The 144,179-nt window shown below is 49.6% G+C and overlaps 1 protein-coding gene across 1 annotated transcript; it reads left to right on the top strand.

Annotated features, from left to right (window-relative positions):
* The first annotated feature begins 35,366 nt into the window (after window positions 1-35,366).
* On the top strand, window positions 35,367-140,762 carry GGT6 (gamma-glutamyltransferase 6). Its single transcript, XM_085627819.1, has 4 exons — window positions 35,367-35,576; window positions 63,945-64,399; window positions 90,467-90,580; window positions 138,329-140,762. The coding sequence occupies exons 1-4, from the start codon at window positions 35,497-35,499 to the stop codon at window positions 139,630-139,632; spliced, it is 1,953 nt and encodes a 650-aa protein (XP_085483945.1). The 5' UTR covers window positions 35,367-35,496; the 3' UTR covers window positions 139,633-140,762.
* The last annotated feature ends 3,417 nt before the right edge of the window (window positions 140,763-144,179 follow it).

The raw sequence follows: 144,179 nt of genomic DNA, 5'->3' as shown, positions 1-144,179 counted from the left end.
GCACATTACATTGAAAGCATATCTTTGCGTAGGCGCATTCCATTGCAAAAAGGTAGGCATAATATCAAGCACACTGTATTGTGGACCCTTCTTAATCCATTTTCGTGCCAAAGAGTCTAACTTCTCTTGTTCCTCAAAATCTGGGAGCTGACTACGAGACTGTCTTCGAGCAAAAGCCGGAGACACACTTAAAGCTCCAAAGAAAGGAGATAGAATACCAGTGACAGTGTCTGTGAGACGCTTACGCACAGACGGAGAATGAGACATAAGAATTGGGGATAAAGTATTAGGGAAACTGACAGAGGAAGAATCGATAGTTGCAGGAGGAGCTGAAGGCAAAGGAGATCTAGGATTAGGAGATGAGGGTAAAGAAGTTGAGACTAACGGTGAAACCGGCAAAGGCGGTAATACTGGAGGAGGCAAATGCAGAGGAGCCGGAACAGGCGGAAGTACCACTGGCGGCTGAACAGGCTGTAACGGCTGAGGTACATTGGCATTTTGCACATAAGGCGGAGGCAATCTTAATAAATGGGACATTAGGGGATCTTCTTCTATATCTTTCTTATTATCAGAAGGAGAAACAGGCAACACCGGATAGCATTTATCTATCGCCATACAATGCTGTCTTTCTGAAATCTCAGTCGCATTATCAATTTCATCGTCTTTGAACTGTTGGGCAGCCTGTATAATCGTCATACCCTGTGCCTTCCTATCTCGTTTTGCTTGTTTAATTTCTTTCTGTTTGGCTTCCTTTTGCCAAAGGCGGAAAGAGTCAAACATTGCCGGCCGTGCTTTTCTCTTAAATAAAACTGCTTCTAAATTATCTAATACATCAGGATCAAAGCTACCATTTTCTGGCCATTTTAGAACACCATCTTTCTTCGTGTATCAGGTCCATTTCTCGTTAAAGGCAATGGGGTCGATACCATGTTTTGAATAGAGCTTATATGTGGGAGTTCCAACCGAAGGAATCGGACAAGAGTCCTCAAGTCGGGAATCCCTATTACAACCAAAGCAACAAATTCTTCCAAACTTAGTCAGACCAGGCATCTCTTGATCTTCCTGTCTGTTCACAAACTTCAAGGGAGTAAAACTCAGTTTACGCAGCACAAATGCACTTACCCTCGGTTTTGGCTGTTGCAACAGTCAAAGACTAAGGTCTACAAATACTAAGAAAACAAAAGGACAAAAATTGTGGGCGCGACCCACGAAGATACTTACCTAAGGACGTCTTCTCACACCAACAGAGGCCCGTCTATCGTCTCGCCTTACCATACATCATCAAAGGAAGGGCCAAAGCAGGGCGGCAGTCAGGGCAGCGGTCGTCAGTAGCCGTCAGGAAGGAGTAACAACGCTGCAAAAGACCTTCGGACCACTTTCGACATAATGTGGCTCACGAACCCTCCGGAATTTTCTTGCGGGGTTCCTCACGACCTTCAGGCAGAACCGGTACCACTGAAGCCGCCCCACATTGGGCGCCAGTTGAAGAACCAGAACCTTTTGGGTCTGGCGGCGCAGGGCACGCCCTAGTCTTCTGAGTTCTCCTGCTTAGCTACACAGAGACACGGGACACTCTGTCGGCGTTAGAAGATCAGATTCATTTAGCTGCAGCCAGTACAGTTATCCTAGAAGTACACAAAGTAGGTTCTCAGGAGACTGCCACTTCACTCTGTGGCGCATCAGGTTAAATGCTATACAATGTTATAATCATTAATAAAAGGTACTCCCAGAGCATACAAGAAGGAGCCAATAAGGAAAGTTGGAAAACAAGGTGGAACCAATAAGAAAGATTTGAAAACAGAAGTGTCGGATAACTCGGGAAGACCTCTCCTCCAACTATGTTTGTCACCCCTCCCTCAAACTAATTTATTAACAGATTTATAATTAACTTGCAGGTGGCGAGATACGTTTGTGCGTGTGTGGGAGGACAGTTGTGAAACCAGAGATGCTAGCAGGAGACAGTGAAGGCCAGTCGATAAGATAAGGTCAGGAAAGAATAGTGTGAGCCAACAGATAGTTGAGACGCGGATTAGAAGAGCCAGACAGAGATTAGTGTACTCGGCTAGTTCTAACATCAGCTTTGCAAATATAGGCCGAAGGGGTATTTCGACACCAGGCTACAGAAAAGGCAGAAATAGACTTTGTTCGCCATGCTGCCTGAGTGATGGCAACACAAAATGGCGGCGGGCCACAAAATGGCGGGTCGATTCGATCGTGATCGAAAATCGAAGTTCCTCAGACCCTCCTTTTGCCAGAACTCAGGCAAGATAGACTCATGCTAATCTGAGTCCACATCAATAGCCATGAGGTCATCGAGCTGTTGCTGTAACATAATTCGGATGTTCTCGGTTACTTGTGGTTTGGGTTTTGGGATGAACATAGTAGCACAGAGATCACAGATAGCGGGACCACAGTGCATGCAAAGGCAACAGGAGAAAATAATGGTCAAAATTATACCAAGAAACGTCAATGCTTTCCAACCCCATTTAGACAGTAGTCCCCAAAACCATTCCGTTAAAGACCAATCTCCTTCGTCCTGATGAATAGACTCAGAGATTATGTGCAACTTGGAGATAGCTTGGTATACTGTCAGAGCGTCATTAGGTATGAAAATACAGCAACTTGACCTGATCAGGGCAGGTAACAGTGGTACCTCGGTACTCCCGTGGTAGTGGGCTCCTCAAAAGCTTAACTCTAAGTTTTTAACTTTGAACTCCTGCTAGAAGTGTCTTTAATCTGTTTAAATCAAACCGCAACATTCTCCATAGGCTTTAATAGAGATCCCGATAGCAGCTATTTCCACTGCACGCGCCTCATGTGGGTCCCCTTCCTCATAACCTGGGGTGGATTCTTGAGGGGCCAGCGATCCTAAATGCCCTAGGCACTGTCTGTAGAATTGTTGTGGTTCTTATACCATTTTTTTTATATATGGTTTGGTCCCCCCTGGGGCCCTATGATTCCAGTGCTAATTATTGTATCTATCAATGCTTGTTTGAATTGTAACTTTGCCTCAGCCTCATAAAGAGACTTGTGGGATTATGTCTAGAATAAATACATATATTTTATATATATACCTGTGTGGAATATTCTTTCATTTGGTCATTCAAGAGGTTATCTATGGTAAAACAATAAGCTTAACACTCCTTCAAGACTTAGCCTGAAGGCTGCTCTCCACAGCTACCACTAGGATAGCTTTTTTTAAAGGTTGTCTTAAACCTATCATCAATAAGAGTCGAATTTGACTGGTGCAAGGTGTCCCCTATAACTAGGAGACAGCATATGCCAGGCCAACTTCCCACAGTGCCTGAACATGTTTTTTGCTGTTCTTCGAGTCTGTGTCTATTTATCTTACCTTTTCCTTTTTTATTTTTCATGCCTGGGTTAATTTGTGTCATTTTCCATCTTTCTGAGTGAGTGAGTTATTGAGTGTGTGGTGTGGTGTGTGCGCGTGTGCGTTTGCGTGTGCGCGTTGGACCCTTCGTCTTTGCCGTGCTTGAGTTTAACTGTATTCGTGTGCTTGAGTCCATGTGTTTGCTTTTCCTGGGTAATGGTGTTTGCTCGCAGACCGGTTTTCTTGTGTGTTTGCAGTGCCTGGCTTCCTGCCTTCAGAGACCCATTTCTGTTTGTTGTGTCGCGATCATGTGTTTCCTGTTCCACCGCCTTATGCGTTTACCGTTTCTGAGTTGTTGCCCCCACCCAAACACACTCACACAGTAGCCCACACAACTTATATCTGATAAACCAAGCATAAATTTACCCTTCAACATGTGTTGAGAAGGGCATGTTCAGGCACAAAGTAAACGTGACAAAGTATAGAGAAATGAAGGGGAAGGCTGGGAAGTAATTTTTGTAACTTTATTTACTGCCTCGGTAAAGCATTTTGAATTAAAATCAAGGCAAAAGGACCCGTAAAAGGTAAATAATTAAATGGTTTCAAAAATTCCGACTGGATTGGCACCCGATGTGGCGAGTGTTAATATATATTTTAGTCCAAGTCAGAAGATGTGCTGGCCAACTCGAGCGTGGCTGTGTTTTTTTTGTGAATCGCGCTACCGCCTCTTGTTTTGTCTGGGAAGGGTTGACTCATTCCTTTCAGGCTGGCGCCGACAGATCCGCGATGAATCCCTCTTTATTCTATTTTCTCGCTGAAGTTTAACCATGAAACATAGGGGTGCTCCTGATGGAATCCAGGGCCTGTCTTCGGACTGACCTGTTTATTAGTTTGCGTTAAGCTGCCACGAAACAGCACATGCCACAATTAATAAAATCTTCATTCTAAATCTGCAAGTGGAGACTTCTTAATAAAAGGACATTAATGTTGTGAACTTGGTATTCAGTGGGTAGATGAAGTTCGGGGGCTAGTTAAAATTTGAAGGCGCATTTACATTTTACTGCACAGGCCTTCATCTATGGCGGGGGCACGGAGCTCAGTGGGCGAATGCATCCACCGGGAATTGAAATCCTGGCGGGGCCACTCAGCCACTCATCCTTCCGGGCTCTGGGTAGCAATGAAGTTCTATAGCGCCGTGAGGTCCCAGCGCTCTTTATATGGTTTACACATACACCAATTGGGTAGTAAGTAGCGACGTGGAACATTTTTATTACGTGTATGTGAAGTTGCATTTCGGAAGAGTTGACTGTGGCCCTTTTTAGGTCTCGGCTAGCGAAGGTGGCTCTGTGTGGGTGGCTCTGTGTGTGTGGGTGGCTTTGTGTGTGGCTCTGTGTGTGGGTGCAAATGCAATATGTCTCGTATTTGAGAGAGATTAAGCTATTGACATTGTAAATAACAATGCCGTTTCTTTAAATGTTTTAAAAACAAAAACATAAACAAAAATAATGTCATGAGCAATGCCAATAGCTCTAACTTTAACAATGCCGAGACCGTTGAATTGTAAATGCTTGTTATAAAATTTCACTGAAGCAGTGTTTTGAGGACAGGACAGGCAATATGCAAATGTGGGCCCCTTTTATTTTTAGTGTGCCCAGGCCGATTTTAAATCCCAATCTAACCCTGGTAAAAAGTTGCTGGGCACCCAAGATGACGCCAATGAAACAGGAGTGAAGGTACCGAGATCTTTGTGCCACCGAGTGGTGGATCAGACTGACGAACTTCCAAAGAGGAGTGGCGTCAGCCCCGTAAGTAGAGGGGCAGAGTGAATACAAGTCTATCCACCATGACCGGATTGGGCAGCCAGATAAACGGGCAATCCCCGGGAGGCTGGCGCCTCAGGAGGCAGGGGTTAGACACTTGGAGGCCGGTTTCGACCTTCAGGAATGGTAGGAATAGTAGTGTATCTCAAACGATCCTGGCGGCAGCTTGAAAGAGTTGCTCTGGTTCTAGCAGGCGTTAGCATATTCGTACCTGAGGGCTGAATTTATCATTTTTTCGAGGGCTGCTTTTAGTTCCCAGTCCGGCTCTGCTCTCCACTGTGCCTAGTGTCGCTTGGGCACCGGTCACCCCTCCCTGCCCCCCCTCCAGGGGGCGGGGACGCTGGCCGGTGTCTCCCTCCTCTCTCTACCACCCGGAAGTGACGCGAAGGCGTGTCACTTCCGGGCCTCCGGGGCAAGGGGGAGGCTTTTTAGCCTTCCCCCACCCTCCTGGCGACCTCTTTGTTCGCCTCGCACGCCGCATCCCTCCCTACCGCTTACCCGGTGTGAGGGTCAGCTGGGGGTAAGAGCGTTGAAATGTTTCTTTTTTTGTTGCAGGCGGAGTTACAGGGCGATCTGGAAGCAGGCCGGTACCAAGGGTACCTCTGCGCGGCACCATAGGAGGTGCCTGTGCTGGAGTGGGGTTTTCTTTAAAAATTATATACCCTCTCCATTTTGCATGTTTAGATTAAAATGAATAATTAATTAATAGTAATTGTACTAATTGTTTGCTGTGTGAATTGATCAACATTACTAATATAAGAAATACACGTGGGAATTGCATTTGCATGGCCTAAACTAAATTTGTATGCATATTAATAATAGATATTCAGAAATGGCATGATTATAGGTTGCTTTCGTGATGTATTTGAGATTTGTGCTTTATTAATGTGAATATAACCTGCATTAAGTGTTGCTTCTGCTAGATAAATACATACACATATGGGTATTAGTAAGGGGATAACAGATTATTAGTCATTTACATGTATTAATTACATTTTTTGTGTTTCTTTGCTTAAGTTGACCATTTGATGGCCACAAAAATAGCCGACATCCCTATTAGACGAGAACGACTCCATTATGAGCATCTCTGGGTGGAGTTCGCATGCGTCGCCATCAGCTGCCGCGGCCTCTGTACGACCCCAACTCAACTGTGCCAACCAAGGTTACACCGGGCTTTCGGCCAGCTGCTCTGAAAGAAACAATGAAAAGATACTATTGCGTGGATTGGAACTATATCTAAAGACACATTATATGTATGGGAAAGAAGTCGAACTTTCCCCAACAGACCAATGAGATTCGTTCGAAATATCATTTGTTACACTTTGGAATGTAAATTTACTATAAAAATGGTAGAATGGAGAGGATGGTTGCATGCAAGCAGTCGAGACCCTTCAGAAGATTTTCGATTTCCTGACGTTATGCTGACGGAGAGAGGACGGTGAAACTGCAGGACAGCTGTTTCCTAAAGACTCTGACAGTATGAACTGATGACCAAGAATTTGACTTAGAGGGCGACTTTTAGCCAGAATAGGTAACTATGATGATCTATTTACTTGATTAAACCAGAGACTCAAATTTCAATTATTTAGATAAAATGTAAGATTCATTACAAGAACTGTGTTGGGTCGTTATTAATTGAGAAAATGTATTTATGTAAATGATGTTATAGATTTTGTTATCACTCCAACCTGCAGCTAGTAGATCCATGGCCTATTCATGGGAGGAGTACTAAAGGTGAAGTTTAGATCTTTATGAATAGGGATATGTGAGTACTCTCTTCCATTACAGCGAGTGGAATAATCACCTCCTTGAAACAGGTTAATAGAAGGATGTATGTTGGTGTTATGGGCCCCACCAGCGAATGTAGTGATTGTGTGTGATCTATGATCTGTGACGAAGGGAGGGATTTTGCATTCCGCGCTGCATCAGTTTTTCTTGGTAGCAGAGATATGGTTTACTACTGTTTTGGTTTAGTGATCATTGCTTGTAAATAGCTTATTGATTATTGATTGGTATTGATTTATGTACTAACACTATATGTTGAGTTGCGTTGAGTTATATGTTGTTAGCACTGCTTCTGGGATGTAGGAAGTCGGAAGTTTGTAACAGTTCCGTAGCAGAGCAGAGGTAAGCGCTGCTCTCGGGAAAGACGGAATTGTTGTTACCCTGTAGGTTCACAGGGGAAACGAGTGACAAGTGAAGTTGCACGGCGCATTGTCTGGGTTCGATTCGGCGGCATTGTTGTGTGTTGCCATTAGAAATATTTTCTGTGTGAGAGAAGTGTGTATGATAGCGAAGGTTACCTGTGAAATTTTGGTCTTTAAGTTCCAGGAAACCAATTGGCATACCGATAACGCTTATCACTGAAAAGGTAGCAGGTGTTCTCTGAGCTTGTTAGAAGGACAAAGTAGAGGGTAGCGCTGCTTTGTTAACGTGTGTCATAATTCTGTAGTAGGACAGACTGTTCGCTGTTCTCGGGAAAGACAGGATTCTGTGCGTATGTACTACATTTTCTTGTGTGAACGAGTGTGAATGTAAAGGCATTCGGGTTCATTGCGAAACTCTAGGTTTATTTCTTAAAATGCCAGAGAAACAATTAGCTAATGCTTGCTAGAAGGGTGAAGTAGAGGGATGTGCTACTTTATCAACGGAAGTAACGATTCCGTAGTAGGGCAGAGGTAAGCGCTGCTCTCGGGAAAGACGGAATTCTCGTGAGAAAGGTCTATTGCTATTCTTTGGTTAGCGGAGCAGACAATGGAGACGTTTTAGTGTTGTTACTAATAGAATTGTAAAGGTTGCAATAAGAGTTCACGGAGCGGTCTTGTAAAGGAGGGGTAGACAGGAGCAGAGCTGCCGCAGCGGCTGCTGACGTCAAGACGACCGCGCTGGGATTGGACAGTGGGTCAGAAGTGTAAAACGCCCCGGATTTGTGCGTTAGTGTAAAGCCGCGCTGGGATTGGAGAAGTACAGGGTGACGTAAACGCTCGTCATTGGTGCGTTAGTGTAAGTTGCGCTGGGATTAGAGGACTGTGAAAGTGACGTAGACGCTCTTGATTTGTGCGTTGGCGTGAAGTCGCGATGTGAGTGGACAGAATAGCGGTACAGTTGTAAAAGACTAGCGATACACAAGAAACTAAGAAAACGTATTACCAGCCACCAGATAGAGAAAATAAATCCTGGTTTGGTAAAGTTAAAAGGTGGTTCAAGAAAGATAAGCAGGTCAAAACTAGGGAAGGACAGTTAATTCCTCCACCGAAAACCCCCGCAGCTTTGATGATTGCGAAGTATGGATATCATACTTGTATTTGGGTAGATAATTGGGTAAAATATACCAAGGACGATGGAGTCCTGGCATTTCCAGAACATGGTTCCTTTAATTTGGCTGTTTTAAGTAATTTGCGCCAGAAGATGATGTACTTAGAACCAAGACCTAGACCGACGCAGTTTGAGGCATTGACAGAATGGGAAGACGAAGCACATGAGCGAGAAAAGCAAAGAAATGGTAGAAGTTACAGATATTTGTTTGGCAGGTCATATAGACATGAAACGCATGATGATCGAATGAAAAGATGGAGGAATGCAAGTATGACTGAGGGTATGTTTCCTGTAAGAGCGGTAGAAGAGAATAAAGGTAGAAAATGTGTGGGAAAAAAGAATAATGTGGAATCAAGAAGATACGGAGCAAATGATTCGGATGATGATGTGTTGGATGATGTGTTTTATAAAAATCCACCACCGTACCGACCAGAACCAGAAATGTTGACACCAAATGCCCCAATGAGAGAAACATTACGAATTATCAAGACTGAGACTATGTCACCAGATTTAGGAAAAAGAAACTCCATCAGAGAGGTAGAAAAGAAACCGGAGAATAGAATAGATAGCGAAAATTCAGCGGAATTGGCCAAAACAACTCTAGAATTAACAGAGAAAATAAGAGAATTAACTAAGAATCTAGAAGCTGTAACAGTTACAGTGACTATAGGTCCAGTAATGCCCATTTTTGAGAAGCAAAAGGATAGCAAACATTGTTTGACGGTACCATAACGGAACAATAATGTGGTTGAGAGTCCAGAACGGAGTCAAATTGAGAATCCATGGGGACCGACAGTAAATATGTTTGAACCACATGTTTCAAATAATCCCTTCTGAAAGGAATAGAACGACAGTAGAAACTTTGTTGGAACCCCAGAGAAATCCAGAACAGAGTAGCGTAGAGAAACCGGTAGGACCATCTGTGGAAGAACTGAGTGAATGGTTAAAAGGGTTGCAGAGACCAGATAAAGATTCCCAGTCAATAGATGTGGCAAAATTGCGGATGGTATTGGAAGAATTGATTGTAGGGACTATTCCGGTAGAAAAATTAAAGTTTTATCAGGATGAGGAGCTGTTATTCCTGTGCAAAAGTGTGACATGGAGAGCGAGGAATCAGCATGAAAGACTAGGAGAAGTTGCGAATGAAATGGGTATAGATATTGATAAGGTAAAAGCCTTTCAGAAACCCTATCGAGTTGATTTTACTGAAAAAGACATTGAAAATCTGAACACCACAGGACAGATAGGTCAGATTAAGGACATAATCATTGTATTGAGAAAATGGGGAGATGTGGATAAATGGAGAAGTAAATGGTATAGAAAACGTAATGATGCCTCAGACAGGACAGTTCCGGCTTTCCCTGTTAGAGAAAAAGAAAAGGTAGTGACTGAATACCCAATGAGGGAGATCCCAGGAGGAGGATATGTACATGTCCCATGGACAAGACAGGACATTTTGTCATTTACGAATGATTTTCCTCGACTACGCGAAAAGCCCGTCGAGTGGTACAGGCAGGTAGACAGATTTGTAAAATTGTCAAAAGTACTGTGGATAGATTTGAATAGTCTGTTCGATATAATAGTACCGGCAGATTTGTGGTCAGAGTGCAAGTTGATGATCAACTGGCCAACTCAGGAGTACCCTAGGGATCCTAAGACAGGAGCCCCAGACCCAGAAGTAATGAAAAAGTATGAACAGGTTATGGTATTTTTGAAAAACAAAGTGCCCCCTAAAGAGACAGATTGGGTAAAGATTGATCGAACGCATCAGGAAGCAAAGGAATCAGTACATGCATACTATGAGAGACTAATACAAACTTTTAAGCAGTTCAGTGGAGATGAGAACCTGAATGATAAGGATTTGAGTCACTTAGTATACAGATTTGTATATGGTTTACGCCCAGAAATTGGTGACATGATAAAGCAGCATACAGTTGATTGGCAGAATAAGAAAATAGATGAAGTACTGAGACATGCTAAATATTTCAGTGACGAAATTGAGGCTAAACAGCGAAAATTAAAAGAAAAGGCAATGTGGGCACAAGTAAAGGTAGCTGAAAGGCCGGAAGCTCAGTTGGTCGAACAAGCAAATAACCCAGGAATCCAACCGAGATTTGGTCCAGGAAAAGGGAAAGGTAATATAGAAGAAGCTAAAAAGAAGTTCCCATGCCATAATTGCGGTAGGTTAGGGCATTGGAAATCCGAGTGTAAATACCCTCCAAATACTAATAATGAAAATGCATCATTGAATCCGCAGGTGCAGAATGAGGTGAGTGGTCAACTGCAGCAACAGCAGCAGTGGTTACTTCACAGAATAAGGTTCCAAAACCACCTTTCCCACAGAGCAGAAACATTCAAAAGTATAGTAATGAATCGGGATTCTACAATGAAGAACAGGTAAATAAACCGCCGCTACAACGGCTACAACGCGATGAGAGTGACTCAGAGTAAAGCTATTGACGGTGCCGAAAGGAGGAAGAAGAGTGCGTACTTGGCGCAACTCTAGAAGTAGACCAGACAGGACCATTTGTAGATGGGAAGGTTAATGATGAAAATATTACTTTCCTAGTGGATACTGGTGCTACTCGATCAACTGTTAGATCAGCTGATGTTAAGAATCTTCCTCTTTCCGATGACACAATCCAAGTGGTTGGTGTGTCCAACAGACAGTTAAAAACGTTTTTGACAGAACCAGTGAAAGTTAGTATAGGGAACTTTACAGAGATGCACCGCTTTGTTGTGTGTGACACCAGTCCGGTGAATTTATTAGGTAGGGACCTGTTGTGCAAGATGAATTGTACTATATTCTGTACTCCAGATGGAATAGCATTTGAAACACCAGATGAGGATGTGCTATATAAAATGACTATAGCTAATAGAGAAAATGAGGTAACTGAGACTTATGCAATATTCAACCCTGATGAATTACCTAAAGAACTAAAACAGAAAATGAAGGCAGAAGTGTGGGGTTTTACCGGAGAAGATGTAGGGTTCATGAGAAACGTAGATCCAGTCAGGATAACTGTGAAGGAAGGAATAAGTTATCCAAATGTCCCTCAGTACAGATTGACACTGGAGATAATTGAAGGGGTTACTCCAATAATTGAGAAAATGATCAAGCAAGGAATTTTGAGAGAAATCATGAGTAGTCCATGTAATTCACCGATAATGGGACTGAAAAAGCCTAATGGGAAATTCAGGGTAGTGCAAGATTTGAGAAAGGTAAACAAAATTGTGGTATCGTGCTGTCCTATTGTGCCAAACCCATCAGTTATTCTGTACCAGATTCCCCATGATGCGCAATGGTATACAGTGATTGATTTATGTCATGCATTCTTCTCTATCCCATTGCACCACGACAGTCAGCCAATTTTTGCATTTCGTTTTGGAGAGCGGATATTGGCATGGTGCCGAATCCCACAGGGGTATACAGAGAGCCCCTCAATATTCAATCAATTGTTGAAGAAATCTTTGGAAAGTCTGCAAATGCCTGAAAGTTCAGTACTAGTGCAGTATATCGACGACCTTTTGGTGGCGTCGAAAACACGTGAAGCTTGCGAGGTAGACACAATAGCACTACTGAATCATTTGGCAGACGGAGGATTGAAAGTGTCACCAGCAAAATTACAGTATTGTAAGAAAGAAGTACAATATTTGGGACATAAAATTGAGAAAGGACTGAGAAAAATAACAATAGACAGAATCAGAATAATAAAAGGAATGAGAGCCCCCATGACCCAAAGAGAGGTGAGAATGTTTCTAGGAATGGTGGGGTACTGCCGTCAGTGGATTAGCAACTTTTCCCTGAATGCAAAACCCTTGGTACGATTAACAAGAGTGATGTAAAAGATCCCCTTGAATTGAACAAGGAAGAATTGGCAGCATTCAAAAGATTAAAAGAGGGTTTGTGTGAAGCACCAGCACTGGGTATGCCTGACGATGAGAAAGAATTCGAGTTATATTGCAGTGAGAGAAATGGATGTGCACTCTCTGTGTTGATCCAGAAGCCTGGAAGGTTGAGGAGACCAATTGCATATTTTTCCTCAATGCTTGACCCAGTAGCTGTAGCTTTACCTGGGTGTCTGAAAGAAGTGGATGCAACATGTCGAAGTTTGGAGCAGAGTGAAGGTATTGTGATGGGGTATCCATTGAAAGTGTTTGTACCTCATGATGTGGCGATTCTTTTAACAAGGAGTCGTACTCAGAATATGACACATAGTTGGCTGACTAAGTATGAGAAGGTCATATTAGGTGCAACGAATGTGAGCCTTGCAAGATGTGTGAATGTGAATCCAGCAACGTTGTTACCAGATGCTGAGAATGTGGAATTGAGAGATGAAGCAGATCATGATTGCTTGGATGTGCTTGAGTACTGCACAAAGCCACGACCAGATATAAAAGATGTACCTTTGCCAGAAAGTGATTTTGTGTTGTTTGTTGATGGGTCATGTTTGAGAACGGATGAAGGAGTGCTAAGCGCAGCATATGCATTATGCACGGTTGCAGCAGTAATGGAAGCATCTTATTTGAAAGGAGTGAGGTCAGCCCAAGTAGCTGAACTTGTTGCTTTGACCAAGGCATGTAAAATTGGGAAAAGTGTGAGAGTGACTGTGATAACTGACAGCCAGTATGGCTTCGGGGTTGTCCATGATTTCGGCCAGCTTTGGCTGCAAAAAGGTTTCCTGACCTCAAGTGGAACCCCTATAAAGAATGCAGAAGTGGTTGGAAAGTTGATTGAGGAGATACAGCTGCCTAAACAATTGGCTGTGGTGAAATGTGCTGCCCATAGTCAAGGACGTGATTACATCACTACTGGGAATAGGTATGCTAATGATATGGCACAATATTGTGCACGAAACCAAAATTCAGTCAATCGGGCCAAGGAGAGAGAAATGTCTTCTTGCTCAGTAATGTTTACTAACGCAGTAGGAACTTGGGAAGAAGTGAGACAATTGCAGGAAGAGTCAGGAGATGAGGAAATGAAACAATGGATAAAAGCAGGGTGTGCACCAAGAGAAAAGGACCGTGTGTGGGTCTATCGAGATGGAAGACCAGTAATGCCTGATAGCATGATGTCTACCATGGCACGGATGTATCATGGCCAGGTACACATAGGGAGAGATGCTATGATAAGGTCTTTTAAACAAACCTGGTACAATCCAAAATTCAGACTTGTAGCAGAAAGCCTGTGTCAGAGATGCCTGATATGTCAGCAATACAATCCTGGGAGAAAGACAGTGGTGAGTCTAGGAACCATAGGCCGAGAAGGTGGACCTTTTACCAGAATGCAGGTTGACTTCATTGAAATGCCTCCGTGTAACAGACTGAGGTATGTTCTGGTTGTAGTTTGCCTGTTCCCAGGTGGGTGGAAGCATTCCCAACAAGAAGAAATGATGGGATGACAGTGGCAAAGCTACTCTTGAGAGAATTCATCCCCAGGTTTGGGTTCCCAGTGACTCTTGAATCAGACAGAGGAGGACATTTTCATAACGAGATTGTAAAATTGATTTGTGAAGCATTAAATGTACAACAGAAATTACATTGTGCCTACCGACCAGAGGCTTATGGTGTGGTTGAACAGATGAATGGTACAATCAAAAACAGAATTGGGAAAATGTGTTTAGCCACTGGTATGAAATGGCCTGATGTCTCGACGAACTTCGATTTTCGATCGTGATCTAATCAACCCGCCATTTTGTGCTCCGCCACCATTTTGTGTTGCCATCACTCAGGCAGCACGGCGAACAAAGTCTATTCTGCTTTTGCTGCAGCTTTGTGTTAAAATAGCCCTTCTACCTCTATTTGCAAAGCTGGTGTTAGGACTAGCCGAGTACACTAATCCCTGTCTGGTTTTCCTAATCCCCGTCTCAACTATCTGTTGGTTCACACTATTCTTCTCTGACTTTATATTATCGTCTGGCCTTCACTGTCCTCTGCTAGCATTCTCTCGTTTCACAACAGTCATCCAACACACACAAACGTATCTCGCCACCTGCAAGTTTGTTACGAATCCGTTAATGAATTAGTTTGAGGGAGGGGTAACAAACACAGTTGGAGGAGAGGTTTCTTCGAGTCATCTGACACTTTTGTTTTCAAATCTCTCCTATTGGTTCTGTCCTGTTTTCCAACTTTCCTTATTGGCTCTTTCTTGTATGTGCTGGGTGTATACTTGGTTAATGTATATATTATCTATATGGTATAAAAGTTTGTGCGCCACAGAGTGAGGTGGCAGTCTCCTGAGAACCTACCTTGTGTACTTCTGGGACAACTGTACTAGCTGCAGCTAATAAATCTGAATCTTTTACGCTGACAGAGTGTCCCGTGTCTCTGTGTAGCTGAGCAGGAGAACCCAGGAGATTAAGGCGTACCCTGCGCCGCCAGGCCCAAAAGGTTCTTCAACTGGCGCCCATGTGGGGCGGCTTTAGTGGTACCGGTTCTGCCTGAAGGTCGTGAGGAATCCCGCAAGAAAATTCCGGAAGATTCGCGAGCCACGTCAAGCGACCCCTGTATGTCGAATGTGGTCCGAAGGTGTTTTGCAGCGCGGTTACTCCTTCCTGACGGCTACTAACGACTGCTGCCCTGACTGCCGCCCTGCCTTGGCCCTTTCTTTGGTGATGTATGGTAAAGCGAGACGATAGACGGGCCTCTGTTGGTGTAAGAAGACGTCCTTAGTTAGGTAATTTCGTGGGTCGCGCCCACAATTTTTGTTCTTTGTTTTCTTAGTTGTTTACTCCTAGTCCTTAGATTCGACTATTGCAATAATCGAAACCAAGGGTAAGTGCATTTGTGCTGCGTAAACTGAGTTTTATCCCCTTGAAGTTTGTGAACAGTCAGGTAAAATCGCAAGATGCCTGGTCTGACTAAGTTTGGAGAATGTTGTTGCTTAGGTTGTAATAGGGATTCCCGACTTGAGGACTCTTGTCCGATTCCTTCGGGTGGAACTCCCACATATGAGCTCTATTCGAAACATGGTATTGGCCCCATTGCCTTTAATGAGGCATGGACCCGATACACGAAGAAAGATGGTGTTTTGAAATGGCCAGAAAATTGTAGTTTCGATTCTAATGTGCTAGATAATTTGGAAGCAGTTCTTTTCAAAAGAAAAGCCCGGCCGGCAATGTTTGACTCTTTCCGCCTTTGGCGTAAGGAAGCCAAACAGAAAGAAATTAAGCAAGCAAAACGAGATAGGAAAGCACAGGGTATGACGATTATACAGGCAGCTCAACAATTCAAAGATGATGAAATTAATAATGCGACTGAAATTTCAGAGAGACAGCATCGCATGGCGATAGACAAATGCTATCCGGTGTTGCCCGTTTCCCCTTCTGAAAACAAGAAAGATATAGAAGAAGATCCCCTAATGTCCCATTTATTGAGGTTGCCTCTGCCCTATGCACAAAGTGCCAATGCACCCCAATTGTTACAGCCTGTTCAGCCGCCAGCGGTACCTCCGCCTGTTCCGGCTCTTCCACATTTGCTTCCTCCAGTATTACCGCCTCCGCCAGTTTTACCATTAACTTCAACTTCTTTGCCCTCATCTCCTGACCTTAGATCTCCTTTGCCTTCTGCTCCTCCTGCAATTATCGTTTCTCCTCCTGTCAGTTCTCCTAATACTTTGTCTCCAATTCTTATGTTTAATTCTCCGTCTGTGCGTAAGCGTCTCACAGATACTGTCACTGGTATTCGATCTCCTTTCTTTGGAGCTTTAAATGTGTCTCCGGCTTTTGCTCGAAGACAGTCTCGTAGTCAGTTCCCAGATTTTGAAGAACGAGAAAGGATAGACTCTCTCGCACGTAAATGGATCAAGAATGGTCCTCAATACAGTGTGTCCGATATTATGCCTACTTTCTCACAATGGAATGCGCCTACGCAAAGATATGTTTTTAATGAAATGTGCGATACTCTCATTAAAGAATGGGAAGATGTGGATTCGAGTCCGATCCCACAAGATCTGTTAGATGTCCAGACTGATTTTGATAAAGGACTTGTTGTGGGTTCCAAGGTTGAAAAATCTGTAAGGACACTTATTTCTTATAGATCCTTGTTGTTTTCTCAGGTTTCCCTTGATTCTGATCCGTCGGGTAGACTAACACTGAAAAATTATCCTAGGAGAGAGGTTCCTCCAGTATGGAAGGAAGAGGTTGCAGCAGTAGGTGCTAATCCAGCTATTCCTGTTCATTTTCAACGTATATGGGTACATGTTCCATGGAAACGATCTGAAGTTTTGGCCCTTAAGCAGACTCTACCAGATCCTCGTAAGAACCCTGCGGATTATTATAAAGAATTATCACAAACAGTTGACGCTTGCATCATGAATTTAGCAGATATCGATATGTTGATGGGAAATGTGGTCCCACAGACAGTATGGGCTAAGATTCGTAAGGAGAATCACGCACAGGAATTAGGTGCTACTTGGGATGTTATAACTACCACAGATAGAGACCAAGTGGGTGGTGCAAAGCCTGAAGCTTTGATTTCGGAACTCCCTGGTAGGATTATTACATTAATGAAAACTATGATGCCTGCATTGAGAGTTAACTGGGATAAATTAGCAGCATGCAAACAGAAGAAAGACGAGAGTGTCTCTGATTTCTTTACTCGTTTCGAGGAGACATTTATTGATCACAGTGGTCAAGATATGGCTACAGAGGGTGGTCAGCAATTATTTGTGGACAAATTCGTATTTAATTTGCCTCCCGAGCTGTGACACAAATTAAAAGATTCTGAAAGTTCACGGGCTGTTTCTTCTTCTGCCCAGATATTGGCTACTGCACAATATTATGAAAACAGAGACAAAGAAGAGAAAGAAAAGCAAGAGAAAAAGACGAAAGAATTAAAAATGAAGGTTCTCTTGCAACAAGCCTATACGCCACATTATGTTCAGCTTCAGTTTCAACAGCCTCCGCAGTTTCAGAGGTTGTATCAAAAACCTGAGCCATATATTCCGCGACCTTTGTTAGGTCCTAATCAATGTGCCTATTGTAGAGAGGAAGGTCATTTTAAGAATAGTTGTCCGGTTTTATTGCAGCGCAATGGAGCATTATCTGCTCCACGAGGTCGTGCTGGCCTTCAGTCAGCAAACAGAGGTAGAGGTCAAGGTGTGTTGACTCAAGAACAGCGTGCCCTTCCTTTTCCAAATTCTGTGAATTACTTTGATCAGCAGAATGTTAGGTCTACTCAGTACTACAATGAAGACTATTATATTGAAAACGGAAATGAAAGTCTTCATGCTAACTAGGACAGCCATGGACAAAGAAAGGGAGTTATGTCGATTCCAGTAGATCAGGATGGACCCTATGTTAATGTCACTACAATGGGTGTTTCAGAGCCATTTCTCCTAGATACTGGGGCGATGAGAAGTTTTATCATTCATTCCAAACTCTCTGGGGCACCTTTGTCTGGCTTAACGAATGTTTCTGTAGGATTTTCTGGCGCCCCTGTCCGTAACCCAGTTTCTTGCCCTTTGCCTATTTCAATTGGTCCTTATGATTTGGAAGCTCCACTTCTTTTGACGAATGGTTGCGGTGAGAATCTGTTGGGTCTGGACTTATGGAAAAGAATGCATGCTACGATATATTGTTCTCCTTCTGGTGTACATCTTACCCTAGGACAAAAACTGACTTCTCCAATGTATTTATCCAAACATCAGTTTCCACCTGAATTGCTTTCTCTTCCAGCAACGCTTTGGGCCACGGGTCCGAACGATGTGGGTTTTCTTGAGATTCCACCTTATGTTGTCACTCTTAAGCCTAATGTTGAATTACCGCGTATCCCGCAGTATAGAATTTCTACTGAAGGTGAAAAAGCGCTTTTAGAAATCATTCATGATTTGATTCAGAAGGGTGTGGTTGAGGAAACGAGAGGTAACATATGCAATAGCCCTATTCTTCCTGTTCTTAAGCGCACTGATCCTTCTCAGCCACCTGTATATCGTTTCGTGATTGATCTCCGGGAGGTGAACAAAATTGTTGTACCACAGTTTCCCGTAGTATCAGATATCACTGCTTTGTTGACAATGATACCTTCCACAGCGACTTGGTTTTCTGTTATCGATCTAAAGAACGCCTTCTTTAGTATTCCCATTGCAGAAGAGAGTAGGGACATTTTTGGCTTCTCTCTTGGAGGCCGAAGCTTCCGGTTTAAGCGCGCACCTCAGGGCTATTGTGAAAGTCCCTCTATTTACAATCAAGCTTTAAAATGTCATCTTGATGCTTTTCATTTGCCGTCTGGTGCTGCCCTTATCCAATATATGGATGACTTGTTAATCGCCGCTGATTCAGAAGATATTTGCAAAAATACCACTGTTGCATTGTTACGCCATTTGTTTAATTTGAATCACAAGGTTTCATTCTCCAAACTACAATACGTTCGTAGAGAGGTTACCTACTTGGGTCATCTCCTATCAAAGGAGGGACGACGATTAACCCCATAACGAATTCAAGCAATTGCGCAAATGTCTGTGCCATCCACGCAAAGGGAGGTACGTGCTTTTCTGGGTATTACTTCTTATTGTAGACAGTGGATCCCTAACTTCTCTTTGATGGCCAAGCCTTTGTTGGCACTCACTTTAAAAGATACGCCTCAGCCCCTTCCATGGACTGATGAGTGCCAAAAGAGTTTTACTGACTTACGTACTGCTCTGTGTTCCGCTCCTGTATTAGGTACCCCTGATTACAGTAAGCCTTTTACGCTCTATGTTCACGAAAGAGAAGGTTATGCGTTGTCAGTTTTAACGCAGCGATTTGGAGACAAACAGCGGCCATGTGCCTATTTCTCGGCTACGTTAGACCCAGTAGCTGAAGCATTGCCCAGTTGCCTCAAAGTGACAGCAGCAGCAATTTCTATTCGGCAGCCTGCTGGAATAGTGTTAGATTACACTCTTATTGTCATGGTACCACATGCATTGGATACCTTACTAAATAGAAGGAAAACGCAGCATCTTACGAGTGCTCGTCTAACTGGATACGAGCTGACGCTGTTGGCTAGTCACGTACACATCAAACGATGCAATACCTTAAATCCAGCCACTCTGTTGCCCCTTCCAGATGACAAAAGTGTTGAGGAGCAACATGATTGTTTCTTTCGTACTGAGGAAGAGACAAAAGGAAGAATTGATTTGAAAGACACACCGCTAGAGAATCCAGATGGAACTCTATGGGTAGATGGTTCTTGTTTCAAAATGCCTAATGGAGATACAGTTTCAGCCTATGCTGTAACTACTTTGCATACAGTTGTGGAAACAGCACGTATTAGACATAATTCAGCTCAAGCAGCAGAATTGATAGCCTTAACAAGAGCATGTGTGTGGTCAAAAGGAAAAAGAGTGAACGTGTACACCGACAGCCAATATGCCTTTGGTGTAGCGTTTAATTTTGGGCGTCTTTGGAAAGAACGGGGTTTCCTTACTTCCCATGGCACTAAAATACAACATGGTCAGTTAGTGACTGATCTCCTTGAATCACTTGCCTTACCCACCTAAATAGTGATTGTGAAGTGTAGTGCACACAAAAAGATTACAGATGACGTTGGTCGAGGAAATGCATTTGCAGACGAAGTAGCGAAAAAGACAGCGAGAGATGCAACAAGTCGAATGTATGTGGCGGGTCCTGCAAATTGGGTTAGAGAGAGAGGAATATATGAGGATACAGTGGAAAGTGTAAAAGCGATTCAGAAGGAGGCTTCAGAGAAAGAGTTGAGCAAGTGGAGAGAAAGTACAGGAATGTTGGATGAGATGGGTTGTTGGGTGGAATTATCTGAACACCAATGTTGGCTGTTACCAGATGCCTATGTGCTCCCAGTGGTCACTATGCCACATGGTCCAGCTCACCTAAGTACAAAAGGTATATGCAAGCTTCTAGCTCCAGTATGGCACAATAAAGAAATTCCGAAGTGTGCAGACAATGTAGTGAAACATTGTATTGTTTGTTTGATGTACAATCCGGGAAAGGGAACCCCAACTCCAACAGGTCACTTTGCTCCTCCAACAAATCCATTTGAGGTGTTGCAGATCGATTATATTCATATGGAGCGATGCAACAACCTTAAATATGTTCTGGTGGTAGTATGCGCCTTTTCAAGATGGATAGAAGCATACCCTCTAAAAGACAACACAGCCTTATCCACAGCTAAAATTCTATTGAAAGAATTCTTCCCCAGGTTTGGTTTGCCGCGCATTGTTTGGAGTGACAATGGGAGCGAATTTGTTGGCCAAGTCATGCAAAAAGCTTGTGCGGGTCTTGGTATCAAGCGAAAGTTCCATGCGGCAAATCATCCACAGTCAGCAGGTTTAGTAGAATGCTACAATGGTACATTAAAATTAAAACTAGCGAAAGTTCAGGCTAGTACAGGACTCAATTGGCCCGATGCTTTAACATTGGCTCTGCTGTCCACCAGAACTGCAGTACACTCTCGTTTGGGACTTAGCCCTTACGAAGTGGTTTTTGGACACCCGGCTAACATATGGGGAGTCCCTCGCCCTAAAAAATACTCAGACTTGCCATATCCAATGTTGATTGACTACTTGCATGATCTTACGACTAAATTGCGTGTTCTCCATCAACATGTTCAGAGTGCTTTACCAGAGGCTTCCACAGACCCAGGTCATTCCATCCGACCAGGTGACTGGGTCTGCACCAAGAATTTCCAAAGGACGAGAAATTTGGAGCCCAGATGGAGGGAGCCTCGGTTGGTGTTACTAACCACGAGAACAGCAGTTAAAGTCGAAGGACAGAAAAATTGGATTCACGGCGTGCATTGTAAGAAAGTGCCTTTGCCTTTACCCTACGATCAATGGGTGCGTAGGGGCACTGGTGACTCTGAGAGTGAGAAGGCTCCACAATTCGTGCCCTTTAGTGATGCACGCCTGAATGGGACATTGTCTGAGAAAGAGGACGATGACATTCTTCAAGAAGCAATACCATCGCATCGTCGCTTAGATACGACTAATCCACGAATATTGTTCCAAGATCAGAGCACACCTGGAAAAGAACAGTATAATTTGAGACCTAGACAAAAGAACACTTAAGATTTTTCTCTCTTGTGTAGTATTCTGTCCCGGTTGCAGGGTCACGGTAGGAGTCTTAGTTGCGACCTGAGTAGTGGCAATAGGCCTGCAGGACTTGCAGTGTCATAGGATGGCAGATAATCGTAATTGAGTGATCGAGGAAGATTGCCGTGAGCATCCATTAGAAAGATGGAAACTACACTAGGCAAAAGAGAGAAAAAGGATGAAATAAAGAAAGAATCCTGTAAATTAATGTACAGTCGTTTTAATATAACCTTATGTATTATTATACTATTGTGTATTGCTTTGGCGTTTATAGGTTGGATTGTTTATGCTCTGCAGCAAAAAGTTGTCTCTCCTTCTTCCTCTTCGTCTTCTTCTACTGTCTCTCCACATCTCTTTCATACCCTTCCTCAACATGAACTCATTAGAAGAACTGAATATTACAACAATTCCTTTGTCCAGTTGTTGCATCAACACCAGTTAGTGGTCAATACGACTGACTGTTGGGTGTGTGGACTCAAGCCACATACCACAGAGAAAGGAATGCCGTATTTAGTCCTTCCGTTCTCCTATGAAGGTTCTGCTTGGGCTTATTTTGTCATCTTCTCCAATGCCTATCAAAGCAAATTCAGACGATCCGTTAGTTCACGTGTTAGTGATCCGGATTTTAGTCATAGTTCATTGATAAAGGGAATGGTAGCTATGGCTAAAATCATGGAAAATAGTAAGATTTCCATTGACGAAAGAAAAGCGTACACAAACTGGAACGTCACCCATTATGTCACTAGCCTTAGTGATAAGGTCAGACAAAGAAAATCTCCACCAATTTGGACGATTCCTCATCAGGGAAATTTCTGTCTGCAAATTAATGATCGCTCTTCTGACACCATACTGTTCCCACACGTACGTTTATTCCTCTCAGAACTCGCCTCCTCTAGTGCCATCTCAGGGCACATATTTTATCTGCCACAATAGAGCTTACACATGGTTACCAACGGGTTTTTCTGTTACCTGCTATATAGCTTTCCTTCTTCCCCCTACATACACCGCTTCTGCCAACTATCATCGAAACAGACATGGCAGAGGGATTATTAATTCGAAAGACACAGCAGGACAAGAGGGAGGAGATTTCCTCAAAGGATTTCTTCCTTTTTGGGGTCCAATGGCCAACAGCAGAAATATAAGGCAACTGGTCCGTGTCGTAGAGACCACAATAGACATTACTGTAGGAGCCTTAAGTAATATCACAAAAACAACAATTGATGGACAGAATGCAGAACAATGTCATACATTCACCCCAGTACAGAGATCTGGGCCTAAATCCATCGTTTTTTTGCTCACCATGCCATTCCAGTTTGAACCCAGCCATATGCAAATCAGTCTTGACCCTGTGCCTCATGGGTACAGTCCAGCCCAAACTGCCAAGCCAGGTTCTCCCTGGACTGGAAACAAGCATCCTAGGACCGGTTCCGGGCTTTCAGCCCTCGTCAGCCAGGATAGCTTGATTCCAGTGGCATGGAGAGCATGGGACTCACGTCTGAGCATACCCTTCCCACTCGGGGTGACAATTGCAAAAACAACAATTGATGGACAGAATGCAGAACAATGTCATACATTCACCCCAGTACAGAGATCTGGGCCTAAATCCATCGTTTTTTTGCTCACCATGCCATTCCAGTTTGAACCCAGCCATATGCAAATCAGTCTTGACCCTGTGCCTCATGGGTACAGTCCAGCCCGAACTGCCAAGCCAGGTTATCCCTGGACTGGAAACAAGCATCCTAGGACCGGTTTCGGGCTTTCAGCCCTCGTCAGCGATGATAGCTTGATTCCAGTGGCATGGAGAGCACGGGACTCACGTCTGAGCATACCCTTGCCACTCGGGGTGACAATTGCAAAAACAACAATTGATGGACAGAATGCAGAACAATGTCATACATTCACCCCAGTACAGAGATCTGGGCCTAAATCCATCGTTTTTTTGCTCACCATGCCATTCCAGTTTGAACCCAGCCATATGCAAATCAGTCTTGACCCTGTGCCTCATGGGTACATTCCAGCCCGAACTGCAAAGCCAGGTTCTCCTTGGACTGGAAACAAGCATCCTAGGACCGGTTTCGGGCTTCCAGCCCTCGTCAGCCAGGATAGCTTGATTCCAGTAGCATGGAGAGCACGGGACTCACGTCTGAGCATACCCTTCCCACTCGGGGTGACAATTGCAAAAACAACAATTGATGGACAGAATGCAGAACAATGTCATACATTCACCCCAGTACAGAGACCTGGGCCTAAATCCATCGTTTTTTTGCTCACCATGCCATTCCAGTTTGAACCCAGCCATATGCAAATCAGTCTTGACCCTGTGCCTCATGGGTACAGTCCAGCCCGAACTGCCAAGCCAGGTTCTCCCTGGACTGGAAACAAGCATCCTAGGTCCGGTTTCGGGCTTTCAGCCCTCGTCAGCAAGGATAGCTTGATTCCAGTGGCATGGAGAGCACGGGACTCACGTCTGAGCATACCCTTCCCACTCGGGGTGACAATTGCAAAAACAACAATTGATGGACAGAATGCAGAACAATGTCATACATTCACCCCAGTACAGAGATCTGGGCCTAAATCCATCGTTTTTTTGCTCACCATGCCATTCCAGTTTGAACCCAGCCATATGCAAATCAGTCTTGACCCTGTGCCTCATGGGTACAGTCCAGCCCGAACTGCCAAGCCAGGTTCTCCCTGGACTGGAAACAAGCATCCTAGGACCGGTTTCGGGCTTTCAGCCCTCGTCAGCAAGGATAGCTTGATTCCAGTGGCATGGAGAGCACGGGACTCACGTCTGAGCATACCCTTCCCACTCGGGGTGACAATTGCAAAAACAACAATTGATGGACAGAATGCAGAACAATGTCATACATTCACCCGGGTACAGAGATCTGGGCCTAAATCCATCGTTTTTTTTCTCACCATGCCATTCCAGTTTGAACCCAGCCATATGCAAAATCAGTCTTGACCCTGTGCCTCATGGGTACAGTCCAGCCCGAACTGCCAAGCCAGGTTCTCCCTGGACTGGAAACAAGCATCCTAGGACCGGTTTCGGGCTTTCAGCCCTCGTCAGCCAGGATAGCTTGATTCCAGTGGCATGGAGAGCACGGGACTCACGTCTGAGGATACCCTTCCCACTCGGGGTGACAATTGCAAAAACAACAATTGATGGACAGAATGCAGAACAATGTCATACATTCACCCCAGTACAGAGATCTGGGCCTAAATCCATCGTTTTTTTGCTCACCATGCAATTCCAGTTTGAACCCAGCCATATGCAAATCAGTCTTGACCCTGTGCCTCATGGGTACAGTCCAGCCCGAACTGCCAAGCCAGGTTCTCCCTGGACTAGAAACAAGCATCCTAGGACTGGTTTCGGGCTTTCAGCCCTCGTCAGCCAGGATAGCTTGATTCCAGTGGCATGGAGAGCACGGGACTCACGTCTGAGCATACCCTTCCCACTCGGGGTGACAATTGCAAAAACAACAATTGATGGAGAGAATGCAGAACAATGTCAAACATTCACCCCAGTACAGAGATCTGGGCCTAAATCCATCGTTTTTTTGCTCACCATGCCATTCCAGTTTGAACCCAGCCATATGCAAATCAGTCTTGACCCTGTGCCTCATGGGTACAGTCCAGCCCGAACTGCCAAGCCAGGTTCTCCCTGGACTGGAAACAAGCATCCTAGGACCGGTTTCGGGCTTTAACCCAGATCTCCTGACTGGGGAAAAATGTCTGCATTGTCAGCATTCCGTCCATCATTTGTTTGTTGTAACGCTTTTCGCCCTAAGTGGGATGGGTATTCCCAGACGTGGGACCCGTGCTCACTACGCCACTGGAGTCAAGCTATCCTGGCTGATGACGGCTGATAGCCAGAAACCGGTCCTAGGATGCTTGATTCCGGTCCAGGGAAGACATGGCTTGGCAGTTCGGGCTGGACTGTTCCCATGAGGCACAGGGTCAAGACTGATTTGCATATGGCCATGTCTAAACTGGGGTGGTGTAGTGGGCAAAAGAACGATGGATTTAACCCAGATCTCTTGACTGGGGGAGAATGTCTGCATTGTCAGCATTCCGTCCATCATTTGTTTGTTGTAACGCGTTAAGTAATATCACGGCAGAACTACAAGCGGACCGTCTTATGACCTTACAAAAACGAGTTGCCTTAGACTTTGTTCTTGCAGATCGTGGTGGAGTGTGCAAATTGATCGAGTCAAGTTGCTGTATTTTCATACCTAATGACGCTCCTACAGTATACCAAGCTATCTCCAAATTGCATATAATCTCTGAGTCGATTCACCAGGACGAAGGAGATTGGTCCTTTTCGGAGTGGTTTTGGGGACTACTGTTCAAATGGGGTTGGAAAGCATTGACATTTCTCGGAATAATTTTGACCATTATTTTCTCCTGTTGCCTTTGTATGCACTGTGGTCCCGCCATCTGTGACCTATGTGCTACTATGTGCATCCCTAAGCCCAAACCACCAAGAACAGAAAACATAAGAATGATGTTACAGCAACAGCTCGATGACCTCATGGCTATCGACATTGACTCAGATTAACATGAGTCTATCTTGCCTGAGTTCTGGCGAAAGGAGGGTCTGAGGAACTTCGATTTTCGATCGTGATCAAATCGACCCGCCTTTTTGTGCTCCGCCGCCATTTTGTGTTGCCATCACTCAGGCAGCACAGCGAACAAAGTCTATTCTGCTTTTTCTGCAGCTTCGTGTTAAAATAGCCCTTCTACCTCTATTTGCAAAGCTGGTGTTAGGACTGGCCGAGTACACTAATCCCTGTCTGGTTTTCCTAATCCCCGTCTCAACTATCTGTTGGTTCACACTATTCTTCTCTGACTTTATTTTATCGTCTGGCCTTCACTGTCCTCTGCTAGCATTCTCTCGTTTCACAACTGTCCTCCAACACACACAAACGTATCTCGCCACCTGCAAGTTTGTTACGAATCCGTTAATGAATTAGTTTGAGGGAAAGGTGACAAACACAGTTGGAGGAGAGGTTTCTTCGAGTCATCTGAAACTTTTGTTTTCAAATCTCTCCTATTGATTCTGTCCTGTTTTCCAACTTTCCTTATTGGCTCTTTCTTGTATGTGCTGGGTGTATACTTGGTTAATGTATATATTATCTATATGGTATAAAAGTTTGTGCGCCACAGAGTGAAGTGGCAGTCTCCTGAGAACCTACCTTGTGTACTTCTGGGACAACTGTACTAGCTGCAGCTAATAAATCTGAATCTTTTACGCCGACAGAGTGTCCCGTGTCTCTGTGTAGCTGAGCAGGAGAACCCAGGAGATTAAGGCGTACCCTGCGCCGCCAGGCCCAAAAGGTTCTGGTTCTTCAGTCTTGCCTCTTGTTTTAATGACCATTAGAGCAACACCAGACAGAACCACAGGGTTAAGTCCTCATGAAGTAGTCATGGGACGAGCGATGAGGCATGTTTACATTCCAGTCAACAAGCTGATGACAATAACTGATGACGTGGTGTTGGAGTACTGTAAAGGCCTGGCTTACACAGTTCATTCTGTGTTTCATCAGGTTGGAGCGGATGCCACCACCCTTGAAAGGAAGCGAGCCCATGATCTGAGCCCAGGAGACTGGGTAAGGATAAAAGTCCACAGAAGAAGGAATTGTTTGATTCCAAGGTGGGGAAAACCAAGGCAAGTCATTCTGACCACAACAACAGCTGTGAAGTGTGCTGGAGTGAAAAATTGGATCCATGCCAGCCATACTTTGAGAATACCAAATCCAGTTGACGGCAAAGGAAAAGAGTACTATGACAAATCAGAGTCAAGTACTGAATCAGATAACGAAGAGCCAAGAACACAAGAAAATCCTGGAAGAGGGGAAAAAGAACCTGATCAAATATTAGTCCCCAGAAGTATCTCTCTGAGAAGGCGATTGCAGATTTCTGATATCAGTTAAGATTCTGAAGACGAACAAGGAAGACAAGGACCCAGAAAAGAACACAGAAAGAAAAAAGGAAAAGACAACCAAGAAGCAGTGAAAGAAATTCGAGAGAAGGAAGTTTCAGATGAAAGACCAAGAGAAATTCCACCCGAAATATTAGATCAAAGTGAAACAGGGACAGGTACAGAGAGAGAGGGACAGATTGTGGAAGACCCCCGAGGAGGTGTAGGGAACTGCAACATCCAGTTAGGTGAAGGGACAAGTAGCCAGCAGGAAGATTGCGTGTCGGAGACCCGAGGAGGGACAGAAGTAGGGAAAACAGTGGTGGAAAAAGAAGTTGTGGAAAAGAAAAAGCAAGTTGAGACAGAATCTGAAGAGAGTGAAAATTAGATACCAGAAGGACGAGTTCTAAGGAAAAGAGCTTGGAGAGAGGGAAAGAAAGTAAGCAGAAGAAAGTCAAAAAGGACGAAGTGTGGCCAAACAAAATAAAGAGATTGAGATATCGGCTGACACAAGTGAAATCACCAAGAGCAGATGAGGTGAATGAAGTGACTAGCCAAGACAAATCAAAAGAAGAAGAGATTATTCAAGAAGAGGGAAAAAGAACAAGGAAACCTAACCAGAAGTATAAGTCACCGGAATGGACGTACGTGGCACTGCCTGAAATGGAAGAAGAGGCAGATAGTCAAGGAAAGTCAGAGGAGGCTGTACTGAAAGTGGTTGAAGAAGAGGAAGAAGCAGGAATCCTGAGAGTTATCTTATCCGACATCGGAGAAGAAGAAACGGAAGATCAGGAAATTCTGTATTTGGATGAACTGAAAGAAGTGAAAAATGATGAAATGCCAACTGAGAAAAGCTAGAAAACTGTTGATGAAGAAGTAACAATTAAATCAAACGATAGATACTGGTAGAACTAAGTAGGGCCTTAGAGGCCTAAGATTAGAAAACGAGTTGCAAAATAAAAGAGGCTAAGTCAAAAGACACAGTCCAAATTAACAAAGATGGCTAACATAGATAATAGTAAAAGTAGATGTACATTCATGAAGAGATGGTGTAAAATGTGTTGTTGTTGTACAGGATTATTAATGCTTCTTTGGAGCATACTTGCTCTGCTGATTTCTTTTAAGGTCACTATAGATACACTAGAAGGACACATTGAAAACATTACTAGCATAAAGAAGATTCCAAAATTAGTTCCGACTAGAAAAGATAATAATTATTTACATAAGGATAGGTCTATTAATGATTTTTCAAATAATGTGTTTTCAAAGTTATTGTATGAATATTTAAAGACCATGGACGTAAGGGACTGCTTCGTATGTATGCAGTTACCTGCTTCTGTGTCAGAGAGAGTGACTTATCATCACCTTCCAGCAACGTATGGAATAGCATGTAGTATGATAGCAAGCTTATTTTATGAAACAGGTAAAATAGAATATTATTTTTCAGATGTAGATAACATTTTTGCGCAAGTACCTGCTAATAACAAACTAAACAAAGTAAGACCTGCTAAGGTATTAGGCGAATTTTTCTTAGTAACCAAAGAATTAACATTAGAATATATATTTAAAAATAATTTGACATGCAGTTTGAAGAAGGAAGAAAAGACATTCCTAGACATGGTCGAGGAAAGGAGATTGAAAATGAAAAGAAAGGCATCTGAAGGAAAAGGGGAGAAAACAGTCTGGGATGTAGAAATGGAAAAACATATGAAGGGAGAGTCTAATCCAACGTTAGCTCTAGATTGGCCTCAGAAGGGAAACTGTGTATAAGAAGGAATCAAACGGCGTACGATAATCATTTTGTAGGGAATAGTGAGTGCCATGATACATATCGAATCATAGGTGGATGGGGATTTAAAGGTGGAAGAGATCCAGTCTTTCCTGGACTTTATTTTATCTTTGGGAACAGGGCATATTATCGTTTGCCAGACCATTGGTATGGCACATGTTACGTAGGCCTGGTCTTTCCAAAAATCTTTCACATGGACAGAGGTAAAGATGGTGTACATAGGTTAGGTAATCAATTAACACGTAGTAAAAGAGAATCTTGGGCAGAAATTGTAGGTGACATTTTTGGAGCATTGATACCAGCAGTGGGAATATCTCTGAATGCGAACAATATTAGAAGATTATCAACAGTAGTGGATCGCTTGTCAACAAGCACCGCTGGAGGATTTTTATTGGTTAATACTGAAATGGTTGCCATGCGTGCTATGGTAATGCAAAATCGACTTGCCCTTGATATCTTATTGGCAAAAGAGGGTGGAGTCTGTGGAATGCTGAAAGTTCAACATTGTTCCATTTACATTCCAGACGAAAGCAAAGTTCTAAAGCCTTGCATCAAAAATATTACTGAATTGCATGACGAAATTGTACCACTGGAGGTTGAAGGTGTTTGGGAAAAGATTGGGAAGAAAATTGCTGCTATGAAAAATTTCTTAGTGAAAATAGGTAGTACATTTATAGGTAAAATATTATTTCCATTAACATGTGTGATTAATATTAAGATTAGGATGTATGTGTTGTAAAAACAAGAAAACAAAGAAGAAAATAAAAAGAGAAAAACTAAAAAGAAAAAAGGATCCAGAAGGAGACTTAACAGAGAAAACTTTAGAAGAGTGGAAAGAAAGTTTGTATAAAATGGCAAAAAGAGATGAAGAAGAAACCGAATTATAACTAAAGAGCAAGAATACATTTCAATTTTCCGTACAAGGGTGAATAAATTTAGTGTTGTTTGGTGATAAAATCACCAAAGGGGGGATTGCTGGAGTGGGGTTTTCTTTAAAAATTATATACCCTCTCCATTTTGCATGTTTAGATTAAAATGAATAATTAATTAATAGTAATTGTACTAATGGTTTGTTGTGTGAATTGATCAACATTACTAATATAAGAAATACACGTGGGAATTGCATTTGCATGGCCTAATTAATAACGTAAACTAAATTTGTATGCATATTAATAATAGATATTCAGAAATGGCATGATAATAGGGTGCTTTCGTGATGTATTTGAGATTTGTGGTTTATTAATGTGAATATAACCTGCATTAAGTGTTGCTTCTGCTAGATAAATACATACACATATGGGTATTAGTAAGGGGATAACAGATTATTAGTCATTTCCATGTATTAATTAAATTTTTTGTGTTTCTTTGCTTAAGTTGACGATTTGATGGCCACAAAATGGCCGACATCCCTATTAGACGAGAACGACTCCATTATGAGCATCTCTGGGTGGAGTTCGCATGCGTCGCCATCAGCTGCCGCGGCCTCTGTACGACCCCGACTCAACTGTGACAACCAAGGTTACACCGGGCTTTCGGCCAAGATGCTCTGAAAGAAACAATGAAAAGATACTATTGCGTGGATTGGAACTATATCTAAAGACACATTATATGTATGGGAAAGAAGTCGAACTTTCCCCAACAGACCAATGAGATTCGTTCGAAATATCATTTGTTACACTTTGGAATGTAAATTTACTATAAAAATGGTAAAATAGAGAGGATGGTTGCATGCAAGCGGCCGAGACCCTCCAGAAGATTTCCGATTTCCTGACGTTATGCTGACGGAGAGGACGGTAACACTGCAGGACAGCTGTTTCCTAAAGACTCTGACAGTATGAACTGATGACCAAGATTTTGACTTAGAGGGCGGCTTTTAGCCAGAATAGGTAACTATGATGATCTATTTACTTGATTAAACCAGAGACTCAAATTTCAATTATTTAGATAAAATTTAAGATTCATTACAAGAACTGTGTTGGGTCGTTATTATTTGAGAAAATTTATTTATGTAAATGATGTTATAGATTTGTTATCACTCCAACCTGCAGCTAGTAGATCCATGGCCTATTCATGGGAGGAGTACTAAAGGTGAAGTTTAGATCTTTATGAATAGGGATAAGTAAGTACTCTCTTCCATTACGGCGAGTGGAACAATCACCTCCTCGAAACAGGTTATTAGAAAGATGTATGTTGGTGTTATGGGCCCCACCAGCGAATGTAGTGATTGTGTGTGATCTATGATCTGTGACGAAGGGAGGGATTTTGCATTCCGCGCTGCATCACCTGAGCCAAATCCGAGGAGCCTCGGGGGAGGGCCCTGAAAGCCGTGTCGGCGCCCCGCTAGTCCTGCGGGCGGTTGTGGGCCTGAACAACCGGGGGTTTGCTATGCGACGCTCCGCCCCGGAAGGGGCATGAGTAGAAGTTACCAACTGCACGTGATCCTGTAAGAGAATCACCTGGATGGCAGCAAAGGCGGGGTTCGCCCCAGTGCTGCCCGGCTCATCAGGCGGGCAGGCGGCCCAGTTCGTTGCCTGCCCTGGATCGCCCGTAAGATAACCCACCCATTACATATTGGAATATGTAATAAACCTGCGGCAAACTTTACCCAACCTAACAGTCTGTGTGTGTGTTATTTGGGTATGTATTCTGGGGGAGGGGGGACTGAGGGGTGCCAATGGCGATACTATTAGGGTGACCAACCATCCGTAAATTTCACGGACAGTCCGTAAATTGGACCTCACGTCCGTGAGGATCCTTTTTACGGACGCCTTTTGTCCGTAATTTTAGGCATTACAGAGAACTGATCTGTTCCCCTGCGAGGCCTCAGCCCCCTGATGGGGCCGCCTCCCACTCCTCTGAGCACAAGAGCAGCCCCACCCCGCCCTTTGTCATTCTGTGTGGGGCTGATTGCCACATGCAGAATGACAATGGGTCAGTCTGGGCTGGCACAGCATGTGGTGGCCTCCTCCTGCCTCGGTCCAGGCAGAGCATTCTGTCACCTGGAAGCGCAGAAACGCCCAAGCTGCTGCTACCTGAGAATCCAGTTAATCGAAGGAAGGCAGTGAAAGAAGTTCAAAGGAAAGGATTGTAGTTATAGTATAGCAGTCATGGTTGCTGCTTTTTTATTTTATGCAACTAACAACCATTGACAAAGCCAATAGTTCTGGCTTGTTGTAGGTGTAATGTTACTTGTTCCAAGTGTAACGTTACTTGTTGTATTGTATATCTGGATGCAATGACACAAGCAACAAAAATACCATTCGGGCGGCACATTATATTAAGCACGGATTTTTAGCTTATGTGTTTTAAGCCACACATTTTATTACATTAAACACCCTTTTGGAGAGAACCCCCTAGTTTTTACATCCCACTTAAAGCTCTGGAAACACCATGTCACAGTCGCCACACGTCCAGGCACTGTGCATGACTCGTGCCTTCCACTTTTTCAGATTGCCTAAGTGCAGGGGCATAGTGAACCCTGCCCCACCCCACCCCTTGCTTTAGGAACTACAGCAAGGGTGGAGTTATTGATGGGTCTCATAATTAATGTGAAAAGGTGAGTGAGTAAGTAAGTGAAGGGATGTGTGGATGGATGGCTGGATAGATGAGTGAAATGATGGACTGATGGATGAGTGAAAGGGTGGATGACGGGCGAGAGAATGGGTGGATGGATGAGTGAAATGATGGATGGATTGATGAATTGATAAGTGAAAGGGTGGATTGCTGAATTGATAAGTGAAAGGGTGAATGGATGTACGGATGAGTGAAAGGGTGGATGTAATGCTGGATGAGTGAGTGAAAGGACGGGTAGATGGACAAAAGGATGGATAGATGAGTGAAGGAGTGAAAGGGTGGATGGATGAGTGAAAGGATGAATGGATGAGTGAAAGGATGGATGAATGATAGGTTCAATGGATGGATTCATGAGTGGATGAGTAGATGGGTGGATGGATGGAAGGATGGATGGCTAAGTGAAAGGGGAATTGAAAGTGAAAGGGGGATGGGTAAATGGATGGCTGAACGGGTGAATGGGTAGAAGGGTGAGTGACTGGATGGATGAATGAGTAAGTGAAAGGATGTCTGGATAGGTAAATGGCTGGATGGATGAGTGAATGGATGGATGGGTGGAAGACTGGATGGATGAGTGTACGGGTGGATAGGGTGAAAGGGTGGATAGATGGATGAGTAAAAGGGTGGATTGAGGCATGGATGAGTGAAATGATAGATGGAAGGATACATGATGGATAGGTTTGTAAATGGTTGAACATGGACGGGCACAGATGGAAGGACAGAATGAATGGTGAAAGACTGAAGGACGGATGAAAGTATGATAACACATTGTAAGCCTCATTACCTTAAGCAACATTTCCTATACATTGACTTTCACATTTATATGAGTGATTGTCTCTTTATAATATGTGTGTGTTGTAACGCACTCCAACACTCTGCCCCACATACTTGGGATGAGTAGGACTATAAAAGAAATTAAATACACATGAGAGATGGTCTATGTGAAGATGAGGGGCGCCATTGGAGGGTGGTAGCAAGGCCAGACTGGCCGGACCGGGCATCAGGCGTTTTCTCTCGGAGCTGGAAAGGTGGGGGCGGTTTTGTTACCACAAAAAGACCTGCACATTTGCTTAATGCTGCGCGCACACTGACAAACCATGAAGTGCACAATTGTCTCAACCTAATATAAACTTATTTTCACTTGTACTTTAGTAGTTGTCTATTTACTTACTTGTATACTATTGCGCAACCTTCTCTGATATGTCTGTAAAACGTACCTTTTGTCCTGCATTTTGACCTCCTGTCCTGAATTTTTGTCCTGAATTTTTACACTCACTGTCCTGAATTTGCACCCATGTCAGTTGGTCACCCTAGATACTATGCCACAGCGCCAGTAGTGTCCTTGGCCTTCGACTGGAGGGAGGTTTGCTCTCCAGAAGTCACAGGCAGCAGAGAAGCGCAGACTGAAAGGACTAGTATTGGAAGCTGGGGGGTACAGAGGGAGGCTTTACGCCGAGCCCTCCGAGCACCACAGTGGACCTCTCGGAAAGAAGAGCGACGGAGAGCCAAAGTAATGCTCTGGAGTGAGAACAGGCGCCTGCTGTCACCTGCCACACGCACATGGTAATGGGACCCGTGACGTCGGGTCACGGGTGTGGTTTTATCCTGGTGGTTGTCATACTTGTCAGGCCGCACAGACCGGAGGTGCGCAAGGTCACCTGACCTCGGAGGGCCGGGCCCATGGGGGGCATTCCTGGCTGTGTCACAGGTCTGAGTGCACGCGAGAGGCGTGACTCCAGCGAGCGCTCGCGAGGGGCGTGGTTTTAGGTGATTGCCTCGCGAGGGGCGTGCTGAGTTTCAGGTAATTGCTGTCTCGAGGGGCGTGGATCCAGGTGGCTGGCTCGCGAGGGGCGTGATTTCAGGTGATTGGGGCTGGTTCCAGGTGATTGCATTCTCGATGGGCGTGGTTTCAGGTGATTGGGGCGTGGTTCCAAGCGATTGGAAGTCTCTTGGGGCGTGGTTTCAGGTGATTGGGGCGTGGTTCCAAGCAATTGGAGTCTCGAGGGGCGTGGTTTCAGGTGACTGGGGCGTGGTTCCAGGAGTTTGCCTCGCGAGGGGCGTGGTTCCAGGTGATTGCTGTCTCTAGGGGCGTGGCTCCATGTGCTTTGCCTCGCGAGGGGCGGGGTTCCAAGTGATTACAGTCTCGAGGGGCGTGGTTTTAGGTGATTGGGGCGTCGTTCCAATCGATTGTAGTCTCGAGGGGCGTGGTTCCAGGTGATTGGGGCGTGGTTCCAAGTAACTGCTTGTGTTTCGAGGGGCGTGGTTCCAGGAGTTTGCCTCGCGAGGGGCGTGGTTCCAGGTGATTGCTGTCTCTAGGGGCGTGGCTCCATGTGCTTTGCCTCGCGAGGGGCGTGGTTCCAAGTGATTGCAGTCTCGAGGGGCGTGGTTTTAGGCGATTGGGGCGTCGTTCCAAGTAATTGCTGTCGCGAGGGGCGTGGTTCCAGGTGACTGCAGTCTCGAGGGGCGTGGTTCCAGGTAGTTGCCTTGCGAGGGGCGTGGTTGCAGCGGTGGGCGTGGTCTCCTCGCAGGTCAGTGCTGTCACAGGTAGCCGAGGAAGCGGAATCCTTTCACCCTAGCGGGGCGCGTGGCCTGGTTGCTCTGGTGACGGCTTAGTGGGCGGGCCGGAAGGCGGTGAGGTGGGAGAGCGCAGGGCTGACAGCTGGAGCCGAGCCCGGGCTCGCCCTCAGGTCCAGCCCCGGCATGGAGGCTGCACGGCCCGGCGTGCGCTACCAGAGGCTGCAGGACAGCGAGGAGCCGCAGGTGACGGTGCACCTGTACAGGTGAGGGGGGGGAGCTGGGTGTGACGTTGCACCTGTGCAGGTGAGGCATGAGGAGGGTTACCGGTGATGGTGCACCTGTACAGGTGAGGGGGGGAGCTGGGTGTGACAGTGCACCTGTACAAGTGAGGCTTGAGGGAGATACATGTGACTGGGGTAGCTGGGGGTGACGGAGCACCTGTACAGGTGAGGCGTGAGGAAGGTACAAGTGACAGTGTACCTGTACAGGTGGGGGTACATGTGACAGTGTACCTGTACAGGTGGGGGTACATGTGATAGTGCACCTGTACAGGTGAGGAGCTGGGTGTGATGGTGCACCTGTACAGGTGAGGAGGGAGCTGGCTGTGATGGTACACCTGTACACGTGACGGGGTACAGGTGAGGGTGCACCTGAACAGATGAAGGGGAGCTGGGTGTGACAGTGCAACTGTACAGGTGAGGGGAGAGCTGGGTATGAAGGTTCAACTGTGCAGGTGAGGGGGAAGCTGGGTGTGATGGTACACCTGTACAGGTGAGGGGGGAGCTGGGTGTGACGGTTCAACTGTACAGGTGAGGGGGGAGCTGGGTGTGATGGTACCCCTGTACAGGTGAGAGAGGGTACAGGTGAGGGTGCACCTGTACAGGTGAGGGGTGAGCTGGGTTTGATGGTAACACCTGTACAGCTGAGGGGGGAGATGGGTGTGATGGTATGCCTGTACAGGTAAGGGGGAGCTGGGTGTGACGGAACACCTGTACAGGTGTGAGAGAGTGACTAAAAGTGAATGTGTACAGGTGAGGATGCAGGAGATACTGGTGTCGGTGCACCTGTACAGGGCAGGAGGGAGGGAGATAAGGTGACTGGGGTAGCTGGGTGTGACAGAGCACCTGTACAGGTGAGGTGTGAGGAAGGTACAAGTGACAGTGTACCTGTACAGGTGGGGGGTACATGTGATAGTGCACCTGTAGAGGTGAGGAGCTGGGTGTGACGGTGCACCTGTACAGGTGAGGAGGGAGCTGGGTGTGATGGTACACATCTACAGGTGAGGGGGTTACAGGTGAGGGTGTACCTTTACAGGTGAGAGGGGAGCTGGGTGTGACAGTGCAACTGTACAGATGAGGGGGGAGCTGGGTGTGACAGTTCAACTGTACATGTGAGGGGGGACCTGGGTGTGATGATACACCTGTACAGGTGAGGGGGGTACAGGAGATGGTGCACCTATACAAGTTAGGGGGGAGCTGGGTGTAACGGTGCACCTGTGCTGGTGAGGGGGGAGCTGGGTGTGATGGTACACCTGTACAGGTGAGGGGGGTACAGGTGAGGGTACACTTGTACAGGTGAGGTGGGAGCTGGGTGTGACAGTTGAACTGTACAGGTGAGGGGGGAGGTTGGTGTGACGGTTCAACTGTACAGGTGAGGGGCTACAGGTGAGGGTGCACTTGTACAGGTGAGAGGGGAGCTGGGTGTGACGGTGCACCTGTACTGGGGAGCTGGGTGTGACAGTGCAACTGTATCGGTGAGGGGGGAGATGGGTGTGACGGTTCAACTGTACAGGTGAGGGGGGAGCTTGGTATGATGGTACACCTGAACAGGTGAGGGGCTAGCTGGGTGTGAAGGTACACCTGTACAGGTGAGGAGGAAGCTGGGTGTGACGGTACACCTGTACAGGTGTGAGAGGGTGACTAAAAGTGAATGTGTACAGGTGAGGAGGAAGCAGAGTCAGGTGGCGACCAGACAAGTGGCTTTTTGGCCATTGGAAACCTTCTCCTGGCCGCTTGAAGCATGGGAAGGTGGCAGGCAGGTGCCAGTGAAATCCCCAGCCTAACGTCTTAAATTGAATCAAATGAATGTCCTCAGGGTTGAATTGGGATCAGCAATAGGCCCGGGCACTCTAAAATAAAGTGGCACAAATTTGCGGATTGCACCCTCTCACGAAAAAAACACTTCAGTGTTTCAAGTATTATGAAAAGAAGGGGGAGGTTTCACTAACTTCACTGAAATAAAAAATGCAGCTGTTGCCAGGACTCTTGGTGCCCAGAGCAGTTCACACTAGTGAGCCACACCTTAATATAAGTGAGGCCACTTCTGCTCAGACCCCCACATACATTAATGGGCCGGCCCAGCGAGAGGCTGGGAATGACCCCTCTGCCCCCCTTGATAAAAGTGAGGTAACAGCGGCCCATCTGCCTCTGGAATGGCCATTCAGGCCCCCACTGTGCCGCTGGACCCATCTTAACAGCACAGTCACGGCCCCAAGCGGCCACTATCCTGGCCAAAAAAGCGGCCCACAGCTGCACCTCCGACACCGGCCCATCGCCCGAGTGCTCTCCGAACCAATCCAACCCTAAATGTCCTACACACTGCTCGCTGCACTGCGCTTCGACACCTCGTCAGGGGTTATTAAACACTATATAAATGCAATTACAACTACTTGGATTACTGCGGCGTTGCCAAGTTTCTAGATCAGTGTGCGCTGCACAGCCAGGTGCAGCTAAAGGAAAGGGGCGTGGGGGAGGGGTGGGTCCTTGTATGTATTACGTGTGTGTTTGTGAAGGTAGAACTGAAGTATAGAGGCATCCGCTTTACCCACACGTCCTTAAAACATCTGGAATGTGGTACAGCTACGATCTCATGGTTTAAACCTCCTGGGCTCAGATGGGTGTGCCCGATGGCACAGGCCTGGGCATCAAATTAAGGGAAAGGGAAGTTTGACCCATTTATTTTTAACTCCTGTGTTCCTTCAGTGTACATTTACTTTACACCAACCCCATGTTTCCGTTTTTAGTATTACGAACAGCATCACCTCACAGTTGATGCGCCAAGCCTGACGCTCATGCTAGACGCAGCGCTAAACGTGGCTCTTGGTGTCTGAACATTGGCTGTTGATCCTTCCAGTCTGAAATGCGTGCCTTTGTAAATGTAAATTGATACTTGTATAGCGCACTACTCGCCCGCGAGGGTCTCAAGGCGCTTGTACGAATACCGCTGTGGAACCCATCCTGGCTTTCCCTGTGAGGTGTCCACTCCTGGGCACCCCCAAGGTGGAGGCCAGGCATCCTTAGCGTTATGGGGGCCGTTGTGGAGATTAAGCAAGCTATTGCCCAGAGTTGCAGAGTGGGACTCCATGATTAGAATAGGCACCGAGGCGAGAATTGTCAGGTCCGTGGAATTTTTGAGCCCAAGACCCGCCAAGGCGGGGATTTGAACCCTGGTCCCGGGCCAGACCTCTGCATCAGGGTCTGCCGCTCTAACCCTTGAGCCACACTTCTCCACTGTTGCTGGTTTATTGTAGTGTTTTTGTAGCGCAGGCCTTGCAGGCGTTTCTTCCTCATTTACGTAGGTGGTTTTACAAGTTTATCAAACGTCACAGTGCACAGCGGCCTCCCTGCAGGATGCCTTGGCAGGTGGCAGTCACTGGCGCTGCTGGTTGGTTGACACAGACCTGCTGGGGCCCTCCTGCTCTTCTGTCGGAGTGAGATGAAACGTTTCTCTTTAATTTTTAATTGCAGTGGCTTTTACATTTGCGTCGTTATATTTCCGTTCGCTTCTGTTTTGTAACTGGGATGCTGCCAATCGGCCACAAACATACCTGTGAAAAGCCCCCCAAAGCATGTTCGCTTTTGCCGAATTCTGATTGGTGCATTTTGAAGGGTCAGAGGTAACTCATTACACTTGGAGGAAAACAGGCCCTGGAATCTGTCAGTGCTCTGGTCTCTGTGTGGCCATCTTTGCGTCGCACACCTCCAGCTCATAATCCGTCTCAGCAGCCCCCTCTGCCCTATAGATCTGTGTCTGGGTCTGGGGTACCAATCAAACTATACCCTGAACCCAGAGTCAACGTTTTAAAGACAAGTGAGATATTTCTCTTGTTTTTACTTGTGGGTCACAGGTCTCCAAAGATCTTTTTGTTATTTGTCTTTCTTCAAGTGATTTTGTAGAAATCTCATTTCCTTCCAATTTCTGTGAATATTTCCTGCTCGTCTCTTATTCTTGCCCCCCCCTTGTCTTGAGTTGAAGATTGAGCCCTCATTGTATGAGGTGAGAGGCCGATAGCGTCTCTTCCCCATCTCTTCATGGCCCTTTTCTGCCAGCGCTCGTGGATGTGACGCGGCGTAGATATCGCCACCTCATGATGGACAGATTTGGATCGGGGGTGGGGGTGGGGGGGGGGCTTTGGTTTTACCAAAAGAGAAGGTGCGTGAGGGACTCGGGACTCAATTGTCCTCGGGCCAAACACGGTTGGTGATGTCGGTTTGAGGGTGCATGCTTTCCTCGGGGTGGTGATCGGTGGGGTTGGGTTATCCGGCCTGCTGGCACACACTCTGGGAGAGACCAGGCTCGTTCCTTCCATGGGATCTGCGCATGTGCGTGTTCGATGAGTGGTGAGAGAGTGGCCATCCATGATCTACGCATGTGCGTGTTCGATGAGTGGTGAGAGAGTGACCATCCATGATCTGCGCATGTGCGTGTTCGATGAGTGGTGAGAGAGTGGCCATCCATGATCTACGCATGTGCGTGTTCGATGAGTGGTGAGAGAGTGACCGTCCATGATCTACGCATGTGCGTGTTCGATGATGATCTACGCATGTGCGTGTTCGATGAGTGGTGAGAGAGTGGCCATCCATGATCTACGCATGTGCGTGTTCGATGAGTGGTGAGAGAGTGGCCATCCATGATCTACGCATGTGCGTGTTCGATGATGATCTACGCATGTGCGTGTTCGATGAGTGGTGAGAGAGTGGCCATCCATGATCTACGCATGTGCGTGTTCGATGAGTGGTGAGAGAGTGGCCATCCATGATCTACGCATGTGCGTGTTCGATGAGTGGTGAGAGAGTGGCCATCCATGATCTACGCATGTGCATGTTCGATGAGTGGTGAGAGTGGCCATCCATGATCTACGCATGTGCGTGTTCGATGAGTGGCGAGAGAGTGGCCATCCATGATCTACGCATGTGCGTGTTCGATGAGTGGCGAGAGAGTGGCCATCCATGATCTGCGCATGTGCGTATTCGATGAGTGGTGAGAGAGTGGCCATCCATGATCTGCGCATGTGCGTGTTCGATGAGTGGCGAGAGAGAGGCCATCCATGATCTGCGCATGTGCGTATTCGATGAGTGGTGAGAGAGTGGCCATCCATGATCTGCGCATGTGCGTGTTCGATGAGTGGCGAGAGAGAGGCCATCCATGATCTGCGCATGTGCGTGTTCGATGAGTGGCGAGAGAGAGGCCATCCATGATCTGCGCATGTGCGTGTTCGATGAGTGGCGAGAGAGAGGCCATCCATGATCTGCGCATGTGCGTATTCGATGAGTGGTGAGAGAGTGGCCATCCATGATCTGCGCATGTGCGTGTTCGATGAGTGGCGAGAGAGAGGCCATCCATGATCTGCGCATGTGCGTGTTCGATGAGTGGCGAGAGAGAGGCCATCCATGATCTGCGCATGTGCGTGTTCGATGAGTGGCGAGAGAGAGGCCATGCACTAGGAGAGGTCCCAGAGGTGCGGTGCCTTCATGCAAATCACCCTCCCATGTAACGGTGGGCCTTGGCCATCCCGAACAGCACGGACCGAGCTGCCACCCATCTGACAGGACAGGGGCACTGGTGTATAAATGTAAATAACAAGGACCCCCTGCAGGTAATTGAAATTCCCAGGGCAGGGCAAATATGCCATCGAAGAAAAACTCGCCAGGCAATAAGAGGGCAGCAGATTAACAGACCATATTAACAAGCAACATGATGAAGTGAACTCACTGGTGCACATACATTCAAATGACATGTTTAGATGTTGCAGGAGGTCAGGGCCTGCAGGCAGGGTCTAGACGTGCCCCCAGCCCCTCCCCCGTCTGCTGGAGTGCGTGCACGGTTCCTCCACCAGCTCTTTGCTGCCTCTCCCGCAGTTCACCTCCGCCCCCATGTTTCTGCAGTGAGTGACCCCCTCCCCACCGCCTGGGTGGGGTGGTGGTTCTCTACCGCTATCGCCCTTCCTGCTATCTCCGAGGCCTCTTACCAGCAGGTGTTATCTCAGTGCCCCTTGTCCCGGACACACCCTCCCTGGCACCTGCTCACCTCCCGTAGTGTGTCTCCACTCCGGAGGTATTTACGTGCCGCACTCGTACCTGCATCTGTGGAATGTCTCACTTCCTTCTCCCCAAGTCTTGCTACTTTATTTCTACCCCTGCTGCCTTTCATCTGCCTTCAGTGTGCCCAGCCTTCCCGGGACTTGCCTCTGTCCATCGTCCCTTTGGAGATGTGGCCTTCAGAGGAGGGCTCAATACTCCATGAGAATGGTAAACTGGTACCATCGCTTCTTTTATCACTGCTTGCCAGTGCAGCCGTGCTTCAGACAGCGCTGCCTCCCGGTGCAGCCATGCTTCAGACAGCGCTGCCCCTCGGTGCAACCATGCTTCAGACAGCGCTGCCTCCTGGTGCAACCATGCTTCAGACAGCGCTGCTTCTCGCTGCAGCCATGCTTCAGACAGCGCTGCCTCCCGGTGCAGCCATGCTTCAGACAGCGCTGCCCCTCGGTGCAGCCGTGCTTCAGACAGCGCTGCCTCCCGGTGCAACCATGCTTCAGACAATGCTGCTTCTCGCTGCAACCATGCTTCAGACAGCGCTGCCTCCCGGTGCAGCCATGCTTCAGACAGCGCTGCCTCCCGGTGCAGCCACGCTTCAGACAGCGCTGCCTCCCGGTGCAGCCGTGCTTTGGACAGCGCTGCCTCCCGGTGCAGCCATGCTTCAGACAGCGCTGCCTCCCGGTGCAGCCATGCTTCAGACAGCGCTGCCTCCCGGTGCAGCCACGCTTCAGACAGCGCTGCCTCCCGGTGCAGCCGTGCTTTGGACAGCGCTGCCTCCCGGTGCAGCCGTGCTTTGGACAGCGCTGCCTCCCGGTGCAGCCATGCTTCAGACAGCGCTGCCTCCCGGTGCAGCCATGCTTCAGACAGCGCTGCCTCCCGGTGCAGCCATGCTTCAGACAGCGCTGCCTCCTGGTGCAACCATGCTTCAGACAGCGCTGCTTCTCGCTGCAACCATGCTTCAGACCGCGCTGCCTCCCGGTGCAGCCATGCTTCAGACAGCGCTGCCCCTCGGTGCAGCCGTGCTTCAGACAGCGCTGCCTCCCGGTGCAACCGTGCTTCAGACAATGCTGCTTCTCGCTGCAACCATGCTTCAGACAGCGCTGCCTCCCGGTGCAGCCGTGCTTTGGACAGCGCTGCCTCCCGGTGCAGCCGTGCTTTGGACAGCGCTGCCTCCCGGTGCAGCCGTGCTTCAGACAGCGCTGCCTCCCGGTGCAGCCATGCTTCAGACAGCGCTGCCCCTCGGTGCAGCCATCCTTCGGACAGCGCTGCCCCTCGGTGCAGCCGTCCTTCGGACAGCGCTGCCTCCTGGTGCAGCCATCCTTCGGACAGCGCTCCCTCCCGGTGCAGCCATCCTTCGGACAGCGCTGCCTCCCGGTGCAGCCGTGCTTTGGACAGCGCTGCCTCCCGGTGCAGCCATGCTTCAGACAGCGCTGCCTCCCGGTGCAGCCATGCTTCGGACAGCGCTGCCTCCCAGTGCAGCCATGCTTCAGACAGCGCTGCCTCCCGGTGCAGCCATGCTTCAGACAGCGCTGCCTCCCGGTGCAGCCGTGCTTCGGACAGCGCTGCCTCCCGGTGCAGCCGTGCTTCAGACAGCTCTTCCTCCCGGTGCCGCCGTGCTTCAGACAGCGCTGCCTCCCGTTGCAGCCACGCTTCAGACAGCGCTGCCTCCCGGTGCAGCCGTGCTTCGGACAGCGCTGCCTCCCGGTGCAGCCATGCTTCAGACAGCGCTGCCTCCCGGTGCAGCCGTTCTTCGGACAGCGCTGCCTCCCGGTGCAGCCGTGCTTCGGACAGCGCTGCCTCCCGGTGCAGCCGTGCTTCGGACAGCGCTGCCTCCCGGTGCAGCCGTGCTTCGGACAGCGCTGCCTCCCGGTGCAGCCGTGCTTCGGACAGCGCTGCCTCCCGGTGCAGCCGTGCTTCGGACAGCGCTGCCTCCCGTTGCAGCCACGCTTCAGACAGCGCTGCCTCCCGGTGCAGCCGTGCTTCAGACAGCACTGCCCCTCGGTGCAGCCGTGCTTCAGACAGCGCTGCCCCTCGGTGCAGCCATCCTTCGGACAGCGCTGCCCCTCGGTGCAGCCATCCTTCGGACAGCGCTGCCCCTCGGTGCAGCCGTGCTTCAGACAGCGCTGCCTCCCGGTGCAGCCGTGCTTCAGACAGTTCTTTCTCTTGGAGCAACTGTGCTTCAGACAGCGCTACCACCCGGTGCAGCCATGGTTCGGACAGTGCTACCACCCGGTGCAGCCGTGCTTCAGACAGCGCTGCCTCCCGGTGCAGCCGTGCTTCAGACAGCGCTGCCTCCCGGTGCAGCCGTGCTTCAGACAGCGCTGCCTCCCGGTGCAGCCATACTTCAGACAGCGCTGCCTCCCGGTGCAGCCATGCTTCAGACAGCGCTGCTGCGTGGTGCAGCGGTGCTTCGGACAGCGCTGCTGCCTTGGGCCGGAGATCTAGTTACTTGATATAACTATAACTGGTGATTTTCAGTGGTTTTGTGTATAATGGTAGGCTTAAACTGACATTGTCAACTAATTATAACCTGCGTTTAACCTTTGTTTTTTGATTGAATACATGTAGATCATGATATAGATTAGATAAGGTATCCAAAAAACATAAAGTGCTCCTATAACGAACTGTATCCCACATGATACTGAGTGAGCAGGTGAGGCAAACGACTCCAGCAGTTTAGTGTTTGTGGCATCTTTCTTTCTTCCTCTTAATTTTCCTTCCTTCCTGATTGCCTCTTTCTTTCCATTCTTTGCTGTACTTTTTTTATCCATTTATTCTTCCATTCGTCTTTTGATTTTTTACGTCTATCCTTGTTATCAGTCCTTCTTTCTCTCCGCTTGTAGTCTCCTTCCTTCCTTCATCCACCCCTCCTTTATTCTGACAATCCATCCTTCTGCCAGCTATCCACACATCCCACCCTACAAGCATCATCTGTTATTCCTTCCATCACTCCATCATCCTTTTCCTTATCTAGCCATTCGCTCTCTTTGGAACCATCCATCCACCCTTGTCTGCACCGCTCCTTTTCATCCATCCTTCTCTGCCCCTCCCATCCGCTTTCTATCCATCCTTCTCTGCCCCTCCCATCCATCCTTCTCTGCCCCTCCCATCCGCTTTCCATCCATCCTTCTCTGCCCCTCCCATCCGCTTTCCATCCATCCTTCTCTGCCCCTCCCCTTTTCATCCATCCTTCTCTGCCCCCTTCTTTTTATCCATCCGCCTACGCACCCCTCCTCACTATCCATCCTTCTCTGCCCCTCCCCTCAGCTTTCCATCCATCCTTTTGTCCTTCCTTCTCTGCCCCCCTTTTTCATTTGTTCTTCCCTGCACCCCCTCTTATGTCCCTCCTTCCCAACGCCCCTCCTTTTCATCCATCCTTCTCTGTACTCCTCCCTTGTGTCCCTCCTCTCCCCCATCCATCCTTCCCTGCCCCTCCACTCCGCTTTCCAGCCATACTTCTCTGTCCCCATCCCTTTTGACCTTCCTTCCCTGCCCTCTTCTTTTTATCCATCCTTCTCTGCCCCTCCTGTTCATCCATCCGCCTACGCATCCCTCCTCACCATCCATCCTTCTCTGCCCCTCCCCTCCGCTTTCCATCCATCTTTCTCTGTTCCCCATCCCTTTTGTCCTTCCTTATCTGCCCCCCTCCTTTTCATCCATCCTCCTCTGCATTCCTCCTTTTTGCCCCTCCTCTCCTCCACTCATCCCTGCGCTGCTGAAGGTGGGATTGAAGGGGCTCGGGCCACGGTCTAAGGAGACACAAACCTCGTTTCACCCCTCGACTCCTGAAGCTGCCAAAGCTGAGGGTCTGTGACGCCCCCCATGGATCTATATAGATATGCCTGTATGTACACACGACTGGGTAACCCTTTGAGACGCTGAAGGGGGCGCCTCAGCGTGGGCGTGCATTGGGACACAGGCGGCCAATCCACAGACAGGGCTAACAACCTTTGCCCCAGCCGAGCCTGTCTTCCTGGTTTCGAGTGAGAGCCGATGGTATCGGAAATGCGGCTCCACCCGCACCAGGGTCACCACCACCACACCCGGGGAATAACAAAGGGAGCGCCAACCTGCTCCACGGCATGCTGTGTGCAACACGTGGGCCTCACACTCAGGACTGTGAATGCTAAAATGCACACCCTGTGTGAAAAGGGGCCCTCGCACAGGGGCAGAGGCTGCTAACATCACACGCTCCCAAGCAAGAGAAAATACGTTATACACACACACCTCACACTGTCTCTCTTTCACACACACGCCGCAATCTCACACCCACACCACACACACACACACTCGCGTGCACACACGCACACTGTCTCACACATACCACACTCTCACTCTCTCACTCACGCACTCCACTCGCATGCACTGATGCACAGAGAAAGTACGAGTTGCGCACACAATCTCATAATCTTTCTCACACACACACACACACACACACTATCTCACTCTCATAATCTCTGACACACTCACTCTCTCACTTACTCATAATCTGTTTCTTTCTCTCTCACACACACACACACACTCCACTCGAAATGCACAAAGTACGTGTTGCTCACACACACAAACACACTCGCTTTCATAATCTCTCACACACTCTCTATCTCTCTCGCTCACTCATAATCTCTGACCCTCTCTCGCACACACACTTTTTCACACTCACTCTCATAATCTCGCACACACACACTCTCTCACTCACTCACTCATAATCTCTATATCTCTATCACAGACACACACTCTCCACTCGGAATGCAAAAAGTACGCGTTGCGCGCACACACACACTCTCGCTTTCATAATCTCTCCCTCACACACACACACACTCTCTATCTCTCACTCTCATAATTTCTGTCACACACACAGTCTCTCTCACTCACTCTCATAATCTCTCTCACACACACTCTTTATCTCGCTCGCTCACTCATAATCTCTGTCCCTCTCTCTCTCACTCACACACGCACATTCTCCCCTCGGCATGCACCAAGTACACGTTGCACACACGCTCATTTAATGCAGGCGCTGCCCTCACCCCCAGCTAAGCACAATAAAAGAGAAGGCCTGCACCACACGCACCTGCCCTCCGCCGCACGCACCTGCCCTCCGCCGCACACACCTGCCCTCCGCCGCACGCACCTGCCCACACACCTGCTTTACAAGCCACACGGCCCCAGGGCTGTCCGCAGGGACAGGTTACACAGTTTTCCGGTTTCACGAGGGCGCAGCGCTGTTGAGTAACACGAAGACACTGGGGCACACCCTGCCCTACCGGCCAGGCCAGCCCCTGCACACCGGGTCCATGGGGGCGAGGGACACCGAGTGTAATGCGCCTTCTAGCTTGGGGCGGCGCTGTCCTTCTCATCCTGTGCAGAGTTTACGACGGGTGGGGGTGTTGGAGTGACTATGCGTCTCATCCCGTGCAGAGTTTACCAAGGGTGGGGGTGTTGGAGTGACTATGTGTCTCATCCCGTGCAGAGTTTACGATGGGTGGGGGTGTTGGGGTGATTATGCGTCTCATCCCGTGCAGAGTTTACGATGGGTGGGGGTGTTGGGGTGATTATGCGTCTCATCCCGTGCAGAGTTTACGATGGGTGGGGGTGTTGGGGTGATTATGCGTCTCATCCCGTGCAGAGTTTACGACGGGGTGGGGGTGTTGGGGTGACTATGCGTCTCATCCCGTGCAGAGTTTACGACGGGGTGGGGGTGTTGGGGTGACTATGCGTCTCATCCCGTGCTGAGTTTACGATGGGGTGGGGGGGTTGGGGTAACTATGCGTCTCATCCCGTGCAGAGTTTACGATGGGTGGGGGTGTTGGGGTGACTATGCGTCTCATCCTGTGCAGAGTTTACGACGGGTGGGGGTGTTGGAGTGACTATGCGTCTCATCCCGTGCAGAGTTTACCAAGGGTGGGGGTGTTGGGGTGACTATGCGTCTCATCCCGTGCAGAGTTTACCAAGGGTGGGGGTGTTGGAGTGACTATGCGTCTCATCCCGTGCAGAGTTTACCAAGGGTGGGGGTGTTGGAGTGACTATGTGTCTCATCCCGTGCAGAGTTTACGATGGGTGGGGGTGTTGGGGTGATTATGCGTCTCATCCCGTGCAGAGTTTACGATGGGTGGGGGTGTTGGGGTGATTATGCGTCTCATTCCGTGCAGAGTTTACGATGGGTGGGGGTGTTGGGGTGATTATGCGTCTTATCCCGTGCAGAGTTTACGACGGGGTGGGGGTGTTGGGGTGACTATGCGTCTCATCCCGTGCAGAGTTTACGACGGGGTGGGGGTGTTGGGGTGACTATGCGTCTCATCCCGTGCTGAGTTTACGACGGGGTGGGGGTGTTGGGGTAACTATGCGTCTCATCCCGTGCAGAGTTTACGATGGGTGGGGGTGTTGGGGTGATTATGCGTCTCATCCCGTGCAGAGTTTACGACGGGGTGGGGGTGTTGGGGTGACTATGCGTCTCATCCCGTGCTGAGTTTACGACGGGGTGGGGGGGTTGGGGTAACTATGCGTCTCATCCTGCGCAGAGTTTACCACGGGGTGGGGGTGTTGGGGTGACTATGCGTCTCATCCTGTGCAGAGTTTACGACGGGTGGGGGTGTTGGAGTGACTATGCGTCTCATCCCGTGCAGAGTTTACCAAGGGTGGGGGTGTTGGGGTGACTATGCGTCTCATCTCGTGCAGAGTTTACCAAGGGTGGGGGTGTTGGGGTGACTATGCGTCTCATCCTGTGCAGAGTTTACGACTGGGTGGAGGGGTTGGGGTGACTATGCGTCTCATCCCGTGCAGAGTTTACGATGATTGGGGGTGTTGGGGTGATTATGCGTCTCATCCCGTGCAGAGTTTACGACGGGGTGGGGGTGTTGGGGTGACTATGCGTCTCATCCCGTGCTGAGTTTACAACGGGGTGGGCGTGTTGGGGTGACTATGCGTCTCATCCCGTGCTGAGTTTACCACGGGTGGGGGTGTTGGTGTGACTATGTGTCTCATCCTGCGCAGAGTTTACAATGGGGTGGGGGTGTTGGGGTGACTATGCGTCTCATCCTGCGCAGAGTTTACGACTGGGTGGGGGTGTTGGGGGTGACTATGCGTCTCATTCCGTGCAGAGTTTACCATGGGTGGGGGTGTTGGTGTGACTATGCATCTCATCCTGCGCAGTTTACTAGGGGGAGGGGGGTGTTGGGGTGACTATGCGTCTCATCCTGCGCAGAGTTTACCACGGGGTGGGGGTGTTGGGGTGACTATGCGTCTCATCCTGTGCAGAGTTTACTAGGGGGAGGGGGGTGTTGGGGTGACTATGCGTCTCATCCTGCGCAGAGTTTACCACGGGGTGGGGGTGTTGGGGTGACTATGCGTCTCATCCTGTGCAGTTTACTAGGGGGAGGGGGGTGTTGGGGTGACTATGCGTCTCATCCTGCGCAGAGTTTACCACGGGGTGGGGGTGTTGGGGTGACTATGCGTCTCATCCTGTGCAGAGTTTACTAGGGGGAGGGGGGTGTTGGGGTGACTATGCGTCTCATCCTGCGCAGAGTTTATGACGGGGTGGAGGTACTTGGGGTGACTATGCGTCTCATCCTGTGCAGAGTTTACTAGGGGAGGGGGATTTTGGGGTGACTATGCGTCTCATCCTGTGCAGAGTTTACGACGAGTGGGGGTGTTGGGGTGACTATGCATCTCATCCTGTGCAGAGTTTACTAGGGGGTGGGGATGTTGGGGTGACTATGCGTCTCATCCTGTGCAGAGTTTACGACGAGTGGGGGTGTTGGGGTGACTATGCGTCTCATCCCGTGCAGAGTTTGCAACTGGGTGGGGGTGTTGGGGTGACTATGCGTCTTATGCTGTGCAGAGTTTACGACGGGGTGGGGGTGTTGGGGTGACTATGCGTCTCATTCTGTGCAGAGTTTACGACGGGTGGGGGTGTTGGGGTGACTATGCATCTTATGCTGTGCAGAGTTTACAACTGGGTGGGGGTGTTGGGGTGACTATGCGTCTCATCCTGTGCAGAGTTTACGACGGGTGGGATTGTTGGGATGACAATGCGTCTCATCCCGTGCAGAGTTTGACGAGTGGGGATGTTGGGGTGACTATGCGTCTCATCCCATGCAGAGTTTACGACGGGTGGGGGTGTTGGGGTGACTATGGGTCTTATGCTGTGCAGAGTTTACAACTGGGTGGGGGTGTTGGGGTGACTATGCGTCTCATCCTGTGCAGAGTTTACGAAGGGTGGGGGTGTTGGGGTGACTATGCGTCTCATCCCGTGCAGAGTTTACGACGGGTGGGGGTGCTGGGTTACTATGCGTCTCATCCTGCGCAGAGTTTACGACGGGGTGGGGGTGTTGGGGTGACTATGCATCTCATCCTGTGCAGAGTTTACGACGGGTGGGGTGTTGGGGGGACTATGCGTCTCATCCTGTGCAGAGTTTACGACGGGTGGGGTGTTGGGGTGACTATGCATCTTATGCTGTGCAGAGTTTACAACTGGGTGGGGGTGTTGGGGTGACTATGCGTCTCATCCTGTGCAGAGTTTACGAGGGGTGGGGGTGTTGGGGTGACTATGTGTCTCATCCCGTGCAGAGTTTACGACGGGGTGGGGGTGTTGGGGTGACTATGCGTCTCATCCTGTGCAGATTTTAGGACGGGTGGGGGTGTTAGGGTGACTATGCATCTCATCCTGCGCAGAGTTTACAACGGGGTGGGGGTGTTGGGGTGACTATGCGTCTCATCCTGCGCAGAGTTTACGACGGGGTGGGGGTGTTGGGGTGACTATGCGTCTTATCCTGTGCAGAGTTTACGATAGGTGGGGGTGTTGGGGTGACTATGCATCTTATGCTATGCAGAGTTTACGACTGGGTGGGGGCGTTGGGGTGACTATGCGTCTCATCCTGTGCAGAGTTTATGACGACTGGGGGTGTTGGGGTGACTATGCGTCTCATCCCGTGCAGAGTTTACGATGGGTGGGGGTGTTGGGGTGACTATGGGTCTTATGCTGTGCAGAGCTTACGACTGAGTGGGGGTGTTGGGGTGACTATGCGTCTCATCCTGTGCAGCGTTTACGACGGGTGGGGGTGTTGGGGTGACTATGAGTCTCATTCCGTGCAGAGTTTACGACAGGTGGGGGTGTTGGGGTGACTATGCGTCTCATCCCGTGCAGAGTTTACGACGGGTGGGGGTGCTGGGGTGACTATGCGTCTCATCCTGCACAGAGTTTACGACGGGGTTGGGGTGCTTGGGTGACTATGCATCTCATCCTGTGCAGAGTTTACGACGGGTGGGGTGTTGGGGGGACTATGCGTCTCATCCTGTGCAGAGTTTACGACGGGTGGGGTGTTGGGGTGACTATGCATCTTATGCTGTGCAGAGTTTACGAGGGGTGGGGGAGTTGGGGTGACTATGTGTCTCATCCTGCGCAGAGTTTACAACGGGTTGGGGGTGTTGGGGTGACTATGCGTCTCATCCTGTGCAGATTTTAGGACGGGTGGGGGTGTTAGGGTGACTATGCGTCTCATCCTGCGCAGAGTTTACGACGGGGTGGGGGTGTTGGGGTGACTATGCGTCTCATACTGTGCAGAGTTTCCGACGGATTGGGGGTGTTGGGGTGACTATGCGTCTCATCCTGTGTAGAGTTTACGATAGGTGGGGGTGTTGGGGTGACTATGCATCTTATGCTGTGCAGAGTTTACGACTGGGTGGGGGTGTTAGAGTGACTATGCGTCTCATCCTGCGCAGAGTTTACGACGGGTGGGTGTGTTGGGGTGAATATGCATCTTATGCTGTGCAGAGTTTACGACTGGTTGGGGGTGTTGGGGTGACTATGCGTCCCATCCCGTGCAGAGTTTACGACGGGTGGGGGTGTTGGGGTGTCTATGCGTCTCATCCTGTGCAGAGTTCACATCTCGAGCCGTGCTGGGAGCGCTGGAGGTGACAAGTCCTGCACAAGGTATCAAAATCCAATTAGACATTGGACCAGGAGGCGATGGGAGCCTAGCGCTGGTGTCAGACGTCTGCAGGTGCAGGTTACAAGATGGCGGCCCACACACCTATGGCATGGGTGATGACAACCCAATGACCGCAGGTACCAAGGGGACGAGACACTGAGCGTCATGTAGCCTCACAGCCCGGCTGCTCTGGGTCCTTCAGAAGGTCCTCTTCAGAGGGGTGGGATCACATCCAAGCTTCCTCGGGGTGCAGGTTCAACGGGGCTTAGTGACAGCCATATCCGGCTCCAGGCCCGCCTGAGGCAAGCCACCCTCGTCCCCTTCTGAAACTAGCTCGTATAGCATACAATTAATGGATGTAGTAATTTAGAAATACTTTTCTTTTTAAACAAACTGAGGGTACGTTCTTATTCAGTTAGTGTGTTGCCTGGTGCGTGTTTTGCCTACAGTGCACACCACCCATGGGCCTTTCTGTGGGGAGTAGGTTAATGCATGGATCCCTGACTGTTTCTTCTTTGGACTGTGTGATGAGTTTTCATGCTAGGTGCTTTTGGCGGGAAAATGGTTTATTCGCATTGGACCGTAGGCAGTATTTTTGACCTCCAAGGAGCTTTCATTCCAGAATATTGAAGCAAATATATAGGACTTCTTGAAGCCCATTGGCTAGCAGTTTGTTTGAATGGGAGCCTTGCATTCTGTTCAAAGCGTCCTGTAACATAGCCCCCTCCTCCTCTTTACTGTGACAGAACACAATTCAAACATTTGTTTGGAATAGGGAGTCGTAGATCCCCGATCGTATTTATTAACAAACCAGACATATTTGAAACAAATATACAGTTTACGCAGAAATGACAAGACAGGATTTGGTACATTTGAATAATTCCTAGCTTTAACAAACTCTAATACATAATGTTCCTATCCTAGTTTATGCATATTGACGATCACGATCCCCTTTTAATCCAATTGTCCAGCACCCCCTAACCAGAGTGCGCATGCGCAGGAGGCCCAGCTGACCCGGTGGTAATTCCCACCAGGCAACCCCCATACGTTCAAGACTTACTCCATAAAGGGGCCATGCAGACAGCGCAGCTTTCTTACGCCCACGTGCGGGGCGGCCAACCAGCCAATGGAAAGCGTAACCCCCCTTGGCCCCGCACTCTTCCAACCAACCGGTTGTAACTGCCCCTGGAGTCTGGTGAGAGACACATGTCCCTCCCCTCTGGGCACCCCACTTAATAAGGCGCCCCCAAAGATTTGTAAATTTAATCTGTCCAACCGATGACCTTACCGCCTAACTCGAAATACCGCCTAAAACACGACAAAAAAGGCATTTATATTCATCCATTCGATCCTTCATCATAATTGATACCCTGTGAAAAAAACACTAACAATACTTTTACTTCCAACCAACTTTATCTCAGGGATGGTGGGTGGGGAAAAAATCGTTAGAAACCCTCCCAAGGGAGGGGGCACACTCGACGGGTGTGCTTTCGAGGGGAGCGGAGGCAAAGAGACTGCACCTCGCGCTCCCCACGGTTTTTAAATGGGTGACTGGTCACCAGCTGGAACTGGTTCCTGGCAAGGATCACCCGTGCCCCGGAAGCAATCAGATCGCGGGGGGAGCCTCTCGCGACCCGGAAGTGATCCAATCACTTCCGGGGCATGGCCCCCCGACCAATCCGGGCTGCGGGACGTGGGAGAGACGGGGGCACGGCCGACCACCATAATGGCGGAGGGGCCGATGCCGGCCCCGCCTTCCTCTTCTGTTCAAAGCGTCTTTTAACATAGCATTCGTAGTTGAAGTACTTGCTCTTAAAGTGATGGCTCTCAAGTGCGGCCAGGTATTCTCTTGCTCTTCTGAATTGACAGCTGAAAAACCTGATTTGAACACAGAACATTTCTCTTTGATCAGGTGATGGATCCGGGGTCCTTTGTCTGCAACCAGCTTGGTGTGTTTTAGGGCGCCCTGTGATGGAGAGCTAACCGGCTCCTTCCTGGGACCCAAGGCTCGTGTCCAGCTTATGAGTCTAGAGTTTCTTCATGCAATCGCTTCTTAGTTGTTTGCAACGGTCTTGAGAGAAAAGAATCACAAAATAATACATGCATCCATATATATACCTGCATATCCATATAAATACATGAGCCTTTGGGTCAGCCCTGGTTTTCCACAGGTCTGTGTGAGTGTCATTTACATGTCCCTTGCATCCATGGGTGCAAGCTGCATGAGGTAATTGTAGGAAGGTGGAATCTGACTGCATGGTTGCCCCCACTTTTTTCCTGGTGTTTTGATGTTTTTTGACTTAGTTTGGCTGAGAACCTGCTATTCAGGTCCCCAGCCTATCTGCTTTCTCTTATAAAATGATTCCATGTACCCTAGGTACACTCCAGATTTGATTCTGGGGTACCCTTGTGAGTCTCTAGTATATGGTATACTATGTACCCAGGGCATAGGTATCCCAGAAGCCTAAAAGGGGCTGAAGCATGTATTATGCCACCCCTGGGAAGCCCTACAAAACGAAACCACAGGTCTGCTACTGCAGCCTGGATAAGGTGGTGCATGCACCCCTTACTTAGGTATAGGTTCACTGTACCTCACCTATCACTGCACATAGAAACCTATCAGTCACCCCTATGGCAGGCCTTATCAATCCTGAAGGCAGGGTGCTTGGTTATATGTGAGAGGGTGCCCAGGCATGAGCTGAGCCCCTCTGCAGCCTTCGTAATCTCTTCTCCGGGGGTTGTCACCATATACTCTTAAGTGCATTATAACCAAACGGTAAATGCTAACTTTGGACTGACTGCACGGAAACATGTTGTGTTTGGTGTCAAACACCTTGGAATCATACCCCCACATCAGTAACTGGTGTGGGAGTATGATCCCACCCTTCTAGAGGGAGAGACATGGCAGTACTGGTATACCTGGTAGAAACTTAACAGAGCCCTGGCATCGCAAAATGGATGCTGCAGCCATAGACACAGGTCTGGCCTCCTGCTGCTGACCGAAACTCCAGCAGGGGAGGCCTGGACAATAGGTTTCCTGTCAAAGAGAGGTGTAACCACCTCCCAGACAGGATGATGTGTATTGGGGCTGGGTGGGAGCACTCTCAGAGTGCTTTGAAGTCCTGCACTCGGGGCACATTTGGTGTCCCTGTGCATAGTCCAGCTCAAACTGGTTCAGGGGCTTCCAGCCCCTGCTCTGGTGTGAAACTGGACAAAGGAAATGGGTGTAGCCACCCCTCTTTCCAAACCCTCCCATAGGTGGGTCCTCACAGCTAGTCCAACCCCTTCCTTAGGTATAAGTAAGAAACCTCTGTAACCAGAACTTTAGATATCCCTGGACGAAACTCTGAAGCTGAATCCTGGAACTTCGACACTCTACTAAAGACTAGAGGACTGAAGAAATCTCCCTTGGGGTCAAGGAGTGACTCCCCTGCTTGGCAGGCACCAACAAAGCATTTTGCCGGTCTGCATTTCCAAAGCTCCCCCCGAACTCCGAAGTATTTGCAGCCCAAGAAGAGGATTTCCAGACATCTCAGAGGCCGACCCAAGTTCCCAGCAAAGCTTAGACCCGTAGCCCTCATGAGTAGCGTGGAACCGGAACCCCTCGACACCGTGCACGTTTGCAAGTGCATTGACTTATCGACATCTCTTGAAGTTGTGCTTGGGGTTTCTTGTAGCCCCCACCTCGAGCCGAAAATCCACTGAAGATTGTCGGCCTAGTCACCCCGAGTGACCCATGGGCCGCCATTTTGTGTTTCCTCTCGAGGCTCCTTCGCGATCCCTGGTCCGTCGACTGGTGGGTCCCCAAGAACGCAACTTTGATTTTCCTTCGGCTTCCCTAGTTGCATCAGACGTGCCCTGACTCCCTACCAAGTGGTGAGTCTCTCAGACCTTGCTGGTCTGCACCGAAGCATCTTTCTCCTTTCTGCGTGGGTTGCTGTTGCCAAGGCTTGTTGTGTCCAATCCGGGCACCGACGCTGCAGCACTCGATATCCTTCGTGAGACAGCTCGCATCCAGCTCCTGGTCATCCTCGAAGCCTCCTGGTCCTCGTGGCTGAAGAGTCAAGCTTCACCTTCTTCACCTGAAACACCCGACATCGGTGGGCATTCATCTATCGTGCCCCTGGTCACTGGCAAGTGACCCAGACTTTGTCCCCTCTGCTTTCAGGTTCTTCACATCTTTGATCCAGGCTTGGATCTCTTCGGACACTTCTCATCGTCCTGGCAGCAGCACTTCTTCGCCAGCTCCTATTGAAAACGACAACGCGACCCGACTCCATTTGACACCTATGCACCCGGCTTCCCTGGGTGAGGTAACACGAGTACTCCGGGGCTCCCGTGGGTGTTGACCCTAGAACTTCCTAAGTCCCAAAGGGTTTGGTCCTGACTCATTTCTAAGTGTCCCTAATCTTTAAAAAATCTAACCGCTGCTTTCCCAATAGAAGCTTATGGGAGCTCGCGGCTTTGTTCTCACACTGCACACGGCCCCCGTAGGTCCCCTGTGTCACTACCTTGGGTGATTCCTTGGGGTCCCAGCAATTCTACAGGCTCTAGGCCTTGTCTAGTTAAGGCGTGGTTCTTGTACCACTATTTAAGTATATGGTTGGCTCGCCCCTAGGGCCTGACGTGTATTTGTGCTATTTTACTGTAATATTTGAAGTATAACTTATGTGTTTGGACCTCTAGCCTCATAAAGAGACTAGTAGGGCGTGTTTAGAAATAAATACATATATTTTATATATATATTTACCTGGTGTGGTTGCCTTTCATTTAGCCATTCAAGAGATTATAGACTGGTAAAAAAAGCTGCTTTACATTCCTTCAAGACTTAGCCTGAAGGCTGCTCTCCATAGCTACCACTAGGATAGCTTCCAATAAAGGTTGTCTTTAACCTATCATCAATAAGGGTTTTTTTGGACTGGTGCAAGGTGCCACTATAACGAGTGGACAGCATATACCAGGCCAACTTCTCACAGTAATGGTTTAGTCTGCATAAGTCATTGGCACTCTTACCCTGTGAGTGATGCATAATCTGATCGATTGTGTACATCCACCTGAAAATGAGTGCACGTCTGTATCTGGGCGGGTTGGTCTGTGCTTTGTTTTTTAATTCTTCCATTTTATGGTTTCCCTTTCATTTCTCTGCTTCTATCCTTTGCATTTTCATGTTTCTTAAGAGGATACACCAGCTTCCCAGGCAGTGCCAAAAGGTGGCTTCTTTGCTGCTCAATCAACCAATGATATCATATCATCTGCAGTGCACCACATCCCATGTGGCCACTTCCTCTAAGCCTGGAGAGTGCTGTTGTCCATCGTGTATCATTGTTTTACCATTCCAAGATGGCAAACACGTATGCTCTATATGAAACGGCCGTATTTGTAGTTTAAAAGATGGGTAGGCTATCTGCAGTACCTTTGAAAGGGAGACACCCACTGCTATGTTTAGTTTTGTTATTCAAAGATATGCTTAACGTGTTTGGAAAACAGCATCTTTTCTTTTTTCTACCAATTCGTTTCATTTGTCCTGCATATGTGCATATTGCGGGGGCTTAGACCCCTATTGGGTTTCTTTGATGCACCCACACGACAGGTCATCATTCAGGCATCAATAATGTCAAGATTGGACTATGCCTGCTCTCTGTATCTGGGGTCCAATAAGGTAGAAATTCTGAGGCTACAAAGGGTACAGAACGTGGCGGTAAGAACCCTTCTCGGGTTGCCCAGGGCCTGCCCGGTGTCAGACGCTATTCGTCGACTTCACTGGTTGCCTGTGGCCAGGCGAATTGAATTCAAGGCTCTCTGCATCACTTTCAAGGCCCTGAAATCTACCACCCCAAGTATCCTGGCCAACCTGCTCTCGCCATATGTTCCCTCACGACATCTCCGCTCACTGGGCAACACCGGGTGGTGGCTACCCGGACACGGAGAGTCCGTGCTGGGGGCCGCTCTTTTCGTAGTAGGGCGGGTCCCCTCTGGAACTCACTCCCTGCTCACATCCGCAGCCTTAACAACTAACTGGAATTCAGGAAGGCCAATAAAACTCGCCTTTTTCCTGCACCGTAGTCCTATTTTCTGCTCAATTCGATCGTGTCAGATGCTCTGCTGTTAGCGCTGGGACGCCCCTTTGCTGGGGCAGCTGTTGCGCTTTACAAGTTGTGGTAACATAACATAACATGTTGTTGAGTGTGTGTATTTTCATGCTGTTTTGTCAGAGAGTGAATGGAAGGATGCGTGAGTGGAGTGATGACTCATGAGTACCCAGATGAGTGACAAGAGTACATGTATGATGAAGCCCCTCAGTTGATTTGTACTGTACATTTAAAATATTGTTTTCAATGGGATAGTCGTGCATTAGGCATAGTATCCTGTTTATGCACACCTGTTTCGTGTAATTTCCAACCCTCTAATACCAGTTCTTTGAAGTCCACCCCTTTCTGAGGTACTGCCAGAGACGCAGCAAGTCATCTCAAAACATAGCCAGGTGTAGCGCCTTGAGGCCGGAGGAGCCTCGGCAAAAACTCTGCAGCCTGTGTCATCCACACATGCAGACAGGCTTGGACATTCCAAGAGCTCAGTCGTCTGCCTTTGTACTCCGGGAGTTTGAACAATGCCCCTTGGCACCAGCCAGCCTGCTGCTGCGGGTGCCAAGGGATTCTCGACTAGTGAAGCAGGCAGACGGTTCCCCTTGGCACCAGCCGGCCTGCTGCTGGTGCGGGTGCGAGGTGTTCACGTCTTGTTAACAGACGGTGCACCTTGGCAATGCCGGCCTGCTGACGCTGGTGCCAAGGGGTTCATGACTAGTGAAGCAGGCAGACGATGAACCTTGGCAAGGCCGCGGCGCATCGAGCACACTCCCCGGCTGACGCCTGCTGCGGGTGCCACTGTGTTCATCCACCGGTCCGTCCTGTTTCTGCTGTGTATTCAAACCCCCGCTGGCAGGAGGGGGCTTGTGTGCTCTGAGGCGTCTCCACGCCGAGGGCGCTCTGGGTGTGTGTGTGTGGGCTCAGCCTCTGAGGCGTCTCCACGCCAGGGCCCTGTGGGTGTGGGTGTGGGTGTGGGTGTGTGTGTGTGTGTGTGTGTGTGTGTGCTCTGAGGCGTCTCCACGCCGAGGGCGCTCTGTGTGTGTGGGCGCTCTGGGTGTGTGTGCTCTGAGGCATCTCCACGCCGAGGGTGCTCTGGGTGTGTGTGTGGGCGCTCTGGGTGTGTGTGCTCTGAGGCGTCTCCTCGCTGTGGGCGCTCTGGGTGTTTGTGTATGTGTGTGGCCTGAGGCGTCTCCTCGCAGTGGGCGCTCTGTGTGTAGACACTGGCTGTATGTTCACTGTAGTAGAACCTTCTTAAGGTGTCCCAAAACACTTTTCATCTCCGTAACTTGGTGTACTTGGCTGTGCTGGGGTGGTCGCAGGAAAGCGCCAGTGGTAAAGCAGCGGCAATGCGGCCCCCAGGGGAAGTGAAGGTCGCAGACCAGTCTTCCCCTGGGGAATTCGCGCAAAGACCGGAAGGACAAGGTGGGGGGTGGGCTTAGAGGGGCAAGGGGAAGGGGCGGGATTTGGGTGGCTTTACATCATGATGGGAGAGGAGAAACAGCCTCTTCGTAACACCCGAGCACCACTGGGAGGACATAGGAAAACTTTGTCCACCCACCCACCCTACAGGTCTTATGCGATGGGCTTGGGGTGGTTTTCGGGTATGAGCGTGCCAGTTTAGGGCAGGTTGCAGAGCAGAGGCGTTGCGGTACTTTGGAGGGGTGGTGAGTCGCATACAGGCGGATCCGCCGCTCGGTGGGGGAGAACGGTACACGGGTGACTGATAGCGAGGCGCGTGAGGCAATGAAGGAAATGCAACAGAGGATGCTCGGAGGGCAAGTGAAGGTGAGAATGGGGAGAGGAAGGAGGTCACCGAGTGAATGGGGAAGAGTCAAACAGGTGAGATGGTTTTGAGAAGGAAGAATGGAGAATGAGTTGGGATGGAATGGGGAAAGTATATTTATTGCATTTATGTACCATGTAAGAAAGTTTAAAGGAATGCAACCGTGTCCTAATAAATGGCCTTTTATGCTTCAAGTAACAGTGTGGAGTGTGGTTCTTGCGCGATCAGAGCAGTGCGCTACAGATGGCCGGCCCTCCAAAGTCTTGTAATACTATCCGGTACATGGCAGCTTACCACTGCAGAGCCTAGCGGCAGCACCGGCCCCTCTTGGGCGAGCAGTGTGTAGCTGCCACACTCCAGAAAGAGAGTTCTCCATGTGCACCGCTCCTCGCCCTGCATCCCCCCCGGGGTCTCTGCATCCGCTGATGGTGTTCAGGTGCAGGAGTGAAGGCGAGCACCCTCCTGCGGCCCAGATGGATACAGGGGATCTCTCCCTTCTGAGAGGGATGTGCTTATTTCAAGTCGGATTGAAAACACCACGTCAATGCAGCCATGTTGAGAGTCTGTGTGCAGAATAAATCAAAAGACGCCCCCCTCCTCACGGCCAAGCCCACCCCCTGTTGATGTGTTGTTCAGGGACCTTGAGGCTGTATTTGAGGCCCTTCCGCCCTCCACACCACACGTCATTCTTGGTAATTTAATCTCGACCCTGCCATTAAACGCACAATCCTGTCCACTCTATTTCTTGATGACACCTCCCAGAAACGCCCGCTACTCCCTACACACTACAGTTGCAATGCACTCCATCCGAGAATGCAGTCTAAAACACTCGGTCACTCCTACCCTCTCACCCACGCCCCTCTAACCCGGCCATCACACACGCCTTCCATCCCCCTTCTCCCCTTTACCCTCAATCACAAACATTGTCCAAACACCCTGCCTTCATCACTAAACTCAGATCCTTTGCCCACATTAAACCCCCCCCCTTAAAACAAGTTGACAAGCCAAGCTTAACACAGTTTGAGAGGGGGGGTGAACATGTTTGAATGGAGAGTGAATGACCATTCTGCTATTCTCCTTTCTAAGATTCTCTATTTTCATTATATGTCTTTTGGTCTTTTCTGTGATTAGCTGTGGAGCTCAGTCTACCAATAAAGGTTTGAATGATTTATAGTCTTTGATCTTTACCACACAATTTTTAACACCAATAAAAACTCATTTTAACCCTAATAAGTGAAGCAAGAGCAGCCGGGCTGTGAGAAATCTTTTTTAAAATTCAATTTTCGGGTGACTTGTCCAAGGGCTCCTCAGAATATAAAATGGTCAGTGATTTACAGATCCTTTTTGTGGGGGCCACAAGGAACAGAGGGGGTGCTAGACCACAACTGGGGGGGGTTGAAGTTGTTTGTCTGGGGGTGGGGAGGGGATAGGGGAGGGAGGGGGAGGGGGACGGAGGGGGAGGCGGAGAGGGAGAGAGGGAGAGAGGGAGAGAGATAAAATAAATAAAATAAAAGTGGCTCCGTATACTGCACCAAAGTAAGGTTCAGTGTGTACAGAGTCCAGAGTCCCCAGAGGTTTGGCAGAGGTTAAAGTTAGATATAACCTTACTCTCTAAAGTGGTAGCTTGGTAGAGCAGTAAGGCAGTATCAGAGGACAGTGTAAAGCATTTGTTGTACACGCTCAGTCAGCAAATGGTCTCACACTCAAGAACTGAACTCTAGGCCAATTGTTTTGTATATTAAAATATATAGTTGTTTCATTTTAGAACCAACAATAGGTATCAAAATATACTTTCTCAGAATGAGATGCTTTAGTTAAATACTTTCAATAGGCAATAGACTTTTGAGTACAGTTGTTACAGTTGTTGCAATAGGCAACACAATTATAACATTGAGCTCAATGGGAATTTCTTAATAAATGCAATTAATTACTTTTTGGATTACTTTTCTAACCACAGGACTGGATCCTAGATTCAGTCCTGGGACATTTCCTGAAAACAGGTGAGTAAATGGGTTTTGGTTAAAGGTATGATTTTTAAGGAATATTATTTTATTTCAAAAGTTGACACTTAGAAACGTTTTCACATAGAATCACCAATGTTATCCTATGGGTGGAAATTCACTTAACAGGTAAGTAGGGCTACCAACCCTTTTTCTTACTCAGTGCTGGAATCTGGATTCAGCACTGGTGCATCTCCTGTAAACAGTTGAAAGAAATCGTTTTTGTTATACAGGCGATGTTTAAGGAATATTTGTTTGTTTAAAAAATCGGCACTTAGAAGAATTTCTGGCAAAAACCAGGCAATGTTATCGTATGGAGGAAAATCAAGTTATCGGTAAGTACAGTTGTAATTACTAAGGGTTGTAGTACTTTCCAAACTTCCTACTGCAATGAAATGCCAAAATAGACGATTGTTATTGCAGCTAGCTGCTAGTAGTGAATCTTGCCACTTGTTATCAATAAAATCGCGCTTAGCATTGGTAAGTGCAGCTCTGTATCCACAACGTACCTGGGCTATCCCAGGTTGACTGCTCTTCATAACTGCTAACCTTAAGGCCCCCTTTAATTTAAACTCTAAATTGAACCCTTTGTCATTTGCTCTACCAGTTGACTGGCAGAGCAGCGGGGGTCTGGTAACTCTTGTGAAGAACACCGTAGCGTGTAAAAATAAACAGCTAGCAATTAAGTTACCCGATATATTGGGGATCCAGCTCGCCTTTCCCACTGGCTTGAATATGACTGTGTTTAATGTTTATGCCAGGTCGGAACCCCGTTGCAATGAGTCTCTGCTTCTATCCTTGCTAGATGACTTAGTTGGAGTATACCAAAGTAACTCTAAAGTTTTAGTAGCTGGGGATCTTAACGCTTGCTTTGAACCCTCCCTCCTTTTAAATACTCTACTAGAGGAAGAGGATGAGGCTTGGGGTATCCCAGATTTGGCATTGATTACTGGTAACCACCGTTCAACAGCTGTTACAGGAAGGAGCCTGATGGCATGCAATGGGAGGACTGCATCTGACGCAAATAGGCAAACCACATTCAAACGGGGCACCAGCTCTAGTGTCATCGATTACATCTTAGTAGATGACAGTATTTGGTCACTAGTTGAGGACATGATGATCATCCAGAGGTTTGATGGTGATCATAATCCCTTGCTCTTAAAAATGAAGGTGCTGCTCTGGAAAGGAGTGCACCTAGCCGTACCTTAACGGCACGAGAGCCTCTTGTAGCTAATAATCGCAGAGGAGTCACCTGACCCAAAGTTCTTGCTAATAGGGACCTATACACCAGAATCTATGAGCTATTTGTGCATTTTTTGTCAGGTCTGGATAGTGTTCACACCCCCGGGGCAACGTTATTATTATTTTATGAGGCCTTCCCAGTGGTCTTCTCTACTGGTAGAGCCAATAACAAATGGCTGCCATCACCTTTCCGGAACATTGATCGGAGATGGACAAAAGGCCAGACCCTTCCTAGAAACTTGGACACCAGAAACTGTAGTGCCACCCCTCGTCAGCTCGCCCCTTGTTCCAAATAGCAGTGCTCAGGAAGGACTAACTAGCAGTCCTCTGCTAACAGTGACCGCATGGAATTTCAAAAGTTAGCTCTGCCACCATCCTCATTGCTTCAGTGCCCGGGTGTCCAATGCTGGCGTACACTCCCACTCTCCGGAGAACCTTTCCTTATCTTCAGTCTCCTGCCATGCTAAATCACGGTCATCCAACATGGATCCTCTAGTGCCAGTAACTAGACTCACACAGAACACAGGGTCTTACCACCATACATTGCCGCACACCTACTGCACATACACATATACCAGCTATACACACAATGTCAACACAAGGGCCTGAGTTTGTCAAGAAATTGGAACTTTACATGCGAGTGGTCAGTTGCCCACACTCTCACAGACAAAAAGTCTGGTTAACCTACACATTCACAAAATGAGGTGCGATGCCACTGAGAGGGCTCTCTTGGGGTGCGTTCTGGGTCCTAGGACGGGTCCAGGATCACACATTGTGAAGGGCAGGCATAGGCTTTTGCACACAGGCTACATTAGTCAGATGCTAGGGCCAAAATAAAACTCACAATACCAGTGTTGCATGCAGTTGTGCACTCAGGGCAGGGAGATATGCCTGTTCTCCTTGCAGGAGTTCTTTCCATCCGAAGAGTGAATCTTTTCGAGACGGTGCCTTGGAGAGCGCTGATCAGGCGAGCCTTGCGGCATCGCATCCACTCTGAAAAACACGTGCAATTAACCTATAGCCATCCGGGGGTGCATTCTCCAAATACGTTTATTATGGTGCAAACCAAAATAGAGCATGCAAAGGTGGGTTTAAGCGTGTCTTGAGAGTGACGGCTGCAATGAAACTATGCATAGTTGGGGGGGTGGGGGGGTGTCTGTGTGTGTGTGGGTGTGTGTGTGTGTGTGTGTGTGTGTCTTTCCTGTACTTTGACTTGAAGCGGCTCAAAATTAGTCTCATGCTTCCACTTTCGTGAAGATCTCATGTTGACTGCCTTCTCTTTTCAGTCAATCGGCACGATGGGGGATCCACGCGAAGCAGCGGGAGACCTGCGCGCGCATCTTCGCTGCAATCCTGCTTCTCGCTCTTGCACTTTCGTTTGCATATTACCAGCTGACACATGGAGACGGGAAGCAGCCAGATCCCCAAGGATCCAAGTGGGCATTTGTAGACAAGCCTTACTGGAATCACGTGTGGGAGAATGACCTTCAGAGTCACCCGAATGGAACAGAGGGGCAGGCAGGTGCCCTTGACGACAAAGAGAACACTGAGAATCACCACGGTGATGAGGAAGAGGCAGGCCATCACCATGGAGACAAAGAAGAGGCAGATCACCACCATGATGATGATGAAGAAGAGAATGGTCACCACCATAATGATGAGGACCAGGCTGATGAGCCTTCTAGAGGCCACACACATGAGCATGGAGTTTACCATCATGCCACAGTCCTCACCGCCTCAGGTTAGTGGTGATATTTGAAGGTTGTTACCATGGTCTCTTGTGTCTACATTTGGAAGGTTGAATCTTCATGCGGGGCAGGATGGGGACCTTAGTTATGGCTCAGGTGAGGATTGATCATGTGTCTCTCTGGTTTCATAGTTTGTTTCCTCCCATTGGCCGAATCTTTCTTTTAAATTCTGTGGGACAAGCTCATGGAAGCTTTCAATGTAGACCACGTGAGTTCGCATTTAGGAATCTTGGAAGCAGCGCTGAGTCTAAAACCTGGACAGTAAGGGTCCTTGTAAGATCACAGGTGTGTTGTTGGATTTATTAAATAAACTGCAGTGCTAATGTTGAAAATGGTATTGTTTGAAGCAGTTGACTACCCCCGTGATGGGATTTTCTTTCTTTCTTCACTTTGTCCTTATTGAAAAGGGATTATGGTTTTGCTGCAAGTTTGACTGACTTACGTTTTGTAACTCCTCATCCAGGCTTCTCTTCAAGAGATTTCATAGATTTTCTTTTGCCTGTTGCTGGAGTGCTGTCTGCTAGTTCTGTGGTAATGTTGTTGAAGACGGGTATTCGATCGGCCAGAGTTTATCCTCGGTGCTTGTCAGAAGTGGTTCACAGTTGTGTGTTGTGATGCATAGACTGTAAATGTAAGGGCTGTGTTGTGCCTGTTGAGCGTGAATGCGTCCGGGTTTTGCCCTCTGTGATCCCCATTTTTGCATCATCGGTATACGTGCGGAAACAGACACATCTACCAACCATTCAATTGTGCAGGATGAACCTAAGAGGATTGGGTAAAGGACTTGAACTTCGTGGAAAAGTGCAGCTAAAGATATAGTGCCAGGGAGTAGCTCTGCATAAACTATGATGATTGAGTGTTGAGAAAGTAAAACTGAGCCTGCCTCCCAATCTTATATTTTAATTTCGCACAAGAAGTCAGGATTTGCTGTGCTCAATATGAGGCACGGTGCTTATCTCACTAGCTGCTGCCTTGCACACTATAACCTGGCTAAGCAAAGCCACTTAAAAATGTGATCACATCTCCCATTGGTTGGATGACAAGCAGTCAGGGTCCGATGTCCCTGCGCTATCTGCTAGGCAGTGCTCCACCAATGGTTTGGCTACTTTTCAGAGAAACTGATCACATCTGTATTGCGACTGCGAGGAGCCAAGCAAGGGCAAGCCCTAAAATCAACGAATGATGGGAAGGGAAGCCACAGACATGCCTTCTCGATGTGCTCCCTAGGCCTTTGAACAGCCTGTAACAGCAGTTCTTGCTTCACGTCACACCCACACCTGTGAAGGGAACTAAAGACTTCCTTGCCTCAAGGTCATTCTTAGCCATGGCCCTTCCCAGGGGATTGCCCTAAAACCTTTTTGCTTTTTTACTCCTGGTTTTTGCTGATTCTCTTTTCGTAGCCTTAGGACCCTGGGCACTTAGGCACTGTAATGCAGTGTAAAAGTGCACATACTCCTCCTATATATGCTAGGAAGTGGTGCGTATTTGATTGGTTTAGGTGTGGTACCTTGAGTGTCCTGTAAAAAGGTGCACCACACACCCAGAGCAGGTACTGCACTGACTACTTGTAGGCCGCAGCATGCTTGTGCCACCTACCAGAACACCCTTTAAACCTGCATCAGCCTGCCACTGCAAGCCTGTTTGGGTGAAATTGAACTTATGCTCAAGTTGGCATTTCTAAACCATTTGCCAATGCTGAGTGGGCCATTCACTACCGCTACGACCCCCTAGGGTAAGCCCTTAGGGTTGGGGCAAGTGGTAGGAGAAAGGCAGGCCAGGAACACGTGTGTTCCCTGCCCAGGTAGTGAATAATCCCAATATGGGTTTTCCCTACCTAGGAGGTCTACTCTTTCCATGTATCAACACTGGGGAATTGCTGAATGACTTTCGAAACTATAGTTTAGCTTACAGCAGGGAGTAGCCTCGGTGGTTTTGGATCTTTTTGTGGCCTTAGGACTCTGGTGCACTTTCCCACTAGGAAGTGGTGCTTACCTGATTGGTTGGTTTAGGTGCTGTACCCGTGAGGACCCTGAGAGAGGTGTACCAGATACCCAGCGCAGCTACTTCACTGGCTACTGGTGGGCCTTAAATTCGCATCAGGCAGGCAGACACATAGCACACAGAAATGCCAATAAAAGTAGCATTTCTAAAATAATTATAATAAATCTGCGCACACCATTGGGTAGCATTTATTATCACTATTCCAAACATACCAAACTTGACCATGCTGTGCCTCTCGTATCAGGAGTTACCACTGAAATGCTTATCAGGGAATCCCCAATGCATTCCTATGGGAGGGCAGCCCCACAGTAGTGAGAAACCAAAATGGCTGTTTGTCACTACCAGGACATGCCACACACTTAAGGTACATGTCCTATCTTTTACCTACAATGCACCCTGCCCATAGGGCTACCTAGGGCCTATCTTAGGGGTAACTGACATGTAGTAAAAGGGGGGTCACGGACATGGCACACACTTTAGGTGCCACGTCACAGGGGCTGTGACACTGCGCGCACAGGCCCTGCAATGGCAGAGGCCTGGGATAGGTTTGCAAGGCTACTTTGGTGGGTGGCGCAATCTGCGCTGCAGGCCCACAAGTAGCATTTAATTCACCAGCCCTGGGTATATGAGATACCACTTTACAAGGTTCTGACAGGTAAATTAAATATGCCAAACAGGTATAGACCAATCCTACCATATTTATCACAGAGCGCACACGCAATTTACACTGAACAGTAGTGCTAAAGTGCCCACAGTCCTAAAACCACCAACACCATGTCAGGAAAAAAAAGGCAAGGAGAAAGGCAAAAAGTTTAGGGATGACCCTGCAAAATGGGCCAAGTCCAACACACCACCAATGAGAAGGTTATGCCAACATTGGGATCTCAGAACTCCTGCTCACTGTCCTCGTGCAGGTGTGTATTTCTACCACAGGTCTTGTTGTAACCCAAGTTTGTCTCAGCTGTCATCAGTGGATCCTCAGTGCAGCCTCCTGTCCATTCTTAAAGGGAAGCTGAGCTCTTTGTACGAAAAAAACACTAAAGTAACATTAAAAGACAGCCCCCTAGGCTTCAACTTGCCCGGTGTGTTTGAGTTTCAGTATCTCCGTGAAGTGAAGGTGGTGTTAAAATACTGGGGTCGGCCCAGATACTCATACGTCCAGTCGGATCCAGGGAGTGATTGTAAGGGGTTTCATTAATGGGCCTACTGTGGATTATTTCATAGTATGAGTTTTCCTTCAGGTTAAAGGTCAGCACCCCTCCTCCTATAACTCACCCTCGCTCCTTGGAGGATCAGCACCCACCGGGTTTAATGTTTTAGGTCCAGGGCTCAAAGGGAAAGATGCAGCTAATTGTTCGGAAATACTAAAATAAATATGTTAACCCCTCAGTTTTGGGAACTGCAAATACGTTTCCAGATCTCCCAGACCGGTCTGAGTTTTGTAAGCCTGGGGAAAAGTATTTGGTGATGTCCAAACAACACATTTTGTGCAGGGAATAAGACCGTTTAAAAAACAAAATGTTTGCAATAATTGATTTATTGTTCTCATTCCTTCCATTACCACCCCTCTCGAGTATGGTCAGGGAAGGCTCCGTTTCCTTCTCCCCATCACAGGCCTCTCCTCCCAACACCTCTTCCTTTCCTACACATCATACGATGTACTATATGTACTATATAGCACTATATCTTGTTCTGGTGCTTTAAATGTAATGTTCTATTTATGGTTCTAGCGTTGCTATGCTCGATGACATAGCTGTGTTCTCTATCTGTCAGTTGTATGCTGGCTGCAGTGTGAACACCAACATTATCTCTAGCTCTTCCAATAAAGTACATACTTTATTTAACAAGACTATGTGTAGAAGATTACGTCGATTAAAACAGATGGCGACGATCAGCTGGCAAAGGAGGGGAAGCGCAGAGTGAAGAATCTGTTCCGTTGGTCAACGAGAATCCATGTGTGCATATGAAGTTACAGGAATCGACCTGAAGCATGAAGTAAGGAATCGACCTGTGTTTGACAGTGTAAATTAATTCAACTGGAATCGTGGTTGAACGGGAATATTTATATATCAGCATCACTGTGTGGATTAACAGTTATGTATGCACAGAGGTTTTAAAAGAAAGAAAGAGAGTGGACTGGGATTATTGCCGAGAAAACTTTTCTGTGGATTATCGTGGAGGAAACAATTGTTTTCCAAAAGGTAACTTAATTGGTATTGTATTCATCGATGATATTGAAGGAACATATTATTTGGAAGTGCGACAGTTACCGTTTAAATGTATACTGGATAGTGCGTATTCCACCGTTCTATCTACCCGTGACCATAGCATCGAGGTGAGCTGTTGTGTTCCGACATTCTTCAACCCGACGACGCTCGTAAGGACGACGATACTGTGAATGTGGTGATGTAGTATTATTTATGTTCTGTTATGTTATGTCGGGTATTTATAGAGCGCACGGCTACTCCCAGGAGTGTCCCGGCGCTGTATGCTAAAGAGGTCAATATTGTTATGTGTAGACATAAATTTGACACACAACCTCAAAGGAGTGATGAAACAATAGACCAGTGTGTAAACACATTTACGTGAATTATCTCTTAAGTGCCAGTTCGGTGGGATGAGGGAGGAGATGATCAGAGATCAACTCATCGTGCAGTGTCGCAATAAGAAAATGCAGGAAAGATTATGGGCTGCAAATAACCCTACGTTAGGAAATGCTATTGATATAGCTAAGGTAGTTGAACAGTCAGATGCATGTATGAAAGAAATGGGGAAAAAAAAGAGTCCAACAGGTGTAATATGAGTAGGACAGGATGATGTTGATGCAGTGAACTCAAACAAAAATGGTGAGATGGGTGGAAAGAAGGGAGTTCCTAATAAGAAGTATAATAATAATCCAGTGGTGAGTTAAGAACACAATAAGGCATATGAGAAAATGTGTACTAGATGTGGCAGCACATACCACACTGCTGAATATAAAAGATGTTATGCTATTGACAAAGAATGTAAGAAATGCGGCCGCAAAGGGCATTTCTTCAAAATGTATAGGACTTATAATAGATCTAAGGTAGCTGTAGTACAAAGCAATGTAACATCAGTATGTGATGTAGAAGGTGCAAACAAAACATTATGGGCCTCATGTAGGTAGCATACCAGTTACCACTTCTAAAATACCGAACGATACCGAATCGGTATTTTAGAAGTGGTAACTCGTATGTAGGTAATGAGTCGGTATTTTTTACCGATTCGTTACTATTCGGTAATTACCGAATCGGTATTTACCGATTCGGTAATGAGGCCTACCTTCCCATTGATGGGAAGGTATGCCTCATTACCGAATCGGTAAATACCGATTCGGTAATGGGGGGAAGACATGCAAGGGTGGCAGGGTGTCACATTGACACCCTGTTGCACCCCTGATTCGGCCATGTGTGCACATGTGGCACACATACATGCCCTAAGGGCATGTATGTATGCCACATTGCACACTGCTACGCGCTTCTAAATGCCCATACACATACATTAATTATTTACCACCAACTATAAGTTGGTGGTAAATACCGACTCGTAAACACACACACACACTCCCCCTACATATCATTTCTTGATTCGGAATTTACCGATTCGGTAAAATTACCGAATCGGTAAAATTACCACATCGGTAACGTTACCGATTCGGTAATTTTACCGATTCGGTAGTTTTACCGACTCGGTAAATTCCGAATCAAGAAATTGACCCCCTACATACCAATAGCCAAAATACCGGTCGGTAACGGTATAATTACCGAAAATCGGCCGTTACCGACCGGTATTTGACTACCTACATGAGGCCCTATGTGTGGATGAGGAAGACATAACAACCACGCCAGGAAGAAGATCGAGACCTAAAGCGGTGTTTATGATACAAGGAAAAGAAACAGAATTAATGGTGGATTCAGGTTCATTTTGGACAATCATTCCCCAAGTGATATTTAAACAGAATTGGCCAAACGTGAAACTACTCCCCAAAGATATTAATCCTGGAGGGTATCAAGGGGAAAACACAGCTATTGTAGGATACATGTTAACAGAAATTTCTTTTCATGATAGATGTGTGAATGGGAAAGTTTATGTGGCCCGTAGTGGACCACCGATTTTGGGTTGGGCACACCAATATGATTTACATATCATTATAAATCCTAGGGCAACCCACCAAGTTATGGTTGTTGATTAAGTCACTACAGAACCGATTGTTGAAGGAATGAGTAATTTGTTCTCGGAAGAAATTGGTGAACTCAAGAGATATGTCCACAAAATAGTACTCAAGTCTGATGCAGTTCCTATGCATCATAAGGTACGAAAGGTTCCCATCATTGCCAGGCAGGAAGTAAAACGCATGCTTGGTGAGATGGTTGAACAGGGTAGTATAGAACAAATTGAGACCTCCAGTTGGATTTCACCAGTTGTGATCACGGGAAAGCCTGACGGAAGTTACAGGTTCTGTGTGGACTCGCGCACTCTTACTCAAAATATAGTTGTGGACAATTTTCCAATGTCAACACAATTTAATGGCTTGGCATCAAGAGGATTCACGTTTCAATTCACGGACCGCCACTGTTGTTGGGAATAACTATTTCCCATACAACGGCAATACGTCCAAATTTAAGCCAGGTCCTGACACTCTTGAATCTCAATTAAAACAACCTGCAATACAGCCCTTCATAGCCTCACAAAAAGTAGCTCACAACAAGAAGTCAGAAAAGTTGAGACGTGAAAAGTGAAAGATGAGGAGGCACCTCACGTACGCAACACCAGGAAGGCTGCCAGCTGGTTCTCGCTGGTATGCCCACGTTTTGTCATCACTGGTTGCCAACTCATAGAAAGTAGTGTCCAGTAAAAGAAAGGTGGAAAGACAAAGAAAAAGAAATGGTTTTTAAGTGGAAACTTTGCTGTCCCCATAGGCAAAGAAAGAGAATGAGTTATACCTGTAAAGAAAGAAAACCTTCTCTTCTAATTCTGTGAGTCTTACTGGTGTGTCGTAGTGTTCAGCTAAATCTGGTGATGGAAAACCATAATCAGCAGTTTTATCAACACCATGTAACATCAAAGTTTGAGGGTTTACGTAGAATTCCTCTACATACCATATGAACAATCCGGTATGCTGAGACAGGGGTGCAGAAGAGCCGTCCTCCTGCTCACTCGCAATACCCCTGCTACTGGACACACAAAGAAACAAACAGGAGTACAGTAATCAGAGAACGAATATCAGAAAACAACAGGAAATAATTCCGGCCCTCCGGCACAATGTATCTTGTTTAGAGGCCGTGATCCATTGTGTACAATCCCTATGCACAAGGAGACTTCACGACAGTTTCCATCCTTTGTTATGCAAGGATTGTTCCCCTTCTCATGAGGCGATAGGTACCACACACATGGTTCACATGGCCCTGCAAATCATAAAAGCAAAACTGCCAATTGCTCCTGGCGGTGTATAATAGGCAACCAAACTGTTGAAAGCTATGAACCAAAAGAATATCGTTTTCCCCGCAAGAACCGATGGTGGTTCGCCAACAGGGGAAAACGTGTCTGGGCTTGCTTGCCCCACTGTACCAAAGTTATTGTTATACAGGGTTTGCACACCATAGAAAAAGACCCTTAAGGGTCTCTCCCTCTGTAAGTGCCAGAATAGGGCTCCGCTGGACGTTGCTCCGCAAGAAACCAGCAAAGTGGTTCCGCCAACAGAGCAACGATAGGAGCAGCACGGATCCCCCGAGATTGCCACAGCATGGAAATTAGCGTAGCAAGGCGACCCAGAGGATTTGAACAAAGTGTCGGTGCACAAGCACCCTTACCAGCCTCCTCGATGTGCAGTGTGGCTCCTCAAGGAAAGAGTAAGCGGCATCATTCCGATGCCCCATAAGAGTTTACCGCGAGACGCCTCGGCGCGTACTGACGTCGCCAGCCGTCAACAAACGCCGAGGCTCATGGGACGTGTAGTTTTTACGGGCGGCTATCCTATTGTAGCGCGCCGAGTCAGTGTTCTCCTGGAGCCCCTCGGTGGGCTGCAACACATGGTGGATGTTGCGTCCAAATGGTTAATTGTGAAATTTGTAAAGGAGATCACCACGAAGAACACAATTAATGCTCTGTCTGAAATCTTCAGGGCAGAAGGTTATCCAGTTAAATTAATCACCGATAATGGCACACAACTAATTTCTACAGAAATGACTATGTATTTAAAATCTTGTGGAATTGTACATACTAGAACATCCTTATACAGCCCACAGGGAAATGGTGTTGTGGAAAGGGCCAATCGTATGGAAAAGGGAGTAATTCAGATGGCAGTAGCAAACAGAGGTGATGTAAAAAGTATGGTCAATGATTTGGTATGGGCCTACCGCACAACAGAAAACACGGTTTCTGTGAAAGTTCCTTTTGTTGTTATGAGGGGGTGCCCTGCCAGCACTAAACTAATTCCAGCATGGATGAAAGATTGTCTTGGTTGGGCGAATCTCAATTACGATAATGTGAGGGATAACAAGGTTCCAATACATGATGGGAACATAAAACCCAATGACTTGGTAGAAGTCAAACCTGGTCGTATCAGTGCCTGGTTTACTAAATTTTGTGGTCCATACAAAGTTAAAACTGTTCACAGAAGATATGTCACTTTGTAATTTGGTAAAAACTGGAAATTGAGAAGAATTGCTCTTTACAAGAAGAACAAGAGTCATGAGGTGAATGGTGAATGTGACATGGATGGTAATTTTATTCCTCGTTTTCTCATGAGTGATGATGAAGCTTGTGGGAGATGACATACTGTTGTGCCAAGAGATAGTGGTGATAGTATCACTAATAGAGTCATGTCTCAAAGATCAAGATGTCCTCCCAGATATCTGCAAGATTATGTATGTGGGGACTTTTGAAAGGTGTCGCTGACATGTTATTTCTTATTTCATTTATTTGTTCTGTAAAATTGTAATTCTCGTTATGGCAACAGGTGTTATTGTTATTTAAAGGACATAAAGGAGAGAGGATGTGTTGTATTCTTACAATGGTACGATGTACTATATCTTGTTCTATTGCTTTAAATGTAATGTTCTATTTATGGTTCTTCCGTGGCTATGCTCAATGACATAGCTGTGTTCACTATCTGTCAGTTGTATGCTGGCTGCAGTGGGAACACCAGCGTTATCTCTAGCGCTTCCAATAAAGTACATACTTTATTTAAGAAGACTACGTGTAGAAGATTACTGCTATTACAACACATACATCAAGTACTTTATTAACTCTCACCTTTTCACCTCTTTCTCTTTCCTTTACTTCTCTCCTGTCCTGTATCTTTCTGCTTCCACCGTTACCTATGTGCTCTCTACTCCTGGATGACCTGACCCTCTCCCACGCCCCTGTCCTGCGATGTAAGGTGAACCCCCTCCCACTACCCCCCATCCAGGATGGAACTTGAGACTTAAAGGAGCCCTGGGGCAGGGCTCTTCTGTGGGCTGAGCAAAAATAGGTTTCGCCATTTGTCTGCTGCCGTTTCTCGAGCAAAAAGTCACTTTGTCAAAATACGATGACCTCTTGTGGCCATGTGCGGTGGCACCATAAGGCTGTAAATTCTAATGGCCTTGATGCAGCATGGCTACTGCCTCCTCTGTCCCACTGACATCTAGTTGAAAAGTGAGAATAGGTAAGGCTTTGAGTCCAAAAAGTTGCTGTGCTGACGCAGGTAATTTCTTACCTGTATTACTGCTGACTGTTATGTGTTTGTACTTTTATTTAAAAAAAAAAAAAAAAAGCAGCAAATCTTGTCCTGGAGTCATCCAGTTAAATGTTCACTCGTGCTCACATGCACTCGCTGACACCCATCCCCCATCCTCATTTGCCTAAGCCATTGTTAGTCCAATATTAAGGCGCCCCCTTGTGGTGCTGGGGAATCCATCATGTTGGGGGCCTCCGTCTGTGCCTTGTCAGACGCTTTGGGTTACTTGTTTCCACGGAGCTCTGTCTCCTAAACTGAGAGAAATGTAGAATGTGTGTGCTGTTCTAGAGAGAGGGTGTCTTCTAGGCACCTACATGTGTTTAACATGGGCTTGATCTGCACAACCAGAACAGGTGAACGCCCTTTCACTTCAATGTGGGGAGTGTGGTGTGGGGAATACGGGGGACCTACTGCTGCAGTGGTCTTAGAGCACACAACACTCTGTTAGGTGGTAGTGACGACAACCACGAGCGGCTGTCGACCCCTTTATTTATAGCCTCCGGCACGTGCCCGAGCCGGAAGGCTGAGATGGATACATTTAATTGCAGTGGCCGGATGGCTCACTACATCCCTCATAACCTTTAATAAAGAAAGTCATCAATATCGGTAAACAAAATAATCAAATAGTCCACTTTGCCGCTATCACTTCTAGCATACATCGTCTCTCAACCTCTGGCTCAGTTTAGGGTTTTCTCTTAGCCGATAAAGGTGTCCACACTGTGACACCCCCTCACACTCTCTCCCATTATCTCAGGCTTCCCCTTCTTGTTCTCTCTCGTGTTCTTCAGTTTCCATCGATGCTCTTCCCATCTCCTCTTTTGCCATCAAATTTACCTCCACACACCCACTCTCGATCTCAGGTGCCTCCTGGGATGGTCTTGATGCTTCACCTTCCCTCTCTCTCTCCGGAGACCAGACCTTCTTGAACCAAGACACATTTCTCGCCAGTTGTCGACTCCCTCTCTGGGCGGTGACAATGGTCCCTTTCACCCATACAGCTGTCCAAATGTCGCAATCAAATGGTGTTTTGAACTTCGATCCCTGATGGTGGTTTTTCACCACTACCTGGTCTCCTACTTCTAGACTCGCGCTTTGTGTTCTCCTGCGACAGTTAGCTCTCTCATTGTTCGTTCTCCTCTTGGCTTGAGCCGCGTCTATATTTACAGTTCCTGGTGTTCACTGGCTACTCACTGGCCCCACATCTCTCACCGCAGCCGCTCAGGGATCACCATGTGGTGCTATGAGGCGTCTGCCGGTATGCCCTTAGGAACTGGTGCAGACACCCCTCCATCTCCACTTGCTGATCCACCCCAATTCTCAGTGTCTTATTGAGGGTCCTCATAAAGCGTTCCACCTCCCCATTGGCCTGCGGCAATTGAGGAGTCCCCTTTCTATGCCTGATGTTTCGATGGTGCAAGAATTCCCTGAACTTCTCTCCTTGGAAGGGAGCCCATTGTCCGTTTGAATTTCTTCAGGCAGCCCTAACATCTTAAGTGTTTTTTCCAGGATGGGCTTGATGTGTTTAAATGCTGTCAACGGCACCAATTCTACCATCGGGAACTTTGAGTATCGGTCCATCATCACCAGCGTAGCACGCCCATCCGGGAACTTGCCAAAATCCATACTGATTGCTGTCCATGGCCGGGTGCTAGCTTCTTCCGTTATTTTTGGGTATAGAGGCGGTTCCCCTCCTGTTATGAGCCACGAGTGGCACCCTCTCACTATTTCCTAAATCATTCTGTCCACCCCCAGGAGCCATACCTCGGTTCTCAGCCGGGCCTTGGTTTTGGCAATTTCTTGGTGACCTTGGTGCGCTAACTGCGCTGTTACCTCCACAGCTTCTGGGGCACCACTATCAGTGGTCCTCTGAGCACCAGGCCTTCCTTCGTTCTCGCTGAGCTCGTCCCGGCATCGCCACAGACAGGTTCTTGTCTCTCTTTCTTCATCCGCCAGCCTTCTGACACCATCAAGGAAGTTCCTCCAATTGTGCCCTCTCAGTTCTTCTTTGACGTCCATCAAACAGCCATCCTCCTTGGTGGCCTCCACCAGTTCTTCCAGTGACAGCGCACGGGGACATGCAAGTTCGGTTATCAGCTTTATGAGGCCCTCTTGGTCGGTATATCACCTCAAAATCCTATTGCTGGAGTTGTACGGCCCACCGTTCGATCCTCGGGGGCCCATTCCTCGTGGTTCCTCCAAAGAGTGGCACTAAGGGCTGTGGTCGGTGATTACTCTGAACTTGTGTCTGCATAGATATATGTCAAAGCGCTGACACGCCCACCTGATCACTAGTGCCTCTCTCTCCACTTGAGCATATCGAGTCTCAACAGCCATTAGTGCTTTGCTGGCATATGCGATAGTTACCCACTCATGTGGGTCCGTTTGTGTGAGTAGCACCGCTCCTAGCCCCACCGACCTAGCATGGACTATGAGTTCTGTCGGACTTCCTGGTTTGAAGTATGCCACCGTTGCCCCTTTTAGGAGAGCCCCATTTTACATCCTGAAATGCTTGTGCCGCTGCACTTGGTATCCTTCTTTGTGAGTGCTCTCAGTAGTTCCACAAGGGTCGCCAGATGCGGGATAAATCGGCCGCAATAATTCGCAATCCCGAGGGAGCTTCTCATTTCTGTTTGGTTTTGAGGAATGGCCGCTGCTTTGATTGCCTCTACTTTAGCGGGGTCCACCTGAAGTCCATCTTTCGAGAAGTTGTAACTAAAGAACTCTACCTCCGTGGAGTAAAACTGACACTTGTCTTTGTGCAGGGTTAGGCCTTGTGCCACCAACCTTGTCAATGTCGTTCGCAACCTCTCGTGGTGTTCTCCCAGCATTTACGAGTATATCAGTACGACATCACTGACATTGAGAACTCCGATCAACCCTGACAGGGCCCCATGAATTGCATCCTGGAAAACTTTGGCTGCCGAGGACACTCTGAAGCTCAGCCATTTGAAACTGCATAGCCCCACGTGGGTAGAAAATGTTGTGATGTACCGGCTGGCCTTGTCTAACACCAACTGGTGGTAGCCAGAGTTAATATCCAGCTTCGAAAACCATTGTGCACCGTTGATGTCTCCTATGATCTCATCGATAGTTGGTGTTCCCTCTTGATGGCCTTATTGGGGAGATGAATGTCCGCCTGGCTCTTTATGTTTGGGAGCGATGACCAACGGGAACACCCATGGCGTCGGCCTGACACATTCTCGATGACTCCTGCCTTCTCGAGATTGTCCAACTCTACTTCCACTAATGGTCGCAGATGGAATGGCACCCTATGGTGGCGCAGAGCCACAGGTCTCACTGCCCTGTCAATGTGCAACTTCACCTTGACTCCTTTTAGGCACCTCAATCCTTCAAACAGCGCCAGGAGTTATGCCATGATGTTTGCTGCATGCGACTGGGGAATTTGTCACGTAAACATGACCAGCCCTAAGTCCTTCGCCGAATGGCAGCCAAGTAATGTTCCAGCTCTGTCCTTCATTACATGAAACTTGGTGTGTGCGGTGATTTCACCATGCCTGGCCTCTACCACGATCACCCCTTGCAGTGGAATGGGGGTGTCACCTCCGTATGTGAAACTTCTCACCTTTGTGGGCATTAGTTGTGGTCTAGGGTTGAGTTGGATGTAATGGGTCACATCGAGTATGTTCATTGACACCCCTGTATCGATGTGCGCCGTCACTTGGTTGTCGCCGATTGTGATTTGGCACATCGGTGGTGGCCGTCTTTTCTTGTTATTCCTGCCCATGTAGGAAACCACCCACGCCTCGTCATCTTTATAATCTTCCGGGACCTGGAATCGTTGGCATAGCTTGTCCACTCCCCTGTTGCCCCTGTCACTTGTTTGACTTTTTCGAGCTGTTTCCCTCGACTTCCTGCACCTCCTGTTGACCTTGTGCTCATGTATACTTTGGCAAAGTGGCCCATTTTCCAGCACTTTTGGCACGCCTTCCCATATGCTGGAGAGCATCTGGACGGGTGGTTCTCTGTCCGACAGTTTTTGCATCCACGCTTTCCTTGGCGGGTACTGGGGTGGCCTTTGCCTCGTCCTCCTCCTTTCTGTAGGGAGTCCACAAGTTCCTCCTTGATCGTCACCGGGTGTACTTGGCTGGTATCTGCCGACTCCATCTCCCCTGCTCTGACGTCTGCCAGCTCATGTGAATGTTCCAGGATTAGTATCTCATCCAGAGAGATACCAGGTTGTCGTAAAATCAGTTTCCTCATGACCTGCACCCTGTAGAAGTTATGCTCTAATTTGTCGTTGCTTATCTATTCCAGTGTAGGAACTCACAAATCGTCTCAGCCTGGCAAAGAACATATCAACTGTCTCTCCTTTCTGCTGCTTCACTTGACGCAGCTTGAAGTGCTCGAAATCGGGATTTAGTTGTGGGTCGAAGTGTCGGTTAAGCGCAGCTACGGCCGCCTCATAATCCTTCCGGTCTCCCGTGTTGGGCAGATCTTGAAATCATTCGTAAAGTTCATCGCCTCCCATATGGAGCATTGTCGACCACTTGACTGCCCTGTCCGTTTCCCTTGCCGCTCAAAAATAGTTTTCTTAGCGACCAATCCATTTCCTCCACCGGGGTGCTGCCGTAGCTGGGTCTGCCAGTTGGCCGAACGGGGGTAGTGCTGTCAAGGTGGAGTGATGTTCTGCCCCTCCCTCACCTGTGGGACCTGCTTCATCTCCTGCCTGCATTGACATTCTCCTTTCTTCTGCAGTGACCTGTTCCTTGTGCTCACTGAGCTCTCTGGTTTCACCACTGGTTGTTGGGTGTAGCTGCCTCTACCCATCCACCTCACTCTGTGGCCTGCTGTGTTCTCTTCTCTGTATTTCCTTTCCTTTTTCCTCTTTTCCTTTCATCGCCCCTTTGTTTTTGTGTTTTTAGGATGTCTGTGTGGAACTACATGTGTTCTTTCTGCCACCTGTTCAGTTCTAACGCGCCTTCCCGCTCTGAGGATTTTCCTCTGTGCCTCTGGGCCCCACGTGCTTTGTTGCCTGGCTCTCTTTCTTCCTGCCCGTGGTCGCACGCACCCCTTGCACCTGCTGCTGGGCCTGGTAGTTGTTTCCAGGCCCGCTGGGCCTCGCACACTCTCTGGAGGTGTTGCACAGCTCCTCGCTCACAGCCCCTCCTCCATGCCTCCACCCCCTTTTTGCTGCCTCCTCATGGAGCGACCTGCAGCCCTTCCTGCTCGCGACCTCCTCGCCTCACTTGTGGTGCACTGGTGGTTCGCAGCAAAGCTTTGCTGCCACCTTGATATTCCTTGGGCCTAACGGGTAAGGCACGCCTCCGTCGCTTCTCCACACGCCGCCTTCTCTGCCACGGCAGCAGCCAGGCACGTCGCGGGTACCATCCCGCCTCGTTGCCAATGTGGTGCGGGGAAAACGGGGGCTACTGGGGATAGTAGAGGTGGTAATGGGGGCCTACTGCTGCAGTGGTCATAGAGCACACATCACTCGGGTGATAGTGATGACAACCACGAGCAGTTGTCGACCCCTTTATTTATAGTATCCGGACCGCACCCTGGCCGGCAGGCCTGTGATTGATACATTTAATTTCAGTGGCCGGATGGCTCACTACAGGGAGGGTAGTGGCTGCACCAGTCTCATACTCACATCATTGCAGTTTCCCACTCACTCACACCCCTGCAGTCTCCCACTCACTCACACCCCTGCAGTCTCCCACTCACTCACACCCATGTAGTCTCACACCCCTGCAGTTTGCACTCGCACCCTTGCAGTGTCGCACTTGCACCCCTGCAGTGTCACACTTGCACCCCTGCAGTGTCACACTTGCACCCCTGCAGTGTCACACTCGCAAACCCCTGCAGTGTCACACTCGCAAACTCCTGCATTGTCAGACGCGCACCCCTGCAGTGTCACACTCGCACCCCTGCAGTGTCACACTCGCACCCCTGCAGTGTCACACTCGCACCCCTGCAGTGTCACACCCGCACCCCTGTAGTGTCACACCCGCACCTCCACTGTCGAACACTCGCACCCCTGCAGTCTCACACTCGCACCCCTGCAGTCTCACACTCGCATCCCTGCAGTCTCACACTCGCATCCCTGCAGTCTCACACTCGCATCCCTGCAGTCTCACACTCGCATCCCTGCAGTCTCACACTCGCACCCTTGCAGTCTCCCACTCGCACCCTTGCAGTCTCCCACTCGCACCCTTGCAGTCTCCCACTCGCACCCTTGCAGTCTCCCACTCTCACCCTTGCAGTCTCCCACTCTCACCCTTGCAGTCTCCCACTCTCACCCTTGCAGTCTCCCACTCTCACCCTTGCAGTCTCCCACTCTCACCCTTGCAGTCTCACACTCTCACCCTTGCAGTCTCACACTCTCACCCTTGCAGTCTCACACTTGCACCCCCGCAGTCTCACACCACTGCAGTCTCAGGTGCTGCTGCACCAGTTTTAGCTCTTTCTACACCGGCTGTCTCTTTAGTAGTGCCAGAGCCTCTCAGGAATCACCAGAGGTCCGGCTTTTGAGTCCCTAGGTATAATTTTATCTTTTAAATGCTAGAAACTAACAAGTATCTATACCCAAACTCTCCAACAGCTGGAGGCCCCTGTGAAAATGGCCCTCGTGGACCACTCTGCAGGGCCCCTGGACGAAGCTTACCCTGCCATGGGAAGGACCCTGCTCCTGCCCTGCAGGCTGTCCTGTGCCCCCCTACATGTCACCCTTGCACTTTTTACGGTCTGGTATCACTTTGACGCATGCTTACTGGCTTCTTTGTTGACTCTGCCCCAGCCCTCCTTGTCCACTTTTTGGTTCCCTACATGCAGCCTTTACTCTTTACAGTCTGCTGTTATGACCGGGTTGAAAGGGCGCTTCTTGCGTGACTCTGCTCCAGTCAGCCATCCCCCCCCCCCGCTCTGGGGACCCAGATGTAAAATATTTGGCCATAGACCCACATACTTGCAGACGAACCACATGGACACAGTAGTAGGGTACTGCAACTGGCCCTGTGCACATGCGCCCGGCTCTTTCTATTTGCAGGGTCACCTGACTGGTGATGCCTGTGATGCGTGGGTGTATAGTGTGGATGCAACACAGGCAGAACACTAGAACGTGTCCAGCAGGACACTACATCCCTCCTATACTTTAATGAAAAAAGAAACAAACAAAAGTCCAACCTATCAAGAAAACAAACATTACACAGCACCACTGAGTCTCTTCAGGCCATCTGCTGGTCAGTGCTAGAGCTCTTGACCACACAGTCAGGAGGCTTTAGTCCACCTCAGCGATGTAGTTCAGACCGGCCTGGTCTCGCGGTGCTGGAGTCTGTTTATACAGTTCAAATAGTGGTGCATCTGGAGTGGTGGTGGAGTCCACTTTGGAGATCTTCTTGAAGGCTCTCGGGTTCCGGTGGACGGCAAACCTGCAAATACGGAGGATGACCATGGTGGATGAGGGCTTTCCTTGGAGGCGATGATGCTTCCCAGTTCCCAGTGGCAGAGTAGCTTCAGAATTGCCTCTGCTGCCTGGACTCCCATCTCACAGGAGCTCCGTTGATGCCCTTGCCCCTGGATTGCCACAGGACTGTGTGGGGCTCTTGTAGGCCGCGCTGAGGGGTCGCTGAAGAACTCCCAACAGGGTAATTTCTTACACTTAGGCAACTGGCGGCGATCTCTTGCTTGAGGTGATATCGTGGCGTGAGGATGACGGGAGGGACTTCGTAGCCACTTACGGTTATCTTCTGTCAGGTGCACTTGCTAGACGTGATGCCATCAATGCCAAGCAGCCAGTGACAGGTGAGTGGACGGTCGCACTGTGAAGCATGGGGCCTGGGCGCAGATAGCGCTTGCTAGCGGCTTTCGGTTGGTCCTCCCGCGGAGCTATCTCCAGTGACGTCTCTGCACCCCGGTGGCTGGCTTCTGTTGAGGAACACCTTCTCCAGTGCTGGCACAAGTCCGCTGTCCTATCGCTCTTCTCCTTTTCCCTCTTGTGGGCCTGTGGTGGTTGTTAGCCCTGTGGCATTGTGCCACTCTCCTCTTCTCCTTCGCGAAGTGGCGTCCAGCCACGCTCTTCTCTTCTTTCGCTATGTGGTGTCCAGCCACGCTCTTCTTTGCTTCCGACCAGGTTCCTCACTCAGATGTGGCATCCTGCCACATGTCTCATGTTTGTGCCACATGAACATCTTGCTGTTCATGTCCGTTCTTAGGCCTGTCTTTACTTTGCTGCAGACCTGTTGCAGGTCTGTCCTGTTGGAAGGACTTGCTTCTTCTCTTTGATTTTCGCGGTGCTTCCTCTGCCAGGATGGCAGGTTACCTCTTCTTACCTCTTTGCTCGAGGGCGTTGTGCTTGCACCTCGATCCTGCGCTGTCGTGGCTCCTGATTCTGCCTCCGTTCGAGCATGCTTGGCGGGGTCGGTCACTTCGTGTGACGTGCTCCTTGCTTGTGGTACGATGTCGCATGTCGTTAGAGCACATGTTGTGGTGGCAGCCTGCCACGTGGAGTGTGCGACTCTCCTCTTGCCTGTCTGGGGCCACTGGCGACTCCGTCTTGAGGCAGTGTGAGGGGTGACACTCTGCTGTGTTTGGCTCACTGTGGGGCTTCGCTGGTGCAGTGAAGATGTAGAGGCTCTTCCTGCTGTCTTCAGCATTGCTTCTCATCTGTGGAGAGGTCTTTCTATCCTGGGTGCCTGTCCTTGCTGTAAGGTCGACTGGTTACTGCCTTCTACGCACCAATGGCTTTGCGCGCTCAGTCCACTTCAGGGGCACCCTCTTCTGGCACTTGCATGCCCGTTCTTCGGGCTTGCAGTGGTGGCTGTTCTTCATTGGGGGCATGTGGCACTTTGTCTCCACTAGTGGTGATGTCAGGCAGCTTCTGTGGGGGGGCGCACATAGCGCACATTGCTTGCGTGCCTTTCGTGGGGTTAGCTGCCTTTCATTTTGTTTCCTTGGCTGGACTTCTCTTGTCTGGGCAGCTCTCGGCTTCTCGGGGCTCCTTGATGGGGTTCACAGTCTCTCCCCTCTAAAGCACTATGCAGCCTGCAGGAGGTGTGTGGCACGTTCTTGCCAGTGGTGGCCTTTTGCTGAATCTTTCACACTGGACTTCCCATGGCTGCATGTGACTTCACAGCCTAGACTTGTGCTGTACACCTGACCACTCTCTTGGCAGGGGCTCTGTCCAGGGGTTAGCAGTCTCTTCCCTTGGAACTGTGGCCTTTCTCTGGGGTGTAGCATGGCTCCTCGTGGTGTTGCAGCCACTTCCCGTGGTGCAGGGTGTGTGGTTACAGTTTACTTTTTTTTCCCTTTGCAGCTCAAACACGTGTGTGCATGTGCATGCTGATCGTCCCAGATTGGGTCTTTTTTCATGGGGGGAATGCTTGTACAAGGTACGAGTGCTATTTTTTTTATTTTAAATGCAGTACCGCTCACCGTCACTAGGTGCAAAAATAAAAATTGATGGACAGAATGCAGAATAATGTCGTACATTCACCCCAGTACAGAGATCTGGGCCTAAATCCATCCTTTTTTTGCTCCCCATGTCATTCCAGTTTGAACCCAGCCATATGGAAATCAGTCTTGACCCTGCGCCCAATGAGAACAGTCCAGCCCGAACTGCCAGCTCAGGTCCTCCCTGGACTGGAAACAAGCATACACCAGTTTGGGGTTTCACCCCTCATCAGGCAGGATAGCTTGACTCCAGTGGCATGGAGAGCACGGGCCACTGGATTCAACCACCCCTCTTTCCAATACCTGGTGTTGTTGTCTTTCATTTGGCCATTCAAGAGATTATAGACTGGTAAAACAAGCTGCTTTACATTCCTTCAAGACTTAGCCTGAAGGCTGCTCCCCATTGCTACCACTAGGATAGCTTTCATATAAGGTTGTCTTTAACCATTCACCATAAGGGGTTGTTTGGACTGATACAAGGTGCTCACTAGAACTAGTTGACAGCATATATCAGGCCACCTTCTCACAGTCTCGGTCTGCCCTGCTGTTTATATGTGCACTGCTGGTGTCTGTATGGTCCCTGCAGCTCTCTATGTGCCCTGCTGCGGTCTTTAATTATTAGATTTCACTCTCTGTGTGTGCCAGGCAGCTGTCTGTATTTGCCGTGTTGCTCTCTACGCCTCATACGTGAGGCAGTGTGAGGGGTGACACTCTGCTGTGTTTGGCTCACTGTGGGGCTTCGCTGGTGCAGTGAAGATGTAGAGGCTCTTCCTGCTGTCTTCAGCATTGCTTCTCATCTGTGGAGAGGTCTTTCTATCGGATTTGTTGTGTTGAACTCTGTGAGACTGGCTTGTATCTGTATGTGCTCTGCTACCATCTGCATTTGTTGTGTTGCAATCTGTATGCTTATGCAGCGGTTTCTGTGTGCCCTCCCGTTATCTGTATGTGCCCTGCAATGGTCTGCATTTGCCTCGCTGTCAAATATTTGTTGTGTTACTCTCCATTTGTGCCCTGCAGCGGTCTAGATTTGTTGCATTGTATGTGTGCCCTGTTGCTGTAACTCACATATTTACCGCGCTTTTACCAGGAGGCCGGGACCTCGTAGCACTAATAATACGCGTGTTGCTATTCCCCATTATGCCAACCAGCATTCAGTACTGTGTATATATTTTTAACACACCAAATGGCCTCTCATCATGTGCGTCTGCATTTGGCACAGATTACTTTAACATATACATTTTTTAGTAAAGGTGTGCGTTATATTTTAAAAGCATTTCGATTTGTTTTATAAATTAATTAATTTACATTAGAAAAGGGCAAGGTAGCGTGTGTGTGCATGTTTGAAAGCATCCCTCCCACCCCCTTCTTCCCGCTTATGCTTGTTACTGCCCGCCTTCGGAGCATATTCAGATCTCTCCAGACGCTCAGGGTAAGTCTTGTTTATTTTGTGTCCATTCTCATCATTGGCTTACGGTTTATTGCAGTGGCACAAGCCAGACCGGACACTTTTCAACTGGCACATTCCATCGAGCTGCATGCAAGGAGGGCATGGACGTCAATCAACCATAACGCCAGGGGTAGCGGAAGTGACCTCACGCGCCCCTTGACCTTCACTTTCACTCACTCATGCACGCGTATATATATTTATACATGCACGCGCATCCACACATACACGCACTATGCCCACACATACACACTCTCTCTCTTACATAAACATACCAAAGCATTGGCATAGCCAATAGGTCTCGCCTTTGGGACCTTCTCAGTACTTAATTATGCAGCACAATATCCTCGTGCAACATTAATTGTTGCATGGCTAAACACTTATAATGTCCCAAAGGCGAGACCTATTGGCTATGCCAATGCTTGTTTTTTTTCCCCACTGACCTCACGCTAGTACCAGGGATGCATCAGTATGCGGGCGTCTGCAGAAACCTTGCGGGAGACGCCAGTGTGTGCACTGGGGGGTTTTCTACTCGCTCAGCGCTGCCTCAGCCCTTGTCTTGCTGACAGTCGGCATGGAGGAGCCTAAGCGCAGGCTACGCTTCTCCTCACTAGGATCTGCAAGGTGGCGGCCAGTTTACAGGCAGGAATCGACCCACTCGTCGCCATTGTTAATTAGTGGGCACTAGGCCCACATACTTGCAGATGAACCACACGGACATAGTGGTAGGGTACTGTAATTGGCCCTGTGCACGTGCACCCAGCCCCATTTATTTGCAGGGTCACCTGACTGGTGACGCCTGTGATGGGTGGGTGTATAGTGTGGGCGCAACACAGGTGGAACACTAGAACCTGTCCAGCAGTTCACTACACCAGAGATGGGGATTACCGTGACATGTGAGTGAATCTTCCCAGCCCTCCTGTCCCACCCCCTGCGCCCCCTGCACGTAAATACCCTGTACTCTCTACTCTTATTATACACAGATGCACGCTTCTTCATCCTAACCAACCGATCCATGGTCAAGGGATGACAGGAGGAGGCTGGACGAGGCTGAACATGACGTGAGTTACTCTGCCCCAGCCCTCCTGTCCCACCCTCTGCGACCCCTGCCCTTAGACTTTACTCTCTACTCTTTTTAGACACGGATGCATGCTTTTTGCGTGACTCTTACCCATCCTCACCAATCCATCTTCAAAGGGGGATAGGAGGAGGCCTGACGAGGCTCACCATGACCTTTGAGTGAATCTGCCCCAGCCCTCTTGTCCTACCCTCTGGGACCCCTACACATAGCCTTATTCTGTCTCATCTCACCTCTAGTTTTGGTTGTGCCAGTCAGGAGGAGGAAGAAACCCTTCACCCCTGACGTATCCAGTCCGCGCCCTAAAAGTGTCAACATGTCTAAAATGAAATGGATAGATTCATGAACCAAAGTCTTCCTTGAGAGCCAAAACAGCAGAATTAAGACCAAAACTAAACAAAGGTGACGACAATGAAAAGAAATACAACAAAAACACAAACGCACAATGTTAGAAATGGGATTTCTGGTTGGCTAGGGCTTGCGCCAAAGCCAGGCAGAAACCACCACTCTAGTCAGGGCTGGGGAGTTACACGCCAAAGATAACCCCTGCTCACCCCCTTGGTAGCTTGGCACGAGCAGTCAGGCTTATCCCGGAGGCAATGTGTAAAGCGTTTGTGCGCGCACCCAGCAACAACACCCAAGGCCCACCACAAAGGAAACTCCACACAAGGTATTATATAAAAATAGCCTTTGTATTATACCAAAACACATTAGATAATATTCACACAATTTACACTGTGCCAACTGGCACTGGGCAGAATTTTACAAGGGACTATTTACACGGGACAGGGCCACATGGACCACTGTCAGAATCAGCACAAATCACCAATTTGTACATATAGGACATATACTAACTGTTACACAAATTAGCACGGTAGAGCACAACCAGTAACTACTGGCGCAATAATGACCTCAGCGTCATCACACTAGCATCAGGTATAAAACCTATCCTGCATCCATCACAGGGGCATAAACACATTATGCAATTTCTCTTTGGTCTAACGCATTAGACCTAACCACCTAAGTATAACTATACTACGGGCGTACATCGCACAGGGAAGTACACTCTCCCTAACATCAACCTAAACAGGTGAAACAACCTCCTAGGCAGGAATGACCACATTTAGAGGTATAAAACACAGGGTGCGCAAAACATGCTATACACAGTACATTTCCTAACACCCAATCACATTAGCATGAATCACAATAACACCTCAATCACATTAGGGTCCAGGTCGCACCAAAACCTAAACGTAGCAGCTGCCCACTACTTGCTGGGCAGCTGGGGACAAGAGCAGGGCCTAAACGCTGCACCTGGCACTAAGTGCTGTGCAGCTGTGGAAGGCAAATAGTAGGCATGGGCTCTCAATAGCCCCTGAACCAATATCCAAAACGTTGGAGCCACCTAGGCTCGAAAATAACATGTCCCCATGGAGCGCACGGGCTCCTGAAATAATTGTGCTCCAGTACAGGAAAAGAGCTTGCCCCAAAGTACAATGGAGCGCACTGGCGCTCAGAAACAGATCATGGCAACACGCTGGAGCCCCCTGGTCTCTGAAAACATACACATGTCCCCAAGCATTGGAGCCTTTCTGGGCTCTTAAAATAAGTATGCCCCTTCGTTGGAGCCATCTGGGGCTCTGAGAACAAACTTGCACACGTGTTGGAGCCACTCAGGGCTCTGAAATAACTAACAGACTTCCCCCATCGCAAGAGCCACACGGGGCTCTTTAAACATACATGTGCCCTTCATTGAAGCGGCCCGCTGCCAGGCGGGGCCGCTCTTACTCCACTTCTCCCCCCCCCCCGGACTCACTCGCCTCACTCACCAGCTGGGGGGGCGGAGGTAGGACTCCTCCGGTCATTGCCCTGGGTCTCCACTGGACTTGGCGGCCTGCGCGGGACCCGCAGCACTTCTCAGGTGGCGCGGGGCTTCCCTCACTCCTGGGAGCCCTGCGCTGCCACCTTCACCCGGGCCCCCTCCTGGGACCCGGGACTTTTACCTGTTGGCTTGCGGAGGCGGGGTGGGCTCCCGCCCTCCGTGAAGGACGCAGCCACACTCACCCACGCTTCACCCGGTCCCCCATCTCGGGACCGGGACTTACACGATGGAGCCCTCGCGGCTCCTGCCAAGACTCCTCTTCCGGTCCCGCAACTCTCGCGCCGCTTCCGCCCCAGCCGCTGGCCCCGCCCACGTCACAGGCAAACTTGCCTGACTTCCGGGCAGCCGCGGCTGGGCAGCGGCGGCGATTTCTCCGATTCAAATGAGGGGTAGGCTCCCTCGAGCGGGGAAATAAATGCAGCAGCGGGGCGGGCACCCGCGTGGGACACCAATAAGCGGGGTGGGCACCCGTAGTACTTATAAAATAAAATGAAGATGCAGGGTGGGCACCTGCGCACTAAAAGATAAATGACCAGCGGTGTGGGCACCCGCAAGGCACCACGATGCGGGGGAATCCCTATGTCGGGATTCCCTCAGAAGATCGCAGCCCAGTGCTGCAAAGTCACGGCACGGCTCCCTCCTGAATCAAAGGGGGGCCAATCAAGATAAAGCGCTTCCAGGCGCTAGAAGACAGCAAAGGTCCTGGGGCAAGGGAAATAAAGCAAATCACCCTAAAAGTCCTGGAGGCATCAAGGGGGCAATGCAAGGCCCAGGGGCCAGCACACAGGGCCCTCCAGCAGAGAGGCAGCCCCCATGGCGGTCCCTCCTGGGCCCCACCAGCAGCAACCCCCCTCCTGTCAGGATCCCAAGCAGAACAAGCAATAAAGCGCTCACCAGGCGCTAGAAGTGCAGTCCTTGCAGTGCATCAGGCATCCAGGTGCTGGGCAGGGCCCAGGGAGGCAAGCCGTCCCCTGGGCCCCAGCAGCAGCACGCCCCTGGCAGATTCAAGTCAGAACAAGAACATTTTCATGGGGTCACAGCCCCTCTTTTATATACCAAATCCTTTGTTCTCAAAGGTGCAGGGAAGGGGCGAACCAGATACAACTGGTTCCTGAGCACTTTGTTTTGCTCAGCCCCTCTCCCTATTCTCAGAGCAGGCCAGGGTCATCAGTCGCACCACAGGGGGCAGAGCCAGCATTGTGTGGGGAAAGCCCAGCCCTATTCAGGTCCTAGGTGTATTCCTCCCACTCATCAACATGCAGCTCTCTCCACCCACCACTGGGGCAGACCCATCCTGACTCCTGGGGCCAGGCACACCAGCCAATCACACGCCAGGCAGTCACTGCACATTTATGCCAGCGTCTAGAAGTGGCACTTCTACACTAGCTACATTGATGCCGCACACATCATCACGCAGCATTTCATCACACGAGTCCGCACATACCAAACTCGCACCTGCACTCCCCACGCATCAGGAACTACCAGGGACACATACATTCCCCCATGCATTCCTATGGGAGGGCAGGTCAGTCTCACCAAACCATACACAGAGCGCACGCGCTTTTCACTGGGACACAGTGTGAAAGCGCCTAGAGGTCTAAAACCACTAGTACAACACAGGAAAAAGGCTAGGATACTGCAAAAAGTTCTAGGGGTGAACTTGCCAGAAGGGCCAAGTCCAACACACAACCATAGAGACAGATTGTTTATTGCAGCAGAGCAGAAAGAGAAGTTTTGAAATGAATGAGGTGATTTTTGAGTCCTACTCCAGTGAGCCCATAGACTTGGCACTCTTCATAGTGTCATGGAACAGGACATGGAACATTTGCATGTGTGTTCAAGATTTTGGAATGTTATCCTTGTAGCCTCTGAGTTCAGCTCATGGAATTCTGGCCCAGCTGCATCTGTTTCATGTCATGGAATATTGGCCTGTTTTTTTCCCTATGTTCTATGTCTCAGTATATTGGCTTGTTTTTCTCTGTTTCATGTCATGGAATATTGGCTTGATTTTTTTTTATCTGTGTTTCATATCATGGAACGTTGGCCTGCTTTCTTCTTTGTTCTGATGATGGAATGTTGGTCTGTGCTTTTTCTCTGTTTCATTTCATGGAATGTTTACTGTTTTTTTCTGTGTTTCATTTCATGCAATGTTGGCCTGGTTGTTTCTGTGTTTCGTGTCATGGGATGTTGGTCTGAATCTTTTGTGTGTTTCATGTCATGAAATGTGGGCCTGTGCTTTTTGTGTGTTTCATGTCATGGAATATTGGCCTGGGTTTTTTTCTGTGTTTCATTTCATGGAACGTTGATCTGGTTGCTTCTTTATTCTGATGATGGAATGTTAGCCTGGATTTTTCTGTGTTTCGTGTCATGGAACGTTGACCTGGTTGCTTCTTTGTTCTGATTGTTGAATGTTAGCCTGGTTGCTGTTCTTGGGAAAGGACAGAGGGAGGGAGAGTGTTCTACATTTGTGTTACTCATACCCTGTTTTTCTCTTTCATTTTCACAGATGTCTGTTCCAAGGCTGGGAAGGATATCCTCACCGCAGGTGGAAATATCGTGGATGCTGGGGTTGCTGCTCTGCTCTGCCTGTGTGTTGTCCATCCACATGCGGCAGGGATAGGTGAGCGTTAGAAGCATGGTCTTCTTATCTCTATAATGCTTCAGTGACGTGCTGCCTTGCTAATTGTCTTAATGTGCAGAATTAGTGTCTACAAGGTTCTTATCTTCATAGTCATATTTGGCTAAATCTCCCAATGTCCCGCCCACTATTTGTTGACTCGTTTCGATTGACAGTATGGACCTGATTTAGATCTCGGAGGACGGGTTACTCCTTCACGACTGTGAGGAATAACCAGTCTTCCAAAATATGAACCCTATAGGATATACTGGGATTTATAGTTCAACAGACGGGCTATCCATCACCATTGTGACGGAGTAACTCTGCCACTGAGATCTACGTCAGGACCTATGTCTGTAGAGGACTGCCCGTCAGTCTCTGTGCTCCTCGACACTCCCCTCTCCTTGGAATCTTAAATGTTTCATCTTTGCCTCAGCAGGAAATTCCTGGATGGAGGAGGAAAGATGGCTACTGGAAGGGAGGGGTTGAATCTGAAGCTATTGCCCTCAGCTGGGCAGCTGAATGATAGCTTGACCTCGTCTAAGGACTTTCTCAAGCTTCATCACATACGCAAGTTACTATTGTGAGGAGTTACCACCTGAAGTTGTGTGTAACATTCATGTGAATCATGACAACCAAACGTGCTTCCAAACCCTGCATCTGCCGCAGAGTTTGATTCACACACCTCATGCAAAAAGCTCTTGGTATCCCCTGAGCAGAGGTATCTTGAGGATTACAGGCACCTGTGCTCTCCAGGAAGGCTTTGTTGGGTGCCACGGGTGTGGCGTGTACCAGGATGTACCGGGATCACCCTCCTCATTGGGGCTACCACCTTCTACACTTGGAGTGAGGCTCCTCTTGTGCCAGTCTCTTTAAATACCGAGTTATAATGCTAATACCAGGAGTTTGGTTAGTTAGAAAGAGGTTCGAGGGCTGAGGCTGAGATTGGCTAATCAGTAAATATATTTCCAATGGGTGTTTGCTCCCACAGATTCCTTCTATGCCTCTTATCTCTAGGCACCAGGCTACATAATTAATGAGATTTGTTTTCAGCAATACGACTTTGGCAGCACCAGGAGGCACTAGGATCCAGTATTGCGTCAAAGATGGGAAGTGATGTAGGGATTCCTTATAATGTGAAACCTTTTTTGCCATTTTCCCTCTGTGGTCATCTTCATGGCTCTAAATGTCGGATTGTGGCCCCCCAATAAATCCAGAGCTCTGTCCTGTGATTGTTCCCCTGAGAATCCCCACACAACACAGGATGTGTAAACACTGCTCCTCCGCATCTTTCACGAAGAAATGCCGGAGGTCCAAGCAGCCACGGAGTCTTCAGAACCGGTCTCCGTGCTGGAACCCGTTGTCCTGGTGGGAGCCCCTGAGGCCTCACAGCAGCAGATGGAGGGCTTCCAGAAGGGTAGGATGGTCTTCACCTCACGTCACCCCTCTGGCACTCCTCTGTCCACCATGGGTCCTGCTGATTACATGCCCTGTTATGGACAATGGTTTAGCTCGTTGGAGCGATTTAAAAAATCAATCAGTCAGGATCTATAGTGCACAGCAAATCACCTTTGAGGGTCTCAAGGTGCTCAAAGTCTGAGCAACAACAGTTCTTTTGGCCGTTTAAAGGTGGAGGCAAAGGGAGTAGAAGCCAAGGACAATCTTCCTCTGCCTCCATCTTCCCCTCCTAATCTTCCTCGGCCTCGGTCTTCCCCTCCTAATCTTCCTCTGCCTCCATCTTCCCCTCCTAATCTTCCTCTGTCTTCCCCTCCTAATCTTCCTCTGCCTCCATCTTCCCCTCCTAATCTTCCTCGGCCTCGGTCTTCCCCTCCTAATCTTCCTCTGCCTCCATCTTCCCCTCCTAATCTTCCTCTGTCTTCCCCTCCTAATCTTCCTCTGCCTCCATCTTCCCCTCCTAATCTTCCTCTGCCTCCATCTTCCCCTCCTAATCTTCCTCTGCCTCCATCTTCCCCTCCTAATCTTCCTCTGCCTCCATCTTCCCCTCCTAATCTTCCTCTACTTCAAACCCTCAACAGCCACTCTGAAACCCTGACTTTCCATTCTTCAGTCTTCTGGTCGGGAGAGCTTTGTTGCTCTTTTCTTCATCTGTGGGAAAAGAGACTATAGGACCAGTAAGTCCTTCGGATCACAAGGGTGGATCATCATCTTCTTCCCTTCCTTCCCTATAAATGCCCTCCCCAAGACGTAAACCTCTCGATGAAGCAGATTGGCTCCTTATTGGTGAAGCATATTCAGAAGGTTTCTCAGCATCAGAAAGGCTAATGCTCCAGGTATTGGTATTTCCAACCCTCGCCCCCAACAAAGCGGGTGGGCTACAAAGGATTCTGGACTTGAGGTTCCTAAATCGGTACCTTGAAAAAGAAATAATGGAATTTGAGAGCCCCTTCCCAAATTCTGCCACTCTGCCAATCAGGCTCAGGACTGAACGGCCTCCACAGACCTCCCTAATGCTTAGCTCACGTCCCAATGTTGAGTACGGATGGACAGTTTTTGAGGAGTTATGTATCGGGCAAGCACTGCCATTTTGCATTTTGGTTTGTTGTCCCCCAGGCTGTTCGCGAGGTCAAGGTTGTGATGGGAGTTCAGTTACACTTCCAGGGAATACATCACTTCAGTTCCAGGATACAACATCTGGCCTTGAAAGGATTTCTTCCAAAGTTTTGTGGTCACTGTTTATAGGTGGTTCTAACAGAACGTCACTGCGGTGTTCTACTTGAAGTAGAAAGTTAAAATCAGCTTAAAAGTTCTGCGCAAAATGGCACCTCATCCCTGGGCATGGTGCACAGACATCAAACGGGGCTGTCAGTGGTGGTCTGGCAGGGAGTCAGGATGTTGAAGATGTCTAGCTGAGCAGACTGTCCTTCAGCAATGTTGAGGAGGAGCTGGTTTTGAATATGGTGGACAGAATTTAGCAGACCTGGAGGGTTCTGGTGTTTAACCTGTTGATGCCACCAGCAACAAGACACTCATCGGGTCTATCTGGACACCTTATCAAGGTCATTGTACCGCCTCTTCTCCAGCCCAGCTGGTTCCCGTCATGGACTTGCCACTGTGGTCCAGTGATTTTTCTGTGTACTATTTTTACTTGAACGCACGGTTAACTTCTGCATTTTGCCGCGCTCGGTTCTGCCCTCTCTGTGAATCTGTGCTTTAAGTGAATTCCTGAATCGACCAAACGGTTACTCCTAAGTCCTCTTGCCCATGTGCACACCGCATGGCAATTCTTTCTCAGGCATGTAATACTATGTCCTGATGATGATCCCAGACCTGTTCTTATGGAACTGAAACGTCGTCAACTCACTGTACACCGCAAACACAACTCAATTTGTTATTTATGTGTGGTACAAATGGGGATCTCTAGTTGGCAGAGCCTGGCGCCAGTGTCCAAATAGGGACCCTTCTTCCTAAGTCAGAGTAAGGGGGCTACACCCTTTGATAACCCCTGCTCAACCCTGTGGTAACGTAGCACGAGCAGACAGGCCTATCTCAGAGGCAGTGTGTGAAGCATTTATGACCATACACAATAACGCAGTGAAGACACTACAAAGGGACACCACACGAGTAGTTCTAGAAAAATGAGTATCTTTATATAGGCTTAACACAAGGCTCAAAAGCGATCAAGAAGCCACAATGCACATAAATATAGATTCACATTAAAAGCAATCAAAAGCGTGTGAACCGAACTTAGTTCGAGGCCGGGGTCTATGCGACCCGGTGATGCACAATGTACCTGAGGTTTAAAGGGGCACGGCATGCAGCTTCATGAGGGAGCTGCAAGGATGACAGGCAGACTCGCAGCGGCCAGAGTTCTGAGCTGCAGTGGTCCGCGGCGTGCACTCACGATGATCCTGAGACGATGATTAAAGGCTGGCACTCAGTGGCCACAGCTCCTCAGCTGCAGTGGCCCTCAGTAGCAATAGCGATGAACCTCGTAGCACAGACAGATGCGGGCTCTCAGCTGCAACAGCTCCTCTGCTGCAGCGGCACACAATAGCGATAGCGATGATTCTCGTAGCACAGACAGATGCGGGCTCTCCGCTGCAACTGCTCCTCAGCTGCAGAGGCCCACAGTAGCGATAGCGATGATTCTCATAGCACAGACCGATGCGGGTTCTCAGCTGCAACTGCTCCTCAGCTGCAGAGGCCCACAGTAGCGATAGCGATGATTCTCATAGCACAGACAGATGTGGGCTCTCAGCGGCAACATCTCCTCTGCTGCAGCGGCCCACAATAGCGATAGCGCTGATTTTCGTAGCACAGGCAAATGCGGGTTCTCAGCGGCAACAGCTCCTCAGCTGCAGTGGCCCACAATAGCGATAGCGATGATTTTCAGACCGCATTCCCCGCAGTAGTCCCAGAGGCTCTAGAATTCTCGACAGAAGCCTCACCTGCGAGTAGAATCCCCCTCAATAGGAATTCAGATGGGTGAAGTCTAATGATCCTGAGACTTCAGCAGTAGGCAAGCTCAAATCAGGCCCTTGGGTAGTTGCTTCAGCAAGATGGATGAACGTTTCAAAGTTCTTTCCCTCTAGTTACACGGACAGAGGTTCGTCTTGACATCCAGAAGTAACACACACCGTGCAGGGGTTTTAGCACAGATATTTATACCCCAAGTCTTTGTTCTCAAAAGTCAGAAGTCACTGAACCCAGCCAGAACCAATTCGGTGTGGTCCTGGAGCACTTTGTTTACCAGGCTGTATTCTTCCTTTCAGAAAGAGGGGCTCTGCCATCAGACGCACAGTGGGAGGTGGAGCCAGCATTCACCTTGCCAGGCACAGCCCTATTCAGGTCCAGGAGCTACCCCTCCCCACACTCCATTGCAGATCTCTCTATTCAACCCAGGTCTGACTCAGCCTGCCCTGTCCCTCCAAAACCAGACAGCAAATACACATAACAACAGAGCAACACAGGAAGGCTTAGGCAAGAAAATACCTGTTTTCTAGAAGTGGTACTTTCAAACACCGAATACAAAAATAATCCTCACTAAAAGATGTACTCCAATATTCTGAGCTCAGGCATACTAAATTCGACTCTCCAAAGATGTACCCTGGGTCAGCTAGGGTTATAGGGAATACCAATTCATACAGTCACTTTACAATAGACAGCATTCGCGCTGTGGCACTGAATGGCAGTGGCACAGCGCCCAGAGCATCTAACACCAGCTCACACAGAGGAGACAAAAGCGAAAGATGGAAGGGAGGCCCACGCCAATGGCGCCAGGTCTAACACGGTGCAATGGTGGTGTTGTTTAATTTTGCTTGTTTTATCTCCTGTATTGATTGCATAGAAGCTGTTGTCCTGGCTGAGCCTTTGTTTTGTTTCTGTATTGTATGTATTGCGGTGGACACAGGATTGAGTCCCACTTTATTTGTGCCTTGAATTGAAATATTATTAAATAACCATGTCTGGCTGGACAGCCTTAATTTAGTACTGATTCAGAGTCTATATTCATTCCCTCTCCCATGTATTCTCCTTGTCGGGGACAACTGTCTTTGTAACGTACCAGCAGCAAGACATGGCATTTATTGCGCTCCCTGGAGTAGGAGGCTTCTCACTCCATGGGAGACATGTTGAGTCTGGTCTGGATGTTTGGTCGCCATCTTGCATTTCTTCCAATTGCCGTCATTCAAGGGGTTGTTCAGTATTGTCAGCTGTATCGTGACCATGCGATCTTGGTTGCACCCAACTGTCGGGGAAGCTTCTTGTGTGATCCTTGTCGTGCTGGATTGGCCCAGATTCCTCTTGTGTCCTGATCTCCTGGAGTTGATTTGCAAGCCCACGTCTTCTCTTTTGTCGTGTTTCCTGCTGCTGCAGTGATGCATTCAGCTTCTTCACTCTGGTATGTACAGCTGTCTGTCTGGTGTTGGTGACCTCGGCCAGAAGAGTGGGGGAGCTACAAACTCTGCCGGCTCCGCCTTCCTTCACAGTATCCTCTGTAACTCTATTGTGGAAGCATCCAAGCTCACAGGTCATGTCCCAGCCCTCCATCCTCTCAGCTCCTGATCTTTTCAAACAGAAAAGAGACTTCAGAAGCCAGACCATAGAGGTGACAAAGCCACTGTAAACACTGATATGCATAGCTTCGAGTAGCTGTAAAGATTTTCATGTAATTTGTGGCAAAGCTGTGAGGAAGGAAGCCCTCTCTAGAACGATTTCTGCTCACTTCAGGCAGTGTTAACCAGTTCTCTGTACTTGGGTGAATGTTTGACATTGTTCAGCCTTCCGCCCACAATTCCTCTTTTTGCATTTGTCGCTCTAAGTGGGCCGGGTATGCCCAGGCGTGGGTCCCGTGCTCTCCAAGCCACTCGAGTCAAGCTAGCCTGGCTGATGAGGGGTGATACCCCAAAACTGGTCCCAGGATGCTTATTTCTGGGCCAGGGAGGACCTTGCCTGGCAGTTCGGGCTGGATTCTTCTCATATGGAGCAGGGTCAAGACTGATTTGCATATGGCTGGGTGCCAAACTGGAATGGCATGGGGAGCAAAAAAACGATGGATTTAACCCAGATCTCTGTACTGGGGGTGAATGTATGACATTGTTCAGCATTCCGTCCATTAATTGTTCTTTTTGCAGGGTTAACCAAATGCCTCGAAAGGTCTCACCTGTAGGTTTCCACGCTCAGTCTATAAGAGTATAGTGCCACCTCCACTCTTTTGCCAGGTGTTTTTTCACAGATGAGTACAGAGCACAACCCTGATTTGAAAGGGCAGCGTGTCCATCTTTGTTTTATTTGTGTGGTATTATCACCCCCTGCGCCCGGAGCGGCTATGGAAGTGGATCATAAAAGGAATCTCACTGCTTACCTGCTGGACGTTCTTTCTGATGGGTCTGACGCCACCTTCAGATTTCCTTACCCCCCTCTCCTCCCTTTGAGGTTAGTGCTATATTATGTTCGAAGTCCCACCCACAGACAGCTGAAAGCTTACAGTGGGCTTATGGCCAGTCCGTTGTTTTTCAGTGGCTGCCTTTCTTGTCACTCTCGCCTATTGGCTTCTTATCCAACAACTGTCCTTGCTTTTCTGTTTCTCCCGCCCCTGAAGCACAGCTTCTTCCTCATCCTTTTGATTGGATGGCTTGTATCCGTCCACTGCTCACATTCAGACAGCTACTTTTTATGTGTCCATTCCTCTCCCCAGCCCATCATTTTTTAATTTACATTTCTAGATGGTGTCTGACATCTTAGAACACTAACTAAAATAAGAAAATGGCGGCCAAGTGATGACGAAAGCATGTACATACGTAAGCGTGTTGAGAAATGCACACATAGTATCGACCGTAAAAGCATTGGCAATGCCAATAGGGCCAAAAGGCGTGACCGATTGGCTTTGCCCAAGCTTGTTCCTTCTTTGGCTCTGCCCTGTCTCTGTGTCGTTGGGCTCTGTCAAGGAGCTGACGTCGCTCTGTGCAGTGGTCATATATGACTGGCTGCGGTCTGCCCTGCTCCAAAGCAGAGTCCATGCAGCCGCTCGTGGTGAACAGGCATGGCTAGTGCAGGGTCTAGTCTGGCGCCTGAAGAGACGTTTCATGTCTGCGGGGCTGTCATACCCTTCAGAAAGAGCGCTCCAAAGATACCTGACTCATTAATTCAGGAGTGACACTAGAATGGCCCACGATAGTCCATTGAGCATGACGTGTCCATCAAACCAGACCTTGAAATAATGTCACACGCCTCCGACCCCGGTCTGCGCGGTAAATCCGGGACTGCATGCTGCCTGAGAGAGCCCAGACAGTCTGCCAGCAGAATGGCCTCCTAGCGCTGCTGGCTGAGTGGGCGCTATACAGATGGCAATACCATAACACAGCAGATGATGCTGGTGTGAAGCTGCAGAGAGCTGTAGCGGCTTCTCGGCGCAACACTGACATCTTGTGGCAGTATGCGGCATGGCATTCTTGTGCTGCATTCTTCACGGGCGCGCTAGTATTTATTGTTAGGCCTTGAGATGAGCATAACCGCTCCTCATGCTCGCGAGGCAGCCCGAGGAGGCAGAGCAACAGCAGTATTCATGGCTCTGAACAGGGCCTGCTTTATAAGTGCCAGTCTTCTATGTATTTAAGAGTTTGATCTGTGTCTCCTGAGAGTCAGTGCTGTGTGTGTCATTCTAATGGGTGGACGCCCTGCGGCGCAGTCACCAGATAACTCCATGTAGCCAAGGAGGCAATACTCGACTCCAGACCTGGGTATTTATCTAAAAACTTAAAGCATTCTGGGAGTTGTGGTCCTTGATTTCAGTTGATCCTTTCAACAAATGTACAGAGACGTTTTAAAGCAGGGGCAAAGCGGGCTCTGGCCCAGGGCCTCCACCTTTCCAGGGGCCCCATCATAAAGCTTCCAGGACTGACCCAGACAGTGACATAGCGTTAAAATGATGGGGCCCCCTGCACAGTATGAAAAGGGGCTCCCAGGTCTCCAGTGTCTCATAAATATTCAAAAGCGCTGCACTGAATCGGAGCCCCCTGAAGGACTGGGTTCCCCTTAAAGGTTTGGGGGCCAACAAAGAGGGTTGTCCATGATCAGAGCATAGTTCACGTTGGCGTGCTTGAGCTGAAAATAAATAATACATTCAGAGAGAGGAGAGGATGTGGCCTAATGGCTCGGGTGGTCGATCTCAAATCTAGGGAACTGGGTTCAAGCCTCTGCAATGGCGATCAACATCCTGTGATTCTGGGCACATCACGTAATCTCCCCGTGCCTAACAAAAAATGAATGTGTCCTTCTCTAACGCAACTGGTGCTCATGTAAAGAGCTCTAATACCTGATACCTTCGGGTCAAGTGTGCGCTATATAAAACTCCCAGAAGAGTTGTTCCAAGCAGGGGCTTCCAAATTATGTCTGGCCAAGGGCCTCCAGAATCCTTAAGATGTCCCTGCAAATACACACCAAAACAATCTGTAAAAGGAAAGCCCGGCACGTGGGCATTGCATTCTTGGTGACATGAAGTCGCTTGGTACTCTTACATGTTAAAGAAGTGAACTCATACTGGTCCAGCGTAACTTCTGGCTAAGATGTCTTACAGGCTGGCTGCCCCTTTGTCATTGTGAGTAGTCCATTTCCAAACTGGTAGATCTAGGAATTGACCCAAGCTGTCAAGCTTTACAGCTTCATGCGTGAATGGCTCGTCCAGTCCAGGCTTTTTATGTGTCCTGTTTCTTTCATTATGAAATCATACCACAAGTCCCAGAATGTAAACAAATTGTGATGGTGTGAGCTATGGACACATGGACCTTGGAAAGCTTAGAGGTCGGTTTGACACAGTTATGCATGTTGTTGCACCCTCAGTTCAACATCTCTGGCTAAGGTCGCTGCACCACCCCATGTCGCTCGGACATCACGTTTCCAGGCTTAGCCTCTCTTCTCATGAATCCTAATCTTTCAGGTGTGTTTTAGTCCTATCAGCTCTATTCAAAACATCAGCCGCCAGAATACCCTGGTTTGTTACCTGAAAGGCCAGGGCTGGAACAAAGGTGATTTGTCAACCCTGTCTGAGGCATTGGTATTGTTAATGATGGTGATGCAGTCAGTGCTTAATTTGAGCTGGTGGTTTCTGGTGCTCTGCACCGGCACTTAATTGTCAACACCAGTGCTTGTGACGGTCTGCCGCAAGGTGACACTGTCTGGCTAATTTAAAGATGTAATGCACAATGTAAGCAGGAAGAACTTCCAGGCTTATGGGGGGGCCGAGAGGAACTAAAGAGGGGAGTGCAACCTCACGTGTTTTAACCCTGCTTTACCAAAAAGAGTACTCCCCGGTAACCGAATCACTAATAAGTGGTTGGATCTGTTTGAACAATCCTGAAACTCTGATTGTGTGGAGATCCCTACGTGAAGCTGCTACAGGAACACCACTACTGAGTGGGAAAGGAGGCATGTCCTTTTGTTTTATATTCCCTCACACACCCTAGTGGTGTCATGCTTCATCATCGGGACACCCTGACGCCTAGAAGTCAGGGTGGGCTCGACCATCTTTCAGGGAGCTCTTAGGAAGATGTTTTTGGCCAGGGGGATAAAGATTAAAAGCCCACCAACAGATCCCAGTTTGCCTTTATTCTTGGACCTGCCGGGGGTAATAATAAAATATAAAGATAGGGTCAGTAGGGATATTATGGTCCTAAGACCCTATAGCCAACATGCTTCAGTCCGTATAAGCCCCATGAAGGGTGCTGGACTTTCTTCAGGGCGAGACTGTGTGCCCCCTGGTATGAGTAGTAAAGAGAACTCCCCTATTCTACTTGTTATAAGGGCAGGTAGCTGCTCCTTATCATTTTTCTAGGACAAATTAGTCTCATGTATTCACTCCATCCCATTTTGGGAGAGGTTTCAACTCCTAGTGGAACCTCACCACTCTGTGGGGTAGCCCTGTAGTCAAACCGCCATCAAGGGTCCTGCACCTCGTTCCGTCCTACTTGGAGGTGGTTCCATGTCCTAGAAAAATGATAAGGAGCAGTGACCAGGTGGAAGAGGGGCCTGATATGGTGGCGGTGTCTGCTAGACACCTCCATCCATATTAAGAAGGCAGCGGGAAGCAGCACCGCCGCCAAGGAAAGGCATGCGGATTGTGCTTTCGGGAGCCCGTTGCGGGCCCCCAGGGTAGGTACCCCCTACATTGTCATGGACAAGGTGGCAGGCATCGCGCGGTACCTGTCACCTTGTGCATGACAATGCACACAGTGCATTCCCAGCATTGTGGCGGGCGGTGCTGTGAGCACCGCCCGCCACAATGCTGGGAATGGAGGATGCCACTGCCATGGTGGCAGTGGCATCCTAATTGTAGGTGCGGAACCGCCGCACCACTGGCGGCCGGTCCCAGCACCGCTAGGGTGGCGGGCGGATCGGGTGGACTAAAATCCGCCCGCCATCATAATCGGCCCCTTAATGTTTCCTTTTGGTCCCAAGGTACATTTTTGTGATGGGTGTATGACTATGGAGAATTGATGCTGGCTCCTCCGCTCCCCCTGTTCCCTTCAGTCCTGATCGCTATGCCCCCTGTTGGCAGGCCTCGCAAACTACAGTGCATGCTACAATACACAGAAACACGCTCCACCAAACCATACACACATACTTGGGCCCCATCACACATACACTCCCTCAGGCAGGCACCCATGCATGCTGCAGCGCACACTCACACGTGCACACTCCACCTAATACATACATGCATGCTCTACCGAAACATACACACTTACTCTGGCCCCATCACACATACACTCCCTCAAGCAGGCACCCATGCATGCTGAAGCGCACACGTGCGCACTCCACCTAATACATGCACGCTCTACCAAAACATACACACATACTCGGGCCCCATCACAGATACACACCCTCAGGCAGGCACCTAGGCATGCTACAGCGTGCACTCACACGTGCGCGCTCTACCTAATACATGCACGCTCTACCAAAACATACACACATACTCGGGCCCCATCACACATACACACCCTCAGGCAAGCACCCATTCATTCTGCTGCGCACACTCACACGTGCGCGCTCCACCTAATACATGCACGCTTTACCGAAACATACACATGTACTCGGGCCCCATCACACATACTCACCCTCAGGCAGGCGCCCATGCATGCTGCAGCGCACACTCACACGTGCGCACTCTACCTAATACATGCATGCTCTATACATAAAACACACACTCAAGCTCCCATACACATGGACACACTTAGAAAGGCACATAAGCACCTGAAGAGCTATTCACAGAGGTATGATACACTTGTGAGTAATTTGCGTGTGTAACATTACTCCTACATTTTTCAGCAACTTTAATCCTTGTTTGTTCAGAAAAGCAGAGTGTGCAGTTACTCAAATGTGCAGACTCATATTTCACCTCCTCCTGAAAAAGGGGTGGAGCCAAATTTAAGAATGTGAGTTACTACCACAAAAAAAGGAAACTAATAGTAAGTCGGTCTCCACACATGGCCAACCATTGGTGTTGCAACACCTTTCTATACAAAAAATGGAAGGTGGGCTTAAATCTAAACCCTACAAGAAAAAATATAAATTTAAATTACATTTCTTAGCCCCTTCGCTGCTATCCCTTTACCCCCCCACAACTCCCCACCCATGTGCTAAGCCTTTTTTTGGCAATTTGGGGTAGTTTGCTCATAGGCCCCTGTAACGTTTTGTCTGCATAAGGTATCCACGCAAAAGTTGCGTCCTTTTCTTCCAACATCTTGGGGATTTTAAAGGTACCCAGGGTTTGTGGATTTCCCTGGAGGAGACCCAGAAATTAGCCAAAATACAGCTAAATTGTATTTGTGGGGGGAAAAATAGGAAAAAAGTGCTGCAGAAGTGTCTGGTTGTTTCTCCTACAAATGGCATCAACAAAGGGTTTGTGGTGCTGAAATCACCATCTTCCCAGACTTTTGTCAGAAAACCAAAATATTTTACACAGTTTTGGCATTTTACTGGGACATAGCCTATTTTTGCTGCTATTTGTGCTTTCAAACTCCTTTTACTTAGCGGCAGAAATGGGTGTCAAAGCAATAATGGATTCCAGAAAGCTATACATTTGCGAAGAGTAGATCAATTCTGAATTCAGCAAGGGGTCATTTGTGTATCCTTCAAGGTTTTGTTATAGAAAATAAAATTTTAAAATAAGAAATATTGAAAATGAGTTGAAAAAATACAGCCATTTGTGCCAACGTTTTCACCTGGAACTTCTTCTAAGTATGAAAGATTGTATAAAGCAATATACAGTTCTATCCGCTGGACCCTTCTGGTTGTGGGGATATAAAGGACTTGTAGGTTCACCAAGAACCCAAGGAACCCAGAACCAATAACTGAGCTGCATCTTGCAATGGTTTTTCATTGTTTACCGGGTGTATAGCAATTCTTTTGGTAAAACATAAAGAGTGAAATATAGGTTTCAAGGGTACCTATGTGTAGGAGAGTAGGGTCTGCTATCCTATGGTCACCCCAAATTTTTGCTTTTTGCTTCACTGGTTTTTGACATATTGAGGCTGTGGGCCTGCCAATCAGACCCCCAGCCTGCTGTTCTCTCTACTAAATTAAAACTATGCCCCCTAGGTGCATAACCAATTGGAAGTGGATCACCCTGTCAGCCCCTGTACCAGTGTACACTAGGTACCCAGGGCATTGGTGTACCCAAGGCCTGCCCGGGGCTGAAGCATGTATTATGCCACCCCATGCTTGGCCTAACAAATCTGACACAACTGGCTGATCACTCAGCTGGGGTAAGTTGGTGTAACCACCTCTTACTTAGGTGTAGTATACCTATACCTAACCTTAAATGGGACACCTGGTAACCTATAAGTCACTCCTATGGCAGGCCTTAACAATCCTGAAGGCAGAGTGCTTGGTTCCATGTGAGATATTGCTCTGGCATGAGCTGAGCCTGTCTGCAGTGGTCGGAACAACTTCCTTCTACTGTTTCAAGATATCGTCATACCATATACTCTTAAGTGCATTATGAACCTCGCGGTTAAATGCTAACTTTGGTTTGGCTTTATCAAAACATGTCAAGTAAGGTGTCATACGAATTGGAATACTAACCCCTCGCCAATTCTGGCGACGGGGTTAGCATTCCACCCTTCTAGAGGGACACGACATGTACAGTACCTGAAACCCGGGTAAAATCAGACATAGCCTCAGCTCCACAAAATCGATGCTGCCACCACAGACACAAGTCTGCCCTCCTGCTGCTGGGAGTCCTTCCAGCTTGGGAGGTGTGGACAAAGGGTTTCCTGCCAGGGGAGGTGCGTGCACCACCCCAGACAGGATTTTGTGTATTGGTCAGGTAGGGCTTGAAAGAAACCAGACATGCCTGTGGCTCACAAGGAGCCTCGGGGCATATGCCAGTTCAAACCGGTCCTGGGGCACACCAGTCCCGGGCCTGGGGCGAGCTAGACAAAGGATTGGGGGTGTAACCACCCCCCTTCCTGGTCCCACCCTTAGGGAGGGACCTAGCAGGTAGTCCGGCCCCTAGAATCCGCTTAAAGGTAGGAGCTGTGTCCTAAGACTTCAGACATCCTGGAATCAACTTGAAACTAAGAAGAAGACGGGAACTTCGACGTTCTGCCGCACAGAGGACTGAAGCCAATCTCCCCTGTGGTCAGGGAGTGACCACCTTGCTAACGCAAGCACCATCCAGCGAATCAACGTCTGCTTTGCCACCACCTCCCGCCGGAGCCCGAGCCCAGAGACTGACAAGACCTGGACCTCCAGACCTCTCACCGCCCGATCCACAGTCCCTGAAAAGAGGAGACCCGTGGAGGCACCGAGACACGTGGAGCCAGCCATCTTGGAACGACTACGACAAGCTGACAATTGCAACAACCGAGGCTCCCTCCAAGTTGTGCTTTGGGATCTGAGAAGCCCAACCCTCGAGCAGCATCTGCACCAAAGGTGAGCCCTCCAGCATCTCCACGATCTGCGTGGGGCCCTTCTGCATTTTGCCACTCGACGCGCCTAACCGGTTGCTGGCCCGCTGGCTAGTGGCCATCTTGGCGACGAACTTTACGAAATACACCGCTGGTCTGGTTGCTCCAGACTGGCCCTTGCTCCCCTCCAAAGGAGCAGTCCCTCTGACCTTGCTGGTCAGAACCATCAGCTTATTTCCTTTCCTACAACAATTGCTTTTGCCAAGGCTTGTTTGCTTCAATCAAGTCGCCGACACCGCCGACAGCGAGAGCCTGCGTGGGACAGCTCGTGACTCGACTCCTGGACGTCGTCGACCTTCAGGGACCACGTGGCTGCAGAGACAAGCTACACCTTTCTTCCTGTTTGCACCTGACATCGCCTGGTACCCACCTGGTGCCACGCTGGTCACTGGCTAGTGACTGTGAACACTGTCCCCTCTGCTTACAGGTCTTCAACATCTCCGATCCACCTTTGGATCCACTGCATCTCCTCCGGACCGGTCGCCTGCAGCATCTTTGTCTTCAGGCTCCACGGAACAGATAGAAGAAACCCGACGCACTTCGAGGCCTATGCACCCGCTTCCTGTGGGTGAGGTAAAGCTGGCACTCCTGTGCCCAAGTGTAGTATTACATCTCTAGTGCCTGTGTTCCAAATCTTGAGTTCCTAGCCCATCCGGAAGATCCTCTTTGCAGTAACTTTGTACTTTTTACGCACCCATTGAAACCTATGGGAGCTCGCGTGTGACTATTTGCTCTGCATACGCAACGCGTGGACCTCCTGGTCACTAACTGAAGTTAGCTCTTTGTAGGCCCAGCGATTCTAGAGGCCCTAGGCCTTTTCCCTTTTCTGTTCGTGGTACTTATACCACTATTTTAGTATATGGTTTGAGCGGCCACCAGGGCCTATCCATATAAAGTGCAACTTCTGTGTATTCTGTTATAAATCTTGTTTGACGATTTGTGCTCCTGTGCTCATAAAGAGACTAGGGGTTACTTTGAGAAATAAATACATATATATTTTGAATATATATCTGTGTGGTGTCCTTTCATTGGTATAAAAGGGGGTTACATTTGGTAAAACAGCCTGCTTAACACGCATCACGAGTTTAGCCTCAAAGACTGCTTAGCCTACGCTACCACTAGGGCAGCTAGTCCGAAAAGGCTGACTTACAACCACACCATAAGGGTTGCTTGGCATGGTACAAGGTGGTCACTTTAACTAGTGAACATCATATACCAGGCCAACTTCTCACATTGGTGAGCAGCGGTTGGATTTGAGCTTGCTGTGTTTTACCATTGTAATCTCTTGGTTACCAATTGAAAGATCACATAGGTACCTGTAGGTACATATAAAACAAGATTAGATATACTTAAGTTCTACTGAACTTAGTTGTTGTAGAGCAAAGGGAGTAGCACACCCTGACTACAACTACTAGATAGGTTTAGTAGGTAAACCCAAGTGTAGGTAGATTGCAACACATCCACCCACACTTAAAGAGCAATGGCTGGGGCAGAGGGGTCCACTGTACCCATCTCTGTTGAGAGTGACCCCCCGAGGGCACCATCCATCTTTGCTACCCTTAATCAGAATGAGCTCAGACATTTGGCAACTCTTAGAGGCCTTAAACAGCCCAAGAACCCTACCTCTGCTAAGCTCAGAGAACTCTTGCAAAATGATGAAAATCAAAAAGAGCTCAAGAAAGCCTCCCAGTTAGCCCCCTTAGGGACAGGAACAGGAGGCCCCCCTTCTGAAGATGCCACTGAGGTACCCCTTTCCAATAGCCATCCCTTAGATGAACACCATACTACAGAGGAGGAAAGTGAGGGGGATACAGATGTGAGTGAGGATGAAGGGAGAACTAGCCCAGTGCCAAGTGTTATACTTGGCCCAGCTAAACTAAGGCTATTGGGGACTGACAGTGGGTTTACCCCATTGGATCTCCCCAGTGGACTTAACCCAGGGCTTGGGAGGCAAAGGAATCACTCAGGTGAATCCAATGCTTCCCATGGCTCTAGAGGCTCTCAAGGTCACTCCAGGAGAAGGATGACCACCCCTCAGAGGAGGGAACATGAGGCCAAAATGCAAGAAGCCCAGCTGAGGATCAGGAAACAGGAGCTAGAAGTAGCCCTGATGGAGGAGAAACTGAGTCAGGCTAGGCAGCATAAGGAGAGTGGGTCTATACCCACTGGTGGCAGCATTGTCCCTAAGGACAAAGATAGGGTTTTCGATAATAGGAACCTGTCTAAGGTTGTGCCCCCCTACAAAAGTGGGGATGACATCCACAAATGGATAACTGCTCTTGAGAGAGCCTGCAAAGTACAGCAGGTTCCTGAAGACCAGTGGGCAGCAATCCTCTGGCTCTCCTTTGAAGGAAGAGGCAGAGACAGACTCCTCACTGTTAGAGAAGAGGATGTCAGAAACTACAGAGTCCTGAAGAGTGTCCTAGTTGATGGGTTAGGCTTAACCACTGAACAGTACAGGTTAATGTTCAGAGACACCCAAAAGACACAGACTCAGGACTGGTCTGAATACATTGAATGTTCCACTAAGGCTTTGGAGGGTTGGTTGCTGGGAAGTAAGGTATCTGATTTTACAGGATTGTATAATTTGATGATGAGAGAACAGATTTTAAATAACTGTCAAAACCAGCAACTGCATCAACACTTGGTTGACTCTGATCTGACCTCTCCTCAAGAATTGGGAAAGAAGGCAGACAAATGGGTCAGAACCAGGGTTAAGCAAAAGAACCAGAACCAGGGCCAAGGGGGTGATCAGAAGAAAACAGACCAGAAGGGTGGAGATCAGAAACCTAAAGACCAGAAGTCTTCAACAGGGCCCCAAACTACTGCTAAGGAGGGTGGGTCCCAACAGTCCAAAAAGAAGAAAGAAGGTCAAAAGAAACCCTGGTGCAATCATTGCAAGAATACAACTCACTGGACTAGTGATTGCAAAAAGGGTGGAGCCCCCAACACTGTTGCCCCTAAGGCACCTGCTCCCAGTACTACTGTTAGCAGTGTTGGTCCCCAGACAAAGGGTGTAGTGGAAATCACTATGGGAACTGAAGGAGATTCTGACTTAGACAGAACCCTGACACAGGCAGTCCTGATCTGTGATGGGGACATTGATTTGTCCCTGACTGTGAGCCCCAGTAACCTGGGCAAGTACAGACAGACTCCTTTAATTAATGACAAAGTGGCTCAAGCCTACAGGGACACATGTGCCAGTGTCACTATGGTGACACCAGGCTTTGTGGATCCTGGACAGTACATACCAGGTGAGAATTACCTGGTGACCAATGCCAGCAATGCCACTACTTCACATAGTGTGGCAGTTGTTAACTTCTCATGGGGAGGGGTAACTGGCCTCAAAAGGGTTGTGGTTAGTGCAGACCTCCCAGTAGAATGTTTGTTGGGCAATGACCTAGAGAGTTCTCTATGGTCAGAAGTGGAGTACAGGACTCATGCAGAGATGTTAGGTATATCATCACATGTCCTTGCTGTGACCAGGTCACAGGCCAAAAAGTGCCTCACTGAACCTCAGGTCTTGGATCCTGGAACAATGGACCAAGCACCTACCAAGAAGAAGAACAGGAGGGTCAAGGCTGTGCCTCCCCCCCTGCCTCAGAGTGATGATCAGCCTTCCCAGGAAGCTGATCTAGAGGACCCTGAAGGAACTGTCCCTGAAGATCTTGAACCTGATCAGGTTGAGTTTCTGGAGACAGGGGGACCTTCAAGGGCTGACTTGAGGCAGGCTCAATTATCCTGTCCCTCTCTTGAACCCCTCAGACAGCTGGCTGCTGCTGAGGCTGCTGGGAATGCTCAAGGTACCCATAAAGTGTATTGGGATGAAGGGCTCCTTTATTCAGAGGCTAGAGACCCCAAGCCTGGTGCAACCAGGAGGTTGGTTATACCTCTGCAATTTAGGGGCTTCCTTCTTACCTTGGCCCATGATATTCCCTTAGCAGGACACCTAGGCCAGAATAAGACCTGGGACAGACTTGTCCCTCACTTTCACTGGCCTCATATGAATGAAGATACAAAGGAGTTTTGTCGCTCCTGTGTTACCTGCCAAGCCAGTGGCAAATCAGGTGGCACAACAAAGGCCCCCCTGATACCACTACCTGTGGTGGGGGTCCCCTTTGAAAGAGTGGGAATAGATATAGTGGGTCCCATGGATCCTCCCACTGCATCTGGGCACAGATTTATACTGGTGGTAGTGGATCATGCCACCAGGTATCCAGAGGCAATTCCCCTTAGGACCACTACAGCACCTGTTGTGGCCAGGGCCCTGCTGGGAGTATTCTCCAGAGTGGGGTTTCCTAAGGAGGTAGTATCTGACAGAGGTACCAACTTTATGTCAGGATTCTTGACAGCTATGTGGAAGGAATGTGGTGTCAACTACAAGTTCACCACTCCTTATCACCCACAATGCAATGGGCTTGTTGAGAGGTTCAACAAGACCCTAAAGGGTATGATCAAAGGATTACCTGAAAAGCTCAGGCGAAGATGGGACATCCTTCTACCCTGCCTTCTGTTTGCTTACAGAGAGGTCCCACAAAAGGGGGTTGGCTACAGCCCCTTTGAATTGTTGTTTGGGCACCCTGTGAGAGGCCCACTGTGTTTGGTGAAGGAAGGATGGGAGTTACCTCTCAAAAAGCCTAAGCTAGACATAGTGGACTATGTACTTGGTCTCCGCTCCAGGATGGCTGAGTATATGGAGAAGGCATCCAAAAACCTTGAGGCAAGCCAGGCCTTACAGAAAGCTTGGCATGACCAAAAGACTGTCTTGGTTGAGTTTCAGCCAGGACAGAAGGTATGGGTGTTGGAGCCAGTGGCCCCAGCAGCACTCCAAGACAAATGGTCTGGACCCCATACAATCCTGGAAAAGAAGGGAGAGGTCACCTACTTGGTGGACCTAGGAACTCCCAGGAGTCCCCACAGGGTACTCCATGTTAACAGGCTCAAAGCATATGTTGACAGGGCAGACATGGGCTTGCTCATGGCTACAGATGAGGGACAGGAGGAAGAGAGTGACCCTCTCCCAGACCTGTTGTCTCAGAACCCTGAAGATGGCTCAGTTGAAGGAGTGACCCTTGGAGGCAACCTCACTGCCCATCAGCAGACTGAATGTAGACAGGTTCTACAATCATTTTCACATATGTTTTCCTTGATACCTAGTCGAACTGACTGGTGTACCCATGTGGTGGACACTGGTGACAGTCTGCCTGTAAAGAACAAGCTTTACAGACATCCTGACCACGTCAGGGACTGTATAAAGGCTGAGGTACATAAAATGCTGGAATTAGGTGTCATTGAACCCTCAGAGAGCCCCTGGGCTAGCCCAGTGGTTCTGGTCCCCAAACCTCACACCAAAGATGGCAAGAGAGAGATGAGGTTCTGTGTGGACTACAGGGGTCTCAATGCTGTCACCAGGACAGATGCACACCCTATTCCAAGGGCAGATGATCTCATAGATAAACTAGCTTCTGCAAAGTTTTTGAGCACATTTGACTTAACAGCTGGCTATTGGCAAATCAGATTAGCTGAGGAGTCTAAGGCCAAAACAGCATTCTCAACCCCAGGTGGGCATTATCAGTTTGTGGTGATGCCCTTTGGTCTGAAGAATGCACCTGCCACCTTCCAACGGTTGGTGAACCAAGTCCTCACTGGGTTGGATGACTTTTGTGCAGCATATCTTGATGACATTGCTGTCTTTAGCTCCACCTGGGAGGATCACCTGATCCACCTGAAGAAGGCTCTTGAGGCCCTGCAGAGGGCAGGCCTCACTATCAAGGCTACTAAGTGCCAGATAGGGCAGAGTAAGGTTGTATATTTGGGCCACCTTGTAGGTGGAGGCCAAGTTCAACCACTGGAGAGTAAGATACAATCCATCAAGGACTGGTCCCCTCCAACCACCCAGACTCAAGTTCGAGCTTTCTTGGGCTTGACTGGGTACTACAGGAAGTTTGTTAAGAACTATGGGTCCATAGTGACTCCTCTTAATGATCTGACATCCAAGAAGATGCCCAAAAAGGTTCAGTGGACAGTAAGCTGTCAAAAGGCATTTGATGACCTGAAGGAGGCCATGTGCCCTGCACCTATCCTGAAAAGTCCTGACTACTCCAAAGAGTTTATTGTCCAAACAGATGCTTCTGAGTTGGGTGTGGGAGCTGTGCTGTCACAACTTAATGTAGATGGTCAAGACCAACCCATTGTTTTTATTAGCAGAAGGTTGACCCCCAGAGAGAAGAATTGGTCAGCTATTGAGAGGGAGGCCTTTGCTGTGGTGTGGGCCCTGAAGAAGCTGAGGCCATACTTGTTTGGCACTCACTTCAAGATTCAGACCGACCATAAGCCCCTCTTGTGGCTAAATCAGATGAAGGGTGAAAATCCCAAACTGCTTAGGTGGTCCATTTCCCTACAGGGTATGGACTTTACAGTGGAGCACCGGCCAGGTACTGACCATGGGAATGCAGATGGTCTCTCCAGGTACTTCCACTTAGGACATGAAGACGAGACTGGTCAAGGCTAGTTTAATGTCCCAGCGTTTGGGGGGGGGGTTGTGTAGGAGAGTAGGGTCTGCTATCCTATGGGCACCCCAAATTTTTGCTTTTTGCTTCACTGGTTTTTGACATATTGAGGCTGTGGGCCTGCCAATCAGACCCCCAGCCTGCTGTTCTCTCTACTAAATTAAAACTATGCCCCCTAGGTGCATAACCAATTGGAAGTGGATCACCCTGTCAGCCCCTGTACCAGTGTACACTAGGTACCCAGGGCATTGGTGTACCCAAGGCCTGCCCGGGGCTGAAGCATGTATTATGCCACCCCAGGCTTGGCCTAACAAATCTGACACAACTGGCTGATCACTCAGCTGGGGTAAGTTGGTGTAACCACCTCTTACTTAGGTGTAGTATACCTATACCTAACCTTAAATGGGACACCTGGTAACCTATAAGTCACTCCTATGGCAGGCCTTAACAATCCTGAAGGCAGAGTGCTTGGTTCCATGTGAGATGGTGCTCTGGCATGAGCTGAGCCTGTCTGCAGTGGTCGGAATAACTTCTGTTAGACGGCGACCTCAGAGGAGCCCGGAAGGGGGTCCTGACTACCCTGAGACCCACCCTCATAGTATCGTAGCCGGGCACTGGCGGGAGATTCCCCAGGGGGAGGAATCTCGCAGCTAGGATCGTACTTCTGGCACCACACGACACAGAGTAACCACACTGGGTATTCTCAGAAAACAATCTTTATCAAGTAGGTTATCACGGCAAATATGTACAATGTGAGCACGGGCTCAAGAGTCTCGGAAAGGTAGGGGGTAGCGGGACAGTCTTTGGCAAAAGTTCAAGCAGGGACGTATCCGGCGCACAGCTCACAATCCTCGAGCTGGGGGATACGTGGTCGTAGTCGGGGCCCGGCGGGACCGTGAGAGTCTGGGGGAGCCGCGAGTCACTCAGCGGGCTCAGGTACAAGTTCGGAGGTGTGCGATCTTCAAGGAGCCGCGAGTCACTCAGCAGGCTCAGGTACAAGTCCGGAGGTGTTACGATCTTCCAGGAGCCGCGAGTCACTCAGCAGGCTTAGGCACAAGTTCGGAGGTGTTACGATCTTCCAGGAGCCGCGAGTCACTCAGCAGGCTTAGGCACAAGTTCGGAGGGGTTACGATCTTCCAGGAGCCGCGAGTCACTCAGCAGGCTTAGGCACAAGTTCGAAGGTGTTACGATCTTCCAGGAGCCGCGAGTCACTCAGCAGGCGTAGGCACAAGTTCGAAGGTGTTACGATCTTCCAGGAGCCGCGAGTCACTCAGCAGGCTTTCGTTGTTCCAGCGTCGAATCTGCCGGACCGAACCAGAGCACCCCTTGTTATAGGTCGACCCCTCTTTGATGTCCGGAGTCGGTGTAGGCAGGGGTCTTGTCACATGGGGGTCGCTTGTCGGGGTTTCCTGCTATTGTCTTTTGATCTCGTTCAGGGCCGGGGCGGGAGGAGTCCCAGACACCCAGCAGGCACGGAGCCAGCCCACAGGGAGGCCGGAGGGCCGATCGAAACCCATCGTCCCAGGGGAGTTCAGAGGTGCGATAGAAACTGCTCCTCCCTCTCTCATCCCCTGGAAGTGTGATGTCCTCCAGCCGGAGTGGCGCCTCTAGGTCAGGGTCGCGCTGGGGCCGGGCGGCCATCTTGACGCATGAGGTGGGCATGCGGGCCCGGGGTGGCCGAAAGGAGAGAGGCCATGGACGAGGATGTCCGGGCCGGGTGCGGGTGTTCTGATAGGAAGGACCGGCTAGGCCGGGTGTTTGGGCTTCAGGTACCAGGTTTTGGTGGTGCGGGTGCACGGAGGGCCATTCTATGAGGCCGGGTCCAACACGCGTCCCCCCCCAGCTGAAAGCCGGAGAGAACTGCCCATCATCTTGGGGGGTTCTCTTCGCTGAGGCGGAAGAACCGGGAGAGGCCGTCAGCGTTGGCGTGGTCCGTACCAGGGCGGTGTTCTACGGTGAAATCCATCCCCTGGAGGGAGATTGACCACCGCAGTAGCTTGGGGTTTTCTCCTCGCATCTGCATGAGCCATCGCAAGGGCCGATGGTCAGTTTGGACTCTGAAATGCGTGCCGAACAGGTAGGGTGTTAGAAATGAGGGGGCTCTGGTTGACGCAGGTGTGAACCCACAACAAGCAGGGACCCCTTGCTTCTCGTCAGGGCGAAGGATGACTCCCCAGAATAACCCCTGCTCACCCTCTAGGTGCGTGGCGCGAGCAGTCTAGGCTAAGTCTCAGGCGTACACGGTTAAGCAAATGCAATTACACATACAGTAAACCCCCTGCATGCACCACAAATGGACACCAATCCGGTAGTATATAAAAATAAGCTTTTATGTAGTTTCAGCAGAGTTAAATACAAGGCCCAGTAACGTTGAACTGATGGGGCCACAATTTTTAGGAATAAGGTAAAGTTCTCTTTGTACGAAAAGTTCTTTAGGCGGGCACAAGGTGACTGTAGGCCTCAGCACCCTTCGGCTGAAGCGGCGACCGGGAAGCACACGGCAGATGACAGGGAAATCAGAACGTTGCGGACCCTGGATCCGATGTGAGTTCGGGGTCGGAGTTGTAAGTACAGTACCTTGTCTCTTGACGCAAAGGTGGGTGCGGGTTTTCAGCGGCTCTTCGGCAGAAGAGCGAGGCGGCGTCCGGGGCTCCCACACTTCACGATGGGTGTCTGATCTTCAGGCTCACGACAAGAGCGGGTGTTGCAGGTGGCGGGTGAACAAAGCGGGGCAGCCGGGCACGCAGGTACGTCCGGGCCGTCCGAGGCTTGGAGATGCTCACAAACGCCGATTCCGGCGGGAGGGTGAAGGTGCACAGCGAGCCTCCAGCGAGCGAGGTGACAGGGGCAGCCCAGCACAGCGTAGGGGGAGCGGCTCCAATCGAGCGAGGCTCTTCCCAAGGCGGGGGCGGCTAAGCAGTCCTGGTCACGGCTCAGGGAGGGACTGCGGCACGAGGGTCACAGCTCCGGCGAGGGAAAGGACACCACGGTCTAGCAGCAGGCGAGTGAAGATCAGGTAGAGCCCAATGGTCCTGGGGCTCCGTTCAGGGGGCAAGCTCAGTTCCAAGCCCTTGGAGATCGTTTTGGAAAAGCACAAGTCTTGAAAGTAAGAATAAAGCAAAGTCTTCAGCAACAGTTTCTCTTCTCCCCTTTGGCAGCGAGGTCACCACTGCAGGCCAATCCCCCAGGACAGGGACAGTCTTCCTCCTACAGCTTTCCCGGTGCCTCCTCCTCAGGCAGAGATTCTTCTTGGTCAAAAGCGGATCTAGTTTCTTAGGAGCAGGGCTCCTCCATTTATACCACAAATCTTTTGTTCTCCCAGGCCAGGGGGGCCCTTGCCTAGTTCAGTCCGGTTTCTGAGCACTTTGTTTACGTGATGCAGGCTTCTTCTTTCAGAGTGCAGGGCAGAGTCATCAGACGCTCCACAGGGGGTGGAGCCAGCCTCGAGGTAGCGGAGCACTGTCCTATTCAGAACCTAGGAGCACTCCTCCCACCCATCTACCTGTCGATCGCCCTATTCATACCAGGCTACCTAGCCCTGCCCATCTGGGTTCCCCCAGCCCTGTCACTCACACCAGCCAGACATCAGATACACATCACGCAGAGGCGGCTGAAATGGTTAGGCAAGCAAAGGCCAACTTTCTAAAAGTGACATTTGCAAACCCGGAATATTAAAATAAACCTTGCGAAAAGATGTACCTTAGCATTCCGAGTTCAGGCATACTAAACTCGATCTCCTACCATGTTCCCTGGGTCGGTTAGGATCATAGGGTGTAATAATCCAGGCCGCCCATACTGGCCTATGAGAACAGGGTAGCCTTACAGTAGTGAACAACAAAATGGCGGTCGGTCACTACTAGGACATGCCACGCATCTAGGCTTGTCCTACCTCAGGCTCACAATGCACCCTGCCCGTGGGCCTACCAGAGGGGTGACTAACATGCAGCTAAGGGAAGGTTTCGGGGACCGGCAAGTGTGGGCACCTGTCGGTCGGCGTGTCAGTACCAGACTGCACGCAGGTTCTGCGATGGCAGACCTTAGACGTATTTTACCGGCCGCTTCTGTGGGTGGCACAACCCGTGCTGCAGGCCCACCAGCGGCGTTTGCCTTTACATGCCCTGGCGCTCCTGGCGCACTTTACTGGGGTCTGATAGTAAATCAAACAATCCAATCAGGGAATCCAACCGACATATACAATTTACAAAGGGAGCACTCGCACCGCGACACTGGTTGGCAGTGGTACAGCGCGCTGAGCGGTCAACACCATAAAATCACATGAGGCACAGCGACAAAAAGAGGGAGGGAGACTCACGCCAAGGTGCCAGGTCTAACACGTGTCCCCTCCAGCTGAAAGGTGGGGAGAACTACCCTACCCCAGGGAGTTCCTCACCACTAAGGCGGAAAAATCTGGACAGACCGTCAGCATTGGCGTGATCTGTACCAGGGCGATGTTCCACCGTGAAATCCATCCCCTGTAGGGAAATGGACCACCTCAACAGCTTTGGATTCTCACCCCTCATATGCATCAACCATCTGAGGGGCCTGTGGTCCGTCTGAACCCGGAAGTGAGACCCAAACAAGTAGGGTCTTAGCTTCTTCAGCGCCCAGACCACAGCAAATGCCTCACGCTCAATAGCACTCCATCTCTGTTCCCGTGGAAGTAACCTCCTGCTAATAAAGGCTACGGGTTGATCTAGGCCCTCCTCATTAATCTGTGAAAGAACAGCCCCCACACCATGCTCTGAAGCGTCTGTCTGAACGATAAACTCTTTGGAGAAGTTGGGAGCCAAGAGCACGGGCGCCGTGCACATAGCAGTCTTCAAGGCCTCAAAAGCTCTCTGACAGGTGTCAGTCCAGATCACCTTCCTGGGCTGCTTCTTCGAAGTCAGCGCTGTCAAGGGGGCAACCATGTTGCCATACCCCTTGACAAACCTCCTGTAGTACCCGGTGAGACCTAGGAAGGCTCTCACCTCCGTCTGGGTTTTGGGCGCCTCCCAATTCAGGATGGTTTCTATCTTGGGTTGCAGGGGTGCCACCTGGCCACTCCCAACTTGGTGTCCCAAGTACACCACGGAACCCTGCCCGATCTGGCACTTACTCGCCTTGATCGTGAGGCCTGCCTTCCGCAGCGCCATCAACACTTCCCAGAGGTGTCGCAAGTGTTCCTCCCACGTGGAGCTGAACACGGCGATGTCATCCAGGTAGGCTGCACTGAACGAATCCAGCCCAGCCAACACCTGGTTGACCAATCTCTGGAAGGTGGCAGGGGCATTCTTCATCCCAAATGGCATAACCCGGAACTGGTAGTGCCCATCTGGGGTGGAAAATGCTGACCTCTCTTTGGCCCCCTCGGTCAAGGCGATCTGCCAATACCCAGACGTTAGATCAAACGTGCTGAGGTAGTGGGCAGCCCCTAGCCGATCGATGAGCTCATCAGCTCTGGGGATGGGGTGTGCGTCAGTCCTAGTGACTGAATTGAGTCCTCTGTAGTCCACACAGAACCGGAGTTCGGGTGTGGCTCCCGGCGCGGCAGCCTTTGGGACCAAGACCACGGGGCTGGCCCAAGGACTGCTAGAAGACTCAATGACCCCGAGTGCAAACATCTTGGAGACCTCCTCCTTGATGCATGTCCTCACCCTGTCAGTCACTCTGTAGGCCTTGTGCCGTACAGGAGGGCTATCCCCAGTGTCCACATCATGGACGCACCAATCAGTGACACCAGGGACCAGGGAAAACAGGTCAGAAAATTGTCCCAGTAACTGGCGACAATCATTCTGTTGCTCAGGGGTCAGGGTGGAAGAGAGGATGACACCATCCACTGACCCGTCTTGCTCCTTGGCTGACAGGAGGTCCGGAAGAGGTTCTGTCTCCTCTTCCATCCCCGCATCTGTGGCCAAGAGCATGCCCACTTGGGACCTCTCCAAGTGGGGCTTGAGGCGGTTGACATGTAGGACCCGTAAGGGGTTCCTGGGAGTCTTCAGGTCCACCACGTAGGTAACAGGACTCTTGCGCTCCACCACCTCAAAGGGACCGGTCCACTTATCCTGGAGCGCACATGGCTCCACGGGGGCCAAGACCCATACTTTCTGCCCAGGCTGAAGCTCTACCAGAGTGGCATTCTGGTCGTACCACCGCTTCATCTCCTCCTGGCTGGCTTCCAGATTTGCCTCAGCAAGTTGCCTGAAACGCCTAGTCTGATTCCTGAAGGCCAGCATGTAGCTATATACATTCTGGGGAGGTTTCCTGGGAGATTGCTCCCAGCCTTCCTTGACCAGACTTAGAGGTCCTCTGACGGGGTGACCATACAGAAGCTCAAAGGGACTGAACCCCAGAGACTTCTGTGGCACCTCACGGTAAGCGAAGAGAAGGCATGGTAAGAGGACGTCCCACTTGCGCCTCATGGGTCCTTCTAGGCCCATTATCATGCCTTTGAGGGTTCGGTTGAATCTCTCAACCAACCCGTTTCCTTGGGGGTGGTAAGGTGTGGTGAACTTGTAGGTTACACCACACTCTTGCCAAAGAGATTTCATGTACTTGGACATGAAATTGGTACCTCGGTCAGACACCACCTCTAGAGGGAATCCCACTCGGGAGAAAATTCCCATCAGTGCACGTCCCACCACGGGGGCCGTCACTGTCCTCAGAGGAATGGCTTCCGGGTACCGGGTGGCATGGTCCACCAGGACCAGGATAAACCTATTGCCCATCGCTGTCTTGGGGTCCAGGGGCCCTACAATGTCAATCCCCACTCGCTGGAATGGAGTACCGACCACAGGGAATGGTTGGAGTGGAGCCTTCTGCTTCCTTCCACTCTTTCCACTTGCCTGGCAAGTCTGGCATGTCCTGCAGTGAGTATCCGAACTCCTGCGCATTTGGGGCCAATAAAAGTGGGTGACAAGCCTTTCAAAGGTCTTGTCCTGCCCCAAATGCCCTGCCAATGGCACATCGTGAGCCAGCCCCAGTAGGAAGGCTCTGAAGTCCTGGGGTACCACCAGCGCACGGGCTGACCCAGGCTCAGCAACCTTAGGCTCTGTATATAGGAGGTCGTTCTCCCAGTAGATGAAATGCGATCCTGTCTGATCACCTGCGGCCTGGGCTGCAGCCTGCTGCCGCATACCCACGAGAGAAGGGCACTCCTTCTGTGCCTTACAAAAGTCCTCCCTGGTGGGACCCCCTTCCTGCTGCCAATGGGTCAGCTCCGGTAGGTCTCCCAGTTCAGCTATCTGTTCCCCTGTAGGCTCCAGGGCATCCCCCTCAAGGTCTGCTTCCTCCTGCACCGTGGGAACTTCAGGGGCCGGCTTCCCGCGCCCCTTGCCCCTTCTCTCTGAGGCCGGCTCCTGGGCCTCCCTCTCAGGCTCCAGGACCTCTCGAGTACCTTTACTGGCTGCCATGGACCGTGTGGTCACACACGCCCAATCCGGCATACCCAACATCTCCAGGTGAGCACTCCGCTCCACCTGAGCCCAAGGTGAGCTCTCCAAATCGTTCCCTAACAAACAGTCTACAGGCATGGCGGGCCTCACAGCTACCTGAAGAGTACCAGAGACCCCCCCCCACTCGAAGGGAACCTGAGCCACCTTGCAGTGCCTCTCTGTGTTGTCAGCGGCAACAACGGGATAGAATGCATTGGGGACCACCTGCTCCTGAGACACCAGGTGACACCTGACAGCTGTCACACTGGCTCCTGTGTCTCTAAGAGCTTCCACCCTATGGCCATTTATGGTCACCCACTGCCTGTACTTCTTAGTGTTCTCAGGCAGCTGGGCTGGAGGGACCACTTCACGGTCTCCTAGCGAGACCAGGGATATCTCTGCGGGTCCCCACCCACCTTGGACATCCCTCTCCTCCCCCAAGGCTACACTAGTCACCTGCCGGGGTGGAGCACCAGTGGGTGCTGGTTTACCATACATCGGACACTTCACATCAGAGGCAAAATGCCCCAAATTGTTACACCTGTAACATCTTACGGGCCCCTTCTGAACAGGAGGACCTGTCGGGGCCCCGGTCGGTTTCTGGGGTGGGGGAGGCTGAGAACCCTTCCCTTGGTTCCCTTGGGGATTATGTTGGGGCCCTTTCTGGAACTGCTTCTGTTTACCCCTGTCCCCCCCACTCTTCTGCTGGGGACCCTGCCCACCTTTGGCGGAATCTCCCACGGTACCCTTGTGGACCCTGGTACTGACCCAGCGGTCCGCCTCCTCAGCAAGCTTCCTCGGGTTAGTCAGCTTACTATCGATCAGGTGCTGGCGCAGCTCAGGAAAACAATTACTGGACAAGTGCTCCCATGCCATTAGATCAAGAAGCCCTTGATAATCATTTACCTTACTACCCTTCACCCAACCATCCAGCGCTCTGCAAAAGAAAGTCACATACTCCACATATGTACTATTGGGAATCTTAGTGCAACCCCTGAACCTCTGTCTATATAACTCAGGGGTCAACCCATACCTAGACATCAATGCTTCCTTCATATGGGGATAAGAATTACGAACATCAACAGGTAAGTCTAGCAGTGTGTCCCGCCCCTCACTCAGGAACCTTCCCCACAACCCCGCTCCCCAATCTTTCTCAGGGACCCGGTGGGAAGACATGGCTACCTCGTAGGCTCTGAACCACTGCCCGATGTCGTCATTCCTGAAGAACTCCTTCACTACATCCTTAGGAATATAAACTCTTGGTTCCGCCGATCCTGGCGGTGTGCTGCCACCAGAGGGATTGAGCTCCAAACTTTTGGCTTTCAGCTCCAGCTCCCTCAGCTTCATGTCATGCTCTAATTGCAGTTTCTTTTCTTCCATGGCTAATCTTTGTTTTTCCATATCCATCTGCCCATGAAGTTTCGCCATTTCCACCTCGTGTGCCCGGGTTGCTGCCCTGTCCGCCAACTCCTCTGGCGACAGGCATCTGCCGAACTCATGGACACTTTCTGGGGGAATTACTTCCACCTGATTCTCTGGTGCCTTTGACTCATACCAGGCCCTCAGCGCCTTTACGAGTTGCTCCTTCTTTTTCAATCCGGTTTGGGCAATCCTGAACTTGGAGCAAAGACCTTTCAAGTCTTCATTGGTACGATCATGAAGTGCGCCTTCCTCCCAATCTATGTCTTCAAATCCAGAGATTACGGAAGCCGCCCTTCCGGCGTAAAGTGAACCAGGCATGGCTCTACAACGGAGATTCTTGGCAAAACAAAAAACAAATGCTAGCCGTGTGGCTGTGTTACTGGTCTGCTCTCACTACGTGGTGATCAGTGATTCACTATACGCAAACCACAAATGCAAATCCGTAAATCCTCACCGCTGCCACCAATGTTAGAAATGAGGGGGCTCTGGTTGACGCAGGTGTGAACCCACAACAAGCAGGGACCCCTTGCTTCTCGTCAGGGCGAAGGATGACTCCCCAGAATAACCCCTGCTCACCCTCTAGGTGCGTGGCGCGAGCAGTCTAGGCTAAGTCTCAGGCGTACACGGTTAAGCAAATGCAATTACACATACAGTAAACCCCCTGCATGCACCACAAATGGACACCAATCCGGTAGTATATAAAAATAAGCTTTTATGTAGTTTCAGCAGAGTTAAATACAAGGCCCAGTAACGTTGAACTGATGGGGCCACAATTTTTAGGAATAAGGTAAAGTTCTCTTTGTACGAAAAGTTCTTTAGGCGGGCACAAGGTGACTGTAGGCCTCAGCACCCTTCGGCTGAAGCGGCGACCGGGAAGCACACGGCAGATGACAGGGAAATCAGAACGTTGCGGACCCTGGATCCGATGTGAGTTCGGGGTCGGAGTTGTAAGTACAGTACCTTGTCTCTTGACGCAAAGGTGGGTGCGGGTTTTCAGCGGCTCTTCGGCAGAAGAGCGAGGCGGCGTCCGGGGCTCCCACACTTCACGATGGGTGTCTGATCTTCAGGCTCACGACAAGAGCGGGTGTTGCAGGTGGCGGGTGAACAAAGCGGGGCAGCCGGGCACGCAGGTACGTCCGGGCCGTCCGAGGCTTGGAGATGCTCACAAACGCCGATTCCGGCGGGAGGGTGAAGGTGCACAGCGAGCCTCCAGCGAGCGAGGTGACAGGGGCAGCCCAGCACAGCGTAGGGGGAGCGGCTCCAATCGAGCGAGGCTCTTCCCAAGGCGGGGGCGGCTAAGCAGTCCTGGTCACGGCTCAGGGAGGGACTGCGGCACGAGGGTCACAGCTCCGGCGAGGGAAAGGACACCACGGTCTAGCAGCAGGCGAGTGAAGATCAGGTAGAGCCCAATGGTCCTGGGGCTCCGTTCAGGGGGCAAGCTCAGTTCCAAGCCCTTGGAGATCGTTTTGGAAAAGCACAAGTCTTGAAAGTAAGAATAAAGCAAAGTCTTCAGCAACAGTTTCTCTTCTCCCCTTTGGCAGCGAGGTCACCACTGCAGGCCAATCCCCCAGGACAGGGACAGTCTTCCTCCTACAGCTTTCCCGGTGCCTCCTCCTCAGGCAGAGATTCTTCTTGGTCAAAAGCGGATCTAGTTTCTTAGGAGCAGGGCTCCTCCATTTATACCACAAATCTTTTGTTCTCCCAGGCCAGGGGGGCCCTTGCCTAGTTCAGTCCGGTTTCTGAGCACTTTGTTTACGTGATGCAGGCTTCTTCTTTCAGAGTGCAGGGCAGAGTCATCAGACGCTCCACAGGGGGTGGAGCCAGCCTCGAGGTAGCGGAGCACTGTCCTATTCAGAACCTAGGAGCACTCCTCCCACCCATCTACCTGTCGATCGCCCTATTCATACCAGGCTACCTAGCCCTGCCCATCTGGGTTCCCCCAGCCCTGTCACTCACACCAGCCAGACATCAGATACACATCACGCAGAGGCGGCTGAAATGGTTAGGCAAGCAAAGGCCAACTTTCTAAAAGTGACATTTGCAAACCCGGAATATTAAAATAAACCTTGCGAAAAGATGTACCTTAGCATTCCGAGTTCAGGCATACTAAACTCGATCTCCTACCATGTTCCCTGGGTCGGTTAGGATCATAGGGTGTAATAATCCAGGCCGCCCATACTGGCCTATGAGAACAGGGTAGCCTTACAGTAGTGAACAACAAAATGGCGGTCGGTCACTACTAGGACATGCCACGCATCTAGGCTTGTCCTACCTCAGGCTCACAATGCACCCTGCCCGTGGGCCTACCAGAGGGGTGACTAACATGCAGCTAAGGGAAGGTTTCGGGGACCGGCAAGTGTGGGCACCTGTCGGTCGGCGTGTCAGTACCAGACTGCACGCAGGTTCTGCGATGGCAGACCTTAGACGTATTTTACCGGCCGCTTCTGTGGGTGGCACAACCCGTGCTGCAGGCCCACCAGCGGCGTTTGCCTTTACATGCCCTGGCGCTCCTGGCGCACTTTACTGGGGTCTGATAGTAAATCAAACAATCCAATCAGGGAATCCAACCGACATATACAATTTACAAAGGGAGCACTCGCACCGCGACACTGGTTGGCAGTGGTACAGCGCGCTGAGCGGTCAACACCATAAAATCACATGAGGCACAGCGACAAAAAGAGGGAGGGAGACTCACGCCAAGGTGCCAGGTCTAACATAGGGTCGTAGCTTTTTGAGTGCCCAGACCACGGCAAAGGCTTCGCGCTCTATGGTGCTCCACCTCTGCTCTCGGGGCAGCAGCCGCCGACTGAGGAAGGCGACGGGCTGGTCTAGGCCTTGATCATTCACTTGGGACAGGACGGCCCCAATGCCATGTTCGGAGGCATCGGTCTGGACTATGAACTCCTTGGCATAGTCGGGAGCCTGGAGGACGGGAGCAGTGCACATGGCCTTTTTTAGAGCATCGAAAGCCTCCTGGCAGGCAGCCGTCCACTGCACCTTCTTTGGCTGTTTTTTAGATGTGAGTTCGGTGAGAGGGCCGACAAGGCTGCCATACCCCTTGATGAATCTTCGGTAGTAGCCAGTGAGGCCCAGAAAGGCTCGGACCTCCGTCTGGGTGATGGGTGGTTCCCAGGCCAGGATGGCGTCGATCTTTGGCTGTAGAGGGGCTACCTGGCCGCTCCCGACCTGGTGCCCCAGGTAGACTACGGAGCCTTGCCCGATCTGGCACTTGCTGGCTTTTACTGTGAGGCCTGCCTGGCGCAGGGCGGTTAGCACCCTCCGGAGGTGCTGGAGGTGCTCACTCCACTCTGAACTGAAGACGGCGATATCGTCTAGATATGCCGCGCTGAACTGTTCCAACCCGGCCAGGACCCTATTCACCAGTCGCTGGAAAGTGGCCGGGGCATTTTTCATCCCGAAGGGCATTACGCGGAAGCGGTAGTGCCCGTCGGGGGTGGAGAAAGCGGACCGCTCCTTGGCCCCTTCGGTGAGCGCAATCTGCCAGTATCCGCAGGTGAGGTCAAATGTACTGAGGAACCGGGCTGCCCCTAGTCGGTCAATGAGTTCGTCGGCTCGTGGAATGGGGTGGGCATCGGCTCGGGTAACGTCATTGAGCCCCCGGTAATCCACGCAGAATCGGAGCTCGGGGGCGACACCGGGGGCCGCTGCCTTCGGGACCAGGACCACGGGGCTGGCCCAGGGACTGTCAGAGGGCTCAATCACCCCCAGGGCCAGCATCTTCGAGACTTCATCTTGAATGCAGGACCGGACCCGGTCAGGGACCCGGTAGGCCCGGTGTCTCACCGGCGGGCTGTCCCCGGTGTCCACGTCATGAACACACCAGTTGGTGACCCGGGGGGTCAGAGAGAAGAGGTCGGCAAATTGTCTTAGGAGCTGGCGGCAGTCCGCTTGTTGCTGGGCAGTGAGGGCTGGGGAGAGGTTCACTCCCTCCACGGAGCCATCCTGCTCCTTGACACACAGGAGGTCCGGGAGGGGATCCGACTCATCTTCGGCCCCGTCATCGGTGGCTAGCAGGAGGCTCAGTTCTGTCCGCACGAAGTGAGGCTTGAGGCGGTTCACATGCAGGACCCGGAGGGGGTCCCGAGGCGACTGGACGTCCACCAAGTATGTAACTGGACTCTTCCGCTCAACCACCTTGTAAGGCCCAGTCCATCGGTCCTGGAGGGCGCCAGGCTTCACGGGGGCCATGACCCACACCTGCTGGCCCGGCTGGAACTCAACCAGAGTGGCATTCTGGTCGTACCAGCGTTTCATCTCTTCTTGACTCGCCTCCAGGTTGGCCTCGGCCAGTTCTCGGAACTTCCTGGTCTGGTTCCGGAGGGCCAGGACGTATTGGAACACATCCCGGGGGGTGGTCTGGGGTGCCGCCTCCCACTCTTCCTTAACCAAACTGAGGGGACCTCGGACGGGGTGCCCATAGAGTAACTCAAACGGGCTGAATCCTAGGGACTTCTGGGGGACCTCTCTATACGCGAACAATAGGCAAGGGAGCAGGACGTCCCACTTACGCCGGAGGGGTTCTTCTAGGCCAGTGATCATCCCTTTCAAAGTCCTATTAAACCTTTCTACTAGGCCGTTTCCTTGGGGATGGTACGGGGTGGTGAACTTATAGGACACCCCACATTGTTGCCACAGGGACGTCATATACCTTGAGATAAAATTAGTGCCGCGATCGCTCACGACCTCGCGGGGAAACCCCACCCTGGAAAAGATCCCCATCAGGGCCCGGCCCACCACAGGGGCCGTAATGGTGCGCAGGGGGATAGCCTCCGGATAGCGGGTGGCGTGGTCCACTAGGACCAAGATAAACCGGTGGCCTTGGGAGGTGGGGGGGTCCAGTGGTCCCATGATGTCGATCCCGACTCGTTCGAAGGGGGTACTGACGACCGGGAAGGGTTGGAGGGGAGCCTTGAGTTTCCCTCCACTCTTTCCACTAGCCTGGCACGTGGGGCAGGACTTGCAATGGGCCTCTACCGCTGCTCTCATTTTAGGCCAATAAAAATGGGTCACAAGACGGTTGTAGGTCTTGTCCTGTCCCAGGTGGCCGGCGAGGGGGACGTCGTGGGCTAAACCCAGGAGGAAATCTCGGAAGCGGAGGGGTACCACCAGTACCCGTCCGGATCCCAGCTCCACTGACTTCTGCTCACTGTACAGGATGCTATTTTCCCAATAGATTCAGTGCGTCCCGGTCTGGTCACCTGCGGCTTGGCTCTCGGCTTGGCGCCGCAGCCCGACCAGGGAAGGACAAGTGGCTTGCTCCCTGCAAAACTCTTCCCGGGTGGGTCCGCCCTCGTGGCGCCATTGGGCCAACTCGGGTAGATCTCCTAACTCAGGGACCGGGGCGGGGTCGGATGGTGCGGGTTCATCGCTAGCGACGGACCCTTCTGATGGGGGGACGGAAGGACCCTCGGCGGGGACTGTTCTGGTCTCTTCGATCGGGGTGCTCTCGACCTCCCTCTGGGGAGTGAGTCGGGCGGACATAGATCGGGTGGTGGCGCACACCCACTCGGGGAGTCCCATCATTCCCAGGTGGGCCTTACGCTCTACGTGCTTCCATGGGGAACTCTCTAGGTCGTTCCCTAAAAGGCAGTCGACCGGCTGGGAGGTTCTTACGGCCACCTTGAGTTTGCCTATCACCCCTCCCCACTCAAATGGCACCAGGGCTACCTGGCACATACTCTCTCTATTGTCTGCGGATATTACGGGGCAAAAGACGTTGGGGAGGATCTGATCTTCGGGGACTAGATGCCTGAGGACACCGGTGATACTGGCCCCGGTGTCTCGCAGGGCCTCTACCTCGTGGCCATTGATTTTGACAAGCTGCCCATATTTCTGGGTGTTAGAGGGGAGGAGGCTACCAGGGATCATCTCCCTATCTCCCAGGGATACTACGGCCATCGCTGCGGGTTCCCACTCTTCGGCTTCCTCCACCCCCTCCCCCAGGGCTACATTGGCTATCTGTCTCGTCGGGGGGACTTGGGTGGCCATGGGGCACTCTGGGTCATTGGCGTAGTGCCCGGGTTTCTGGCAGCGGAAACATGTGACGGTCACCCGGTGTCCCCGTTTCCCAGGGGGCCCGGTCACTGGTGGAGGGGGCGCCGGGAAAGGTGGAGGTGGTGTCTTCGGGGGGCTAGGCTGGGACTCCCTCGGCCCTCCCTGGTTCCCTCCTCCTCTCTGGCGGGGTGGTCCCTGACTGGTTCGGGGGTACTCTCCTACCATGCCCCGGGAGACCCGGGTGTTGGTCCAGCGGTCGGCCTCCACAGCCAGTTTCCGGGGATCTGTGAGCTTGCTGTCCAGCAGATGCTGACGTAGTTCTACGAAGCAGTTCGCAGCTAGATGTTCCCACAACATGAGATCAGTGAGTTCGGCAAGGGTGGTGACTTTGCTGCCCTTGACCCACCCATCGAAGGCCCGACTGAAAAAGTTTACATATTCCACCCATGTGGTGCCCGGGATCTTCCTGCAGTCCCGGAACCGTTGACGGTACATTTCTGGGGTGAGGCCGTATCTTGTGAGTAGAGCCTCTTTCATGTGGCTGTAGGAGGTCTGCAGGGAGAGGGGTAGGTCGAGCAGGGTGTCCCTTCCTTCGCTCAGAAACCGCCCCCACAACCCCGCCCCCCAGTCTTTCTGCGGGATCCGATGGGAGGTCATGGCGACCTCGTAGGCCCGAAACCATTGCTGAATGTCATCGTTTTTATAATATTCCTTGACCACATCCTTCGGGATGTGGACCTTCTGTTCCGCTGGGGAGGCCGTCTCTCGGTTTCCTGGGGGCCTCCCTTCCTCGTTTCAGGCCTTGAGCTCGAGTTCCTTTAAGCTGCGTTCGTGCTCCAGTTGGAGCTTCCTTCCTTCGTGCTCCCGTTGGAGCTTTTTCTCCTCCAGTTCGCCTTGTACACGCATTTGTTCTACTGCTAGCTTTTTTTCCGCTAACTTCAATTCGCCCTCAATTTTGAGTTTGGCCAGCTCTAGTTCATGATTGCGGCTTCTCTCCCTCTCCGCGAGTTCTTCTGGGGATAAACCCCCGTCTGGTACGCCGCCTCGCACCTGATTGCTGCCGCTTCCACTTTGGGGAGGTTCGGTTTCGTCGGGGCGCTCCCCCGTGCCTTCCGGGCGGGAGGCCCCGGTCTCCACCCAAGTTTTCAGTGCTTTCTGCAAATCTTCCTTCGTGTTGAGACCAGTGGTAGCGATTTTAAGTTCTTTGCAAAATTGCTTCAGCTCCTTGTGTGTATATTCTTCTAGATGCTCCACCTGGAACACCCTGTTGGCGTTGGCTTCTGCGGGGCTCATGGTGCTTCCTTCTGCCATCCTTGTCGGTAGTGCGTCCGTTGTTCACGGTACGATCTCTAGGTGATGGGCCCGAATCCCGTCGCTGCCACCAATGTTAGACGGCGACCTCAGAGGAGCCCGGAAGGGGGTCCTGACTACCCTGAGACCCACCCTCGTAGTATCGTAGCCGGGCACTGGCGGGAGATTCCCCAGGGGGAGGAATCTCGCAGCTAGGATCGTACTTCTGGCACCACACGACACAGAGTAACCACACTGGGTATTCTCAGAAAACAATCTTTATCAAGTAGGTTATCACGGCAAATATGTACAATGTGAGCACGGGCTCAAGAGTCTCGGAAAGGTAGGGGGTAGCGGGACAGTCTTTGGCAAAAGTTCAAGCAGGGACGTATCCGGCGCACAGCTCACAATCCTCGAGCTGGGGGATACGTGGTCGTAGTCGGGGCCCGGCGGGACCGTGAGAGTCTGGGGGAGCCGCGAGTCACTCAGCGGGCTCAGGTACAAGTTCGGAGGTGTGCGATCTTCAAGGAGCCGCGAGTCACTCAGCAGGCTCAGGTACAAGTCCGGAGGTGTTACGATCTTCCAGGAGCCGCGAGTCACTCAGCAGGCTTAGGCACAAGTTCGGAGGTGTTACGATCTTCCAGGAGCCGCGAGTCACTCAGCAGGCTTAGGCACAAGTTCGGAGGGGTTACGATCTTCCAGGAGCTGCGAGTCACTCAGCAGGCTTAGGCACAAGTTCGAAGGTGTTACGATCTTCCAGGAGCCGCGAGTCACTCAGCAGGCGTAGGCACAAGTTCGAAGGTGTTACGATCTTCCAGGAGCCGCGAGTCACTCAGCAGGCTTTCGTTGTTCCAGCGTCGAATCTGCCGGACCGACCCAGAGCACCCCTTGTTATAGGTCGAACCCTCTTTGATGTCCGGAGTCGGTGTAGGCAGGGGTCTTGTCACCTGGGGGTCGCTTGTCGGGGTTTCCTGCTATTGTCTTTTGATCTCGTTCAGGGCCGGGGCGGGAGGAGTCCCAGACACCCAGCAGGCACGGAGCCAGCCCACAGGGAGGCCGGAGGGCCGATCGAAACCCATCGTCCCAGGGGAGTTCAGAGGTGCGATAGAAACTGCTCCTCCCTCTCTCATCCCCTGGAAGTGTGATGTCCTCCAGCCGGAGTGGCGCCTCTAGGTCAGGGTCGCGCTGGGGCCGGGCGGCCATCTTGACGCATGAGGTGGGCATGCGGGCCCGGGGTGGCCGAAAGGAGAGAGGCCATGGACGAGGATGTCCGGGCCGGGTGCGGGTGTTCTGATAGGAAGGACCGGCTAGGCCGGGTGTTTGGGCTGCAGGTACCAGGTTTCGGTGGTGCGGGTGCACGGAGGGCCATTCTATGAGGCCGGGTCCAACAACTTCCTTCTACTGTTTCCAGATATCGTCATACCATATACTCTTAAGTGCATTATGAACCTCGCGGTTAAATGCTAACTTTGGTTTGGCTTTATCAAAACATGTCGAGTAAGGTGTCATACGAATTGGAATACTAACCCCTCGCCAATTCTGGCGACGGGGTTAGCATTCCACCCTTCTAGAGGGACACGACATGTACAGTACCTGAAACCCGGGTAAAATCAGACATAGCCTCAGCTCCACAAAATGGATGCTGCCACCACAGACACAAGTCTGCCCTCCTGCTGCTGGGAGTCCTTCCAGCTTGGGAGGTGTGGACAAAGGGTTTCCTGCCAGGGGAGGTGCGTGTACCACCCCAGACAGGATTTTGTGTATTGGTCAGGTAGGGCTTGAAAGAAACCAGACTTGCATGTGGCTCACAAGGAGCCTCGGGGCATATGCCAGTTCAAACCGGTCCTGGGGCACACCAGTCCCGGGCCTGGGGCGAGCTGGACAAAGGATTGAGGGTGTAACCACCCCCCTTCCTGGTCCCACCCTTAGGGAGGGACCTAGCAGGTAGTCCGGCCCCTAGAATCCGCTTAAAGGTAGGAGCTGTGTCCTAAGACTTCAGACATCCTGGAATCAACTTGAAACTAAGAAGAAGACGGGAACTTCGACGCTCTGCCGCACAGAGGACTGAAGCCAATCTCCCCTGTGGTCAGGGAGTGACCACCTTGCTAACGCAAGCACCATCCAGCGAATCAACGTCTGCTTTGCCGCCGCCTCCCGCCGGAGCCCGAGCCCAGAGACTGACAAGACCTGGACCTCCAGACCTCTCACCGCCCGATCCACAGTCCCTGAAAAGAAGAGACCCGTGGAGGCACCGAGACACGTGGAGCCAGCCATCTTGGAACGACTACGACAAGCTGACAATTGCAACAACCGAGGCTCCCTCCAAGTTGTGCTTTGGGATCTGAGAAGCCCAACCCTCGAGCAGCATCTGCACCAAAGGTGAGCCCTCCAGCATCTCCACGATCTGCGTGGGGCCCTTCTGCATTTTGCCACTCAACACGCCTAACCGGTTGCTGGCCCGCTGGCTAGTGGCCATCTTGGCGACGAACTTTACGAAATACACCGCTGGTCTGGTTGCTCCAGACTGGCCCTTGCTCCCCTCCAAAGGAGCAGTCCCTCTGACCTTGCTGGTTAGAACCATCAGCTTATTTCCTTTCCTACAACAATTGCTTTTGCCAAGGCTTGTTTGCTTCAATCAAGTCGCCGACACCGCCGACAGCGAGAGCCTGCATGGGACAGCTCGTGACTCGACTCCTGGACGTCGTCGACCTTCAGGGACCACGTGGCTGCAGAGACAAGCTACACCTTTCTTCCTGTTTGCACCCGACATCGCCTGGTACCCACCTGGTGCCACGCTGGTCACTGGCTAGTGACTGTGAACACTGTCCCCTCTGCTTACAGGTCTTCAACATCTCCGATCCACCTTTGGATCCACTGCATCTCCTCCGGACCGGTCGCCTGCAGCATCTTTGTCTTCAGGCTCCACGGAACAGATAGAAGAAACCCGACGCACTTCGAGGCCTATGCACCCGCTTCCTGTGGGTGAGGTAAAGCTGGCACTCCTGTGCCCAAGTGTAGTATTACATCTCTAGTGCCTGTGTTCCAAATCTTGAGTTCCTAGCCCATCCGGAAGATCCTCTTTGCAGTAACTTTGTACTTTTTACGCACCCATTGAAACCTATGGGAGCTCGCGTGTGACTATTTGCTCTGCACACGCAACCCGTGGACCTCCTGGTCACTAACTGAAGTTAGCTCTTTGTAGGCCCAGCGATTCTAGAGGCCCTAGGCCTTTTCCCTTTTCTGTTCGTGGTACTTATACCACTATTTTAGTATATGGTTTGAGCGGCCACCAGGGCCTATCCATATAAAGTGCAACTTCTGTGTATTCTGTTATAAATCTTGTTTGACGATTTGTGCTCCTGTGCTCATAAAGAGACTAGGGGTTACTTTGAGAAATAAATACATATATATTTTGAATATATATCTGTGTGGTGTCCTTTCATTGGTATAAAAGGGGGTTACATTTGGTAAAACAGCCTGCTTAACACGCATCACGAGTTTAGCCTCAAAGACTGCTTAGCCTACGCTACCACTAGGGCAGCTAGTCCGAAAAGGTTGACTTACAACCACACCATAAGGGTTGCTTGGCATGGTACAAGGTGGTCACTTTAACTAGTGAACATCATATACCAGGCCAACTTCTCACACTATGTATTTCCGCAATGGGAACAAAATGTAGAGTTTAGTAACAGTGGTTATTTGCGCACCTCGGAAATTTTCAGTGCCCATACGAGCATGTGAATTATAGGACATTTTTCAAAGGGACTTCTTTTTTACACATTTTCTTACATTTGGAAGGCAGAAATGCATTAAAAGTCAATGGGTATTAACAGTTGCTCTACAATTCACGGTTCCCCTAAGTCTCCTGATAAAAATGGTTTCTCGCTTGTGTGGGTAGGCCTAGTACCTAACCACAAATGTCGTACCACCCAGCGCTCCCCTTGGTCTCCAGAGGAAAATGATACCTCACTTGTATGGCTGTCCAATGCAGAATCAGCTAAAAACATATTTTCAAAAAAATGTAGCGCTTAGAATTCACTGTGCTATTCCCTTAATCCCTATGTTTTTGGCCGTTCCCAGTCACAGACCCTTTGCCCACCCACACAAGTGAGGTATAATTTTACTCAGGAGACCGAGAGGAACGCTGGGTGGTAGGGCATGTGTGCTGGCACAGTGATCCGACACACAAATGTGTGGGAAAAGTGATTATTTTCAGCTAAATTTGAGGTTTCCAGGGGATTCTGGGTAGGAAAACATTGGGTGATCCACGAAAGCCATACCTCCCTGGACTCCCCAAGGTGTCTAGTTTTCAGTCACAGACTGTAGGTTTGGTAGGTTTCCCTAGATGGCCCCTGAGCCCGGGGCCATAAACCAGGTGCCTCCCCTTGCAAAACGAGGCAGTTTTGTGATAGGTAATTTTGATGTCTCCACAATACCTTTTGGGCAGGTACTTGGCCCATGCACACAAGTGAGGTACCATTTTTATCGGGAGACCTGGGGGAATGCTGGGCGGTAGGAAATTGGGGTCAGCCCAGTATCCCACAACTTTCCCACACAGAAATTTGAGAATTCTTTTTTTTTTTCCAACTAAAATTGAGGTTGGCAGGGGATTCTAGGTAGGAAAGCATTGGGTGATCCACGCAAGCCATACCTCCCTGGACTTCCCAGAGTGTCTAGTTTTCAGAAATGTGTGGGTTTGGTAGGTTTTTCTAGATGGCCGCCGAGCCTGGGGCCAAAAACCCAGGTGCCCCCGCCCCCTCCCACTTTGCAAAACCAGGTCGTTTTGTGATAGGTAACTTTGATGTCTCCACAATACATTTTGGGCCCTTGACTGTCACGGGTACTTGGCCCACCCACGCGAGTGAGGTACCAAGTTTATCGGGAGACCTGGGGGAATGCTGGGTGGTAGGAAATTTGTGTCAGCCCTGTGATCCCACAACTTTGAGATTTGCAGGGGATTCTGGGTAGGAAACTTTGGTGCATCCACGAAACCCATACCTCCCTGGACTCCCCACGGGTGTCTAGTTTTCAGAAATGTGTGGGTTTGGTAGGTTTCCCAAGATGGCAGACAAGCCCAGGGCCAAATACCCAGGTGACCCCCTTGCAAAATCAGGTCGTTTTACGAAAAGTTAATTTTGAAGTCTCGACAGTACGATTTAGGCCATTTCCTGTTGCGGCCACTATGCCTACCCGCACAAGTGAGGTACCATTTTTATTGGGAGACCTGGGGGAATGCTGGGTGTTAGGAAATTTGTGGCGGCCTGATGATCCCACAACTTTCCCACACAGGAAAGGGAGGAAAATATTATTTTGTTTTATCTAAATTTAAGGTTTGCAGGGGATGCTGGGTAGGAAAATGTTGGGAGATCCACACAAGCCACACCTCACTGGACTCCCCTGGATATCTAGGTTTCAGAAATGTGTGGGTTTGGTAGGTTTCCTTAGATACCACTGAGCCTGGGAACAAAAACCCCGGTGACACCCCTTGAAAAACCAGGTTGTTTTGTGATAGATAGGTAGACACCTGTGTTTTTGGTCCCGGGTTTGCAGACATCTAGGGGAACCTAAAAAACATAGACACATCTGAAACCTAGACACACGTGTGAGTCCAGGGAGGTGTGGCTTGCGTTGATTCCTTCCCCCCCCCCACATTTTCCTTCCAGGAATCTGCTCCAAACATCAACTTTAACTAAAAAGTAAACATTTCCTCTAATATCTGTGTGGGAAAGTTGTGGGATCACCGCCCGGCACACATTTCCTACCTCTCCGTGTTCCCCCCCGTATCCCGATAAAAATTATACCTTACTTGTGTGGCTGGGCCAAGTGCCTATGACATGGAAGGGCCAAAACGTGTAGAGATTGAGGTGGGTCCAAAAGGACAGTTTGTTTAATCCCTTCAGTGCCCGCCCCTTTCCCCGCCCAGTGCCGGCGCTTTCATTAGCGGGCGGGGTCTATGACGAGCTGGACTCGTCATGGGCACAGCGCAACCGCGGCCCATGACGAGTCCAGCTCGTCATGGGCACTGAAGGGGTTATACGTTAATTTGGGCACTCATACAAGTGAGGTATCTTTTTGGGGGGAGACCAAGGGGAAAACTGGGTAGTAGGAAATTTGTGCCAGCACAGTGATCCTACAAACTTACCCACGCAGGAATGTGAGTAAAATATGATTTTGTTAGTAAATTTGAGGTTTGCGGGTGATTCTGTGTAAGAAAACGCCCGGGGATCCATGTAAGCTACACCACCAGCCATCTGTCTCCGGGGGGGGGGGCAGAAAGACTGGAAGTTTTTTAGGGGGTGGGCAGCCCCCACCTCTACATCAAATTAATGAAGAAATCCCTGGCTTCTGGTGGGCTTTCTGCCCACCCTGGGAGAGGGGGGGGGGGGGTGCAGAAAGACTGGAATTTTGCTGGGGGTCGGGAGCATTGGCATGCCCATATTGGTCACCCCCCACCCTGGGCAGCCCCCACCCCTAAATCAAATAAAAAAGAATCCCTGCTTTCTGCCCCCCGGGGGGGGGGGGGTTAGAAAGACAGAATTTACCCATTTACCCATGGGATCCACTGGGGAGCAGTACCATTCCAATGATACCTCTCCTGACTTTCTACGTGCTCAGGGGGCTGAGATAGCCCCCTGAGCACGTAGAAAGTTAAACGGAAATGAGCCTCAAGGCTCATTTCATTTTCGGTTTCTGTGCAATGACAGCAGCGTGACGTGCGTGCTGATCATCGTTACCCAGGAACCAAAGAGTCAGCCTTGGGATCTGGGGAAGCCCTTCTCCAGCTGCCGAGGCTGTTGGGGTGAAAAAGAAATCCCTCTGGTGCCCGCAACAGAGGGATTTCCAGTGTCATGTGCGTTGTTGGCCAGGAGCCGTCTGCACATTATCACTGGTGCGTCAGACGGCTCCAGGATGTCCGACGCACCGAAGGGGTTAAAATAGTTTTTTTTTAAATCCTAAATGTAATTTAAAGTTCAAAACAAAGAAAATAGTATATATTTTTATTTATCTCTAAAGTACTAAAATATTTTTTTTGCATTTAAAAATGTATGTAACAATGTTGTTAAAATATAACAAAGTTAGTTTTAATTTATTCTGTGCAAATTTATATTTATTAATGCATAGATTGGTTCTGCCAACTTGTAAGGGGTCGAGCTTGAGGGTTAACTCAGGGAGGCAGGAGATGGTGGTGAGAAGGAGGGGTGGTAAAATGTCTCTCATTTCAGGGTAAATATCCCATTGACGAGTTGCCAAAGCTGCAAATTCAGTTGTAACTAGTGTAGATTTAATAAATTCAACTAGAGTATGAACCGACAAGGAGAGCAGAGTTGTTTCGTAAAGGTTCAGGTGCAACTGAACTTTATCAACAATACGCCTTAAGTCATCAGGCAGCGACGCATGACTCTCCTCGCGGCCTAAAAATACTGTACATCCTCACCTAGGCGTTCAGAATGAAAAGACTGCTTAAAGGCAGTAGTAGAATATTTTGCGAACAGGTCATCGGTGTAGCATGGACAGAGCCTCTGTGAACCTCTCACGCTCGCTGGTTCCTGGTGAGTTCGGTCAGAAGTGTCCTCGCGCGCCGTAATTGTCGTGACAGGAGGTTTGGAGACCCCATGCGAGAAGATGCAGTGTAGTATTCAGTGGTAACATTGGACACTCTCCAGTGTGACAAAAACCCCGAGCTCACAACAGCACTCACTGAGTGAACAAGTTCTGTTTTGGCGTCGACTCAGAATCCAAGTTTTGTTACACTTGATGGTAGTTGGTGGGGGGGATATTGGATCACAAAAGGAGGGCCAGAGGAGGTTTAAAGACCAGTTGGAGTTGACTCCCCGAATTTACTGCTATGAACCACAATAAGAAACTCTTGGGTTTAGAAGAGAAAAGAAGTGATGGTTGAAAGGTGACCTAGCTGAGATGGAGCAAAGTTCACCCTTCCCAGCATCGCTTCTCTGTTCTCTTGGACCCAGGAGTTTTTTGCTGTGGTTCTCAGTATGAGGGATATCCCCATGAAGGGACCAGAAATGGTGGATATCCGTGCCGCTTGAGCTCCAAACGGCAGTAGGTGAGATCTAGTTAAGATTAACTTTCGTGTCCACCTCCGCTCGTCCTGGTCTTTTGTTGTGGAAAGGCACTTCTGAAATTTCAAACTTAATATCGATGCAGTCTGTATTTTGTATGTGTCTGATTTGATATGTAGTGGAATTAGCTTAGACATTGAAAAGAAAGTTAAATGCCCAAATCAGTTCAGACAAGAAACTGTTAATAAAATAGTAGATCTAAGCAATGTCTACAGTAAACTAGTTATTATTTGATATTTATTAATTTCTATAGTGCCTGAATCACCCCGTAAGGAGTATCTCCGTGCTTACGACAGTATGCTATAGCCAAACCATAGGGACTCCGAAAAGAAGGGTTTTTAAAGGCTTCCTGAATTGAGGAAGGCTCTGGCAGTCGCGAAGCTGGAGGGTGAGTTTGTTCCAGAAAGTCGGGGCAAGATGAGTGAATGGTTTGCCACCCTTGCGAGCCTTTTTAATTCTTGGAGTGCAAAGGAGTAGCTTGGATCCTGATCGGAGGGGCCATGGGGGAGTGTACTTGGTAAGTTTGCCAGACAGGTAGGAAGGCCCCAGCCCATTAAGGACTTTAAAACAATGCAGCCGATCTTGAATTTCACCCACTTTCTCACAGGGAGCCAGTGGAGTTTGTTAAGAAGTGGAATAGAGGCGGTTGTGGGAGGGGTGTTTGCTACTAGTTGGGCACCGGGCACCGTATTCTGGACAACTTGTAACTTGTTTGAGGGAACCTCGTTAGCCGAGGCCAACAGTGCATTAAAGTAGTAGAGACGGCTTAATACTAGGGCTTGCGTCAGTGTTTTTTTTGTAGAAGAAGGTAACAGAGGGAATACTCTTCTGAGTAAACTGAGTGTGTGGAAGCAGGTACCAGCAGTAGTAGTGGTGTGAGCATCAAGCGTGAGATTCTGGTCGAGCCGGATTCCTAAATTCTTGACCACTTCTTTAGGAGAAGGGGCCGTGCCCAGCTCCTCCAGCCACCACCTGGGAGTCTAGCTTATGGCTGCTCCTCCAAACAACATGGTCTCCGATTTCTCTGCATTCGGTTGGAGGAAGTTGGTCCTCAACCAGGCAACAAGGGTCTTCATGCCCTCTGAAAACATGAGTTGTATATCAGGGCTAGATTTATCAAAGGTGAGGAGGAGACAGGACAGAACGGAAGTTCTGTAGTATTAAGACTCCCAGCGTTATCCAGATGGCTGTCTGTCCAGATGGCTGTCTAGAGGCCAGATGTGCTAAAGTGTTTTGCAGGCGCAGACCCATAATTTGCAAAATGCATGGTATCAAACCACAAACTCGCATTTTAGTATTTACGAAACCCCCGTAGCGATTTGGAACAGCCTGTCTGAATCCAAAAAGAGGTTTTGCGACTCATTCCAAATTGCAATAAGGAGAGGACCTGAAGAAGAAGGCCACCTTTCCTATTGCGAGTTGCAGGGAGGTGTATCGGTGGCAAACCACTGAAGGATAACCGAGTCCTCAAATGAGGTGGGAACAGGACCACACACAGGAAACTGTCCCTGCTGGACGGCTTCTTCTTTGAAAAATGTGTCCACTGGCTTCAGGGGCAGCAGGCTGTGGTCCAGGAAGCCACTGTCTGCTCTCCTGATATTTTGGAATGCAAACACAGTGATGATGGTCTGCTGTTCCGCGCAGGTGAGTATCCCTGTGTTTATGGTTGTTCTGCGACGCCCTTAGATTCGCGATTTTGCGACGCAACCTATTCGTACATTGGTCACATCAGAAGATGTGAAAATGGTGAGTAGTCTGCACACAATTTGATTGACAGGTTAATCACTTCAGAGGAACAATGCACCAGCCCCTCTGCAATCTTCCAGCACTATTGGATTATCAATAATTAATAGTAAAATGAATCCATTGTTGAAAGAAGGACACAGCTTGCCTGGAGGCAGCAAGACGTGTTTCAAGTTCAGTGTAGTTGGCAAATGGCTGCTCGGAGAGCAGAGATGTATACTGATTTACAGCAGGAAGAGCCGCAGAACTCCAGCGTGGACTTCTGGTCAGTAGGTGACCATCGCCCTCCTAAGAACCTTGGAACAGACTCCACAATGAAAGATTAAAGGTTTAATTGGAGAACGTGTGCAACCCTTGTCGGCCAGTTGTTTAAGAATGAATAAGGTGTCTGGAGGGCTTGGACAGCTGCAGGTCTTCGGTGCTGAGAACTGTTCAGTACAAAAGGGATACAGGCTTTGCTTAAAATGAATGTATCTGGAACACGAGGTCCTTCTTCAGACAACGAAGTGTGACACCGTTGTGGCAGATTGAGTGCAAGCCTGTCCACCTGGTGGTAATTGTGCATGTGTAAATTGTGAACATTTGAATAGTCCTGTGAATCTCTGATTTTCAGGAATGTACCTATGATTCATTGTTAATCCTAGGAAAGCTAGAAATTTGCTCCAAATAAGAGTACTCATGTTTCAGCAAATGTCCTCCTTTCAGCATCCCGATTTGTGAGTTGTACACAGAATATCCTGTCAAATACTGTCTGTTTTGTCTTAAAATGGGATGAGAAGTTGTTGTGGAAAGAGGTGGATCAGGGTGATATCCCTTTGAACAGCTCTGTGATAATTGTTTACTCCTTTGTTTGCAGGTGGAGTCCTTTCAGCCATTTACTACAACGCCACATCTGGTCACGCGAGGGCGCTGAATGCCATGCCTACGCAGTCATTGTCCAGGCGCTTCGGAATCCCCATGGTCTTGCAGGGCCTGTGGGTAGTTCACCAGCAGTACGGCGCCCTGGACTGGGCCAAACTCCTCGACCTGCCCATCCAGATGGCAGAAGAAGGCTTCCGGATTGATAGCGTTCTTGCGAGAGCTCTAAGGAAGAATGAAGACCAGGTGAAGTCCTCCAGCCTCCGCGAGTGGTTCTGCTACTCGAATGGCAGCTTGAAGGAAGAAGGCGCTGTTTTGGCTAACCCAAAGCTTGCTGAAATTCTTCAGTCATCAACACTCATGATGAATGGAGGAGCGCTGCCTGAGTCTGTTCTGCAGCATCTGTCTGAAGACCTTCCTTCGACAGGCCTTTCTCCTTCTGAAAGACTGTTGTTCACAGAAGCCATGAAGGCGTCCACCGTGGAGTTTGAAAATGCCTTGTCCTTCGAGTTGGATGGGTTTCACCTCTTTGCAGCTCCACCCCCGGCATCTGGAAATATCATCGGTGATATTTTAAAGCAAATGAACAGAAGGAAGCTCACCGTGACGAGCGTTGATGGTGAGCAAAGCACAGTTGACACTTATCTGCACATGCTGAACTCTTCAAAGAATGGTTATGCCCTTGGCCTTGGAGACATTCTGCGTGGTAGGACTTCCGACTCTTCAGGGCAGCCAGCAACAGCCAAGGACGTCGCGAGTTTGAGCTTTGCTGATGTCGGCGCCCATATCGCTACGGCGGATAGTCATGGCAACGTCCTTCTGATCTCCGTTTCACTCAACAGCACCTTTGGTTCCAGGTTTATTTCTTCGTCCACTGGGATCCTGCTTAGTGACTTTGCCTTCAGCGCGAGCTCGGACGCCCTCTTCTGGGCGTGTCCCGTGGTGGTCAAACAGAACGACGAGGATGATGTTCTAGGAGTGGGAGCAACCGGAGGCAGCTCTGTCCCCATTGCTGTTGCTCAAAGTATCATAAAGCACATCTACTTTGAGAAACCCCTGGCAGAGGCGACAAGTGGACCTCTTCTGGACGTTGGCATTGGGGTGGACGGGGTAGTCCGTTCCTTCATCTCCGGCTTCTCCAACTTGTCAGAGGTTTCCTTAAGCCGGTTTGACAAGGAACCAGAGGCCACAGTGTTAAATAGGACAGATGTATCCACGCCGGTTCTGCTGGTCGAGGCCCATGCGGAGCATGTGCGTGCCTTTGGGTCCCCGACCGCTTGCAGCCACTTTGATGGGATCTAAAGAGCATGTGGTGCAGTCCCAGCCCATCGAAGGGAGCCTGAACTCCTGTACCAATGCATCCAAGTCCTGCAGATGAACATCACATGTTCCTAGCAGAAGAAAATGTATAAATGTGGTTTACGTACACACTGAGAATGGCTTCTAAAGGGAGCCGAGGGTTGGGGCTTCTGTGAAGGTGGAAGCCCACCTCACAGTCTATGCAGTTTTTGGCTCCTCCATCCTGCGTAAGGGTTCATTCCCCAAGATGAAAAGTGAATGCAGCTCCAGAACAGATTAACGCAACCATTGGACATATGGAATAGCCGTACTACAGCGTTGGGAAGTTTACTGATGTCTCTTTTTTCTCTTTCTCTTTGTCTCTTTCTCTCTCTTTGTCTCTCTCTCGCTCTCTCTTGCTCTCTCTTTCTCGCTTGCTCTCTCTATCTCTCTCTATCCATCTTCTCTGTCTTTCTCTCTCTCCCTCTCTGTCCATCCTCTCTCTATCTCTCTCCGTCTTCTCTCTCTCTCTCTCTCTCTCTCTCTCTCTCTCTCTCTCTCTCTCTCTCTCTCTCTCTCTTTCTCTCTCTCTTTCTCTTTCTCTCTCTCTTTCTCTTTCTCTCTCTCTTTCTCTCTCTCTTTCTCTCTCTCTTTCTCTCTCTCTTTCTCTCTCTCTCTTTCTCTCTCTCTTTCTCTCTCTCTCTTTCTCTCTCTCTTTCTCTCTCTCTCTTTCTCTCTCTCTCTTTCTCTCTCTCTCTTTCTCTCTCTCTCTCTCTCTCTCTCTCTCCCCCTCTCTCTCCCTCTCCCTCTCTTACTCGTCTTCTCTCCATAATCTGATGGGACGCTCTAAGAAAGGTGGATGTGCCAATCAGATGCTTCCCCAGTGAGCAGAGACTCCCCTCTGTTCGCCCTCCTGTGTGAGCCCCGGCAGCCCATGGATGTGTGAGCAGCACATGGTCCACTCGAGCTGGACATGTAGAAGGAGAATTCTGCCTCTTATGTCTCATTACTGTTTGTAGAAGCGCTATCATTGTTTCTAAGCACTTTCAGTTGGCCACCTGTTGGAAGTGAGGAGGAGGAAGATGAAGTGAAGAGGTCCTGAAACCAGGGCTCTTACCCTGAGGGCCCAGATGAGTCCAAGGGGGGGGGGGGGGGGTTGGATCTACCACCTGACCACAGCGACTCCCTACATCACAGGTGGAGGCCCCAACACTTCGGTGGATGTGCTCGCCAGCAGCGGCTGCATGGGCAGAGGATGTGGCATTGCTGTATATATAAAATGTGATGCGGGCGCGTGAAAGCAATGGGAATTTATATTGTTTCTTTTTATTTGTATATGTTTGAGTCGTACCTGAATCTTTACAGGGAGCGTTTTATTGCAGCAAGAGCACTTCAACCACCGGGTGCGGTGCACAGATCGGGGGGTCCAACTGGGACCAGTTTACAGAACCGAGAATGTGATCAGAGCAGGGCTTTGGAGATATGTGAGAGGGACATCACACCGCACAGTTGTTTGATGTATATTTATATCACACTGCAGCTGTCTGCAGTTTGAGTCACAGCAGACCCTGGTTTGCCCAGACTGGTGCAACTTTGAATAAAGCGTCAGCATTAGAACCCCGTGCCCAGCGGAGCCGATAAAGGCCGTCTCCGCAGACCCTCTGCACAGAGAAGCACCTGCGGTTTCATGAGGATCACAACCATGCCTGAGTCACAGGATGGCCACCGACCATGCAGATGAATCCAGTGTACATCCACTGTACATACATTTACCGTAGGCGGGTAACCAGTGCACCTTGTCTGGCCTCAACCCTCGTGAGCCAACCTAGGACACAGCGGGGTTGGACTGAACACTGTCCACATTGTCATGAGACCTCTCTTGGAAGCCAGCTCGATGACTCTGCCCTCCGTTGTAAATGTGAGAGAACCAAATGTCATTTTGAATCTGCCTTTTCCAGATGTAACATTCCTTCAACCTGCCTCGGTCCAGATCTGGCCTGGATCAAGACTTACTGATGTGTGCCAGATGTTCTTCCAGGCTTGTCCACCATTCTGGCTTGGCGACAGCAGCTCTCTGCCATGAGAAAGGCAGTGAAGACTTAAACTTAACTGAAGAGGGAGAACTTAATCCCCACCCCAACCAGACTCAGAGGGCAGACATGGAGACCAACTATGAAGCCTAGACATGTTTCTTTGGGGTTCCTCGGGGCCCTTTTAGGTTTATGCTCTTAGCGCGCCAGGAATTCACGCTCTCCCTCCTAAAATGCTTTCTCTTGGGATGAGAGCTGGTGGTTGCTTCGGGTGGTCTTAGGTCACCCTCTTTTTTCTGCCTTGCGGAGTCCCACAGGGCTCGGTTTTGAGGCCTACCTTGTTTAATCTTTATGTAACTCCACTGGTGACTTTAATTAAATTGCATGCCTTTCTGCTTAAGTCCTATACAGATGACACCCATATTGTGGTATCTATGGCTATCAACACAGAGGCTACTGTCGTCAGATTTTATAACTGTATCCTGCACATAGGGAGTTGGATGAGCGAAAACTGCTTAGAAGTAATTTCCTCTAAAACGGAAGTCATGATATTAGGTGGGAAATCTTCCTTTTGGTCCTCAAGAAGGTGGTCCCACGAACTTGGCACCCTCCCGACACTGTTAAAAACGGTTACAAATCCGGGGGTTGAGTTTTGACACCAAATGGTTGTTCGAGGGTCAGATTAATCATATCGCGTCTGCCTTTTTTTTCGTGATGAAACTGTCTAGGAAAGTTCTCCCTTTTATTCCAGGAGAACTTCAAAAAACAGCTGTGTCCGCTCTCATTGTATCAAACCTAGACTACTGCAATGCCCTTTTCATGAAGATTCAGAAAACATTTCTGAAGAAGTTAGACTATTCAGAACACAGCTGTTGGGTATCCACACAGCTGTCAGGCTACTGTTGGGTATCCACACAGCTGTCAGGCTACTGTTGGGTATCCACACAGCTGTCAGGCTACTGTTGGGTATCCACACAGCTGTCAGGCTACTGTATCCCTAAATACAAATATTTATCGCAATCTCTAGAACTCTCTTTTGGAGGTGGGACGGAAGCCTCGAGTTCTTGGTTGGGCTATCATTAGGCTCGTGTTGAACACCCTTTGGGTAGATTCTCCCAAGTTACCTGTGTTCACTGCACCTTATTCACAGCCCCAGAAGATGAAGGGCAGCCATGGAAGCCCAGACCCAAGGACTTCTAAAGAGCATTAAGTGGTCCCCGAGATGCAGCTCGCCACTGGCCATGCTAGTTAGTAAGATATGTAAACGTTGGGGGTTTTTCGCCTAGACTAACCCGGTATGGACGTATAAAACAATAGGAAAAAACAAGGTACCAGGTTATCAATTTTACATCGCTATTTATTTAGGCGGGAAAAACAAAGACTAATAGGTTCTTATGCTTTCAGTGTGTAATTCACATTTCTTTTGTGAATAGAAATGTGAATTACAAACTGAAAGCATAAGAATCTATTGGTCTTTGTTTTTCTCGCCTGAATAAATAGTGATGTAAAATTGATAACCAGGTACCTTGTTTTTTCCAAGTAAGTAAGATATGGCACTTGGGTAACTTAGACTTAGGACGGCTGCCCCCTCACACTGGCTCATACGTTCCCACTACCGTCTGATTACTTGTTGTGGACAGCTCCTGTCAGGGTTGGGTTGTTCATTGTAGGAGAGTGGCATCGACTGCATAGTTGCCCCCAACTTTTTGCTGATGTTTTGACTGTTTTTTTACTCTAGCAAGGCTGTTGCCCTGCTATCCAGGACCCCAGCCTATCTGCTTCCTCTCTAAACTGATGTGAGTACTATAGGTACATACCAATTGGATACTGAGGACACCCTGTGAGCCCCTTGTAGATGGTACCTTAGGTACCCAGGGCATGGGTCCCTCAGAGGCCTACCAGGGGCTGCAGCACTTATTGTGCCACCCCTGGGACAGCCATACAAACTGACACCACCAGACCACTACTGTAGTACAGGAATATAGGTATCCTGTATCCCACTTAAATACAACACATATATCCTCATAGGTCACCCCTAAGGCAGGCCTTGCTAATCCTACAAGGGAGGGTGCTGAGATATGTGTGAGGGGGACCCCTACCTGAGTAGGGCCCTTCTGCAACCTTCGTTAAAACTATGGTGAGGTTGTTTGTAGTGCAGCCATACCATATACTCTTAACCGCATTATAAGTAATCGCGATAGCGTGGTAACTTGAGAGTGGCTGCACAGACGAATGTCATGTTTGGTGTCAAACATCGTGGAATCATACCCCCAATCCAGCCATGGGAGTGAGGGCATGATTCCCCCCTGCTAGAGGGGTGATATGGTAAAAGCGGCAGATTTTAGACACCAATTTAGTAGTACAAAATGGATGTAACCGCCACCCACACGATTCTGGCTGCCTGGTGCTGGGCAGGACTCCAGCCACGGCAGCTGGACAGTAGGGATCTTGTTGCAGGGAGGTGTCCCCACCTCCCCAGACAGACTATGTGGATTGGAACTGGGTGGGTGCACCTTAGGATGTCTTTCAAACTTGCACGTA

This window comes from Triturus cristatus, chromosome 2_1, assembly GCF_964204655.1.
Source record: "Triturus cristatus chromosome 2_1, aTriCri1.1, whole genome shotgun sequence".
NCBI lineage: Eukaryota > Metazoa > Chordata > Amphibia > Caudata > Salamandridae > Triturus > Triturus cristatus.
This window is presented reverse-complemented; position numbering and strand designations above follow the sequence as displayed.

What these genes read in the sequence shown, in the direction of transcription:
- GGT6 (XM_085627819.1), top strand. Translation starts at nt 35,497, where the DNA reads ATGGAGGCTGCACGGCCCGGCGTGCGCTACCAGAGGCTGCAGGACAGC. An exon ending in GTGACGGTGCACCTGTACAG is followed by an intron (nt 35,577 to 63,944) that starts GTGAGGGGGGGG and finishes TTCTCTTTTCAG; the next exon opens with TCAATCGGCACGATGGGGGA. An exon ending in TCCACATGCGGCAGGGATAG is followed by an intron (nt 90,581 to 138,328) that starts GTGAGCGTTAGA and finishes CTTTGTTTGCAG; the next exon opens with GTGGAGTCCTTTCAGCCATT.